At 42.5% G+C, this 144179-nt stretch overlaps 1 protein-coding gene and 2 non-coding genes across 3 annotated transcripts; 2 read left to right on the forward strand and 1 right to left on the reverse strand.

Annotated features, from left to right (window-relative positions):
* The first annotated feature begins 11197 nt into the window (after nucleotides 1-11197).
* LOC124788690 (phosphoglucomutase-1-like) lies at nucleotides 11198-101617 on the forward strand. Its single transcript, XM_047255970.1, has 7 exons — nucleotides 11198-11325; nucleotides 14086-14824; nucleotides 22540-22665; nucleotides 25514-25837; nucleotides 61225-61457; nucleotides 93031-93208; nucleotides 101393-101617. Exons 1-7 carry the CDS (start codon nucleotides 11198-11200, stop codon nucleotides 101615-101617), a joined length of 1953 nt encoding a protein of 650 aa, XP_047111926.1.
* Nucleotides 13240-13314, reverse strand: Trnal-caa. The gene has a single exon. It is a non-coding gene; the product is annotated as a tRNA-Leu (tRNA).
* Trnal-caa lies at nucleotides 13650-13724 on the forward strand. The gene has a single exon. It is a non-coding gene; the product is annotated as a tRNA-Leu (tRNA).
* Nucleotides 101618-144179: the final 42562 nt, after the last annotated feature.

Consider the following 144179-nt stretch of genomic DNA (forward strand, 5'->3'; position numbering starts at 1 on the left):
AGTGGTACACTTAGTTCCTGTGACATCTTCAAGTTATATATGTGACAGCATTCCGTGCATTGCTTGAACACTAGATGTAAAAACTCCCGAAGCAGTTCGTGTTCAACGACAAGGGGTATGCATGCGCTGGGGATGGGAACGAGCCTGCGGGTATTTTCAGTGCGACAGGAAGTATGTCACGACACCTGCAGCTACCGCATGGCGGTATCGTGAATCCATTGCATTGCCTCTCTTCCAGTGGGGCATGGAGACTCTGGGGTGAACGTCTTGCCACTTGTGCTTTGGAATACTGACTGGACTGTTATCGAATGACCTACAGTTACTTCACACACATTTATCAGCATGAGTTGCGATGTGTAACTTAGCCCCATCCTGCTGCATCTTCGTTATTTTATGAAGCGTATTCATCTTTACCAAATATCATTGCTTTCCAAACATAGTTCAGATGGCTATCGACATAATCCTCACCTGCATGATTACAGCTGATATATCCCTTAGCTCCTCATTCTCCAGAACGGACATCTCATCCATTGAACACAGTAAAAAATTACATCTGTCCTCCCAGTCCAGTAGCTAGACACAGACTAAGACCTTTTCCCCGCCATTTTTTCCACAGACCTCCATCTTGGATTACTTCACAGGACAGAGGAGGGGGAGGGCCAACAGCGCCTCTGGTGGTGGCGTTGTGAACTAGGTCAGTAGGACTCCTGACTTCATGGTGAACACACCGGATGGTGCTGCTGTCTATGACAACTCAAATTGTTTAAATAAACAATGCACACACGATAAAGACTTACATCCATCCTATCCAGCAACACAGTACAGATTTAGTACTTTTCCCGCAATTTCCAGATGGGGGATGGGAGAGGAGGTTGGGGAGGGGAGGAGGAGGTGGGAGGGGAAGGGGTGGGGTTAGGTTAGTCGAGGTACCCAAATTGACCAACTTCCTCGCCAAAATTTGAACTTCCTGTGATGACGTCACTGCAACACTGGCACATCTATGGCCACCATCGTGGATCCGCCATCTTGAATAAATTTAGCAACAGCGCAGAGTGGGGCCATGCCCACTTTGCACTACTACTCAGAGCCCCCAAGCCTATTATGATTTCCACTCATCTCTATTATTTCTTTCTTTTTATTTCCACTACCTCCTGTGCATTTTGCTCCCACTGCCTCTATCTGCATCCATATCTGCATCTTTCTCTTTCACTGCTACTGTCGTATTTTAAAAATGTTATTGGAAATATTTTACTGAATTTGTAGTCTTACTTGCCTTATATACTTATGGGTATTCATTTTAAGTACTTTTCAGAATTAACATTAAGACATTTTTTAGCCCATACCTTGTCACTGGAGTACCACTCTGGGCATATTTGTATATGCATGATGTGCCCATTACAAAGAGGCAGCACGTCATAAAGTTTTATTGGTGAAAAAATGTCGACTAAAAACATAGTTTGGTGATCTCAGAAACTTTGCAGAGATCCTACAATCCTTGCCCTGTGTTCACTACCTCAGTTAAAGTTACATTTACGCCTCAGATCACCATTTAGGTGCTTATTTTACGTGCATCCATCTTTGAGCCTCTGGATCTCGGTAACGGATAATGGTATTGGGAAAAGTTTCGAGGTACTCCGAGAACATCATTTTAAGAACATGTGGTAAACATTTCGGCGATTTGCCGTGAATATAAATTATAGAAGTGGCCATCCTCACAAATGGTATTTTTGGTGCTCAAAAATCATGGTTTTTCATGTGTATCTTGATGAATGATACAGATTTTTGAAAACGGAAAAATGAAGTTTCTACGGGAATGTCTGACGAATATACAGTTAAAATTTGAGCTCTTTGCAATGACTGTTTATTTAGATAAATGCGGCCCACAGCGCAAAAACGGCTAAAAACAGGTTGTTGTAGTTTCCTGCGTAAGTACAGTAACTTTGAACATCTGGATCTCAGTAACGGATAATGATATCGGGGAACGTTTCGAAGTTCCCAGAGAATATCATCTTATGAACGTATGGTAAAAATTTAGACAATCTGCCATGAATAAAAATTGTAGAAGTGGCCATTCTCACACTAGGACTTCTGGTTTTTGGGGTTATCTTAGGAACTACCCACGAGCATAGTCACTCCATGTCTACCCTAGACCACACGTAATGCAAAAGATCCAATCGATTTGCTCAATTTGCGCGGGTTGGAGGAAGTGTGTAAATTTTGATCCTATAGTGTAGGATAGGTATACAAATGGTAGCTTGTACACGGGCATCTGTAACTGTTGATTTGCTATATCTGTCAGCAATAGCACCAGAGATATGACCCCTCGAAAAATTTCTCGGACGCGGTTCCTGTGTTTTGTCGTGCACGGATCGATAGTTATCATTAATTTTCTAGATTATCTTTGGTTTGTGGAAATCAGTGCAGTTACGTGTACTACTTTCTTAAACTGCTATGCACTGTTCTCCAATGGTCTACAGAGAGCAGCTTATAAATGCTAATTTTGTCTCTGTATGTGATGATTGTGTATTCAAAAAACACTCAAATTCTGAGAAGTAATTTTGCAACTTCGTTTGCACAATTCTAAGTAAAAATGCGGTGAAGAAATAAAATACCGCAAGTTTTGTCACTGAAAATGTAATTGAAACAAAACTGTTTGGGAATTTTCTTTGCAACAGCTTGAAAGCATTTTTCCAACTGCTTGACCATAGCCTGAAATGAGACAGTAAGATTATAGCAATTCCATAATAAATGAATTGTTTCTTTTTATAATCTCTGATCAGAGATCCTACGAATTCTTCCAAGTTTCGGCTGACAGCAACAACAAAATTTACTAGTGACAATTTCTTGCATACCAGGGACTCTGACAAAATGTCATGCAAATGTGCACATTTCAGGTACTGTAAACAGATACTTATGGGTGTTCTTTCTTTGACTGTTCCTTTAACAACAGCTAGTAACACTGTATACCGCTCGCTAGAAATTTGCTTTGTTAGACTTGTTTTTCAGTGTATTAAAAAACTGTTCCCTCTGAAATGCATAACAGTCACTTGCTAAATTTAAGTGCAGTGATAAACGTAAACGGTATGTTGCATGGTTTATTAATGTCTTCGTGTCTTTTCTCAGGTTACTGAAGTTACTTGTTGTGTTATGAAGAATTTTGTCGGTACTATAACAATCCAAAGAGATCCACTGTTTAAATTTCTCACTCGCATTGATGTATCAGGGACGATGGAAATCAATTTCTCAGTGGTGTGGGTATCGTTATGGGGAACTTTAAGACATCTTCTGTAGTTTTGTGGCTCTAGACCGAAAGTATTATTATTCCTTATATACTAGGCGGTGAAGTTTAGTTTCTGTTGTTTACTTGTTCAGTGGTCGTAACTGTGATTCTCGCTTTGATGTGGAACGAGTGCAACAGAAACAGAAGTAACGTCAGATGCATCATATGGAGCCAATAGAGGGACCAGAAATGTTTCCCATAATATTTATCAGATACGACCAGCAGTATTTTAAGACTGTTCGCTGCCAAACCTCTAATCTTCAGGAGAGGATTTTCACTAGACAATGAAAGCGTTTTATTCAGAATTTCAACTTGGTGTGCTCACTGGCAGCAGTTTTTAAACGCGAATGAAAGCAAGGCGATATCCATAAAAAAAAGGAGAAATAAGCTGTTAGTATCTGACCAGGAAGCCACCGAGAGTCGAACTCCCATATGTAAAACAAATTCTAACTTCTGGTCACTTCACAAATGAGATAATGTGTTAAAACATTTCACGTTGCCGCGCGGGATTAGCCGAGCGGTCTCAGGTGCTGCAGTCATGGACTGTGCGGCTGGTCCCGGCGGATGTTCGAGTCCTCCCTCGGGCATGGGTGTGTGTGTTTGCCCTTAGGATAATTTAGGTTAAGTAGTGTGTAAGTTTAGGGACTGATGATCTTAGCAGTTAAGTCCCATAAGATTTCACACACATTTTGGACATTTGACGTTAAGCATGTAAGGGATATAAGGTTTAGAAAAGGACTGAAACTATGTATAAAGTTTGTTGGCAGTCGCTAAGTGTTCTCATTCTTAAATACTGGATGAGTATAGTGTGGGTAGTTTGCCATCTGTTTGAAGCAGAATCTAATTTTTCATGCATCTCAGTGTTTATGATGTAATGTCTTCCGATCGAAGTGTCGTACAATGATATAATTTCGCTGGGATATTCAGTTATACATGTGCGGATGTTGTCGGGAAAACGTGTTGCGAAAAGAGTTAGTAACAAAGAAGTAATAAATTAAAATGTTTTAAACTTTCATTCTTTCTTTATTTTATAGGGGGTGTCAGCGAGGAAAAGTTTCGTAATGGCTTTAAATTATGTGTAAAGTTTGGTGGGAGTCACTAAGTGCTCTCATTTTCAAATACTGTATGAATAAAGCCCAGGTATTTGGGCGCCGTCAGCTACAACTGCGGCAAGACATACAAGCAGTTTCTAACTGTAATACTTGCGTTACTATGTTAAGTCTTTAACATAATATTACACCTCTTGAAGAGTAGAATAGGACAGCAAATTAATTTTTTTAATTAGGTCAAAAATTTCATAAAATATTGAAAATCAAAATTTTGTTTTCCCTGAAAATCGTCAATCAGCAACGGGGACTGTGTGCCATGAAACAGGTTAGCCGCTTACTAATATAGATTGTAAGACGAATTATTGTTAACTTTAGGTGAAATCTTAAAAAGCGGTGTAAAGTGGAAGGAACATGTGAAATTAATAGTAGGAAACGCTGATGGAAGACAGATTTGTTGGAGGATTCTGCAAATATGCAGTGCAGATGCACCCTGTACGAGAAGCTACTGCGACCTATTCTAGTGTTCTGTTCCAGCAAATACAGTCCTTATCAAGTAGTCATAGCAGCAAACATCGAAGGAATTCAGAGTTGCGCTGCTGTTATTGTAACAGGTCCGTACAACGTATGAAAGTGTACAGTGGTGGCTACGGGCTACGAATATAAAAGAGAATTTTTGGAAGAAACACTGTTGAGTAAACTTAGAGAAGCGGTATTCACTGTAGAATGTGCCATGGTACGGGAAAATCTAATAGGCACGCCAGTCCTCGCTGACACGATGCCATTGGCCAGATTCCTCGGACGACACAGGAGTGACAAGTTTTTTGCTAACCAGTCGTGGCGAATGTCACTTCTAGGAAAATTATGCTTTTTGGCTCTGGTGCATAAATATATGAGTGTCGTTTAAGTTGTGTTTCTTGAAATTTTCGCGGCTCAGTGAGTATTCCATTTCGGGCTTGCAGCCGGATGACTTCGACATCTTGCCACGATATTTCGTCTGATAACCACAGACTGTCTTAAGGCTGAATGGCTGCCAGCCGAAGTATCGTGGCAAGATGTTGACGTCAACCAGCTGCACGCAAGAAACCTCGTATAATATTGTTTTATTTGATCAATCTGATTGTGTTAATAGCAACAGAGTAGAGAAATAAAACGAGACTATCAAAATAGCGGACTGTAACACACGTTACGATGTTAGGCAGGAGAATTTAGTCTGAGATTACGCAGCTTCCCAGTTATCCTGTTTATACATCGACCCTTTGGAAAGATAAGGAGTCACCTGACACTTGATTCGTTTCGCGTAAATTGATGTCAAAGCTTCACTAGCTCATTATTCACTTGTCTCTCCACTGACTGTATTGATTTTTAGGCTTTTGTGCCCCTACCGGGAAAAATAGAACCGTTATAAAATCGCTTTGCTGTTCGTTTGCCTGTCTGTCCGACTGCTAAGAACCATTTTTTTCAGGAACAGGCAGATTTATCAAGTTGAAATTTGTGTCAAATACTAAGGCCTACGATCTTTGACGTTGTGAAATATTTATGCCAGGAAGTCAATGCAATAAAAAGATAAGACCATGAATGTCACAAATTTTGATACTCTCAAACTCACTCATCAAAATCTGTAGAATACTTCCCATTGACCTAGAATCATGAAATTTGGCAAGAAGCAAGGTTTCACAGTGAAAGTAAAGGAAGAAATCCGAGTATGGTTAATTTGTAATTATACCACACGATAAAAGTATTTCCTTCATCGATTGTTATCCGACTTTCTGTCTGTCCACCGGTTAAGGCCACTTTTGATCAGGAACGGGAAGACGTATCAAATTGGAGTTTATGTTACATATTGAAGTCTATGGTTCCTTGGTGGTGTAAAAACTTTAAGCTTCGAAAAAAATGTAACTAAAAGACAGGGATATTTATGACACATATTTTGATACTCGCAAAGTCCCTTATCAAAACATATATCGTACATCCCGTTGATCTAGAATGCTGAACTTTGGCAAGAAGCAAGGTTAATCAGTGCAAGTAAGGTAAAGACATCCGAAAATTGTTAAATTATAACCGTGTTACATAATAATATATTTTTAGCATTAGAACATACACTGCATTCATCATCCGTCAAGAGAATATCAGAAAAATATTCCTGCATGCAAGCATAAAATGTAAGCTGTAGTCATGTTTCACTAAGCAAATAAAAACATTTTTAAAAATCTTTTATATCTACATGTATAAACTGAGGTCCCCTGCTCGCTGTCCGGGTTAGTCTCAGGGACTACTGCAGAGATTGTGATAGGGCTTGGAATTACCGGGACCGATATGTTGCCAGTATCGATATCGATAATAGGCTAAAATCGTCGACATTCTCGATTCCCGGGACAGATGAACTGTCTATATTAGTAATTAAATTTTTACGATGCCCTCAGTGCCCGAGGGCTACTTGCACTTGGCCCATTATAGATTCGTGATAGTTAACGCATATCAAAATGAACTGTAAAGAACATTTTAAAAAACAACGTAATGGAAGGGCAACACAACTGTGTTACTTTTCCCCCTACCTCATTCTTTGTAAAACTGCTGCTTCAAACAAGCTCAGAAAACTACAAGAAATTTGTGTCTGGTCACAGTATTCAAGCTCTCATACATTTTCACGTGTCACTTACCTCTATACTTGTTTCTTCAGTCAATTTATAAAGTAAATTTCCTTTTTCTTGTTTATTTTTCTCCAAAAATCAACTATTTACATGGTAGGTATCTCCCTCCGTTTAAATCCTAATGTTTGTTAGGACGATAAGATCTGATTAATGAAAACTTATAATTATAGAAATATTCAAGTTTATTTATTGTTACTTACAAGAAAAATAATTCAGTAATAAAAGTATTACGGTCCATCTGTCAAACAGAACCGTGTTAGTGCAACGAATCGAACAAAGTGGTATCAATTGTAACTTTGGAGTTCTTTTAACGTGGCTATTTGTTCACAGTCTGCAGCGTCAGTACGTTCTACTTGTAACAGAAGTCAAATAGAACCTTGTCACACTAACAAGTCATTTTCTTCGATTTTGTCAGTTGGAACCTTGTCTTTCTAAAGGGTTAATATGTTGTATGGATATCTATGTCCTCGCGTTCAAGAAAATTGCACGTATTCCGTTCATTTTTTGTAACCTAGAATATTTATGATCAATATCCTCTTTCCCATTAACTTTTTGCACTTCGACATCCTTTCTCCTTTGCAAAGTGCCAAGAATATTCTTAAATTCCACACTGCAGTCATCCACTTAGGTAATGGAGATGTCAGACTTCGTTCAGCAATCACAGTGATCGAATCGTCTCCAGAATGAATTTTCACTCTGCTGTGAAGTATGTGTTGAGTTGAAACTTACTGGCAGATTAAGACTTAGCGCCTGGCAGGGAATATATTTTTTTCGTGGCGGATTTTTTGTCGAGTAAGCTATTTAGGTGCGACTCACGATCCAGCCTCACAACTTTACTGCATCCAGTGTCTCTCTTCCATATTCAAAACTTCACACAAGTTCTCTTGTTATCGATTCAGTCATGATCTGCTATTTCTTTTGCATTCGGCTGTTTGATCTTTCAGATTGTTAATGTTTTTTATTTTATTTCATTGTAACTGAACACGTTTTGTTGGAAGCGTAACATGAATGATTTCTTAATTGGTGCCTACTTTGTCACACAGCTGTCTGAAATTCGCCCATCCGTGACTGTGGTACAGTTCTGTTGCCTGCACCATGTATGCCCGTTAGGGACCATGTGAACAAGAAAAAGAAATTCGGTCGCGTATGGAATCACACAAAGCCTTCCACGGCGGGATTACTGAAGAATGGGATACAAACAGTCGGCTTTGATTAGTGACGTCAGAAGTTACCACAGAAGATGTATTGCACAGATCTAACAACAAAGACGAATGTACAAAGGAACGCAGGACATAGAAGGCAGATGATAGACATATATATTTCGAAGATAATGTTAAGTACAGGGTGATTATAATTAAAGTTAAACTTTTAAACCGCTGTAGAAATAACACCACTGGTCAGAATGACCTCAAATTGCAACGGAATATTATCGAAGAAGGGGAAAACGTATTGCAGAAGAAAAATAAATAGTTACAAAAAGTAGCAATAGATGGCTCTTTAAGCATCATAATTTAGTAGTGGTCGACTACAAATGACAAATGAAACATGCATCGATACCTAAGGTGTACGGTTGATGTTAAACAAACTGTACTATTCAGTGTGCATGGGTGTACAGGTGTGATACTGTTAGTTACGTAAGTCCATCCACCATGGCAAGGTCACATCACATCAGATGGGGAAAATCGGTTTTTAACTGTCCCGAGGCCACAAACCGCATAAAAAATCACATCGGTATTTAATTGTCCTGATGCCAAAAACCGCATAAAAGGCATCAATCACATCGGTTTTTAATTGTGCTGAGGCCAAAAACCGCATAGAAAGCATCAATCACATCGGTTTTTAATTGTCCTGAGGCCAAAAACAGCATAAAAATCCTCAATCAAAATCAAATGGGGTTATTAATTTCCGTGTGACAAAACATATTCAATATGCTGTCCACCGTTTTCTGCAACAAGTAGAAATCGAGAAACAGCATGTTCCACAACTGATAGAAGTGTCTTCGGGGTCATGTTCAGAATATGTTGTGCAATGCGTGCCTTCAATGTAGCTAAGTTTGCAGTCGGAACACTGAACACAACATCTTTCAGATAGCCCCACAGCCAGAAGTCACACGGATTAAGATCTTCTGATCAGGACGGCCAGGCTGCAGGGTAATGGCTGCTGATAATTCTAGCATTTCCGAAATGGCGCTTCAGCAGCTCCTTAATTGGATTTGCAACGTGCGGAGGTGCGCCATCTTGCATAAAAAGGATCCCATCCACACATCCACGCTGTTGGTGAGCTGGAATGACGTGGTTGCGCAAAAGACACTCGTAGCGCTTACCAGTGACGGTACAGGTAACAGGACTGGAAGCACCTGTCTCTTCCAAAAAATATGGCCCTATGACAAATGATGCAGTAAACCCGCACCACACAGTGACCTTATAAGGATGAAGTGATACGGGTTGATTTGCGTGTGGATTTTCCGTTGCCCATATTCGACAATTCTGTGTATTGACGTATCCTGTCAGATGGAAATGGGCATCCTGTGTCCACAAAATCTTCCACGGCCAATAACTGTCCATTACCATGCGAGCAAGAACTTCTAAATCAAAGGTCTCTTTTGCTGGCAGGTCAACAGGAAGCAACTCGTGCACATTGGTAATTTTGAATGGATGGCAAAGAAGGATGTTTCATATGATTTTACTCACCGTGCTCACGGGTATGTCTAATGTTCGGGCAATTCTCCACGCACTACACGTTTGCACACCACCAATCGTCTCCTCCTGCGTTGCTGTGGCCACTGCTTCCACTGACATTGTATTATTTCGTTTTCTCCCTCTACCAGGTTGCACACCAAAAGAACCCGTCTTCTCGGATTTGTTGAATCATTTTCTCCAGACCCGCAGCAGTCATCGGACCATCCCTTTTTTTCAAACCCTTCAGTGTCTGGAAATTCTGCAGAGCGACGTGTGCACACTCATAATTCTTGTAATACAGCTTTACCAGCAGAGCGCGGTCCTGCGTTGAGACAGTCATGCCGAACTTCGCAGACGCGAAAAGAGGAAAAGCCGTGTACCCGCCGTGTTTATACCAACTTCAGTGGGTCGTGCGCATGAGAGGTGTTTTCATTAACGTATTGTGACACATAAAGCCCCATCAGTTGATCAATTTTCACATTCCGATAATATTCTGTTGCAATTTGACGTCATTCTGACCAGTGGCGTTATTTCCATAGCGTTTTCAAAGTTTAACTTTAATTGTAATCAACGAGGCTTATTCAGCAAACACTAACAAACACCCGATCACAAATTAAATTTTTAGGAGAACTGTCAGAGCCCTTTGAAATCAAAACAAGTTTGAAACAAGGAGACAGTCTCTCTCCTATCTTGTTCAACTGTGTTTTAGAAAAATTTATCAGGGAATGGCGAAAAGAAATGAGTTAGTTCAACTTTCCAAATGCAATCAGGTTAGGCCACAAACAGTCTGGGCTTACATTTGAATGCCTCGCGTTTGCAAATGATATGGCGTTTTTTGCAGAGCATCTTCAAATTGCAACTAAACAGATTGAAGTCCTCAAAGAAACAGCAGTGAAAGCAGTATTGCAAATATCTTTTGAGAAGACACAATATATGAACATAAATGCCACTGATCCAGCCTGGACAATGAGGACCAAGTGTGGCGACATCAAAAGAGTTCAGAAGGCCAAGTACCTAGGAGAGATTTTGATTCCAAACAATAATGAAAAGACGGTAATTGAAGAACGGGCATGAAAAATGGCAATAGCATTCAGATTGTGTCAGAACACATACAGATCTAAATAACTCTCATACCAGGTCAAATTCCAATACTACAGCACAGTCGTCAAACCTGAATGTTTATATGCATCGGAGACAATAGCCAGGACGGCACTTTCAGACTTGGAAAAGAAATAAAGGAAATTCCTTTGAAAGATTCTTGGGTCCAGAAAAATAGCTAATGAATTTACGTTCCGCCTAAGATCAGATCAAGAACTTTATCAACGATTTGAAAATATCACCACCACGATCAAGAAAAGAAGGCTGTCTTTCTATGGACATATTAAAAGAATCGAAGCAGAGAGGCTCGCCAACAAGATTATTCTCTACCAGGAGAACAGGAAGACACAAGTTCCATGGGTGAAAAAAGTGCACTGGGATCTAGAGAAATCCGTGATCACAGCAGAGGAAATCGTGAACAGGCAGATCTCTAGGAAAAATGTTATGGAGGTGAAGGATTTCTTCGAGGAGGAAATGAGGAAGAACAGAGTATTCTCGGCAGAAGAACGTGTACGAGTGAGCCAACGGATGAAGGAGTACTGGCCAAAGAGGAAGGAAGAGAACTTTAGAAAGTGAGGGAAGTTGTGTAAACGTAGCCCATAGATGGGTGAACGAAAATAAATAAAGAAATAAATATAAACACCCTGTTCATCACTTCTTTGAGTCCTAGTATCCTATTCTTCAATTGATCTATATAGCTCAACTGAGGAATGGGGTACTAGTGCAAAATAGAAAAAAAATGGGACAGAAGTAAAGTTACTATGAGATACCTCAGTTGACATACGGTATATGAGTTGTATCCCGAACTTCAGCCGATCTGTATAGGTTAACTGCAGAGCGGGATACAAATTTAACGTATGTCTACATCTACGCCGGACCCAGAACTAACCCGCCCCACGGATTAACGTCGAGGACTGGTGTGCCGGTCAGCCTGCACGTGGTTTATGGACTGTTTCCCACATCCGATTAGGTGATTACGGGGCTGATACCCACGTTCCGCCTCAGTTACACGATTCGTAAACATTTACAAAACGTCTGCACACTTTCGCATGGAATAACAGTAGGCACAGGCAGTTTAAATACACGAATTCCTTTCGGGGAGGGGGATGGGGGTGAGAGGGTGGGCCAGGAGGTGTATCCGGCCACCCTGTACTACTAACATTACTAAATCCAAAAATGAGCATGCAGATCGCATGAAGAAGTGGGTAAATGTAGAGACTCGTTTTCTCCACATGCGACTGGAATTCAGTGGAAACGTCTAATAGCAGTAAAATTCAGGTAACGATGATGGAGGTGGATAGCGGTCATGCACTCTTCTCTCCAAAAGCAGACCACAAAATCTTAGTAACAATGAGATCTGGTGACTGTGGTGGTCAGGGGAGGCTGATACTGAAAAATGCGAGCTGTATGAACAGGGCCCTGCCCTCTAGGAACCCAGCGTCACAATTGCGGGACAAACATTGTGCCACGAGACGGAACTCATCAGTCAAAATGGTAACGTAATCCTTGACAGTAATGCGACTCTGTGTAGTAGCCATGGGGCCCGTGGAATACCACGAAGCTGCGCGGGATTAGCCGAGCGGTCTAAGGCGCTGCAGACATGTACTGTGCGGCTGTTTGTCCTTAGGATGATTTAGGTTAAGTAGTGTGTAAGCTTAGGGACTGATGACCTTAGCAGTTAAGTCCCATAAGATTTCACACATATTTGAACATTTTTGAATATCACGATACGGTTGCTCATATCATCACCGAATCCCCACCATGTTTCACTCTTGGTACATGAACTCGACCAGAAGTTGGAAACAGTGTACAACAAGACTCATCCGACGAAATGATTTTCTTTCATTCCTCCATAGTCCAAGTTCAGCACCTCGTTTTTATGTTACGGGCATTTCCATAATTCATGAGTAGTTTTAAAATTAGAGCTAGTCCTGCAGTTCCCTGTTTATAGTGCTCTCTTCGTGTTGTTTTGTTGCTGACAGGGTTATAGAGTGCGACATTCAGTTCAACAGTGACTTTTGCAACTGTCGTCCTCTTACGTTTTGTTACAACACTCTTCGATGGCCGTCTGTCACGATCACTCAACACACTCTTTCATCCGCGTTGTGACTTAGGGATTATGCTTTCCTGCTTTACTTGTATGCGCTATAAAGCTTCGATCCGATGCCTCTTGAAACACCAAACACTTCGGCTGCCTTGGTTACAGAAGAACTCACCATACGAATACCAACAATTGGCCCACGTTCGAATTCACTTAGCTCCGACATAATGCATTCAAAATTACACAGAACACTGTACTGACCACGACTAACTCTTGCAAGGTATAGAGAACTTTCCACAGGTGCCGTTCGTGGTCAAATACAACAGCGCAACCTGCTGGCTTGGCTAGCATCCACATTTATGTTCGAGCAAGCATCTGTAGCGGTGTTTCTACATTTTGCCCAATCCCAGTATCATGATGAAACTTCCTGGCAGATTAAAACTGTGTGCCGGACCGAGACTCGAACTCGGGACCTTTGCCTTTTGCGGGCAAGTGCTCTACCAACTGAGCTACCCAAGCACAACGCACGCCCCGTCCTCACAGCTTTAATTCTGCCAGTATCTCGTCTCCTGTCTTCCAAACTTTACAGAAGCTCTCCTGCGAACCTTGCAGAACTAGCACACAGTTTTAATCTGCCAGGAAGTTTCATATCAGCGCACACTCCACTTCAGAGTGAAAATCTCACTCTGGAAACATCCCCTAGGCTGTTGCTAAGCCATGTCTCCGCAATATCATTTTTTTTTTTTTTTCAGGAGTGCTAGTTCTGCAAGGTTCGCAGGAGAGCTTGTGTAAAGTTTGGAAGGTAGGAGACGAGATACTGGCAGAAGTAAAGCTGTGAGGACGGGGCGTGAGTCGTGCTTGGGTAGCTCAGTTGGTAGAGCACTTGCCCGCAAAAGGCAAAGGTCCCGAGTTCGAGTCTCGGTCCGGCACACAGTTTTAATCTGCCAGGAAGTTTCATATCAGCGCACACTCCGCTGCAGAGTGAAAATCTCATTCTAGTATCATCATGTCTGCGCTATACTTAGGTAAATGGAAATGTCGTGTGGCTAGGGCCTCCCGTCGGGTAGACCGTTCGCCTGGTGCAGGTCTTTCGATTTGACGCCACTTCGGCGACCTGCGCGTCGATGGGTATGAAATGATGATGATCAGGACAACACAACACCCAGTCCCTGAGCGGAGAAAATTTCCGACCGAGCCGGGAATCGAACCCGGGCCCTTAGGATTGACAGTCTGCCTCGCTGACCACTCAGCTACCGGGGCGGACCTATACTTAGGTAAAATCGTTTTACAGGACTGTGCGGCATATCGTGTCGGTGGATACGACGCCGTACCTTGACCAGAACCCGGGCACCAGTGGACTCCGAAGACCGACGCTGATATATCGCCAGAAAAACTACGCCGAGAACTATATAGAATGCATCCTGAAGGTCCTCGGCGACACTGTGGTTGGGAGTACTATAGTCGTGGGAGGTGACGGTAGGTACCTCTGCGAAGAGGTGGCCCAGAAGGTGATCAGGCAGTGTGCGGCGAATGGAGTGTACAAGGTGATCGCGGCGCACAACGCGCTGATGACGACGCCGGCGATCTCTGCGGTGATCCGCAAATACGGCGCGCTGGGCGGCTTCGTACTCACGGCCAGTCACAATCCTGCCGGCCTGCTTGGCGACTTCGGCATCAAGTTCAACGGCTCCAACGGCGGTCCGGCGCCGCTTCCCTTCACGAAAACTGTTCACATCACCTCGCGGCACATCGAGAGCTACAAGACCCTGAGCAACCTGACTGTCGATCTCTCGGACATTGCGACCCACTGGTTCAACGTCGAGGGGCGAGAATTCCTAGTGCAGGTGATCGACTCGGTGGATGACTACGTGCAGCTGGTAAAGGACATATTTGATTTTCCGCATCTGAGCCGGCTGCTAACGGAAGGTCTTGGAGGAGAGCCTTTCCGCCTGCTCGTGGATTGCATGCACGGATCTAGTGGACCGTACGCGCGCAGAATATTCTGCGATGAAATGGGCGCGCCACCTGAGGTAAGTTGTACCTTCCGTAATTTCTTGTAAATTAGTATAACTGACTTTCCTGACGCGAACAACCACTCAGTGATCAGTTAATAGTTGAAACCAAATTAAGAAATCCTGAATCTCTCTTGCGTATGTCAATCTGCTGCCACGACAGATTGTATGAAATGCGTACTCTTGTAATGATAGTCCACCACAGCTACTTTTTAATCATCTTTTTATTTACTGCTATCGAGTTTGAGCATGGCTCATTTTCAAGCTGCACCTGGATATAATCAAGCTATTAGCAGTACATATACAGTAGCTATATAATTTGTTTACTTACACTGTAAGATCATAAATACTTTTCGATTACAGTGACGGAAAAATATCACAACACCCAAAAATAATTAATGTAGTGGAACGAACTTTCGGGTATACATTTGTCTAGGTAAGATATTTAAATGATTTACATTGCAAGGTCACAGGTTAGTGTAAGCGCGAGATAAACAATTGAAAATCTGAAATGCTGGTACATTAATAACCGGTGTAATTACCAGAAAGTTGACTGAAAGCGTGCAAATGTGCGTGCATTGTGTTGTACAGTTGTATGATGTCAGTTTGTGGGATGGAGTTCCACACCTGTTTCAATAAGTCGTTCAATACAGGGACGGTTAATGCTGGTTGTGGACGACGATGAAGGTGTCGTCCGATGATGTCTCATATGAGCTCTATTGGCAACAGATCTTGTGATCCAGCAGGTCAAGGCAACATGGTGACACTCTGTAGAGCATGTTGAGTTACAACCAAGGTAAGTGCTCTTCATGAACGGCAGCATAACATGTCGAATAACCAGACTGGCGTACAAATTTGCGGTCAGGGTGTGTGGGATGACCACGAGAGTTCTGCTGTCATACGAAGTTGCAACCCAGATCATAACATCAAGTGTATGTCCAGAGCGTCTAGCACGCACACAAGTTGGTCGCAGGCCGTCCATTGGCCTCCTTCTAACCAACACACGGCCATCACTGACACCGAGGCAGAATCAACTTTCACCAGAAAACACAATAGACCTCCACCCTGCGCACCAATGAGCTCTCGCTTGACACCACTGAAGTCTCAAACAGCGGTGGTTCGAGGTCAATGGAAAGCACGCTGCAGGACGTCTCGCTCGGAGCTGTCCTTGTAGTAACCGATTTGTAACAGTTCGTTGAGTCACTGTGATGCCAACTGCTGCTCACATTGATGCTGCAGATGCAGTACGGTGCGCCAGAACCATACACTGAACACAACAGTCTGACCTCTCGGTAGTGCCACGTGGTCGTCCGGAGCCCAACCTTCTAGCAACCGTACAGTCTCGTGACCATCGCTGTCAGTAAACATGTACAATGGCTACATTCCTGCCAAGTATTCCTGCAGTATTGCAAAAGGAACATGTAGCTTCTCTTAGCGCTGTTACACGAACTCGTTCAAACGCATTGAGGTGTTGATAATGGCGGTTTTGTCGCCTTAAAGGTAATCTTGACTAACATCCACTCACCACGCTCAACCTCAAAGGTAATTAACGCTCATGACCATTACAACATGTTTTTATGCAAACTTGGTTTGCTTCCTCATAGAGGCGCTACTAGCGCCACTCTTCTGCGACTGGCGCGAAATTTGAGTAGACATCATATTTCAGGTGTAGAAATACGTCTAGCAACTTTCGCTTATGTCGCACATCTTCTTCTTAGTGCTGCGATTTATTTTATCAGTGTATTTATGTGTAACAGGTATGGTTTGCTTTGAGTTTGCTCATGGAGGTAAAAATAAGGGGAGAGGGCGCTGCAGACTTACGCTGTACGTTGTTTTCAAGCCGGTGCCATCCTGTTAGATGTCCCAAAACTTTAGCAGACTATTGTTTACAAGTAGACTACGACTGCTTTTTGTTCGTAGTTTCTGTCGTGTACACGCGACGGTTGTTTTAAATAGTAAATATTACAATGCTTACGTTAATAATGTAGTGTCAGGACAGCATTTGAAAACTTTTTTTAGTCTTAAATGTGTATTAGATCAACTAATACGACGCATTTGCCATAGTAAATGTAATTTTTTTTCATTATACTGTTCAGATAACTAAGAAGAGAACTATGTGATCTGAAAAGTATGCCTTCGTAATCCCTTTAAATACTCTTTTACTGTATTTGCTACTGAAGCTCCTCCGAAAGCAATGCTTGTTAGCTTACTGGTACTGATCCTTATTCATTACATTTTCAACTTTCAAATCATACTCACAACATTTTTATATGCATTTACATCCCATTACTTCACGGTAAGATGTCACATATCACTAACACATAGGTGGAGGGAGAGAACTGCTTAGGGAAGAAGCTGCATTTAGCCAGGTGGACAAAAAGACCAAGGAAATGACTGCACTGTCGAAGAGCTAATCTGACACAATTTAAACTCACTTGTGTTTTTTGACTTTCTTTTCACTAGAACATGGCCTGCAAATAAAAATTTCTACAAATGCATATGTATGTGAAACTCATATCAGAGAATCATAGAATTTTCTGAAATCTTCCAAAAATAAATGCGTAGTATATAATCAAATATCAGTTCTTCAGTACGTTATTCAGCACCAGAAATAATGCCTGTTACCTTGATATAAATATTTTATATCGCAGTTTTAAAGGAGCTGAATTAAAAATTAATATTCAATATGTTACGTACCTTTTCTATGTGATACGCAAAAAAAAAAAAAATGAATGGCGCAGCACTTCCCCTAATACGGACTGAGGAAACTGATGTTTGGTCTGTATCCACTTCTCTAAAATGAGGAGAACATAATTTACTTTGTTTTCTCGGTTTCCAATCTTTTCTTCTCACAGAGGGCTTCGCGAGTTGCACTGACAGGAAAGTTGCACAGGTCACACAAGAAAGGAAATCGCAGTAATCCGCAGAATTAAGGACCCATATCACCGACGACGTTTAGCAGTAGGATTTTGAAATACAAATTGTGTTCTAGAATATTGACACACTGATGCAGAAAATATCGTGCTTGTGAAACACAACTAGCTCTTCATTCACACGAAGTAATTAGTAATATCGACAGGGGATCTGAAATTGATGCACATTTATAGATTCACGAAAGGCTTTTGACACCGTTCCTCTCAAGTGACAATTGCGCGCTTATGGAGCATTTTCTCAGTTGTGCGACTGGTTCGTGATTTCCTGTCAGAAAGGTGGCATTTAGTAGTAATTGACGGAAAATCATCATGTGACATCGTGAGTTCCCCAAGGAAGTTTTATGTGCTCTTTGTTGTTCCTAATCTATATAAACTATTTAGGATGCAGTCTGAGCGGTCCTCTGATTGTGTGAGGGTGATGCTTTTGTTTACAGTCTAGTAAAGTCATCAGAAGACCAAACCCAATTGCAAAATGGTTTAGACAAGATGTCTCTATGGTGTGAAAAAAGAAAATTCGTTCCAAGCAATAAAAAGTGTGAGGTCATCTTCATGAGAGCTAAAACGAATCCGTTAAATAACGTTTACACCATAGATCACACAAATCTGCAGGTTTTCAATTTTTAGCACCTCAGGGTTACTATTACGAATAACTTCAACTGTAACAGTCACACAGAAAACGTTATGGGAGATGCGATGGGCGGCGCTCCAGAGCCAGGTCTTGAAATTAAATCGATGATACATCAGTGAAAGCATCTTCGGATTCGCCATCAGAAACAATAGAATAGTCACAGATGGAAGCCACTGAGTCCTCTGGTAGAGAAAAGCTGAGTCAAGTTTCGACCTAAAAGCTTAGGAGGAAAATTTCTGCAAGTAATAACGATGGGGGGGCGAGAAGATGCAGACAAAGAGTCCACAACGCCTTCCGTTAGTAACCAGCGGAAAGCGAGATTGAAGATATAGCAATATCTGACCCAGAAGCGATCTCCTATGCCGAACAATAATTGCGTACGGACAACAGTAAGAGAGGCAAGAAAGTACAGGAACTGCGGATTATGGAGTCAAGTAGAACAAAGCGGGAATATAGGGAAAGAGAGGCGAATCTTAATCTCAGTCAAAATTACATCAATTACAAAATCAGGAACAACAAATGAGACACTGGAACTGAGAAAAAGTAATATACAGCAACAAAAGACATTTATTTTTCTATTCCACCTGGATAGGCGGCGCATGGGTCTGCTCCAGTGAACTGCTTCTGTAATATAGGCCGAAAGTGAAGGAAACGAGTAGGAGCAGGAGAGGTGAAGCTCTTCGGTACTGCATATAACTTGAACACTTTTAATAGAGTCAAAAACACAAGCAAATATGAAATGCATACATAACTTTGGCTAGGATGAGCACGTAGATGTGAAGCCATAGTCCATGTTTAATCCTGTGAAGCTAGGATGACTGTTCTGTAAAATCTCAAAACTAACAATTACTCGTTGCTGTCCAAACTTTAACTGAACGCACCTAATACAAAGTCTCAATAGCAAGCTAGCCCACTCGGTAGTAGAAGCGATATTTCCAGGCCGTCTGCTCTTGATGAAATGGGCCGAAATCAAGACGGCACTCTCTGAGCTCCACAGCATCGGCCAGAGGGCGCTGTCGTCGGCGTAGTTAGTCTTCTCTCGTAGTGCCAACTAACGAGAGTGTGCACCTACGTTGTGGCATCGTAACTATCGACGCCACATTTATGAACTATCAAAATTGTAAAATTTTTAATTTAAATATCAACAGAGTTTCACCCGAGTTCAAAGTGACCTGTATCCAACGGTTCTCACACGCGGCTGAAGTCGATATAGCATTATTGCAGGAAGTAGAAACCAACAATCCAGATGAAATTGCAAGGCACAACGTAATTCCCGACAGTTCTGAAAGTGCAAGAACGGGGATATTAACAAAAGACGGAAATCAATTGCTGGATACCATGAGGCTGTCAAGTGATAGAGGAATATCAGCACAAATACAATATAGACTGTGGTGATAAAGGTCAAGAGATACCACTTAATACTGTCTCGGACCTCCTTTCGCAGGGCTTTGTGCAGCAGCTCGACTTGGGTTGGACTCAACAAGTCGTTGGAAGTTCCCTGCAGAAATAATGAGCCATGCAGACTCAGTAGTCAACCATAAATGCGAAAGTGTTACCGGTGCAGGATTTTGTGCCTGTACTGAGCTGTCAGTTATGTCCCATAAATATTCGACGAGACTCACATATGGCGATCTGGGTGGCAAAATCGTTCGTTCGAATTGTCCAGAATGTTCTTCAAACCAATCGCGAACAACTGTGGGACGGTGACATGGCACACTGTCATCCGTAAAAATCCCGACGTTATTTGGGAACATTAAGTCCATGAAGTAGCCGATCATAATCATTTCCAGTCAATGATCGGTTCAGTTGGACCAGAGGATCCAGTCCACTCCATGTAAATACTGTTCATATCGTTATGGTGCCACTACCAGCTTGCAGAATCCATTGTTGGCATGATGGGTCTTTGGCTTCGTGGGGAGGGGGGGGGGGTGGCATCACACTCGAACCCTATCATCAGCTCTTACGAAATGAAATCGGGACTCATCTGACCAGACCACGATTTTCCAGTCATATAGGGTCCAACTGATATGGTCATGAGCCCAGGAGAGGGGCTGCAGGCGATGTCGTGCTGTTAGCAAAGGCACTCGCGTCGGTCGTCTGTTGCAGTAACCCATTTACTCCAAATACCGCCGAACTGTCCTAACGGATACTTTCGTCGTACGTCCCACATTGATTTCACGCAGTGTTGCTTGTCTGTTAGCAGTGACGACTTTTCGCAAATGACGCTGCTCTCGATCGTCAAGTGAAGGCCGTCGGCCACTGCGTTGTCTGTGGTGAGAGATAATACATGGAATTTGGTATTCCCAGCACACTGTTGATCTCGGAATATTGAAGTCTCTAACGATTTCCGAAATGGAACGTCCAGGGCGTCTAGCACCAACTATCATGCCGCGTGCAAAGACTGTTAATTCCGGTCGTGCGGCCATAATCACGTCGGAAACCTTTTCACATGAATCACCTGAATACAAATGACAGCTCCGCCAATGCATTGTCTTCTATAGCTTGTGTACGCGATACTACCGCTGTCTTTATATATGGAGATCACTATATCCCATCACTATTGTCACCACAGTTTACAATCTTTGTAAACGTGCGTATTCCGTCTGGAAGCAGTTGTGAAGAGGTGACGGCCGAGTTTTGCAAACAGGTAATTACATCTGTTTTATCAGCAACATGAAGCAGAGCAATATTTTGTGGTGGTTTTAACTCTGTTGTTAAGAAAAAAGACCAAAAGCCAAACTGCAACAGATGCGTGGAATTTGACTACATGGTTAGAAATTTAAATATGGTTGACACGTGGGAGGCAACAAAGCAGAATGACCGGATAGCATGTAACGTCAGTACGTCAGAAATCTTCTTCTTTCTTCTTCAGAAATCTGGCTTATAAATTTCTCCGATCATTGTGCTTATATTACCAGAATCAATTTATAGAGGCAAATGGAGAAGAATACTGGAAATTAAATACTACCTGACTGAGACACGTGGAATTAAGAATTATGGCTCTGGAAACATGGAACGTCTGCGTCACTAACACAAGGAAATACCCCAACAGATTAAATAGCTGAATGCAGCGTGAGAAACCCAAACTACTGAGGTTGCTTAGACAGTGTGGTTACAACAAAAGTGAGAGGGAAAAAAGTACAAAGAAATTTTCTGTCATGTCTCCCCGTCAATTGTTCCAAAGTATAAGAAGCATAACTGCATATGGGACAAAAGTCAAATTAATCGAGAAATTCAAGGTAGGAAACGAGACAATACAACAGCAGGCTCTTATGAAAGGCGGAGTGCTATGCTGCATGCGGCAGTAGACGTAGACGAGAACCTCGAATCTGTTTCCGTGGATCATATCGACATTGTGCTGACAGAAGCAGACAACAGTTCCCTCAGCAAAATTTGCAGAACAGGAAATACATGAATCTCTATTGTGAAGCATGAAAGTCACCAGGAATAGACGGCATGCCAACCGGATTTTACCGCACTTGTTGGGATGTATTGAAAGAAGAGTTAATTAACGTATTCAGTGACGCATGGAATGTCCAACACCTCCCTGCAAGCTTCCACGAGGGGCTCATCGTATTGGTACCCACGAATTACCCGCCAACAAACATCGGCTCCCTTAGGCCGATAACCTTGGTTAACGCCGACTGCAAGGTAATAGCTCGAGTAGTAATCGCAAGATTACGGAACGTAATGAAAACCGTGATAGTAGATAACCAAACGTACGCTGACCATGGACGTAATACAACAGGCATCTTCAATGACTACCGTGACGTAATATTCATCAAGGAGCTCTGTAATATCTATCAATTTTTCGAAAGCTTTCAACCGGACCTCCAGAGTTTTCTACTAAAAGCTATAGGAAATTTGGTACCTGTAACAAATCTCCCAACTTGTCAGTCATTTTGCAAGGAACCCATTCCAAAGTCATGATCAGTGGACAACTAACTGGATCATTCGATACAAAACGATCAGTCCTCAGGGTAGCCTGCTTTTGATGGCCCTAAACGCGGTTGCGATCGAACCTCTCCTAAGTAAACTTAACAACTCGGTCCAACGGTTGATCTTAGCACCATAGAAAATAGCATGCCGATTTGCAGATGATCTGAGAATGTTTGCGTCGGCACAAGACCCAATACCACATGCATAACATTTACTGAACATATATTGTGCAGCGACAGGACCCATGGTCAACTGTATCATCCAAGATAATGAACTCTGCGAAAGGTTTACTGCTGGAGGAACATGATGTAAGATCTACAAAGGATGCAGACTACCAACTGGCGCTCAATGTCGCCAGCGTACATCTACATTCCCAGTGAAGTCTCGATATAATTCGAAAGTAAAACTAGGGAACGAGTACATCTTATCAAAAGTGTATTACATAGCGTCCATTTTGCCAGTAACAGCGCCAATACCCAAATTCTTTCTATTAGCAATTTCGTATACCGTGGAAACATTTTCAAGATAATGTAATCCATACTAACATTACTCTTTGAAGAAGATGGGATCGGATAAATATATAATGCAAAGCATTACTAGTACACAGAGACCTCAGAAGATCAAAATTCGGCCCTACCAGTCACGCAAGCATACTTCTTCAAGCTGTTCAAGCACAGAGCTAAGTAGTGCCTGTTAGTATTGGCAAAAACATTCAAAGCTTGGCTTCCTCAGGACGGCTACGTAACCCAGGAAGACAAAATGAGCAATGCAATGAAATGGTACCACGATACTAAGAAACGTTCAGGTCCTAACAGAGTGGACGCTAAATAACCTCATGTCACTTGTTTTAGCTATGGAAGAACATTCATAACAAACAGCTTACGTCTGGCTTTAGGACAGAATGGAATAAAGTCGTCATTGAAATAATTTCAGTGCGCACAAAGCTATACTCTATTCATCCTGCGGATTCACGGAACTGTGAAAAGTGTAATGAAGCAGATACACTTATACACCGGTTCACATGCCATCACGCACACGGAATCTGGGAATGGAGTCAGGATAAATTTGCATCACTACTGCGTGCTTCACTGCAGTATGTCAGGAATCAAGAATCGCATAAGATACAAAAGGTTGCGTGTGATACCAGACCAAAAGCGATAACTCGGTCAGAAAAACAATATGGTAATCTGGCTGTTGGGTCGATTCGTACACTACGTGATAACACCAGAAACGCCGAATTGAATGAAATTTAAGTTTAAACTGACAACATTACTCCATAACTGCGGAACAAACTAAATTATCGAAACAGTTTTGCAAACTACACAAGAGCATGGTATCCCCGCATCTGAGATATTAAGACCAGTGTATAGATCGCCGAATCGGAGATTTCGCGCATTTCTATTCATTTTGTCCGCTTTTTACCGTAGATCACGTACGGGATTGTGAGGCCCAGGAATATTCCACTATGTTCTACAACAAATTCCGCATTTTCCAATCGAAGTTGCCCAAGAAATAATATGTTGCATTACTTATTGAACGCCGTCGTAGTTGCCTTACTGTGCTAAACCTGTAACAGAATAGTATATCTCTTAATGAGCAAATTATGACAGCATTTCAAATTTTTAAGTTGTTTTCATGATGATTATATAATATTTGAAAATAAAATTGCCTTTGGTCCTCGAAGCCGTTAGACGTGCAACCTTTAACTGGGACCGGGTTACCGTACCCTCTGCCAGTCGCTTAGCAATATCGACGTTGTGACTCTTCAAGCTTTCCCGGCGGACGTGTTGTAAGTAGTCTTCACGGGTTTGCCGCCGGATCAAGTTGTGCAAATTCCACAGTATTTCATCGGAACAACTGTCCAACACCTTTAGGTGATTCAACCTTGCTGATGGCTTCGTACGATTGACGGTATCCGCACGTCGACGCCCCGCGAGAGCTGCTCTGCGTTTTTCGGCAGAGGGAGTTTAAATATGGCAAATCATTGCGCATGCGCGATTTTCGGGCCTGCGCAATCTTCGCGTGCGTGTTCTATAAACGGGGCGTCGACGTGTGGATACCGATCCTCTATGACCTCATTTCTTTCCCCCATCTGCTCCTGTTCCTCGAACATATCCGCATACTCTACTCCTCCCGCCGCCTTGATCCCCCTCAACCCCTGGTTGCTCCTCCCCTCTCCCGTCCCCGCCCTCTGCCACGCCTTCACTGTTGTGTTCCCCTTACCCTCCATCTCTACACCCTTCATCTCCTTTCCCAAGGTGGCTTCCATCAACTCCCCCTCCCGGATGATGCCCTCTCTCCCTCCATCTATCCCTCCTATCAACTCTGATACCCACCCCCCTCCTTTCCTCCGTCCTTTCCCTGGGCTCCCTCTTCAACTCGTTCCATCCTGTTTACTCCCTACCAAACCACTCCCTACCTCCCTTCTCTCCCCCCCCCAAGTCCTTTTGTATTCCCCTCCTCTGCCTTCCCCACTCCCTGCCGCGTCTGCCCAGCACCCCCCCACCCCTCTTATGGGTCCTCATCCTCCATCAGCTCCTTTCCTGCCTCCCCCTCCCTGCGCTTTTCCTGTCCTTCCCCTCTTTTTTATTTTCCCATCATCTGTCCAGTTTCCTCCCACCTGCTCTCGACTGTGGTATGTCACATTTGCCAACTTTTTAGTGCAGTGTTCCTGTGACTGTTCAGTGTTGTTCGTCTTTCTCGTGTTGTGAATTTTATGTCTTTTGCGAACAGAAACCAGACTGTCGCCGTGTTTTTTAATTGTCTGTCTGTTGTTTTACCTGTCTGCTTCGTATGTATTTTATTAGCATCATCATCCGTCTGTTCTATGTTTTAATTTCCACGATTTTTTTTTCGCCATGTTACTCTTTAAGCCTCCGATTTTATCGCCTGTTTTTTATTATTTATTCTCTTCATCTTTTTAACAAAGTCTGTAGGCTGAAGAGCGGCATACTAAGCTGCTGCCAGCCCGCCCCCTTCGGGGGGAGTCGAAATTCAATAAAGGAAAAAAAAAAAAAGCGGATACCATGAGTCGTATCTAGCCACCAGCAAGGTTGAACCACCTGAAGATGTCGGACAGTTGCTCCGAGGAAATATTGTGGAATTTGCACAACGTGATCCGGCGGCAAACCCGTGAAGACTATATACGACATTGACGTTATTCAGCGCTAGTGCTCGAGGCTGTCGTTTGTTGCGGGGCCGCTGCAGACGGTGATGAACGGGAAGCCGGTGGAGGACTTCGGTAACCACCCGGCGGACCCGAACATGACGCGCGCCAGCCAGCTGCTGCAGCGCGCGCGGGCCGGAGCCTGCGACCTGGGCGCCGCGCTAGACGGCGACGGCGACCGCTGCCTGCTCGTGGGCCGCGGCGGGCTCTTCGTGCCGCCCGCCGACTCGCTGGCCGTGCTGGCCGCGCACCTCTGCTGCATCCCCTACTTCTACAGCCGCACCACGCCAGGCTTCGCCAGGAGCATGCCCACCGCCGCCGCCGTCGACCGCGTCGCCAAGGAGCTCGGCCTCGAGTGCTACGAGGTGCGTCTCTCATCTGAAATGTCATTTTAACGCTAGTACCGCAGGAAGCGGTCAAATGTTTTGAAATTTCGCCTGTCCATAACGTCTATATTTTAACACGTTTTTATCAGATCGCTCTCTTCTCTGTTTTCTCGGTGCAAATTTTGCAATTGATTTTTACACTAATGGCCATTGAAATTGCAACACCAAGAAGAAATGCAGATGATAAACGGGTATTCACTGGACAAATATATTATACTAGCACTGACATGCGATTACATTTTCACGCAATTTGGGTGCATATATCCTGAAAAATCAGTACCCAGAACAACCTCCTCTGGCCGTAATAACGGCCTTGATACGCCTGGGCATTTAGTCAAACAGAGCTTGGACGGCGTGTGCAGATACAGCTGCCCATGCAGCTTCAACACGATACCGCAGTTCATCAAGAGTAGTGACTGGCGTATTGTGACTATCCAGTTGCTCGGCCGCCATTGACCAGACGTTTTCAATTGGTGAAAGATCTGGAGAATGTGCTGGCCAGGGCAGCAGTCGAACATTTTGTGTATCCAGGAAGGTCCGTACAGGACCTGCAACATGCGGTCGTGCGTTATCCTGCTGAAATGTAGGGTTTCGCTGGGATAGAATGAAGGCTAGAGCCACGGGTCGTAACACATCTGAAATGTAACATCCACTGTACAAAGTGCCGTCAATGTGAACAAGAGGTGACCGAGACGTGTAACCAATGGCACCCCATACCATCACGCCGGGTGATACGCCAGTATGGCGGTGACGAATACACACTTCCAATGTGCGTTCACCGCGATGTCGCCAAACACGGATGCGACCATCATGATGCTGTGAACAGAACCTGGATTCATCCGAAAAAATGACGTTTTGCCATTCGTGCACCCAGGTTAGTCGTCGAGTACACCATCGCAGGAGCTCCAGTCTGTGATGCAGCGTCAAGGGTAACCGCAGCCATGGTCTCCGAGCTGATAGTCGATGCTGCTGCAAACGTCTTCGAACTGTTCGTGCAGATGGTTGTTGTCTTGCAAACGTCCCCATCTGTTGACTCAGGGATCGAGACGTGGCTGCACGATCCGTTACAGCCATGCGGATAAGATGCCTGTCATCTCGACTGATAGTGATACGAGGCCGTTGGGATCCAGCACGGCCTTTCATATTACGCTCCTGAACCCACCGATTCCATACTCTGCTAACAGTCATTGGATCTCGGCCAACGCGAGCAGCAATGTCGCGACACGATAAACCGCAATCGCGATAGGCTACAATCCGACCTTTATCGAAGTCGGAAACATGATGGTACGCATTTCTCCTCCTTACAGGAGGCATCTCAACAACGTTTCACCAGGCAACACTGGTCAACTGCTGTTTGTGTATGAGAAATCGTTTGGAAACTTTTCTCATGTAAACACGTTGTAGGTGTCGCCACTGGCGCCAACCTTGTGTGAATCCTCTGAAAAGCTAATCATTTGCATATCACAGCATCTTCTTCCTGTCGGTTACATTTCGCGTCTGTAGCGCGTCATGTTCGTGGTGTAGCAATTTTAATGACCAGTAGTGTAACTAACTTCCCGATGAGCTAGAGAACGTAGCTCAGAATGGGATGACAATGTAGTATTACATGAATGCTTGGCGTCTGTACTTTAGGTCATATCCGAAAGAGCGGACACCACGCATTCATATCACTGAGTCAACTCGATGGGCTCTGAAACCACAACCTTCAGTGCAAATGCACGATCACGTTCGACCTCTTGTGGGAATCTCAAACTATCGAGCAAGAGGTATGTGGCTGGGGACTGCGGATATATGGCGCTAGGGGGAATGTGGGTCAGCAGAGGCGGTAGCGAGATGGCGCATGTAACTGCGATAAGCACTATGTCCGGCTGGCGCTGTGGTTAGGGCAACTACCTAGTAAGCAGGAGCCCCAGGCTCGAATCCCGAGCCGACCGGTGTGGCCGAGCGGTTCTAGGCGCTTGTCTGGAACCGACCGACCGCTACGGTCGCAGGTTCGAATCCTGCCTCGGGCATGGATGTGTGTGATGTCCTTAGGTTAGTTAGGTTTAAGTAGTTCTAAGTTCTAGGGGACTGATGACCTCAGATGTTAAGTCCCATAGTGCTCAGACCCATTTGAAGCAATTTTCGAATTCCGATCCGGCACACAATTTCACTCACTCCAACTGACTGTGCCGAAAGTCCCAACGCAGCTGACGTGCTGAATACCTTCGGTTTCCTTTTCTTTCTCCTCCCCTCCACCTTCAATTTGCATAAAATGCGGTAAACTCAGTTTCTTGTGCCGTGTGTGTACCAATGCCGTTGCCTCCTTTTCCTGTTCCAATCACGAATGTTTCGTGGCAATAACGTTTGCTGGTATGCCTCTGTATAATTCTGTCTAATATTTGGATTCATCACCTTTTTGAGAGATGACACAGGAGGAAGGAATAGGATTCACCTGCCGCTCTCGCCCACTGCGTGCGAACTATTATGCTGTAAAAATGTAGAAAATTTAACATACTTAAATTTTGTACTGGGATAAGTTATTGATAGAGGTCACGGTTTTCGAGTTATTCAAGATAGATGCATTAAAGGTCACCTTTGTATGTTTTCTTCCATAATTCGAAAACTATGGCCTCTAGCAGAGAAGCATCCTGGTACAAAGTTTAGCTACATTAAACACCCGGTTCATTTTTTTTTTTTTTTGTAGTTCTGATGATACACACATAGCAAGCGAGAGAATATGAAAATCTTGTGCATAGTATTTGAAAGTGTTGCAGGTTGCATAAAACCTAGCCGTAGCAGCATGTGAATCACACTGTATTGGTTGACTCAGGTGAAGAGAAGCTGAAATAAACCAGAAACTTACCATATGCATCTGTTCTAATCTCGTCAAAATGTTTGAAATCGATTGAAAAATTTCACTCACAGAAAACTAAAAAGCAGAACGTAGTTATTTCAATAAAAAATTTTAATAAAACACTTTCTCTAACGGGCTGAAAGGTATAAAATAATTTCTCCTACTCGCATACTGATCCCCAACCTCATATCAATAATCATGAAAATGTATGCCTGTGAATTTTTAATTGCTATAACAATACTAGTAAAATTAAAAAAAAATGCAGTTCAATAGATAATAGTAAGGAGTGTAGACAGTAGCGATCGTTGAGAACAAATCACACATGAGTTCCTCTCATTTACAGTGAAATTAAACTGTTAGTGACTTACGTGGGCCACTCATGCATCAGTTAGTTATCTATTGACAGCGCCCCACGTTTCTCGTGTTAAATTTTCATGTTTTGTGATAGTAACTAAAAATTCACAAGTGCAGATTTTCAGGTCTATCTGTGTGGGGTTAGGAATCAGTATGAGGCATTTTATACTCTTTAGTCCGTTTTAGAAACGTCTAACATTAAAAAGGTTATCTTTTAAATAATGATTTTTTCGTAAACCTTGGAAGTTTTATGCCTTTGATTTCTTTCCAAACAAGATTGCGCTGCAGAAAGTATCTAGATGTTGCTATGATCACAGCTTTTTGGTCACTTCTTATATACCTAGAACTGTCCACACCAGTAGCTCAGAGGTGAGCGTCTCTGGCTGCTAAGCGCTAAGTGGAGCACTCTGGTTCGATTTCCGGTACTGCCAGCGATTTTTTCTTGCTAGGACTGGCACATGTGCACTCACCCTCATGATGGCAATTGAAGCACTACTCGACCGATTAGTGGCGGCTCCAAGGTCAAGAAAGCCGACACTGTAGGGACAGCGGTGTGCTGACTCCATGATCCTCCATACTGCATCCATTGGCAGAGGAGGTAGGGAGGACGGATTGTCCCATCAGGGATAGGACACGGAGCTTTGGCATTGATTGGACATAATTAGAGTCACAGCAGCAGTCATTTTGACCAATTACGAGGGCTGTCGGAAAGCAAGTTCTGATTGGTTGTAAAATGCAAACCACAGTGCAAATAAAAAATGTTTTATTTGACACAGTTACAACTTCCAGCTGCTTCTCTACATAGTCACCGCTCCGACTTAGACGTTTGTTGTAGCGCAGTAGCAACTTCCCAATACCCTCGTCATAGAAGGCAGCCGCGTGCTCTTTCTACCACTTCTCTACGTTGGTCTGCAGTTCGTCTTCTGTGGCAGAATGTTGTCTTGATAGCTGTCAGTTCATGTGTGCAGAGATGAACATCAGAGACAGCCAACTTCGGGCTGCATAGTGGGTAATCAAACACATTCCATCGGAAACGCTGCAGGGGCGTCCGCATTGCCCCTGCAATGTGCGGCTGAAAATTATCGTGCATCTTTATGTGCTCACTGCGTTCTCAGACCTGAAAAGAGCGACGTAAGAAGATCGACAGGCATACTATAGACACTGCCCAACCACCTCCGTGCCGCGCTTCATCGGTTTTTCACTGTTTCCATTTAGTGACTTATCGGACCTTACCTTGCCAATAGCCCTCTAGAGCCACCTATGTTGCCTGAGAGCACAAAAATGCTACGTTGCGTAGCCAGTCAGTACAGTGGATGCTAAAGCTTGTAATGTTTATTGCTTTGCGATATACTTAAAGTGTCAAGTTTTGTGTCAAGTCGTGATACAAACAGGGTGCTTCAGTTGAGCTGTTCATCTCAAATATTTCCGGAATCAGTTAACATATTATAATTATGTTTCACTCAAATAAATTATTAAAAAGTCCTCAGTAAACGACGTATACCCTCTCTTCATATCTACATTAATTACAGAACAGAGGAAAGTGGGGTAATGTGACAAGACTGGAAAAAGAGGTCACTGCATATTTTTGGTCTGAACGGTGCTAGTGTCTGCATAGAATTGGTCAGACTAATTCTAATATACACTATCAGTGTTGTCAGTGAGTCTGAAAAAGAAGGCTTCTTCCGTTAACTGTTCTGATTTTCAGTCTTCTGATGCTAAGTAAGCCATTAATTTTGTATCTAACGTATAGTTGTAATATTTTCTTTAACAATATCAATCTTTAAACAACGCCTTTTGACTTACAAATGTAGTTAGTTGTTGTTTCTTTCGGGTGATAGTTGCACTTGCGAACCACTAACGCCGACATGGATTTTGACAGGGAGAAGTGAGCAACCTATTAGTCGAGAAAAGTGGCCAACGTATTTACCACAATAAGACTTATTTACTTCTAACTATCACGCATAATACTACACACTAGATTGACTTCTAAACCATTTCATAGACGAAGCTATCATCCGTCATTCTATCCCTTTGTGACAATTTTGAATTGATAGATTTATTTTATTTAAAGAAGTCTCTGTACTGTTATGTTCGGCCTAAGATTTATTTTATTTAAAACCGTCTCTGTACTGTAATGTACGGCCTAATACAAAAATCCGTTTGAAAACGTTCCTCTCAAGCCGTTAGGCATTGTTTCAAATACTGGAGCATCTAGATGCCTAGAAAATATATCTGTGAATCAGAACAACAAACATGGGATCCTGTCGCGATGCCTCTGGCCATATCACCCTCTATAAGTAGGGAACCCCCACCCCACCCCCCCACCCCCCCAGAACCATAGACCTTGCCCTCGCCGTTGGTGGGGAGGCTTGCGTGCCTCGGCAACACAGATAGCCGTACCGTAGGTGCAACCACAACGGAGGGGTATCTGTTGAGAGGCCAGACAAACGTGTGGTTCCTGAAGAGCGGCAGCAGCCTTTTCAGTAGTTGCAGGGGCAACAGTCTGGATGATTGACTGATCTGGCCTTGTAACACTAACCAAAACGGGCTTGCTGTGCTGGTACTGCGAACGGCTGAAAGCAAGGGGAAACTACGGCCGTAATTTTTCCCGAGGGCATGGAGCTTTACTGTATGGATAAATGATGACGGCGTCCTCTTGGGTAAAATATTCCGGGGGTAAAATAGTCCCCCATTCGGATCTCCGGGCGGGGATTACTCAGGAGGACGTCGTTATCAGGAGAAAGAAAACTGGCGTTCTACGGATCGGAGCGTGGAATGTCAGATCCCTTAATCGGGCAGGTAGGTTAGAAAATTTAAAAAGGGAAATGGATAGGTTAAAGTTGGATACAGTGGGAATTAGTGAAGTTCGGTGGCAAGAAGAACAAAACTTTTGGTCAGGTGAATACAGGGTTATAAATACAAAATCAAATAGGGGTAATGCAGGAGTAGGTTTAATAATGAATAAAACAACAGGAATGCGGGTAAGCTACTACAAACAACACAGCGAACGCATTGTTGTGGCCAAGATAAACACGAAGCCCACGCCTACCACAGCAGTACAAGTCTATATGCCAACTAGCTCTGCAGATGACGAAGGAATTGAAGAAATGTATGATGAAATAAAAGAAATTATTCAGATAGTGAAGGGAGACGAAAATTTAATAGTCATGGGTGACTGTAATTCAGTAGTAGGAAAAGGGAGAGAAGGAAACGTAGTAGGTGAATATGAATTGGGGATAAGAAATGAAAGAGGAAGCCACCTGGTGGAATCTTGCACAGAGCACAACTTAATCATAGCTAACACTTGGTTCAAGAATCATAAAAGAAGGTTGTATACATGGAAGAAGCCTGGAGATACTGACAGGTTTCAGATAGATTATATAATGGTAGGACAGAGATTTAGGAACCAGGTTTTAAATTGTAAGACATTTCCAGGGGCAGATGTAGACTCTGACCACAATCTATTGGTTACGAACTGTAGATTAAAACTGAAGAAACCGCAGAAAGGTGGGAATTTACAGAGATGGGACCTGGATAAACTGTCTGGAGCTGAGGTTGTACAGAGTTTCAGGGAGAGCATATTGAAACTATTGACAAGAATTGGAGAAAGAAATACAGTAGAAGAAGAATGGGTAGCTTTGAGGGATGAAGTAGTGAAGGCAGCGGAGGATCAAGTAGGTAAAAAGACGAGGGGTAGTAGAACTCCTTGGGTAACAGAAGAAATATTGAATTTAATTGATGAAAGGAGAAAATATAAAAATGCAGTAAATTAAGCAGGCAAAAAGGAATACAAACGTCTCAAAAATGTGATCGACAGGAAATGCAAATTGGCTAAGCAGGGATGGCTAGAGGACAAATGTAATGATGTAGAGGCTTATCTCACTAGGGGTAAGAGAGATACTGCCTACAGGAAAATTAAAGATCCTTTGGAGAAAAGAGAACCACTTGCATAAATTTCAAGAGCTCAGATGGAAACCCAGTTCTAAGCAAAGAAGGGAAAGGAGAAAGGTGGAAGGAGTATATAGAGGGTCTCTACAAGGGAGATGTACTTGAGGGCAATAGAAATGGAAGAGGATGTAGATGAAGATGAAATGGGAGATATGATACTGCGTGAAGAGTTTGATAGAGCACTGAAAGACCTAAGTCGAAACAAGGCCCCGGGAGTAGACAACATTCCATTAGAACTACTGACGGCCTTGGGAGAGCCAGTCCAGACAAAACTCTACCATCTAGTGAGCAAAATGTATGAGACAGGCGAATACCCTCAGACTTCAAGAAGAATACAATAATTCCAATCCCAAAGAAATCAGGCGTTGACAGATGTAAAAATTACCGAACTATCAGTTTAATAAGTCACGGCTGCAAAATACTAACGCGAATTCTTTACAGACAAGTGGAAAAACTGGTAGAAGCTGACCTTGGGGAAGATCAGTTTGGATTCCGTAGAAATATGGGAACACGTGAGGCAATACTGACCCTGCGACTTATTTTAGACGCTAGATTAAGAAAAGGCAAACCTACGTTTCTAGCATTTGTAGACACAGAGAAAGCTTTTGACAATGTTAACTGGAATACTCTCTTTCAAATTCTGAGGGCGGCAGGGGTAAAATACAGGGAGCGAAAGGCTATTTACAATTTTTACAGAAACCAGATGGCAGTTATGAGAGTCGAGGGACATGAAAGGGAAGCAGTGGCTGGGAAGGGTGTGAGACAGGGTTGTAGCCTCTCCCCGATGTTGTTCAATCTGTATATTGAGCAAGCAGTAAAGGAAACAAAAGAAAAATTCGGAGTATGTATTAAAATCCATGGAGAAGAAATAAAAATTTTAAGGTTCACCGATGACATTGTAATTCTCTGAGAGACAGCAAAGGACTTGGAAGAGCAGCTGAACGGCATGGACATTCTCTTGAAAGGAGGATATAAGATGAACATCAACAAAAGCAAAACGAGGATAATGGAATGTAGTCAAATTACGTCCGGTGATGCTGAGGGAATTAGATTAGGAAAGGAGACATTTAAAGTAGTAAAGGAGTTTTGCTATTTGGGGAGCAAAATAACTGATGATGGTCGAAGTAAAGAGGATATAAAATGTAGACTGGCAATGGCAAGGAAAGCGTTTCTGAAGAAGAGAAATTTGTTAACATCGAGTATAGATTTAAGTGTCAGGAAGTCGTTTCTGAAAGTATTTGTATGGAGTGTCGCCATGTATGGAAGTGAAACATGGACGATAACTAGTTTGGACAAGAAGAGAACAGAAGCTTTCGAAATGTGGTGCTGCAGAAGAATGTTGAAGATTAGATGGGTAGATCACATAACTAATGAGGAGATACTCAATAGTGTTGGGTAGAAGAGGAGTTTGTGGCACAACTTGACTAGAAGAAGGGATCGGTTGGTAGCACATGTTTTGAGGCTTCAAGGGATCACCAGTTTAGTATTGGAGGGCAGTGTGGAGGGTAAAAATCATAGAGGGAGACCAAGAGATGAATACACTAAGCAAATTCAGAGGGATGTAGGCTGCAGTAGGTACTGGGAGATGAAGAAGCTTGCACAGGATAGAGTAGCGTGGAGAGCTGCATCAAACCAGTCTCAGGACTGAAGACCACAACAACAACAAGTGGGGAAAAGAAGTCACTATGTAAGCCTTCAGGATAGTGCATACGGGTTATGTATCATATTTTTATTTGGTGTGATATTTTATAATACATAGATACAAAACGTGTCAGTGGAAAGCTTCTACCACTTTCCATGGTTTCATGAAATTTTCCCTTATGGAGTACACTTCATCCAACCCCCCCCCCCCCCCCCCCCTAGCTGTCTCAACTTCGCTTTTTCAAATGGAACTCTAGTAATTTCTGTTCTTTGTGTCGTGGTTCTAAAACAAACAAAACCCGACTAGTAGTTTCGAAATTATTACAATATTCAGCACTTAGGTGACACTTAAGTTAGAATGAACAGCCAAAATCGCAATAAATTTGTTTATTAGCCGGTTTCGGCTTATGTAAAAGCCATCTTCCGAATTTTTGGCCCCCTGTGACTGGAGCTGGCGGCTCCTCGGTTGTCTCGTGGTACCACGATCGTACACTGAGTCAGGGTATGATCGTGGTATCACGAGACGACCGAGGACTCGCCACCACCGGCCATAGGGAGCCAAAAATTTTGAAGATGGCTTTTACATATGCCAGACCCGGTTAACAAACGAATGTTGTTGCGATTTTGGCTGTTCATAGTAGCTTAAATATAGCATCAGGTCGCTGTTTCTCCATTGACTTTGTTGTCTAAATTTATTAGGTATCATCTGTTTTGAACATGCAGCCACTTACTGTCTTATTGGGAAGTTCATGCTGTTATATGGGACTGTTACGTCAGGTGCTTGGAGTGTGCCAGCCTGACAAATCTGAGATTATCTGCTTACGAAAGCAGAATGGTGGAGAAATGTTTAATTTACAATTGATATTTAGCGCACTTGGCTGCGTGTAGTTGGATCGACAAACCAAGGCATTTTCTTGATTACTACTACAGTTTAGAATATTTGTTTTTATCACGCTTCCACTTCCTACTTCCCGTTGACCCTTAACTCGCGTTTATAATCTCAATATTCAATTCAGAGCTATTCATAACTACCACCGGGGTTTCAAAACACACTGCACAAAAACTGCATTAGGTAAGAAAGATACACATCCATATATCATCTCACTAAGCTTATCGATCCATAATACGCGCTGTGATATAATAATACTAAGGGGAAGGTGTTACCACAAGTAGACGAATAAACCGCTCCATATTGTCACATCGAATTGTGCTGAAGTGGCAAAACTGATGAGATACCTCCTAATATCGTATCGGACATCCTTTTTCCCGGCGTAGTGCAGCAACTCGACATGACATGGTCCCAACAATGCGTTGGTGGTCACTGCAGACATATTATGCCGTGCTATCTCTATAGCCGTCCACAACTGCTTAGGTATTGCCAATGCAGGAGTTTGTGCACGAACTGACTGTTCGAGTATTCCCCATAACCTTTCAGGGGGATTCATGTCGGGCGTCCTAGGTGGCCAAATCATTCGCTCAAATTGTCCAGAATGTTCTTCAAACCAATAGCGGACAATTGTGGCCCAGTGGCATGGCGCATTGTCATCTATAAAAATTCCATCATTGTTGGGATGTGAAAATCCATGAATGGCTGCAAAAGGGTTCCAAGTTGTGGAGCATGACCATTTCCAGTCAATGATCGGTTCAGCTCGACCAGTGGACCCAGTTCACTCCATATAAGCACTTCCCTCACTATTATGGAGCCGCCACCAGCTTGCACAGTGTCTTGTTGGCAACTATGGTCTATGACTTATTGGCGCCAGCACCGCACTCAAACCCTATCAGCTCTTACGAACTGAAATCGGGGCTCATCTCACCAGGCCACGATTTTCCAGTCGTCTAGGGCCAACCAATATGGTCGTGAGGTCACGTGAGGCACTGCAGGCGATGTCGCGCTGTTTGTAAAGACTTTCGCGTCAGTCGTCAGCTGTCATAGCACATTAACGCCAAAGTTCGCCGCACTTTCCAATCGGATACGTTCGTCGTACGTTCCACACAGATTTCTGCGGTTACTTCACGTAGTATTGCATGTCTGTTAGCACTGACAACTCCACGCAAACGCCGCTGTTCTCGGTCGTTTAGTGAAAGCCGTCGGCCATTGCGTTGTCTGTGGTGAGAGGTAATGTATCAGTTTTGGTATTCTCAGCACTCTCTCGACACTGTGGGTCTCGGAATATTGAATTCCCCAACGGTTCCCAAAGCAAAATGTCCCATGCGTATAGCTCCAACTAGCATTCCGCGTTCAAAGTCTATTTATTCCCATCGTGCAGCCATAATCACGTCGACACGTTTTCACAAGAATCACCTGAGTTCAAATGACAGCTCCACCGATGCACTGTTGTTTATACCTTGTGTACACGATACTACCGTCATCTCTATATGTGCATTTCGCTATTACATGACTATAATCCCCTTTGTGTATGACAGTGCCCCCCCCCCCCCTTACGGTTGATTGCAGAAAACGTAAGGGGGGGGGGGGGGCACTGTCACAAGTGGTAAAATACCAGTGGTCACAGGTGTCAGAGGAATGCCTTTTTTAGGATAGGGAAGGGGGAAAGAAAACGAGTTTTAAGAGAGATTGGCAGACACACTCAGTTTGAGAAAACAGATGAACAGGAGTCAGATTTTAGCATACAGATTCCATTTAAACAATCAGTAATCAGAAACTGCCAGTTCATCTTCGCCAAAGCAGTTATAATCCCATTAGTATGCAGTATCAGTTATCTTCATTACACCACAACATTCCACGACTCAGAAATAAAATTGATGAACTACTCATCTGTATTGATGAAATGAATTCATCTACCCAAATTGACATAATCTGCCTCTCTGAACATCAAGTGACCACTGGCATAGATATGTTAGACATTTCAGGATTTAAGCTAGCTTCTTACTTCTGCAGAGTAGATATGGATGGAGGAGGAGTTGCCACATTTATTAAAAACTGCCATAAATTCAAGAACATTGACATTAATAAATTCTGTTTAGACCAGCATCTAGAAGCATGTGGAACAGAAGTAGAGTTCCATAACAGATCCTATATAATAGTAACTATTTACTGAGCACCTGCAGGTAATTATAATCTCTTCATAAATCATCAAGAAGCTCTTTTGGGTTATTTAACAGGAAGAAACAAAGAAATTTTGATTGCTGGTGACTTTAATACAGATTTTCTAATGCAATCTTCCAGTAAACATTTACTGCAGTTAGTAATGTTGTCTTTCAATCTAACTCACACTGTAAACTTTCCAACTAGGATTAATAAATCCTCAAGGACAGCCATTGATAACATTTTTATAGACAAATCAAGGGAACAAAATCATATCATAATACCTGTAATAAATGGACTATCAGATCATGACATGCAGCTACTTGTTTTAGATGTAAATTCTGAGCAGATTATCAAGACTGCTAAGTCTGAGTACAGGAGAGTAGTCAGTTAACCAAAAATTCAGTGTTTTAGAAAACTGCTCAAAGATATGAACTGGAAAGATGTTTATAGTGCCCACGACATGAATGAAAAATATAATACATTCATGAACAATGTCAGTACCATGTTTGAAAACTGTTTTCCTCTAAAAGTTACTCAAATTAAACAGAAGTCTATATTAAAACCATGGATTACACAAGGAATAGAGATTTGCTGTAAGACAAAAAGGAAAATTTATATGTCGACCAAGAATAGCTCCAATACTGATGATTTAGCTAAATACAAGGAATACTGTAAAATATTAAAAAAAGTAATTCAGACATCTAAACAAATGCACTACGAGAAGAAGATAGCAGGGAACAAAATAAAAACAGCATAGGATATAGTGAAAGAGGAGACTGGTAGAACCAGAAAGGAACAGGAGCAAATAGCATTAAGGGTAGATGACACATTAGTAACGATGGGCATAGTGTGGCAAATCTATTTAACAAGTACATTATATCCGTTACTGATAGAATGGGATTGTCAGGATTAGTAAATAATGCCCTTGAATATCTGAAACTAGCCTTTACAAATAGCTTCAGCTACATGAATATGTCACTCACTTCACCAAAAGAAATAACTTCCATAATAAAATCTTTGAGAACAAAGCATTCTAGTGGTTACGATGAAATATCAACAAAGTTAATTAAGGCATGTTCTTGTGAGTTTAGTACAATTCTAAGTTACTTGTGTAACCAGTCAATTATAACTGGGACATTTCCTGACTGGCTAAAATATGCAGATGTTAAGCCTCTATTAAAGAAAGGGGATAAAGAGATATCATCAAACTACAGACCGATTTCACTTTTGCCGGCATTCTCAAAATTTTTAGAAAAAGTAATGTACAGACAGCTTCTCAACCATCTGACCACAAATAACATATTATCAAGAACACAGTTTGGATTTCTGAAGGGTTCTGATATCGAGAAGGCTATTTACACCTACAGTGAAAATGTACTTAATTCATTAAATAACAAATTACAAGCAGGTATTTTTTGTGATTTGTCAAGGGCATTTGATTGTGTGAACCAAAACATCCTTTTAAATAAATTAGAATTCTATGGTGTCACGGTCAGTGCTGCAAAATGGTTCAAGTCATACCCAGCTAACAGGAAACAAAGGGTGTCAGTACAAGGGACTAGTGAATTAAGTCATCAGTCATCATCAGAATGGGAAGAAATTACATGTGGTGTCCCACAAGGATCCATCTTAGGGCCATTGCTTTTTCTTGTGTACATTAATGATCAGTTACACTGCCAGAAGCAGAGTTCGTTTTGTTTGCAGATGACACAAGTATTGTAATAAATAGTATGTTGAGTGTAGTTCTAGGAAGATCTGCTAATGATATTTTCATGGATATTAATAAATGGTTTAAAGCCAACTCATTGACATTAAAATTTGTAAAGACTCACTATATGCAATTCAGAACCTGTAAGAGGTTTCCACCCAGCATATGCATAAAGTATGAAGAGGAGCAGATAGAAGAGGTTGACAGTCTTAAATTCCTGGGATTACAACTTGATAATAAATTCAGTTGGGCGGAGCACACCACAGAACTGCAGAAACGCCTTAACAAATCTGTATTTGCAATTAGAGTGTTAGCAGACATAGGCAACATAAAAATACTTTGCCTACTTTCATTGCATAATGTCATATGGTATAATATTTTGGGGTAACTCTTCAAGTCAAACAAAAGTATTCAGAGTCAAAAAGCGTGTAATACGTATTATTTGTGGAGTAAATTCACGGACGTCATGTAGAAACCTCTTCAAAGAACTTGGTATACTAACCACTGCCTCTCAGTATATTTACACCTTAATGAAATTTGTCCTAAATAATATGTCTCTTTTTCCAACAAACAGCTCAGTTCATACATACAATACCAGGAACAAAAATGATCTGCACAAGGACTTAAAAGCACTTACTTTAGTTCAAAAAGGGGTCCACTACTCAGGAACACTCATCTTCAATAATTAGCCAGCAAACATAAAAAATTTAGTAACAAATAAAGATCAATTTAAAAGGAGCCTGAAAGACTTACTAGTGGCCAACTCCTTCTACTCCATTGACGAATTTTTTAATAGAAACAAATTATGTATTGTATATATTCATACTATTAGTATTGTTATTTCAGTTAAAAAAAAAAACGGTTGACATGTTCCACATCCACGAGGATCTCCTCAGCATGGATCTGTGGAACGAAAAACTAATCTAATCTAATTTCGGTATTCAATACAGGGTTATTCAGAAGTACCTCAGGGGTTTGAAAAGACACTGCACGAAAACTGCAAGTGAACAGAAACATGACATACATCAGTGGTTACAGCTTGTCTCCAAATTCCAATTCATAATACGCGTCGTGGATTAGTTGCACCAAGGGGCAGGTGTGTCAGAACATGTGCCGAATTAGCCGCTCCGTATTCTGTTATCAAATTAATTTATGCCCACAGATAGGCAACCCAGAAAATAGATTTCCAAAGTGGTCAGCTACTGCTCCTTCCCAGACATTCGTATTAACCACTTCTACATCTACATAGATACCCTGCAATCCATCTTATGGCGCACGGTAGAGTGTACCCCGTACCACTACTAGTCATTTCCTTTCCTTTTCCACTCACAAAAAGAACATGAGAAAGACGACGGTCTATATGCCTCCGTATGAGCCCTAATTTGTCGTATCTTATCTTCGTAGTCCTTACACGCAGTGTATGTTGGAGGCAACAGAATAGTTCTGCAGTCAGCTTCAAATGCCAACTGTGCTCCTCGAAAAGAATGTTGCCTTCCCTCCACGTGTTGCCATTTAAGTTCCTGAAGCATCTCCGTAGCCCTTCCGTGCTGTTCGAACGTACCAGTAACGAATCTAGCGGCCACCCCTCTGAATTGCTTTAATCCGACCTGGTACGGATTCCAAACACTGAGCAGTACTCCTTCATGCGGTCTCCTTTATAGATAAAGCATACATTTTTAGAATTCTCGCAATGTACTGATGTCCACCATTCGCCTTTCCCAACACAATCCTCAAAATCTCGTTCGGTTTCATATAGCTTTGCAACGTTAAGCCCAGATATTTAAACGACGTGACTATGTAAAACAAGACACTACCAAATTTATATCCGAACGTTATAGGTTTGTTTCTCCTACTCATCCGCATTAATTTACATTTTTCTACATTTAGCTACCATTCATCACATCAAGTAGAAATTTTGGCCACTCACATATCTGTGAACCTATTCCATATGCTCGTACCTTCTTTAACAGCCTGCAATGGGGCACCGTGCCAAACACTAACCGGAAATCTAGAAATACGGAATCTACCTGTTGCCCTTCATCCGTAGTTCGCAGTATATCATGTGAGAAAAGGGCGATCTGAGTTTCCTATGAGTGATGCTTTCTAAAACCATGCTGATTCGTGGACATAAGCTTCTCAGTCTCAAGAAAATTTATTATATTCGAACTGAGAACATGTTCAAGAATTCTGTAGGTAACCAATGTTAGCGATATTGGGCTGTAATTTTGCGGTCAGTGCTTTTTCCCATCTAATACACAGGAGTCACGTACACGTTCTTCCGGTCGCTTGGGACTCTGCGCTGGGCGAGAGATTCACGATAAAGCTATGTAATGGGCTAATGCCGCAGAGCAATCTTGGAAAAACCGAATTGGGGTTCCATCAGGACCTGGTGACTTATTTGTTTTCAACTCCTTCAGTTGTTTCTCTATGCCAGAGACTTCAATGAATTGTGTGCACATACTGATGTTTTTCAGGTCGGAAACGGTGCCCATATTCAGCACCTGTAATGTGAGTTGAAATTTGGAGAAATGGTCTATTCATTGATAAGCGTCTATTTTCTGTAAGTCTTGCAGTTTTTGCATAGTAGCCTTCTGAAACCCTGGAACTACGGTACTTGTGAATAACCTACGTAACTTTGTGTCCCTCGAGGTTATCTCTACCTGCTCACAGGCCACGCTTCCGTTCTCGACTCTCGGCTGCTATACTCTGTTCATCGTTAAGTTTAATAAGGAGCTAAGCATTGTGCTAAGTATTACTCCGCGTTTGTTTTTATCTCGTTGGAGTCTCCTTCCTATGTGTTTAGTACAGGTGCGTACGCTTGTCAGTGGACGTTTGAGCTTGAAAATAAAGAAGATGATTAATGTTTGACGTCCTGTTGGCGTTGAAGTCACTAGAGACGGAGCACAAGCTCAGATTACGGAAGAATTTGGAAGGAAATCGATCGCATCCATTGAAAGGAACCATCCCGGGATTTGCCTTAAGTGTTTCGTGAAAAAACTAAATGAAGATGGCTAGATGCTGATATGGGCCGTCGTCCTTCCGAATGCGAGTGCACTGTGCGTATCACTGCGCCATCGGGCTAAACCTTTCTGCTGCAGCGTCACACACCGCCGTATTGGCTGATGTGTTTAAGGGTGTAATCTAGGTTAAAAAAAAACAATTTTCAAAAAAACCCCAAATAGTTATTTGCGCATTTAGCTTTACTGACGTGAAGAAATCAACACAAAATCTTCATTGGTTGTAGAGCTATAGTGGAATATCTCCATGTGTGACATCTGAACATTCCACTCCTGCTTTATTCATTCGTTCCTAATCGTTAGTTTTCTGATTGCCGGTTTTACTTTCACATGTATTTCTCATAATTCTGTCTCACAGAATGACACTGAAAATTTCTCATACTTATTAGGCATTGTTCAGTTCTTCAGCGGTACGCCTTAGAACTGTTAGTTGCTTGAATTGTGTTTTATTACTGCCCATTCAGACTACTTTCTGTAGCTGTTTTAGTGTGATTTTTGAGGTTATTGTTTCTGATTTAGAAAGGGGAAAGCTCAAAGAAAACTTACAAATTGAAAAAGGCTTGCTTTCGTGGATAAAGACACAGTAATTTTCAGGGGAATACTAATAATCGTAACCACGCAAAGAGTTCTTCGATTAAAATGGCGAAAAATCTGTTTCGGTCCTGTGGAATCAACAGCAAATGGTGCAAATATTATTTGCAATATACACTTAATATTTGAGGAAATAAAAATATGTGTGGATGGATTCGCACAAAAAGCTAATGACATTCCATTCCAAAATTTGGAAAACATATCCAAAGATAGGCTTTTTTGGAATAAGAATAGTTCAGAGTAGTGGGGCTAGGAGAGAACGAGTCCATTTTGTTAGTGCAGGTTGCCTACATCAGGGGCCGGTATGCACTCAGGGGCAAGCCTATTGTTCTCCTTTGATTGACAGGTACTTAACCTATTGTTCTGTTAAGTGCTTTTCCATGTCACCTCCATTTCCTTTTGATTGACAGGCACATAACCTACTGTCCCTCCTGCCCTCTCTCCCTCCCCCAACCTCCTCCCCCATCGCTGCTACAGGTACACTTTCAGGTCTAAGTTATTGGAATAGGCCCCCTTCTCACTCTTACCAAGTTGATTGACTACTTAATTAAATTGATCAATTAGTTAAATTCTCTGCTAGGAAAGTGCCACACCCCCCTGCCACACTCCCCAGTGGGAAGTTCAAATTCCATCAGGACAATGCAACCTAAGAAAATGGTGGGAAGATAATTTAGGTCACATTGACTACTAAATTAAATTGATAAATTAATTAACCTCTCTGGTGGGAAAGTGCCACGCCCTCCTGCCACACCCCCCTGGTGGGAAGTTCAAATTCCATCAGGACAATGCAACCTCTACCAACCTAAGAAAATAGTGGGAAAATAGGGCACCTCCTCTAACCTTAGTCATCCGACCACCACCTCTTCCTAGGAATTGGCGGGAAAAAGACTCAGTTGATCGATCGTTTGGAGGGTATTCGATTGTAGTGTATGCAATATTGTTTAAACAATTTAGAAATTGTGAGGAATATTGCTTATTTAAGCAATTTAAGGGATTCAAAGCATCGTATGGAAGATATGGAAATTGGTGGAGAGGAAGTATCTCATATCAGGGAATTCAAGGGTATATTGTGTATTTATAAAAAAAAATTAGTTTGTGAGGGTTGGATTTCTCTTGCTCATCATTCCCTGCTTTCTGGAAACTCGATCGTCTTGTAAGAAATAATAACATGAAGCAAATATGATGCATAACATTATGTTCAGCACTGTACTCTGGGTGTCTTAACCTAATGTTTGGGCCTTTGTTGGCACTTAATCTATTGTTCTGTTAAGTGGTTTTCCATGTCAGCCCCATTTCCTTAAAATATTCTACCGCCATTGATACCAAATTAAGCAATTAGTTATGCCCTCCCACCATTTTCTTGTACACTTTTCGAATTTCACATGCTTTTGAACGCCATTTCTGGTGCATTCATCTTTGCCACGCACCCCCTTAAACTTCTGTACTGCGTTTTACATAAAAATTATGAAAATTAACCTAGTGTTCTGCACTTAACTTGCTGTTCTGCTCCATGTCACCCACCCATGCACTCTCTCCCATAAACTACCTTACCACTAACACCACACTGATATAAAAAAATTTTGCAAATAAATTAAATCGGTGTTCTTCACATGTATGGAGTAGTTTTCTTAATTCACAGCATCCCATTGGTCTGTGAAATCTATGGAATATAGCTTAAACAAAAGATTGCTAATAGAAAACACATCCCACCACTTGATGCCCAATGCCACAGCTGCCTACGCTGCAGCCGCCACTGCCGCAAGCCATCACCGGATCCAAGCCAGCCCAAGCCATCGCTCTCACACTGCTGCAGGTGAAAGTTGGGTCTATTTTCGTGTATACAGTTAGAATCCTTCGAGTGTTATACTGACATCAGAGAACTCCAAGGCGCGCTCATGCTGGCCCCATATGCAATGATGCATAGCTGTGGTACAGTCCAGCGCTGGGAGGGATGTTACAATGCTTCCCAGAATAGCACAGGGTGCATTGTTCCTCGCTTAATCTGAGAGATGTGCCTAACTGTGCTTAACTGCCCATTGTGACTGATGCAATGCCGTGAAGTGCGCGCGTGTAGCTACAAACCCTCGCAAGCACATCTAACAAGGTTCTCAATCTTATACTGATGTCACATGACTATGTAAAAATAAGAATCGAGTCCACCTCGGGGAAAAAGTATAGTGTCCCAGAAATAGTTTAAAGCTCGCTTTCTTGATGTCTCAGTTTATATGGACGGAAATTATTGCCCTAACAGAAACTGTTTATGAAAATAGCGCAGAATGACGTCGAATGCAGTCTTCCTCGCGGACCTAATGTGGTACCCTGTCCATCATGTGTTACCCTTCCTGCTTTCAACACACAAACGCCCCCTCCACTATGTAGAGGCTCCTATGTCCCAGTACAAAGGATCTGAATGAATCGAGCATTATGATTGGCTCTTATCGAAATTTACCTGCCGAACTACTGATGCTGCCAGTATCAAAGCACCATCCAACTTTTATTTCTTTCTGCAGAGGAGACTGTCAGCGGTTATTTTTCACAGATCGCCATACTGCACTGGCAATTAAATCTTACAGACTACCATACCTATCGTCGAATATGGAAAGACTCCTACCCAATCACACTGCTCTCCCACTGAGGACAGGAGCTTGAAAATTAGTGCACAAAACCGATCTCCAACCCAGCAATATATCCCCGTGTACCATGTCGATGTAGTAAAGATACAATTCATATCCTGTGCCAAACAAAATCATCCCTTTTACATCATTCATCCATATATCACGAAGACGGGCAGTACCATATATATATTCCTCTCAGCACTAGATATTTTCCTGCAGCCGATGATCACAAGTCATCCACCCCCAACACGTGACCAGAGCACCCACAGTAGACCGAAGTCACTCTCAGAACTGTTCTACAAATTCAGAATCCTTTCCCCTTGGCACAAACACGTTACTGTTTCTGCTCCAAACCTGCTTTCTTGCTTGCTCACTTTTCTACAGACATCTTCAGACTTTGGGATTACAAGGACACTTGTATTTTTTTTGCATGGTTCGCCATAATACTATACCATTTTTGCTGTACTTCTCTTATCAAGCACTAGGCAGCATCCAACCGATCGCTAGCACAACATAATTCCCAAGATATAGACTGGAAATTAGTTCTCAACAAACCCGAAACTTTAGTTAGGTGGGGTGTGCTGTAAACCACAGACAAACTAGAAATTTATCATGTCCACAAAGAAATTTACTCGGCAACTCGAAACAAATAGAGGAAATTGATATTTCCACTCTTGAATACCGATGTCGGTGATGTAGTAGATTCCAAATCACCCCCATAATTTACAAGGTCAACTAAAGTGTTTCTCATATCTAGAGAACTGGCAAACATGTCTTCCACAAGCTAGGTGCACACGTCACAATCGGTATAGTGTCAACTAAATAAAGGCGCGAAATGTGCAGAAGCAGTCAACTGAGCAAATTACATGGGCGGTAATAACGATCCAGCACAATTGCACCTCCATGTTCAATTTTCTCAGATTTCCATGCAATCACGAAAGCTAACCAACACGTACTAAGTATTTGTTCGCTATTTGGTCGTCTAGAGGGCAACATGGTTAATTCATCTAAATTCCTACACTCCAACAGGCATCTCCAATCTGACGGCTCCTACCATTAATGGGAAACGTGAATCACCCCCACACACGTCACCGGCGCTGCACGCCGAGCACGTACAGATAGAATCAGTCATTCTAAGAAATCAGTCGCTATATATTTTATCCCTGTATTTACAACTAAATGTTAAGATCGTGGTCTCAGTTGAATGACATTCAACAATGAGCAAAGTATCGGAAATACACTCTGTTGATGGCTGTGGCTCTGGAAATAGAAATATCAGTACCATTCTTATGACTCGACATACTCTTCCCATACTTTCACAAGTACTCCACGTCAGATGCATACCTTCCTTACGATTGGACATGGCCACTTCCTTTACACATGTCAGAACACAAACGCATAAATTATAAGCCTGATGCTCAAATGCGGACACATCACACACACCCTACTACTAAGTATAATACTTCGTCAATAACTGGTCACTGGCGATACGAAATAATACTGAGAGAAAATCAACCATGGGTGGACATGTCTCATAAGTTTTTCTTGCGAGTGCTACCACTGTGTCCTAGAAAGAGAGATGTAATGGGCCAGATGTTAAAAAAACTCGACCCCAACAACTACTGCAAGTTACTGTCACAAGCGGTCATGGCTCTACAGGTGCACACAAGTATCCATGTTAAAAGCTATACGGGCTTTATAAATCGAGGTACGACATTACCTCTGAATGAGCTGGTTTTTCTTACTGGACAAATAATGAGATGGTGATCGCTGGAGTGTATATTATCAGACCAGCATTCCAGTTACACGTAGCCCATGATGCAACCTCGTTATAAAATCGCTGAATTTTGAAAGTGATTCAGCCAAGGGACGCAGTATGTAAGCAGTATTTGCGACTCCCTCACACCGCCCCAGATAGATATTTCTATAGTACTTGTAACGTATTCTGACTCGATACGATATCAAAGGTTCTGCGATATATCCACTGAGTTATAGGCGATGACTGATTGACAAGGAACACAAACAGCAGTAGTAAATGAGGTGCTGATTGAGTTCATAAGAAAATGTGCACAAGTTTTTCAGATCCCTAGTGTTACACTATGTGCTAGAAATGATGTCCAGTATTTGGAATCAAGTCTTTCCATTCAACCCCATACCTGCATCAGATCACACGCTATCATATTTCTGGCACTCTCATATATCGAATCGAGACACCTTTCTCGAATATGTTTGCTACAGTAAAATTCCAACATGGTTTTAGTCACATATTTCAACTGCGCCCATTTCTACAGATTAGCGCATGTGATCGTTCGAATTTAAGTCGGAACTGAGCAGAAGTCGGAGAAAGACATATCCACCAGCTTCTGCAACCCATGTAGAATCAGAACGACCTGAGTTAGTGCAACAGGACCGTGTTTTAACCATTCAGTGGAAATGCGCACAATGTGGTATGTCTCCGAACTAGATACAGATACTACAGACCGAACCTGATTCGCAACCATTCAAATCTATCAGCCGAACATGCTATCATCGTTATTCTACACCATCCAAGAGAGAAAAGTTACGAACTATAAAAGCTCCACTAATGTCACCCGATATAGAACTCACCTAGGCACCATTGCTCACGAGATGATGCATAGATGGGATGTGGATCTGGTGCAGAGAGAGAGTTGTCACAATGCTTCCCAGAATAGCATTCCTCCTAGCATTCCTAACGGGACAGCCAGTCACTCATTGAATTTACCTGTCAAACTGCTACTGCTGTCTGTGCGGGACAATCCTATTAAATATACAGCTTTTGATCCATTGCAGAGATCAGTTTAAGGTTCCATCGCCCGTAATGTAGGATGATGACCGTATCCCACAGACTATACTGTAACTCGCAAGAGGCGCACCCTGTGACCCTGAGGCATTGTTTGAAACATTGTTTTCTAACATGCTTTGTACACTGCCATACATTTGTTTTTCTGCCGCGACTTTGAGGTATGTCTCAGGTCCTAAACTGACATTAAGGCGCTCTGATCCACGGCCTCTCACACAAAACTAGACATCGCATAGTGTAAATCATTTTGTTACTGCAACTACCATAACACGCGACGCACGGTGGATGATTTTAAATAAAAGATAGTTACAACATAAGGAAAGTAGAAGAGCGCTGCGTTCTGGAGAGTTTCCAAACTGATGTCCGAAAATAATTGATGAACTCTGCATTTTAACTCATCTGTCACACTGACGGAATAGATGATGGCTCTGCGTTCCCTTTCGACTGATTCCTCATATTGCATTCATGTACGCGATCACTGTTTCGCTGCTAGCAACCCCCAGAAGGTGTCACCACACCACAAAACTCATTTCCCAACTCAAACAAGCGTTGCCAGTCAATCATTATGTGGTAACCAACAGCGCACCAGTGCACGGATGGGGTGGAAAAGACGCCGCCAATGTACTGTAATAATAAGCAACACAGTTGATAGCGCGAACAATTTTAACAATTTTACAGTAACTTCAACACTGGTCAATGATGTGACAGCATGTTTCCCCAGTTTCAGTGTCATAGCTAAACCGCCCCTTTTCTACTTTGCGAGTATCATTGCGAATGACTACTCAGTACATCTATTCAGTGTTAATTCTCGAACACATAAATCGTCAAAGTATACCAGACAGTGCTCTGCATATTTCTAATACCTTGGGCATAGTTCTTAATTTACGATCTATCTCTCTGTGTATGAGAGTTACAGAGCATTCTCGCTGTCTTAGGGTAAAATTAGAGTGAAAGACCCTCCTCACACTGTCATTGACCAACCTACCATGCAGCACCGTTACCGAATTAATCTGCAACCGATGAGAAGAAGACTGCTACGCTCTACGTCTCGTGAATGATTGGAGCTTTCTGAGTCCTAACCCATCCAAGTGCACGAGATTTGTCGAGATGCGCCCATGTCGAGGAGCTTAGCACTCCTTATCGATGTATAGTAACAGATTTCAAAGTGTCGTGATGTAATAGCAGACGGTTAAGAAGAACAAGAAACGAATGATTTCTATGCGCAATGGGGCTCCAGATGGATGGAGTTCGACGCATTTTTACGCAAATCAACCAAGCTATCAACTCTAAAGTATTGTTCTAGAGTCTAGGATCGGTACTTGGAAGGTACTGGTAAGAGAGAACATAAATACAAGCACTCCTAAGGCTACAACGTTCTGCACTTAAAATGGGCTATAATGTTAGATCGCCTGCGTTACCAACCTATCACTCATATGGAATGTAGTGCTGTTAATATTCCAATGTGAGTAATATATTTCAAGTACATGACATACATCCTTCTTCCAGGTTTGTCTACGATAAACTATGTTATCGAACTGTAAAACGAAAAAACTACTTCCGTAAAACATTTGCTCTGTATAATACGAGCACAATATAGCTTTCCAGAGACGTATAGTGTCCAACGTTCTCATCCGATCACGGTTCATAAATTATACGATGCCAGCATCAGGTCTATATAAAAATGATCGTTAGTAGTGGGGGATACCTCCTACAAGGAAACAGATAATCACATAGCAGCATCCGACATGTAAAAATTACAAGTCATTCTGTCACTAACTCTGTAACAGCACATCTGTCAGGCAAATGTGTACACAGGGATTGCAGCGCCTCATAAGCACCTATCGCTAACTTAGTTATGACGCTGAAGTCTCGATTTTACACCCAAGATGCGACAGAGGGGATGGATTACATCGCATAAATCGAAGTTCGTTTGGAGGAATGTGTCAAGTTTCATCACACTCGAGATGGAAGTCTTCTGATGACCGACAGGTTTACGGTTAACAGTCGCAGGTAGACAGTGCTTTAAACCACATACAGAACACACGGCTGTATACAGGTAGAATGCAGGCTATACCACGCGACTGTTGCATCCGGGCAGAACAGTGGAAAAATTGACCTGTAGCAACTTCTCCTTCTCTATAATCCATCACTCAACCATTAAATCGTAGGCCTATCTCATTACAGCTCCATCTCAACCGATCACCCCGTACACTCTCTGTTATCCTTTAACGGAAATGCAAGTAAGTTTAGAGGTGAATGGGCCTCTGTCATCCTGAAAAGCATCAAATACAGTAGTCAACTCGCGTCTATCACTGGTACCTCAATAGACATATAATATAATGCTGCCTCGACGGAAAAAAATTGACTGCCTCCCTGATTCCCTTCGTTTCGATGTCGACGATTTCTCGGATTCCTCTTGTTGCTGCATACTTGTTCCTATGTACAAATTGTTCGGCGCGAACCAGAAGATACCAAGTACTTCCGCAGTTCCCCCTCATTTCGGTGTATATTCGGTCAATTTATACCTATTCCCTCGTAATTTTTCGCAATTCTATCGATTTTATGTCAGATCTATCCATGCGATTATGACATAACCTCTCGTTCCGTGTTCTAAAATTGACTGTAATTGTAGCACAGCTGCCAACACCTAGCTCAAATGCACTCATCGGGAAGCCTAATATAGCACTGTACTCGACTGTATCCAGTCACCTCTACATTTGGAGAGCGATTGCTCTGTTTTCTGTATGTCTGTGTATCTATTCTGATAAAACTTCGTTCAAGTAATGCTGCAGAGATATTATATTTGCTCGCTGTTTAATGCCTTCAATCAAAGATTCTGAACGGCAAAAGCGAGAAGAGTCTGTTATTTGTTACAGAATTACAGGGCCTCTACAACCCACACCTATGGATTTTTTGGGAAGTCTTAAGAATCATCGTTTTACAGAGGTTTTGGTACAGTTCTTGGCCGATTATTGTGAGAATGACAATTTGGCAACAATAATGCAAACTAAGTCTTTATGTCTGTTGGAGGTCAGTGATACTGTTATCAGATAAGTGAAAATCATGTCGTAAAGACTGAGAGATTCATTATGAATATCAGCTTGAAGAATCGGATATGCGGATTATGTTTCACGTTAGCGAAGTGCCACCATTTCAAAAAGTTTAGTGAAACTCTGTGATACTGATGTTTCAATAATTTTGCTGGCCAATAGGCATAAAGTTTTTGTATCTGAAATCCGGTTGGCAGGTTCAGCAACTAAGACTGTATCAACTGCACAGAATTAACATCGAAGTTGGGATACTCATTATGTCTAAGTCTCTCAGTATTCCACGCACTTACAGGCTGCGATTTCACGGCTGCTTTCTACAATAAGGGGAAAAGTTAGAGAGTTTCAAATTTTCGCAAATTCTAAATCTACAAAAAAAACTTTTGCATCGTTAATAGATGACGCTGACGTTTTCATTGACGAAAAATCTGAAGTGGTTCAATAGTCTACTGCTCTTATGTGTGGCATAAAGTAGTGCAAAAGTATTTATGAGGTGAAACTTTGTGTTTTCCAAACGAACTATTCAGCCGAAAAGATAATGAAAAATTTATTAAAAAAACTAAAAGCTTCAACGCAAATATGATTCCACCATTCTGGAAAAAAAATTATGCGGCTTAATGCTACCGACCCTTATTGTGTAAAAATTCAGCCTGAATCTTGTGGGTGGTACATGAATGGCTGTTCAAAGCCACCCCTTGGGGACCCAACACCTTTACAAGTTGACGAAATCTTACGGGTTACAGACAGACATAATAATGATGACATTGCCTCAGAATTTCGCTTCGGTATTTCAACTTCCGGTGCATCGGATTCTGAACTATTAGTATTTGAAGTCTTTGTGTTTTAAGTTGTACAATAAATTGCATTGTTTGTGTTGCAACAAATGCGTTAATCGGTTTTTAAAATGTTGATTTATTTCCCTCGCTTATTAACCCTATTTTATAAGTGAAGGAATGTGTAATTTGAGAGGTAAGTGAATATCCCTTACTATTACTACACTTCTATGTCTGCATCTATACTCTGCAAACGACGGTGAGGTGTATGGCAGAGGGTACGTGCCATTGTACCAGTTATTATGGTTTCTTCCCGTTCTATTCACGTGGCAACGGGAAGAATGTATTTTGAATGCCTCTTTGCGTGCAGTAATGTTTCTGATCTTATTCTCATGATCTCTATGTAAGCAATACGTAGGTGATTATAGTGTATTCCTAGAGTCATCATTCAAAGCCGGTTCTTTAAACTTTGTTAATAGACTTCCTCGTTAGAGTTTATATCTATCTTCAAGAGTCTTCCAGTTCAGTTCCTTCAGTATCTCTGCGACACTCTTCCACGGATTGAACGAACCAGTGACCATTCGTGCTGCCTTCTCTGTATTTGCGCAATTATACAGTGGAAATTATTACATGCTTCAAAACGCGAAATACAGGTTGTAGACTTGCCCTTTGAGAGTGCTTCTACACTCCATATAATCGCATACAATACACAATCATGTTGCATTGCTTTTATGCCAGTCGCTTGGCAGCGCTGCAGCAGAAAACTTTGCGAGTTTCGCGACTTATTATCTTGGAGTCTGGTTGCATGGAGAAATGAGCATGCTCAGTCTCAATTACACGACGACTGTCTCACACGCAGCCGTTGTTCTGTGTCTTTCTATATCCCACAGGTTTGTACAGAGTGGGGCAAATGAAAGTGGCCCGCACGAGAGGATACGATTGGACGTGAATGTATGCATATACCACACATCGTGACGCACACACCATGTGTACGGCCGTCCCGTGATCCACATCGGTTCTGAGCGTAGTGCGGTCAAAAAATGGTTCAAATGGCTCTGAGCACTATGGGACTTAACATCTGAGATCATCAGTCCCCTAGGACTTAGAACTACTTAAACCTAACTAACCTAAGGACATCACACACATCCATGCCCGAGTCAGGATTCGAACCTGCGACTGTAGTGGTCGCGCGGTTCCAGACTCAAGTGCCTAGAACCGCTAGGCCACTCTGGCCGGCGTAGTGCGGTCAGTTTCAGTGTGAGTGGAGCAGTGCAGAGGGGACGATGGTACTCACAGTGGAGCTGTTCGTTATGCAGAGTTACGTGGAAACTGTGTGGTCAGTTGTTTGCTGAGAAGCTTAATGGTGTCAAAGTGCCAGCAAAGGATGCCATGCAACGCTTAGCCCGAAAATGGTGTCGGACAGGGTTTGATTTGAACAAATAAAAAAAAAACATTCCGAAACGTGCCCGCACAGCAGAAAATGTGCCTGTAGTTCACGTGAAAATGCTTCAGAGTCTTACCAAATCAACCCGACGCCTGTCGCAAGAGACCAGCATATCATGTCGATAATGCGGACGAATATTTCAACTGGACCCGCACATGCATTCCTACCGAGAGTCTGTTATTCATGCATTAAAATAGAAGATACTCCTCAGCGCCTCCAGTTTAGTGAGTGGCTGCTCACTGAGATAACAATGAATAACTTGACCCTGGATCTGTTCTTTATGTATGATGAGCCTGGTTTCTTCTGGGTAGTTAAGTCAGCTTACAGAATCACAGGTTCTGGGCAGCGGAGAATCCGTATAACTTACACGGAACACCATTACATGATCAGAAGGTTGGGGTTTGATGCACAGTGCCTGCAAGTCGCATTATTTGTCCCATCTTCTTTCATCAGGCGCTGACTTAGGTGCGTTACGTTGTCAACATTTTGAAAACATTTGTGTCAGCATTAACGGAGGAGGAAAAGACTTACAGTTACTTCCAACAGGATGGAACAAGTGCCCATACAGCCGGCCGAACCTTGGAACATTTACACAATCTTCACGCCCGACAGAGTCGTTAGCAGAGGTCAATCTGTTCGTCACGTCACCCGATTTGTCAGTGTGCGATACTTTGTGTGGGGAGCCCTCGAGTCTCAGGTGTATCGCAGCAACCCCCATAGTCTTCAAGAACTGCAGCAGAACAATTCGGATGAGACGAGACTGCAGCAATCCTAGCAGTCCAACTTCGACCCGCCTTCAGCAACTTACTGACGAGTGCCCAAAAGTGGCAATAGGTGAATCGTGCTCTCTTTCAGCATCTACTATAGTCAGGTTAGTAGGTTAGTACTGGATCTCCATTCCTTTGCTCTGTTTTTTTGTTTCTTGGAACCCTGTCCTCCGGGCCACTTTTATTTGCCCCACCCTATACATTCAGTGTTTCTTCGTTGCGTCACGATCTCGTACTAAGTTATTGACTCTTAAAGCCGCGATAACCTTAAGATTGGCCCACTTCTGCTAAGGCAATCCTATACCATCGTCTCTGCAATAAAATTATGTACACTTTATGTATGATTGCATAAGGAAACCCGATGAGGGTACTTTATTCCTACACGCTCATCTATCTACACCAGGCAAACTTACATTATTTCCTGGAAAAAGATAGGCAACCTTACTTTGGCGTTTTATTGTCATCTTTTACACTTGATTTCTGCTATTTTTTTCAGAAACTGCATGAGGGTTATCAACTAAAAAAAATTAACTAAACAATTTTTAATTAGAAATAGCTGTGCAGGGATTTGGGGCAGCAACCCTAGCACATTTTGTTTATTCATACAGTATAATGTATGAAGTATAAATTTTATTGGGAAACTCGATGTGGGAATGTCGATCTAAGTCGGGATCTTAGACTAGTAAATTTAGATTGCCTGTGTTGGCAGCCTGATGTCGACTTACTTCCAACGGCTAACTTAAGAGTCCTTGCTCAGGACGTTGTGAGCTAACTATATGTATAGTCTGTGACTCATGAGAACTTATGTGCGGTCAGCTCAAAAATGTCGTATTGTCCAGAGGACAATGTCCAACGACTGTCTGTCTCCACAAGAATTTGTCACCACGGTATATATGGTACCCTTACACCATACACTTTCTAAGCCCAGCTTCTTCTTCGTCAAAGAGAATGTTTGAGTACCTCACCTATGCAGAAGACCTGTAAGACATCATGAAGGCTTTTGGTTTTGCAGCCATGTGAATTCGCGGAAACGGCAGGACGTTTCCATGACTGCCACTCTAATTATCTTCTGATGAAGAGAGAAGACAGAGGACGATGAGGGTGACAGTCGTCGAAACGTCTCTCTGCTCAGACGAATCCATTCGGCTATTTTTTTATTGCTATTTCATCCCTCTTGCCCCATATGGGCGTGGAGTGGGCTGTCAGAGGCACCATCAACCGCCAGTCATACAGAGGCAACAGTAAGCTGAAAGGTGAAATAATTAGAAAAATTTAGACATTTGTAAAAAGATTAATTTAGTAAAGGTTTTTTATGTAAAAGAAGCCCCCCATGAACCATGGACCTTGCCGTTGGTGGGGAGGCTTGCGTGCCTCAGCGATACAGATGGCCATACCGTAGGTGCAACTACAACGGAGGGGTATCTGTTGAGAGGTCAGACAAACATGTGGTTCCTGAAAAGGGGCATCAGCCTTTTCAGTTGGTGCTGGGGCAACAGTCTGGATGATTGACTGATCTGGCCTTGTAACACTGACCAAAACGGCCTTGCTATGCTGGTACTCCGAACAGCTGAAAGCAAGGGGAAACTATGGCCGTAATTTTTCCCGAGGGCATGCAGCTTTACTGCATGGTTAAATGATGATCGCGTCCACTTGGTACTCCGAACAGCTGAAAGCAAGGGGAAACTACGGCCGTAATTTTTCCCGAGGGCATGCAGCTTTACTGCATGGTTAAATGATGATCGCGTCCTCTTGGGTAAAATATTCAGGGGGTAAAATATTCCCCCATTCGGATCTCCGGGCGGGGACTACTCAAGACGACGTCGTTATCAGGAGAAAGAAAACTGGCGTTCTACGGATCGGAGCGTGGGACGTCAGATCCCTTAATCGGGCAGGTAGGTTAGAAAATTTAAAAAGGGAAATGGGTAGGTTAAAGTTAGATATAGTGGGAATTGGTGAAGTTCGGTGGCAGGAGGAACAAGACTTTTGATCAGGTGAATACAGGGTTATAAATACAAAATCAAATGGGGGTAATGCAGGAGTAGGTTTAATAATGAATAAAAAATAGGAGTGCGGGTAAGCTACTACAAACAGCATAGTGAATGCATTATTGTGGCCAAGATAGACACGAAGCCCACGCCTACCACAGTAGTACATGAAATAAAAGAAATTATTCAGGTAGCGAACAGACACGAAAATTTAATAGTCATGGGTGACTGGAATTCGAGAGTAGGAAAAGGGAGAGAAGGAAACATAGTAGGTGAATATGGATTGGGGGTAAGAAATGAAAGAGGAAGCCGTATGGTAGAATTTTGCACAGAGCATAACTTAATCATAGCTAACACTTGGTTCAAGAATCATAAAAGAAGGTTGTACACATGGAAGAATCCTGGAAATACTAGAAGGTATCAGATAGATTATATAATGGTAAGACCGAGATTTAGGAACCAGGTATTAAATTGTAAGACATTTCCAGGGGCAGATGTGGACTCTGACCACAATCCATTGGTTATGAACTGCAGATTAAAACTGAAGAAACTGCAAAAAGGCGGTAACTTAAGGAGATCGGACCTGGATTAATTCAAGAACCAGAGGTTGTAGGGAGTTTCAGGGAGAGAATAAGGGAACAATTGTCACGAATGGGGGAAAGAAATACAGTAGAAGAAGAATGGGTAGCTTTGAGGGATGAAGTAGTGAAGGCAGCAGAGGATCAAGTAGGTAAAAAGACGAGGCCTAATAGAAATTCTTGGGTAACGGAAGAGATATTGAATTTAATTGATAAAAGGAGAAGATATAAAAATGCAGTAAATGAAGCAAGCAAAAAGGAATACAAACGTCTCAAAAATGAGATCGACAAGAAGTGCAAAATGGCTGAGCAGGGTTGGCTAGAGGACAAATGTAATGATGTAGAGGCTTATCTCATGAGGGGTAAGATAGATACTGTCTACAGGAAAATTAAAAAGACCTTTGGAGAAAAGAGAACCGCTTGCATGAATATCAAGAGCTCAGATGGAAACCCAGTTCTAAGCAAAGAAGGGAAAGCAGGAAGGTGGAACGAGTATATAGAGGGTCTATACAGGGGCGATGTTCTTGAGGATAGTATTATGGAAATGGAAGAGGAGGTAGATGAAGATGAAATGGGAGATACGATACTGCGTGAAGAGTCTGACAGAGCACTGAAAGACCTGGGTCGAAACAAGGTCCCAGGAGTGGACAACATTCCATTAGAACTACTGACGGCCTTAGGAGAGCCAGTCCTGACAAACCTCTACCATCTGGTGAGCAAGATGTATGAGACAGGCGAGAAGCCCTCAGACTTCAAGAAAAATATAATAATTCCAATACCAAAGAAAGCAGATGTTGACAGATGTGAAAATTATAGAAGTATCAGTTTAATAAGTCACGACTGCAAAATACTAACGCGAATTCTTTACAGACGAATGGAAAAACTGGTAGAGGCCGACCTCGGGGAAGATCAGTTTGGATTCCGTAGAAATACTGGAACACGTGAGGCTATACTGACTCTACGACTTACCTTAGAAGAAAGATTAAGGAAAGGCAAACCTAAATTTCTAGCATTTGTAAACTTAGAGAAAGCTTTTAACAATGTTGACTGGAATACTCTCTTTCAAATTCTGAAGGTGGCAGGGGTAAAATACAGGGAGGGAAGGGCTATTTACAATTTGTGCAGAAACCAGATGGCAGTTATAAGAGTCGAGGGGCATGAAAGGGAAGCAGTGGTTGGGAAGGGTGTGAGACAGGGTTGTAGCCTCTCCCCGATGTTATTCAATCTGTATATTGAGCAAGCAGAGAAGGAAACAAAAGAAAAATTCGGAGTATGTATTAAAATCCACGGAGAAGAAATAAAAACTATAAGGTTCGTCGATGAATTGTAATTCTGTCAGAGGCAGCAAAGGACTTGGAAAAGCAGTTGAAGGGAATGGACAGTGTCTTGAAAGGAGGATATAAGATGAACATCTAAAAAACAAAACGAGGATAATGGAATGTAGTCTAATTAAGTCGGGTGATGCTGAGGGAATTAGATTAGGAAATGAGACACTTAAAGTAGTAAAGGAGTTTTGCTATTTGGGGAGCAAAATAACTGATGATGGTCGAAGTAGAGAGGATATAAAATGTAGAGTGGCAATGGCAAGGAAAGCGTTTCTGAAGAAGAGAAATTTGTTAACATCGAGTATAGATTTAAGTGTCAGGAAGTCGTTTCTGAAAGTATTTGTATGGAGTGTAGCCATATATGGAAGTGAAACATGGACGATAAATAGTTTGGACAAGAAGAGAATAGAAGCTTTCGAAATGTGGTGCTACAGAAGAATGCTGAAGAGTAAATGGGTAGATCACATAACTAATGAGGAGGTATTGAATAGAATTGGGGAGAAGAGGAGTTTGTGGCACAACTCGACAAGAAGAAGGGACCGGTTGGTAGGACATGTTCTGAGGCATCAAGGCATCACAAATTTAGCGTTGGAGGGCAGCGTGTAGGGTAAAAATCACTGAGCTAGACCAAGAGATGAATACACTAAGCAGATTCAGAAGGATGTAGGTTGCAGTAAGTACTGGGAGATGAAGAAGCTTGCACAGGGTAGAGTAGCATGGAGAGCTGCCTCAAACCAGTCTCAGCACTGAAGAGCACAACAACAACATGTGAAAGAAACGAGTTCCTTCACTTAAAGAAATTAAAATAGGAAGAAGTAAAATGTAAAAATAAAAGCAAAAAAAAAACATGTTTCAAACATGTAGTAGATATGGCATTCTTAAAAAAAGGGTAGCACAGCACTTTCAGTAAAGTTGAAGGACCTCCACTGTGAAAAATGTCTGTTTTTGCAGGGAAAAAACGTTAGGTGTTTAGTAGGGTAGTAGAGGGTGGGTATAAGTGCAGAGAGCTGATGAGTAGTATCTATGGAGAGGATGTTGGAGTGGTGTTTGGGAAGACAGGAAGGGAGTAGTAGTTTGGGGTGTGGGTAGGACCATAATATGAAAGAGAAAAGTGGTGGGGAGAGATGGTGATGGACGAGGAATAGGGATAGGGAAAAATGGGGAGGAAAGGAGAAACAGTGGTGCATGATGAGGTGGGGTAGGTGTGAAGGAGCTGCAGTTGATGGAATGAATAAATATCTGGTGGTATTTCATTGACTAGGAGAGGGAGACAGGACCTGCATGAAAACTAGAGAGTTATGCAGGGTGTTTCGAAGTCTTTGCATCAAACAACTAGGCGTGATAGGAAACATGGGGAACAACTTTCATCAGAGAGGGTATCGTCAGTAGTGTCCCAGGGAAGTGTGATAGGACCACTGCTGTTTTATGTATACATAACTGATTTAGCTGACAGGATGGGCAGCAATCTGCAATTGTTGCAGATTGGTGCCGTGGTGTACGGTAAGGTGTCGAAGTCGAGTGACTGTAGGAAGATACAAGAAGACTTAGACAAAATTTCCAGTTGGTGTGATGAATGACAGCTAGCCCTAAATGTGGAAAAATGTAAGTTAACGCGGATGAATAGGAAGATCAAACCTGTAATGTTCGGGTACAGTTTTACTAGTGTCCTGCTTGACACAGTCCAGTCCTTTAAATATCTAGGCGTAGCATTGCAAAGTGATATGAGGTGGAACGAGAATGTGAAAACTGTGGTAAGAAAGGCGAATCGTCTACTTCGGTTTATTGGGAGAATTCACTTGTAAAGGAGACCGCATATAGGACGCTGATGCGACCTATTCTTGAGTACTGGTCGAGTGCTTGTGATCTGTACCAGGTCGAATTGAAGGAAGACATCTTCAGCTCGAAGTCGGGTTCAATGTAACTCTCCACGCTAGTCTTGAAAGGGTTCTAACAACACGGAAGTGTTATTGAGATGCTTCGGGAACTCACATGGGAATCCGTGAAGGGAAGGAAACATTCTTTTCGAAAAACCTATTGAGAAACCTTAGAGAACCGACATTTGAAGCTGACTGCCGAACTATTCTACTGCCGCCAACATACAAGAAGCGTAAGGACCACGAAGATAAGACACGACAAATTAGGGCTCATACAGAGGCATACAGACAGTCGTTTTTTTCTCGCTGTATTTTCGAGTGGAACAGGAAAGGCAATGTCAAGTAGTGGTACAGGGTACCCTCTGCCACACACCGTACGGTGGCTTGCGGAGTATCTATGTAGATGTAGATGTAGATGTAAATGTAGAACTTTTGTTAGAGACAAAATGTTCACTGAGGCTTCTGGCGGCAGTAGTTGTCCTTTTGTATCGGTTATGCCCCTGAGAGGCTGCAGGGGATAGGCACCTGGCTGCGTGCTTATGAAATGCGCGTTGCGTATAATGCAGACATCGGCTCCACGAAAGACGCTGGGCTGAGAGAAATTAAAGTTATTCATTAGATTTTGAAACATCTTTCTTCGCGTAGAGATACTCATTCTTAAAATTTTCTTGTTGAAAATCTCTCTATCAGTTTTCTGGAGTAAGTGGTATGCAGCACACCTGCTTAGTAGACCTGACTTACAGGACCGGCGAACAGTAAAGGAGGCCTTGCGTCTCCGGAAAGTGTCAGTGAATGTTTTGTCTCTAACAAACGGTATTCCTCATGGCGTGATCTGTCAGCTCTAGACGTTTGATGGAAAGACTTTGAAATACCCCGTATATTAGTCGAACTCGTGGAGAAAAACAACGAGATAATATCCGTAATAGATGTTCCTCTAACCTTAAGGTTCTACTTGCTCATGGCGGCATCTGTGGCTCGTCCGTGTGACAGAGAGGTGGTGCACAGGTGCCGACGGGCTGGAAGTACTTCGGGAACCTGATGGACGCGGGCCTGGTGTGCCTGTGCGGCGAGGAGAGCTTCGGCACGGGCTCGGACCACATCCGCGAGAAGGACGCGCTCTGGGCCGTGCTGGCGTGGCTCTCCGTGGTGGCCGACCTGCGCCTGCACGTCCACCAGATACTCGCCGACCACTGGAAGCACTTCGGCCGCCACTACTTCCAGAGGTGCGCTCGCCTGCAAGCGTCGAGGAACCCCTACACACTGCTGTGTTGCTGCCGTATTCAGTCCGATGACGGTTTCGATGTAGCTCTCCAAGCATGTCTTGAAAGGCGTCAACCAATCCGCCTCTCGTTTTATTTTGTGGTTTTGCTTTATCAAGTTTGGGAAAGTGTCGTTTTCTCTGACTGCGTTTGCTCATATGTTACATGTTCACACTGTTCGTGCCAGGGAGGTAGATCACGCTGGGAAACTAAATTTAATGTAAGTGATAACTAATTGACACCCTCAGCTGCCGACAATTGTTGTTGATATACCTCGATGGGAACAGCTGAAAACGTGTGCCCCAACCGGGACTCGAACCCGGGATCTCCTGCTTACATGCTAGACGCTCTATCCATCTGAGCCACCGAGGACACAGATGAATAGCGCGACTGCAGGGACTTATCCCTTGCACGCTTCCCGTGAGACCCACATTCCCAACTGTCCACAATCTACATACGTAATGCACCTAATAGATATTTGCCCATCCACTGATTACTTATGCACACTAACGTGACGATTCCCGTAGGAGTTCAGGCAACCTGTGCCCATTCGCACAGACGAAGGTCAATGGCTGGATAGCCTTTAACTATATATTAAGATAGTAACTGCTCTCGAAAGAACAGATACCATTGATGACCGTGCAGCTTCTCTAGAATAAATGATAATTTGAAGCCCTCAGCTGCCGACAGGTTCGAGCACCGCCCAGGGCACACATTTTCAGCTGTCCCCATCGAGGTATATCAACAACACCTGTTGGCAGCTGAGAGTTTCAATTAATTATCATTTATTCTAGAGAAGCTGCACGGTCATCAATGGTACCTGTTCTTTCGAGAGCAGTTACTATCTTAATATGTAAATTTAATGTGTTTATTCTCATCCTAATTACAATTGATAGCACAATATGTACCTATAACCACCAGGCACAAATAATGATTATCACTAATTTGAATGAATGTGGGTGGAATTACAAACGCATGAAACTAGGCAAATTCAGGCGAGAGTTCTTGGTTTAGCTTTGCTGTAGCAACCTGGTAAGCCAGTTAATCTCTGAAGCCAGCTTCGGTGGCGACTGTCTGCCACGACACTGTGTCATCAGACTCGGCTGTGCGTCCCTAGATGTGAACCCAATCGATTGGGCCTTCAGAATCGAAGAGTAGGTATGCCGTCTTCAAAATTTCAGCACCTCAATGCAGTTTAAAATTTTATAAAACCTTTACCAAATCGTAGCGAGGTTTGTACAGCAACTAGTAATATACAACGAAGAAACAATCAGTTTTGGTTGCAAGGTTGTAATTATTATTTATCAATGGTGTGTATGGTTTGATTCGGTCACATTCAGGTAGGCTGATATTACATTGTGTTAGGCAAACAGTATACTAAGCATACAAAACATCCCAGCAAATAATTGCCCTCGTCAATTATTTGGAAACATTGGGCGGTATCCTTGGCGAGACACGCGCTGTAGTCCAACGAATGTCGGATCAGGCCTACATGGATCTGTCACCACACCTGATCCTTTATTCGTTGGACTACGGTGCATGCCTCACCAAGGATGAGGGCAGTTATCTGTTCGGACATTTTGTGTGCTCGGTATCTCATGTGCCTGACACCATCTGATACCAGCCAGTCTGAAGATGTCTGAATCAGGCGAAACGCGTCATAGGTAAATAAGTAATAATTACAGCCCTGCAACCAAGACTGTTTGTTTCTTTATAGAAAATTTTACGCTGAAAGAACAAGGTGTTGCTTCTCCCGCCTTCTGATTGCATGAGACACCTGCGCTCTTACTGGCAAACTCATCTTGTTAATTGGTCAGTGCGCCCTCACTTGTACACGGAGGCGAGGCAGTTTACATTTTTGCACAGGGAAATTACTGGGAAACGGAAGAGTCGAGTCGCGAAGCTTGAGTCGCTATTCAGTGGTCACGTGAGTACGACATTTGTTTCTGTACAGTTGTAAACAGTGGTTTTTGAGTGGGAGTTCAGCTCTGAGCTAGGATTCATAAGGATTAAACTTCATTGTTGCGAGCAGTGCGGTATTCTCGCAAGTGATCGTTCCAGTATCATCATCGTCATCATCATGAACCTGAACAGTTTCCAGCTCCAGGGTGGGTCTATTCGGAGCATAAGACTCGCCGTCTAGTCTTGTTTTCCCACCATCTTACTGTATTCACTCTGGTCCAGTCTTCACCTCTTTTTTCAGCACACTCTTCCACACCTCTCAGCTATCTGTCCTTCGGTCTTCCTTTTGTTCGTTTCCTTCGCACCTCCATTTCGTGTATCTTCTTGGGAATCCTCTTGTTTTCCACTTTCCATAATGCCTATATCATCTTAGCCTTGATGTTTCTATCCTTCTCTGCAAGGGTTCCGCTTTCACTATTTTCCTTGCCGTTTCATTCCTCATCCACTCTCTTCTTCTTGTTACTCCTGTCCTACTTCTGAGGAACTTCATCTCACATGCCTGTAATCTGCTTACATCTCTTTTCTTCATTACCCATGTTACAGATGCAATGGTCCATATGCAGCATCGTTTTACGTAAATTCAAATGGAACTGAACTCGGTACTTAATTGCTCACGATTCATTTCAAGTACTGTGTGCTCAATTAACTTTCATGGTTCTACTCGCTGAGTGTCACGAGCCACCTTTTACAGTTCATTTATTATTGGGAAGTGGTGACTTTCGTTTACTCGGTGAGTTTGAATCTTTGTGTGCGACCAGTCGGGTGCTCATCTTGCGTTCCCTTAGTCCACAAATCATTGGTGACTAGTAATGATTGGTGCGTTTTTCTCGTTTGCTCGCATGGAACCATAGGATTAGTATTTTAATGTGTGTTCCACGTAAATGTAATTTCAGGAGTACACTACATCTTTAAATAATTGCTCATTGTGCAATTCTGTAGTTCGTTAAACTTCGTCGCAACGTGCATACAGGCATGCCTTTCCTCCTCCTGTAATCCATAACCTCATATACTCTGTGACAGAAAATTACTTGAAGTGTTTAATTAAGAGCAAACCCTGATCGGTCGTTCTGGACTTCACTAATTAAATTTCCGTTGCACATCGTTCTTCTTAGCACAGAGGATATGACTAATAATCAATATTCGTGGAACTTCAGACGATTCGGCACTCAGGGCCAAGTAGATTTTTTGGAACACAACCTACGACCAGCTTAGAGACAGAAGTGATGACACTTTCTGCAGGGTCTGGCCATCATTTTGCAGGACAGTGCTCAAGCACGTACAGTGCAAGCTGTAACTGATTTGTTTGACTGATGGGGCTGCTAAGTGTTATACCACCTAGTGCACTCCCCTGACGTAAGCCCACGTGAGTTCAACTCTATTTCTAAACTGAAGGAAACACTTCAAGCATTCGCTTCAGAACTGCTACAAATTCGTCGGGCAATAGACCGCGTCGCTCGAACTGTCAACACAACTGGCACTGCTAAGAGTATCCTACGACTTCCACATCGCTGGCAACGGGTTATACACAATACTGGTGGCTACTTTGAAGGTCAGTAAGACTTTGAAACACGTATCTATTTTGTTCGAGCTGTAAATGAATAGCTGCCACTATTAAAGTTCCATCCCTCGTAGATTTAAGTAGTAGGAAGTCTTTCCTGACTTTCCTGAATATACACTCCTGGAAATTGAAATAAGAACACCGTGAATTCATTGTCCCAGGAAGGGGAAACTTTATTGACACATTCCTGGGGTCAGATACATCACATGATCACACTGACAGAACCACAGGCACATAGACACAGGCAACAGAACATGCACAATGTCGGCACTAGTACAGTGTATATCCACCTTTCGCAGCAATGCAGGCTGCTATTCTCCCATGGAGACGATCGTAGAGATGCTGGATGTAGTCCTGTGGAACGGCTTGCCATGCCATTTCCACCTGGCGCCTCAGTTGGACCAGCGTTCGTGCTGGACGTGCAGACCGCGTGAGACGACGCTTCATCCAGTCCCAAACATGCTCAATGGGGGACAGATCCGGAGATCTTGCTGGCCAGGGTAGTTGACTTACACCTTCTAGAGCACGTTGGGTGGCACGGGATACACGCGGACGTGCATTGTCCTGTTGGAGCTGCAAGTTCCCTTGCCGGTCTAGGAATGGTAGAACGATGGGTTCGATGACGGTTTGGATGTACCGTGCACTATTCAGTGTCCCCTCGACGTTCACCAGTGGTGTACGGCCAGTGTAGGAGATCGCTCCCCACACCATGATGCCGGGTGTTGGCCCTGTGTGCCTCGGTCGTATGCAGTCCTGATTGTGGCGCTCACCTGCACGGCGCCAAACACGCATACGACCATCATTGGCACCAAGGCAGAAGCGACTCTCATCGCTGAAGACGACACGTCTCCATTCGTCCCTCCATTCACGCCTGTCGCGACACCACTGGAGGCGGGCTGCACGATGTTGGGGCGTGAGCGGAAGACGGCCTAACGGTGTGCGGAACCGTAGCCCAGCTTCATGGAGACGGTTGCGAATGGTCCTCGCCGATATCCCAGGAGCAACAGTGTCCCTAATTTGCTGGGAAGTGGCGGTGCGGTCCCCTACGGCACTGCGTAGGATCCTACGGTCTTGGCGTGCATCCGTGCGTCGCTGCGGTCCGGTCCCAGGTCGACGGGCACGTGCACCTTCCGCCGACCACTGGCGACAACATCGATGTACTGTGGAGACCTCACGCCCCACGTGTTGAGCAATTCGGCGGTACGTCTACCCGGCCTCCCGCATGCCCACTATACGGCCTTGCTCAAAGTCCGTCAACTGCACATACGGTTCACGTCCACGCTGTCGCGGCATGCTACCAGTGTTAAAGACTGCGATGGAGCTCCGTATGCCACGGCAAACTGGCTGACACTGACGGCGGCGGTGCACAAATGCTGCGCAGCTAGCGCCATTCGACGGCCAACACCGCGGTTCCTGGTGTGTCCGCCGTGCCGTGCGTGTGATCATTGCTTGTACAGCCCTCTCGCAGTGTCCGGAGCAAGTATGGTGGGTCTGACACACCGGTGTCAATGTGTTCTTTTTTCCATTTCCAGGAGTGTATTTCTCTGGAGTGTAACTATGTATGGAAGTGAAACACGGACGATAAACAGTTTGGAAAGAAAGAGAATAGAACCTTTTGAAGTGTGGTGCTACAGAAGAATGCTGAAGATTAGATGGGTAGATCACATATATAATGAGAAGGGACTTAACAGAATTGGGGAGACAAGAAATTTGTGGCGTAGCTTGACTAAAAAAAAGGGATCGGTTGATAGGACACATTCTGAGACAACAGGGGATCACCACTTTAGTACTGGAGGGAAGCATGGATTGTAAAAATCATAGAGGGAGAGCAAGAGATGAATATGCTAAGCAGATTCAGGAGGATGTATGTTGCAGTAGTTATTTGTTGATGAAGAGTCTTGCACAGAATAGAGTAGCATGGAGAGCTGCATCAAACTAGTCTGCGGAGAGGAAGACCATAACAACAACCACCTCCCCATTACATATCCGATCTACCATAATCTGATCCTTAGTGCACCACTGTAGCACCACATTTCAAAAGCTACTTTTCTCGTCTTGTTGGAATTGTTTATCGACCACGTTTCACTTCCGTATAAGGTTACAGTCCGGACAAACGACTTCAAAGAAGTCTTCCTAACAACTAAATGTATATTTAACGTCAACAAATTTCTGTCTTTCCGAAACTTTTCTCTTTGTATTGCTTGTCTGCATTAATATCTTCACTTCTTCGGCCATCTCCTGTTATTTTGCGCCCTAACAAAACTCATCTACTTTTAGTGTCTCATTTCGTAATCTAATCCCTTCAACGTCCCCTGATTTAACTCAGCTGCATTCATTTAGTCTTATTTTATTTTTGTAGATCACTTATAACTTCTTTTCAAGACACTGTCCATTCCTCAACAGCTCTTCCAAGTCCTTTGCCCCGTCTGATAAAATTACAATGTCCTCATCAAATCACAAAGTTATTATTTCTTCTCCTGAAGATTAAACCCCTTCCCTAATTTCTCCTTGTTTTTCTTAATAGATTGCTCAGTCTAAAGACTGAATACAATTGTGGATAGGCAACATACATGTCTCACTATTTTCGTAACTACTGCTTTACTTTCGTGTCCTTTGACTCGTATGACTGCAGTCTGATTTCTGTACAAGTTGTAGATAACTTTTCGATTAGATTAGATTAGATTCAATTTTCGTTCCTTAGACCTAAAAAATTAGATGATTCTCGTGGTTGTGGAACATGTCATAAGGTATAACATAAAAAACATAAAGCATTTGAAAACAATACTTACCATCCTCATCATTTGTCAGGAGATTGTCAAAATAGACGAATACGTTGCAGTAAGCTGGAAATGCTAATATTTACAGAATTAATACACTGTCAGAATGAAAAACAGTTATGCACTTTTAATAAATTTATCATACACAAAATACCTAATCTTGGCTGTTATGACCAAGTGCTGTCGAAACTGAAATCTAACAGACATTTTTGCTTAAGATATTCGTCTTCAGAGTAGAAGGAGTTGCCTATCAAAAAGTCTTTCAAACTATGTTCATACGATGCTTTATCTGAAACCTAGTTTTTAATGGTTCTGGAAATTTATTGAAAATGTGTGTTCCTGAATATTGGACCGTTTTTGGACCAAGGTAAGTGATTTTAGGTCTTTATGTGGATTGTTCTTATTCCTAATACTGATACTATGTATTGAGCTATTGGTTGGAAATAGAGATATATTACTTGCAACAAATTTCATTAAGGAATAAATATACTGAGGAGCAGTGGTTAGAATTTGAAGTTCCTTGAACAGGTTTCTACATGATGTTCTTGAATTTACACCACAAATGATTCTTATTACACACTTTTGCTCTGTTTGATGAGTTACCCCAGAATATGATCCCGTATGATATAATAGAATGGAAGTAAGTTATGGCACAGACAAGACTTGGCCAAAAGTATGCAAGTTTTTTATATTTACATCTCCTACATCTTACATCATTCTAAGTGCAAATACAGACTTGTTTAGGCGCCTAAGCAATTCTGTGGTATGCTCTTCCCAACTGTGTTTCACCCGTGCTACCCTAAAACTTTCAAAGAGTATTCCAATTAACGCTGTCGAAGGCTTCTCTAAATCTACAAATGCTGTAAACGTAGGTTTCCATTTCCTGAGTGTATCTTCTTTTTTTTAACAAGGGGACCGCACCTACTCGTCATGACCGATTTCGTCCAGCATTATGGCATAGACAAGACTTGGCCAGAAACGAAAGTGACGGAAGTTGGGGCTCCAGATGGCCAAGCATTTAAGGAAAGTAGAATTTTTGCGCGGGTCGGGCGAGGCATGGAACATTTATGTTCGCGTAGTTTCCATGCAGGGGTTGGCACTGCGTAAAGAATACAGAACGGTAATCCGAGGATAGTGGGGTCGAGTCCCTCTGCGGAAACGTTTTTCAATTTTTATCTTACTTATGCTGCAAATAAACCGAAATAATGTTTAGTATTTTGTATTTATTAATGTTTTCGTGAAAACATGAAAAGAAAAGTCTAAGGAAAAATTTGGAGTTGCAAATAAAACTAAAGGGCGAGATTATAAGCCGTACACGAGAACTTGGTACATAAAATTATATATCTGTATTATTTTACAGTTGTTGTTTTTCATTTGCTGAGGTAATATTCGTCGTATGGATAGTAACTTTCTCGACATATTGCACACTTTATAACTGCTGAATTTTTACAATTACATGGTTGTTTTAAAATTCCTGTAGAAAATCAAATTTGGTGTACGTTCATAAAAGCTTCCCTCTCATTGCGTTGTTCGACAGCAAACCACGCGTCATGCATCATTTCGCCAAATTTTGGCGACGTTAGCTGGAATGCATTTTAATCCAGTCTTCTCGGGACGTGATTTCTTTTTCTTTCTCGATGAGATAAGAGCGCTTTCTAAACTTTTTTGTTCAAATTATTTACCTGAGGATAAAAACATACATCCCAGGGCTGCACTGGAGGAGTGGTTTTGAAGAAAATCACTTTAATACTGCACGATGGCAGTCCATCTTGGTCTTGAAAAAATCTGGTCCTATAATTGTAGATTTGTTCATCTTCCTCGCGAGTAAATTAGGAGGAAGTCGGGATTCATCACATCACTCACAAATTATTTGTGTAAGTCTGTTTTCAGTCCTCCAGACTAGATTTTGACAAGTATTGACGACATTCCTATATTTTGATGCATACTCATCCACCTTTATTTCATCCCTCGGTAAAAAAGAACTAGTGCTCTCTTGTAGTCATACGTAGACTGTTGGCATGAATTTTCCAGGAAGGGTTATAGCATATTGAGCCGCATAAGAGTGAATTTCTGTGTTCACATTTCGGATTATTTGCACTGTAAGTTACGTAAAAGTTACAAATAAAAAAAGTTTCTGGAAGGGGAATCAACCCCACAACGCCCGGATAATCGTTCTGTACTCTTTCTGCAGCGCCTACCGCTGCTTGGAAACTACGCTAGCATACAGAGTGACAATTATTGAACTATTTGAAAAAAAAACGTAAGTTAGTTACAAACTACGGCGTGCACACACTTTATTCAGCATGTAAATGTCATTACAGATATCTCGATTTACGTTACGATATGTTCGATATGCCTGCCATTATTGACAGACGAATAGCGAAATTCTGCATGACCCGCTGAAGTGTCGGAACACAGATGCTGTGGATGACTTCCTGAATGGCTGTTTTCAGCCCAGCAGTGGTTTTTGGTTATTGTTGTACTCCTTGTCTTTAATATAGCCCCACAAAAAGGAGTCGCATGTGTTGAGATCTGGAGAGTATGGCGGCCAATCGAGGCCCATGTCAGTGGCCTCTGGGTAGCCCAGAGCCAGAATGCGGTCCCCAAAGAGCTCTCCTACTTCGATGGGGTCGAGCTCCGTCGTGCATGAACCACATCTTGCCGAAATCAGAATCACTTTGGATAATGGGGATGAAATCATCTACCAAAACCTTCACGTACCGTTCGGTAGTTACTGTACCATCGCGGAATATCGCACCGATTATTCCGTGATTGTACATCGCACACCACACTGTCACCCGTTGAGGGTGAAGAGACTTTTCGATCGCGGAATGCGGATTCTCAGTCCCCCAAGTGCGCCAATTTTGCTTATTGACGAACACATCCAAATGAAAGTGGGCTTCGTCGTTAAACCAAACCGTACTAATTCCCATCATGCACCGCGGCCAGCCGTGTAGTTTGAACGTCTTAGCGCAAACCGTTCAGAAGATATGACGATTTTAATTCTTACAGTTCAATAATTGTAACCCTGTTACAGGTCGCACCAGACATACGCTAAAACTTTTTTTGTTTTGTTTTTGTTTTCTAAACGCTTGGTCATCTGGTACTCCCACTTCTGCCATTTTCATTTCTGGCCAAGCCCTGCGTGTAAGCTACCATAAACCTGGACGATATTGGCAATGATGAGTAGACACGGTGCCATTTAAAGAAAATTATTGCCTCAACTCCTAGTAATAAAATTACATGTTGCACATTGACCAACTATCAGTTTAAGCTACGGTTGTAACACATTGACACGAATTATTTGCAGAAGAATAGAAAAATTGGTTGAAGCCGAGCTGGTGGAAGGTCAGTTTGGCTTACAGAGAAATGTGGGGTCACGCGAAGCAATACTGACTCTACGATTTGCCGCTGGAGATAGATTGAAAACATGCAAACACATTCATAGTATTTGTCAATTTAAAACTTTTGACAATAAGGAATAAAATACAGGGAGCGAAAATTTATCTCCAATTTTTATAGGAAACAGACTGTAGGCCGAAGAGCGAAGTATGTACATCAAAGCTAGGTGATAGTTCAGTGAGAGAGATGGGTTGGCTAAGGAAATTAGGTTAGGAAACGAAACAATAAAAATAGTAGATAAACTGACTATGGGGGAATCAAAGAGAATATAAAATGCAGATTGACAACAACAAGAAAAATGTTTCTGGAAAAGAAGATTATTTTAATATATAATATGAATTTAAATGTTAGAACGTCTTGTCTGAAATGTCCGGAGTGTAGCATTATATATATGTGAAACGTGACAGGAAGATAACTTTTGAAACATGGTGCTTCAGAAAGATATTATAGGTTATTTGGGTAAAGCAGATACCTAACGAAAAGGTACTTATTTGAATCAGGGAGAAAAAATGGGACAACTTGACTAAAAGAAAGTATTGGCTGAAAGAACACATCCAGGGACATCAAGGAATAGTTAATTTGGTAATCAAGGGAAGTGTATGCAAAGGCTTAACTGTAGCAAGCAGAAGATATACAGATATGAAGAGACTTCCTCAGGTTTGACTTACTTGAACAACTGTACCAAACTGTTTTCGGACTGAACACTAGAGCAGCAACAACAACTGCATTACATTTTCGCAGAATGTATCCTTCACTCTGCAGTGGAGTTCGCGCAGTTTTGGAACGTCCTGGCACGTTAAAACTGTGCTGCGGACTGGGACGCGAACCCAAAACCTTGTCATTTGGCGGCAATGCGAGGGAGGTACTAGTGGAAGGAAAGCTGCCAGGCTGAGTCGTGAGTCGTGGCGGATAGCTCAGTTGGTAAGAGTATCTGCAACTGAAAGCAAGGTTGCACGTTTGAATTCCAGTATCCATACAGTTTTAATCTGCCAGGAAGTTTGATCATATTTTCAGTTTCCATTTTCTTTCACTTAACTAAATGTAAGTTTTGTTCTCTACGCTACACAGTAATTTGAGACAACGGCTAGAAAAAATCGTAGAACGATATTGTGAAGTGTTTTAAGGGGAAAATGACCGAACGTCTCCAACTTCTAGAATAAAAATTATACCGAAGATAAACGAAATAACGGTTGAAAATCAATATTTAAAGGGGCACGAAGTCTTAAATGGCCAATGACTTGAGACAAGTGTTTGTAAATTACACTTCCTGAAATAAGAAAAGTAAAGCTCCCGGAAGAGGAGGGTGAGACGAAGAGAAATTTTGCGGCTTGGGAGGGAATGTGACGTTTCAGTGATTACAACATCGAGCCATATTTACAAAGAAATTGTTAATACGAGTTTACTTATGAGTATGACCTTGTACCTCCTCTGGGCTGGATGTTTCGCATAAAATTATTGTATACTCTCTTGATACAACCTGGTCGACGATGTTGTAAAAGGTCCTTGATTTCCTGGACACTGGCTCTGGAATAGATTTGACGCCCGGACTTGTCCCACACATGTTCTATCGGGGACAGACCTGGGGACTTTGCTGACCACAGGTGTATCTCGGTGCCATGCAGACGGTTAACGGAGACACCTGTTATGTGTGGATGAGGATTGCCTTGTTGAAAAATGGCATCACGATACTATCACATGGTAGGTAACAATTGAGGACCCAGGATGTACGTGACGTACCGTTGTGTCGTACGAGATTCTTCAATCACTACCAACCACGATCTGAAGTCATATCCAATTACTTCCCACATCAAAAAACCAGGAGTAACATGGCCGTGCCTCTCCAATACATTGGAAGGATGAGACTTCTCCTCAGTTCACCACCGTAATCGCTGATGATGGGTGTCAAGGGTATTTCAGAACCGCGATTCACCGGTGAACACAATGCGGCGCCATTCATAGGCAAAAAATGGTTAAAATGACTCTGGTCACTATGTGACTTAAGATCTGAGGTCATCAGTCCCCTAGAATTAGAACTACTTAAACCTAAGGACATCACACACATCCATGCCCGAGGCAGGATTCGGACCTGCGACCGTAGCAGCAGCGCGGTTCAGGACTGAAGCGCCTAGAACCGCTCGGTCACAACGGGCGACCATTCATCAGCATTCCACGCTTCTCGGACACGGCACCATTCCAAAATCGGCCTTTTATGTTTTGGTGTTAACGGCAGCCTACACATGAGGCGGTAATTCCCCAGTCCAGCTGCTGATAGCTTCCGTCCATTGGTGCAGGATGTCAGAGAAACTTGCAGGAAATCCATTACTTGTTTCCAACTGGTGGATGCTTAAGTGGAGGGGTTATGGTGTGCTAGGTCCGCAATAAGGTGGTCATCGCTTATGGTGATCAGACGTGTTCGACCAGAATCTTGACGACGAGTATACCTGCCTTCATTTTCCCAAGCAGTCCAAAATCAGACCACTATCACATTTGAATGCCCACAGATCTGGGTATTGCACGGATCAGTTAGCTGGCTAAATGGAGACTCACAATGTGGCCCCTTCAAAACTCTGTCAGGTGCTGATAACGCCGTCTCACGTCTCCATGGCCACCGCAGTCACCACGCAATATCTGGCTCTGTTCATGCTCAATATATATCCTACCAAGTCTGGTAACAACACTAACTAGGAACAGCACTATTGTACTCTGTCAGCCGTTCCACCTGGCACAGAGAATTACAGCTCCAATCACTTATACACACGCCGACTCTGGCAGCCGTTCCACTTGGCACAGAGAATTACAGCTCCAATCAATTATATACACGCCGATGGTGTGTAAGCGTACTAAGTGACATTGATATCCGATACTGCCTTCTGCATGCTTAATTATTTTGTCAGGCTGTGATACAAACGAGTGGATGCCACTTCGAGATTGTTGAAACTACTTTGATAAATAATACCAATCGTCTTGATGTCTCCACGACGGAGTTAAGAACTATGTAAGCCTGCAGGGTTTCGTGGCCGTTGTCATTGAAGTTAAAATCTTCTGGGTTATTAGGCTGCGTCATGTTTCTTCTAAAATGATCGACGTTTCGACCCCTCTGCTGGGATCTTCCTCAGGATCTTCTGGTGTCCACTACTGATAGAACAGCAGTAGTGGACACCAGAAGATCCAGAGGAAGATCCCAACAGAGGGGTCGAAACGTCGATCATTTTAGAAGAAACATGACGCAGCCTAATAACCCAGAAGGTTTTAACTTCAGAGTTACAAACTGTTCGTATTTCGTGACCTGTTGTCGAAAATGGAGCGTTACTCATCATAGGAACTTGCAGGGATGAATTTTATGGTGAGGCTTGATGTACTGGCCGGATGCCGAACGAATATGTAGAGAAACATTTCCAAAACAGTGTGATTGCAACGAGAAGGAATTCATTTCCGTGGGCACAAACTTATGAGAAACTGAGTCGTTCCAGAGGTAAGGAGCTGGTCGAGGTTCTCGACAAATAACTGTTCACACACTCGAATTAAAGAAGATGATGTTGAATCGTGTGGGGCGAGATTCAACAAGCGTGCGTCAACATCTCTGTGAAATGCCCACATCGTATAATTTACTATTGGAATAGCAGTTACGCTCTTACCATAAGCAAAGCGTGTAAGGGACGTCGGAAATGTTTTTGAAGCCAGAGTTCACTTCTGTCAATGTATTACGAACCGCATGACTACAGGGTAGAGATTCGCACAGTTTGTTTTGCTCGTGGATGAAACCTTGTTCAGCCATGGTGTTGTTTTCAACTCTGCATTAGCAATGTGTGGAGCATTGAAAATCCATAGGCCACGCTCAAATCACCAGCAACGTTTCTCTATACACTTAGAAATATAGAAGATAAGTTACCTGGACATTGTTTACTGCCATCCCGTTTGAAAGGTGAACAACGGCAGAAGACTGTGCTTCTTATTCTCCACAAGAGGCTATGGTTTCATGCCGACGGTGCATCATCCCACTTGAGAATCACTACCCGTGAGTGCCTCAACAACAAGTGTACACATCGGTAGATTGGAAGGAGAGGTTCTTTCCTAAGGCTACGACAATCGCCGGTTCTCACTCATATAGATTTTTTTTTTTTTTGCTATGGCCTTAGTTGAAATCGTTAGTGTGTGCTGCCTCAGCAGAAACTGAAGATGACGTGACTGGTAGGTCGTAGCTGGCTAAATCGTTGTTCAACAGAGTACAGAAATATTTGAGAGAGTGTGTCCGGACCGTTGTTATGCATACACTGCCACTGATGGTCTAAACTTTGGACAGTTGCTACGATCTTTAAACGCCGCTATAAGCGGTATATTCTTACGTTATTGAAAATCTAGATGTTAGTTTCCAACATTAGTTACTTATAGTATTCAGTTTATGGGTTTCTACAATTTTTGTAGTTTTGACCCCAAGGTTTGGGACACTATGTGTATACCTCCTCCACATGGAAATGTTATCATACAAGGAGTATCCACAAATTATCTTCCGATAACAAATGATAAGAACACAAAATGTAGTTAAACAAAACACTGTATTGTAACGAAAAGCACAAGCTTTGCAAACGTAAAATGGGATGAAAATTAGACGGGGACCAGTCAGAGCTGTAGCGGAGAAGGTAAAATGTTTCACAACTAGAGTCTTTAGCTAGTCATTTGTTTAATTATTTATTTGTATTTTCTACTGCCAGTCAGTTTTATTTATTTTATGTTTAATCTAACATATTGCAATGCGTTTCAAACATGTTATGCCCATTTTCAGGCATTTATGCATACGGAAATTTGTTACTTGAAAACAGTCTTAATCTAAATTAATATAGAGCTTCCTGTTCACTGTTCGCTCTTGGATTGGCTGTTGGAGCGGAGAAGGAAGGGGAGGGAGGGGGGGGGGTAGTGATTGGCCAGAAATTGATGTCCGCTGCTCCCGCCTTCCAAATACCCCAGCAGTTACTCCAAAAGCGAACAGTAAACAGAAAGTTCTACGTTAATTTAGTTTTAAGACAAGTCAGTTTTAACTAACAATTTTCTGTACACATGAACGCCTGAAGACTGGCATAATATGCTGGAAACGCGTTGCAATGTGTTAACTTAAACATAAAACAAATAAAGGCGTTTGGTGGCAGAAAATAAAAATAAATAATATCTTTAGACTGTCACAGTTCCTAAACGTAACCAGTATGGCCACAATCAATAGTCATTTGGTAGCTGTCAACGTATGGCGACGAGCTTTATAATTGGAAGATTCCTTAGGAAACGTAGTCCATCAACAAGAGAAGTAGCTTACAAAGCACTCCTTCTGCCAATACTTGAATATTGCTCGTCAGCCTTGGTTCCGTACCAGATGCGATAGAGGATATAGAGAAGATCCAGAGAAGAGCAATCGTTTCGTTACATGTTTCTTTAGTAAGGGCGACAGCGTCACGTAGATAGCTAGTCAACACCAATGGCAGATGCTGCAAGAGAGGCTTGTGGCATCAAGGTGTGGTCTACTGCTCACATTCCGAGAGCGCACGTTCCTGGAAGAGTCAACCAATATATTGCTTCTCCCAAGTACATCTCGTGGGTAGGTCATTCCATGTTCCTTCAGATCGATGCCAAAGGTAATCAATCGTCGTGGCTGGCGAATGATGGCGTCTCAGTCTCCCAGCAACCCTTCATCAGACGACTTCAGCAGGTGAGAGATCAGCAGAACGTTCTGGCCAAGACAATAGTTGAGCAAGAAAATATTACTCAGGCTCATGTGATTCTTTTAGTATAACTTGGAAACATTTCACTATATCAATAAATATGAAAAATATATATATTAGACCCCAAAAATGAGAATATGAAAAGAGAACAATTTAAAATAAGAACATAGCTTCCCAGGCCCTACATATGCATTCATGTGTGTTTTCAACACCATGCAGCCTACGATTAAAAGATGACAGTATGAGAGCGACACTTGCGAAAAGGGCAGAAGAGGCTATGGGTTCTCCCCGAACATAAAGGACAGATTAGGAATAAAACACTCTCCCCCAAGCCGGGAAATGCGCATATCCGAAGCGGACATGATGTATACGCAACACATTTACGTCGGATGAACATTCGTTCGGGCCACGAACGAGATAGGTCAGGAAATCACGGGCAGCATGCAGTCTTATGTTATCTTGTTGAAAGACTTTCATTTCATTTCATTTATTGATTATTTAACGACCTGTTATGTTGTATTTTAAAACTGGCGACCATGTTACAGCGTTAATGTTTTCCCTATTACAAGGAAATATTGTTTTCGGCGAAGGAATATCAAAGTGATAGTAATGATTTACAAAGACAATTCAGCAAGAGAAACTGCAAATTAGTAAAAGGAAACAGAGAGTATTAAGTATAAATATTAGTAGATTATAAGAGGGTAAAATAAGGTTAGGAAAGGACATAAGTTGGTTGTCTGGCTGGTTCAAATGGCTCTGAGCGGTATGGGATTTAACATCTAAGGTCATCAGTCCCCTCGAACTTAGAACTACTTAAACCTAACCAACCTAAGGACAGCACACACATCCATGCCCGAGGCAGGATTCTAACCTGCGACCGTAGCAGTCGCGCGGTTCCGGACTGAAGCGCCTAGAACCGCTCGGCCACCGCGGCCGGCTTGTTGGTTGTCTGCCACTATCAATGATCGGGAGCGAAAGCCTCGTAATTGCATCGAATCTTTTGCTTTCGATTTGAGGTTACGAGTTTTATGATCTAAATCTACTCAGTACTCCGCCAGCCACTTGACAGTGTGTGGCAGAGAGTACTTCTGATACAACCAACCGATCCCCCATCTCCCTTCCACTCACGACTAGCACGAGCGAAGAATCATTGTTGGGAAGCATTTATATTAGCTCTAATTTCTCGACTTTTCCCGCTGTGGTCATTTTGCGAGATGTATGTGGAAGAAAGTAATATGTTATCTGACTCTTCGCGGAAAGAACTCTGTCGAAATTTCGATAGAAAGTCTCTCCGTGATGCACAATGCCTCTCTTGTAGCATCTACCAATGCAGTTTATTGAATATTTCGGTAACGCTTTCGCGCTGACTGTACATTAATGGTTAGTTTCATAAATTAGTTACACTTGTTAAACGACCCTACAGTAACTGGTCAATGTTTACCGTCTTTTACGAAATACACCTAAAAAAGAATTATTGTACTAGTTATTACTGTCACTACTTTGTGGAGTTTGTCAGGAAGGCAGATATCGCAATGGGATTACTAAGTTATGCATCTCTGGGCAGCATTTTTTTTTCTTTCGAAACTTTCTACGTAGCTATGATTGTATGTATTTCTGTTTCTAATATTGTTCTATGTACTTACGTAGTTTTCTAGCTACGGTTGTGTTACGTGTTATCTTGCCTTTGCGTGCGTCTGCTTTATCTCCTGATGTTGTAGTACTATGTGATGTTTCATTTTCTCTACCATCACTACAGTCGTTTAATGTTATGGTTATGTCTGATTTGAATACGGGTCTATACTGCCTGTCTCTTTAGAATTCTTCTTTCAACATTCATGAAATAGCATCCGCTGTTCTTTCTAGGCCTGCCCTTTGGTGTTGATTCTTGAGGGAGTTGTATATGTTATCACGTGTCTTCCTTTGCCGACTGGCCTGTGTGTGCGAGGTGTAGTGTAGTATTACATGTTCGGGGAAGCCAGTTTCCACACATGCGCATTCGTGGCCCGAACGAATGTTCATCCGACGTAAATGTGTTGCGTATACATCATGTCCGCTTGGGATATGCACATTTCCCGGCTTGGGGGAGAGTGTTTTATTCCTAATCTGTCCTTTAAGTTCGGGGTGAACCCATAGCCTCTTCTGCACTTTTCGCAAGTGTCGCTCTCATACTGTCATCTTTTAATCGTAGGCTGCATGGTGTTGAAAACACACATGAATGCATATGTAGGGCCTGGGAAGTTATGTCCTTATTTTAAATTGTTCTCTTTTCATATTCTCATTTTTGGGGTCGAATATATATATTTTTTTCATATTTATCGATATAGTGAAATGTTTCTAAGTTATACTAAAAGAATCACATGAGCCTGAGTAATATTTTCTTCTGCTTCTTCTTTCGATTGGGCCAGCTAAGGAGCACGATATTCAACTTTTGAGCCTGGAGAGGGACTTGATGTTTGCTCAGTAATGCTGCATTCTATGGCTATTTTTCTCCTTTCTCTCCTTTGTCCAGAGGGCACCGGTCTTTTTACGGGGCGATCTGTCCTGAAACCTCTTTTCTTTTAGTGTCTTTCTGAGAAGTTTCTAATGTCACTTTCAGTTATATTCAGTTCCTAGATGTCTTTCTTGACTTCTGTCAGTCATGGTGTCACTGTCTTCCTGCTCTTCCAGTAGTTGAGAAGTCGGTTGTTTAGTCTTGTTTGGTCCATCCTTGTATTATGTTCGTAGAAAGCGAGAAGTCTCTTCCTGGCTACATCTGTGATTTTCTCAGTATGATTGTATAGCTTCTGGTTTGATTGTCTTCTGTACTCACCATGTGTTTTGATCGGTCGCAGAATTTTTCTCAGGATCTTCCTCTCCTGAATCTCTAGTTCATCTGTCAATCCTTTCCTGTTCAGATTCAAGCATTCTGAGGCACATAGTGTTTCAGAGCGGATAACTGTTTGGTAGTGTTTTAGTTTGGAATTGCGAGATAGGCATTTCTTATTATAGTTGTTCTTGGTTAATCGATATGCTAATTGTAACTTATTAATCTGAGTTGTCAGTGCTGTTCCAACTGATAGATTATGTTCCAGCCATTCTTCTAGATACTAGAATCTGTCAACTTTCTCAATCTGACCTTGTTCCAACTGCAGTTCACTGGGAGTATCACTGATGTTGGTGAGGTATTTTGTCTGGTCTAGTGACAGTTGAAGTCCTACCTTGGTAACCTGGAGTTTGAGCATACTGAGCTGCTTTACTGCTACTTCCACTGAGCCTGCTATAAGTGTCAGATCATCTGTGAAAGCTAAACAGTCTACTACGAGTCTCTTCCGTTTGTGTTCCAGGTAAATACCGCTCTGTATATTTTGTACTTCTATTTCTTTTCGCCATTCACTGATCACCTTGTCCAGTGCACAGTTGAAGACAAGAGGTGAAAGTCTATCTCCCTGTCTAACTCTTGTCTTTGTCTCAAAGCTTTCTGAAAGTGTTCCCCTGAACTTTACTTGGGTTCTAGTGTTACTCAAGATCTTTTGGATAAGGCTGTGGGTTTTCTTGTCCAGGCAAATTTCCTGCAAAATTCTCATAAGAGTATGTCTGTCGATTGAATGGTATGCTTTCTTTAAGTCAACAAAAGTAACTACGTACTGTTTATTCGCTAGTTTAATTTGACTTATTACTGACTTCAAGTTAAGGATCTGTTCAGCACATGAACGTCCTTTTCTAAAGCTACCCTGATAATCTCCAAGTTTGGGTCCAGTTGAGGTATGGATCTGTTCAATAATGCCTTATATAATGTCTTATAGGTGACTGGTATGAATGAGATTCCTCTATAATTGTTGATGTCAGTTAAATCACCCTTCTTGTGTAAGGGGTGGATCAGAGCAGATGTCCAGTCATCTGGTAACTTCTCAGTATCCCAAATGTTCCGTAGGATCGCAGGTACTTGTCCACCACTGATGTTTCTTCTGTTTATTTAGTGGGGCAACTTCTGTTGCAACTTTTACTAATTTGTCCCTTAGCTGTTCTCAGGTGTTGCATTCATGATCTGGTGTTTGCATTCTCTTTGTAAGCATATTGCAGGTTTGCAGTTTTTCCAAGTCAAACTTGGTAAGTTTGGGAGTTTGAGACTTTCTTGTATTCCTAGGTGGAAATAGGAACTTTATTTTTGAGAGGTAGTGGTCTGAATCCAAATTCGCCCCTCTTAACACTCTCACATTCTGGACTTCTCTACAGGACTTTCTTCAAATGGCCACATGATCTATTTGAAACTCTCCTAGGAGTTTACTGGGTGAAGTCCATGTCTTTTGTTTTCTTGGTAGATGCTTAAAGGCCGTTGATTTTATCACTAGGTTAAATGCTTTGCAGAGTCCCATTTTCCACTTCTGTCAGTGCGCATCTGAGCTGGGTATTGCCCCACTAAATATTTATATTTCCGCTCTTTCCCTAACTAGGCGTTAAAATCACCCAATAATATGACTGTACTCCACTCTGAGATCTTGCCGATAGTGTCCTCGAGTTCTTCCCAAAATTGGTCTGTGCCTTCAGGGTTTTTCTTGTTATCCTGGTTAATAGGTGCATGTACATTCACAGTGGTGTAGATCTTATTGGGGCATCGAAATATTAATAGTGACACTCGACTGTTAGGTGAATGGAAGTCGAGATAACTGACTCAAGTATTTTATTACTGACAATGAATCCAGTTACCAGGTGAGGGACGTTCTTCATCTTCCTACGTCCCACTTTGCCCTTGAAGATTCGATAACACTGAGATTCAAAGGCTTGTTCATCTGTATACCTGGTCTCCTGTACCGCTGTGATAAGAATCTTGTGTTGTGTCGGAGTGTCTGCGAGATGCTTCGACTTGCCCATCTTGAGAAAGAAGTTAACATTCAGCGTGGCGAAGTAGTTGCGTTGTTTATGCCGTATCTTGTTTCTAGAGGTTTCAGGATGCTCCGACTTCTCCTTGTAGCATTTTATTAATTTTTTAAAAAACTCTATGAGTTTATTTTTATCATTTACAACCCTTATATACAACATATGCAAGTAATTATATTAATCAATTATAAGTATCAATTCTATATGTTATAAGAGTTATTAAGATCAGTTCCTTGAATTGCAATATCCTTATTATTCACAATAGTAGGAATTATAAGCTATATTTCGACAAACAATTGTTATGCATTTTTCAGAGTGTATTGCATTTTTGCTTAGTTCTACAACATTTGGCAAATAAGAAGCGCAAAGAATGGCACTTCGTTCTTTACAGATGTTGTTTTTTACACTTTGTACATATCACGGCACATTTCCTCTTTGTTGTATGAACAGTATTTGCACCTTTTTCTTTTTCCTGATACAGCTAATTGGTTCAGCAATGAGACATCTTTATGCGTATATATATGCGTGGCATCAGCTGTTTTCTTTGGGAGATTAGGGATCTGTATTCTTCGAAGCTTATTTAGTGGTCTTACAATTTTCTGTTCTAAATCTCTTACGAACAAACTCCTTCTATCGGTTTTTCCGCTATGGTATATCAAGTGTGTGACAGAAAATAAAATTTCACTGTTCATTGCTGCAACGCCCTGCATATTCACACATAATGCAAATGGCCATCTCCTTATTTGTCTCTTGCAGGTGTAATATCGAATCTTCTGGTCCATTTGATCTACTCCGCCCTTCGTGGGGCTATAGAACTTTATTATATCTGGTTTCTTTTTTGCGTTAGTTTGATAGATGACTTTGACGTGACGCGTTATCCTAATGAGAACTACTGATTTCTTCTTTTTTAAGATCATAACTCACCATCGCAACTTCACCTCAAAAGGCAAATAACGAGGAATGTATTGCTCTTGAGGCGGACTTTTCATCTCATTGGGGATTACTGTTTTTTTTTTTTTTGTTTGATCGTCCCAGCAGTGTGATTACCTCTGAAGCTTCTCCCAGCTGAATACTAGTGAAGAAGTTGTCAACAGTAACATTTCTGGATTATTCTTCAGTACTTTCAGCAAGATCTTTCACCACATTAAATCCAAAATTTTTCTGAATAGGTTGATACGACTTCGTTCCCGTGCACACAAATCCTTCTAAAGCATATGCACATACAGCATCACATAAAAAAAAAATCTTTATGCTATACTTGGTGGGTGTAGTGGTCATGTACTGGATAAAGCCGCATCTTCAGGGAATGGGAGTAAGTGTTCGCTAACTAACATGAATCACTAGGACTCATTCTGTTTCCGTTCTTGTCAAGAAACAGTTCCCATAAATAGCAAGCAGCTGCAAGTTTGTTATCTACAGATCGAGCTTCAAATGTGTGCTTCCCATCGAATATTATTATTTTCCTTATATTCTCGAATCTGTTTATTGAAATTGCGGCCTTAAATGTGGGATTTGCCTTTCCGTTCAAGGACAATTCTCTTACAGGACATCCCAACTCTTCTCAACACCAGCAAGCAGAAACATTCCAGGGAGACCTTCTGTATTTGTGCAGTTGATGACTTCATCTAGTATTTTTTTGGAAATGAAATATCCCAGGCATCCTTAGGCTTACACGTTTATAATCCACAAGCCGGACTGGGTGATGTCTTTCTGATATTGTGAACAGGCATATCAGAGGTTGCAAGAAGAGCTAAGTTTCGAATTGTTCTGTTACGACTAATGTATGCGCTGACATTTCTTAGTTGTTGATGTAGAACTCTCTGATGAAATAAAACTATTTGAAGTACCGTTATCTTTCAGAACATAGGTGTCAGCAGGTTCAAAGTTTGATTATTCACTACTTCTATCTTAAAAAAGACGTCCATATTCGTATGAATTAGCTTCTTCAAACCAATGAGTGACAACGCTATCAAAATTAGCTGCAGTTGCACGTACTGACTCTCTCGTTTCTCTTGATGGAACCATAACAAAATACATGTCACTCGAACAACAGTTGAGGCAAAACAAACAAGTCACAATGGTATCAATACCGGGAATGAGACAACAAAAATCTACACTAACTATGGTGGTGGCAACAGCAGCGCAGAACAACAGTACTGTCCAACAATAAAGCATGTGATTGGAATATGCTCAAAGATATACAGTCATCTATAATAAAGAAAGGTGATTTCTATATTTTTTCTCTTATACTAGTGTTACATTTGCTGCTACTATTTCTACTAGTAGTAGTACAGTGGTTAGCACACCAGACTCGCATTCTGGAGGAGGACGGTTCATACCCTCGTCCGGCCATCCTGGTTTAAGTAGTAGTAGTACTGCAGCTACTAATATCACCACTGATTCTACAACAGTTATTGCTGAATTAATAACTACTCCCAAACAAATGTAGAAGTCAATATAGAATGGAGAACAAGTACAGGATGTCCCACATGAAACCACTATGCATCATGCCCGAGACTCAAGTAACAATGGACTAACTAAAAAAGAATAGATAACGGCCACGTTAAAAAGCATGTAACTGCCTGTTTATAAGATATGCTGGAAGTGGTGGCCATGGGCATCGAGGCATCGCTGACTGCGTGTGATGATGTTACCAACAACATGAAGAAATGCGTGATGTTGTTGATTTCCCTAGTAACGTTCCGTTTAAGATCGTCTATTTCGCGAGGATTGTCAGTATACTCTTTACTTTTTAATGTGACCTTAAATAAAAATCACACGATGTTAAGTCGAGGGACCTTGGCAGTCAGACCTCTACTGCCAAGTGTGTCTTCAGGGAACACGTTGGTGATGTGGGCCACACTTTGGTTGGATGTGTGCCTGGTTGATCCATTTTTTAGAATACTACATACAGTTTGTCTGCATCCGTTAACTGCCCATAAAAAGGGTCAAAAATCTCTAGATATCTGACGCTGTTTAAGATGTAACTGAAAAATATGGGTCCAATAATGTGCATGCCGGACCATGCAAGCAAACAGTTATCTTCTCTGAAGAGAGGTTCTTCATCCGGAATATGTGGGCTGTCCTGCGACCAATGTCTGCAATTCTGGAGGTTTACATAACCTTGCAAATGAAACCAGCCTTTATCTACTGATTCTCCAATTTAAGCTCTTGCACCACCCGCAAACGGTATGCGTTTAATTTCATATCTTTTAGCACACATTGATGCGATGTACGGGATACGCCAACCTGCTGTGATAACCTCCTTACCGACTTGCGGGGAATTCTCGTAATGTCCATGCAAATTCTGTCTACAGTTTCAGGCGTTCTCACCGTCGGTCGCCTATTCCTCTGCACATTCTGAACGGATCCTATAGCCCTCCACATCTCGTATAGATCTTCAATAGCGCTGGTCGTCGGACAAGGATAACTCGCTTGAAACATTTATTTACATTCCTTGATAGAGCCTGTCATTACGTAACTCTCCAAAATATCAATTCACTGTTCTAATGCAAACTACCCCAACTCAACGATATGAGCTTCTCACAACAGTTGACACACGAACATACGGTTACACTCAACCTTCCGATAAAATACAGTGTACCCAACTTTCGAGAGAGTGTTGCCACATCATAAGCAATTCGAGATGATCAACCAGTTGGTGAGGAGTTCCGGTTTTATGTGGGGCACCCTGTATAACTGTAAGGGAGCATCTGAAGTCCTGCATATGCATTAATGGTGTTTCGGCTAATATTTTGAATTATGTAAAAAAAGCTGAAAATCAGTTTAGCTCAGACATTATAAGAGGGATAAGAAGGGTAAGCGCAAACATACTGGAAAGGAGTTGGAAGTCAAATAAAGAATACCATAAAAATTTAAAAAGTAAGACCTTCAAGGGCCTCTGAGGCCCTGTATTTGCATCATAGTGTTAAGGTGGCATTTATCAGTGACATTTTCTATTGTGATTGTTCTTTTTTGTTCCTGGAGCCCATCTTAACCCATATGTCAAAACGACGGCGTGGTGCCCGCCCACCCCCTCCCACCCTCCCCTGTGTTCTTGGTTGTGCTGAGTGCACGAGAGTCAGCTTGACTCTTTTGTGCTACCGTTTTCATGGAAGTCGCAACAATGAACGCAGTGCTAACAATCTGTGGTCCTCAAGATTCATTTCCACTGTCCGTGTGGGCAGTTGCCTTGCTGCCAACAAGCCCGTTTCCTGACTCTGAGTATGTGGCATGGCTGTACAATTCTGCACGGCTGGGCGAAAAAAGTGGTTGTCCTCTCAGCCGCTGATCGCTTCGATATGGTGAGATCATGTATGGCAGGGCTTCCCAACTTTTTCTGCTGGCGGACCCCTTCTTCAGTCGAAAATCCATGGCGGATCCCTAGTCAAATGGTTCAAATGACTCTGAGCACTATGGGACCCAACTGCTGAGGTCATCAGTCCCCTAGAACTTAGAACTGCTTAAACGTAACTAACCAAAGGACATCACACACATCCATACCCGAAGCAGGATTCGAACCTGAGACCGTAGCGGTCGCGCGGTTCCGGACTGTAGCGCCTAGAACCGCTAGGCCAGGACCCCTTGTCAGTCAAGAGCACAGCAACATTAAATTTCAGAGCGAAACCCATGGGAACTGAAAGCTTCTTAATGCAAGTGCCATGTTCCCAAACCGCCCCCTCCCCCTCCAAAGTATCAATAGTCTTTGGTTTAGAGATGAATGAAAACAACTTGAAATTAACGATCCATTTTGAATTCCCACTGTATCCAGATACTTACTAGTGGATTTACTCCCTTTGTTCAACACACTATAGCCTGATTAAAATTACTTGGTAATTGACATTTCACAAGCTGGAGCTGCCTTCATCCAAGAGCAATCAACGTCACGTCCAAACTGTTCGCTGTTGACAAGCTGCTGCTTGTGGTCTGTTCACTTCCACTGTTTGGCTACTGTTGTGTAAGGAGCATGCATATTTCGTGACAGTCGTGTGTGTGTGTGGGGGGGGGGGGGGGGGGGCGCTTTTCGTGAAATTCGAAGAAAAATGTTCAAATGTATGTAAAGTCTATGGGACTTAACTGCTGAGGTCATCAGTCCCTAGTCTTACACACTATTAACCTAAGTTTAACTTCCGCTAAGGACAACACACACACACACACACACACACACACACACACACACACACACACATGCCCGATGGAGGACTCGAACCTCTGGCAGGAGCGGCCGCGCAATCCACGGCGACATGGCGCCTTAGACTGTGCGGCCATTCCACGCAGTTGTGAAGAAAAGAGGCAGGCCCATGATTCTGGATACAAACACATCACGAAAGAAAAGAGGCCAAGGAATTACCTTTAAAGGATTATTGTGACATCTGTTGTGCAATGTATGGGAATACATTCACCCAGTTTGCATGCGTTTCCAAAACCGGATTTCGTAAGCCGATGTCCCAGTTCCGCTTTTGTGTGGTCAGGTAAACACTTCAAAATCGATTCTGGAATCTGCTTTTATAAAGCCGTTTTCCAGTTCCACACTCGATTTTCGTGCCCATGTAAACAGCTAGAAAAGTCTAGTTACTTTTACATCTTTGTGTATCTACTGAACGTGAGCAGTCAATCTATAGCCAGCAGCTTGCAGGCGGTGTTGCAACAGTGTACTGTCAGTTGGTAGCTGGCAATTGGCAGGCGGCGTGGCAACAGTTTAGCCACAGCTGACAACTTCAACTACTACTTGGACACTATATCGTGGCAGTCAGCCTCAACTGTAAACAAATTAGCAAAACAAACAGACTCTCTTATTTCTATATAAGAAGACAAAGCATTTCACAGAACGTAAGACTTTTTTTCTCAAAGGAAACAATTCTCCAAAGGAGGTTCCTTTTACAAGGTAGCACGTGAAAAGTCCTCATTTGTTTACGCTCGCAGCCAGTTGCCACAATATAGTGTCAGAGTAGTAGCAAGTAATTGTAATTGAAGTATAGGCAGGCCATATTTTTAACTGAGAGGACGGAATATATTATAAAGAAAAGAAATTAGCTTTAGAGGTCATTTTAATTTTTGTAACAAAAATATCAGTGCCAACAGAATTCAATTAATAATTGTTTTGTAAATGATAGAAGACAGAAACGAAATTCCTACAGAGTTACAGTTCAGGTACGTTCACTGAGCATCTACGAAGAAAAATGCTTTCTTCTTTACTATAGATGAGTATGTAGGAATAATAATGGAGTCCTACCTAATGTGATGGTTGAGGGTGCTTCTGCTGACACAATTTTGAAAAGTTGGGTTCAGTTGCTGACAACTGGAGACGGATGTCTGGTTCCACGTCTAGACAGCTTCAGTACTTAGTTATGTGGGCAGCATAGATCGAGAATCCAGATTTACACATGTATGTTGTGGCAAACGGAAGAAGTACACGTTTTGCCTTTTCAACAAGGGGGTAGTATTTCTTGTTATCCAAACGGATCCAAAAGTGTGAGTAACCGTCAATGTCAAAACTTGATTTCAAGGTAGGGTCTGTGGCATTTTCTATCAACAACTCATATTCATTTGATGATAGAATGTTCGGCTTTTTGGATACAGTGAATGGGTTGACCACCCATTCGCACTTCTGCAGTTTCTCATTTTCAGATGTTGGGAAATAATGCTCCAACAATAACATCAAGCTTCGGAGATGTTCCAGGATTAGATGAAACAAATTCTTCCCAAGCGCCAATGTTTTGTTTTTCATAAACTCCTTGAGAAGAGGAAAACAGTCGACCTCCCCCTTCTCGACACTCTCTGCCCAAAAATTGATTTTTCCTCTTGAATGCTCGAACTTTGTCGATTGCAGCGACCTTTGTTTCACTTTGCTCTTGGAGTGAAATATTCATTTCGTTCATTTTGGAGAAAATACCTGACTAGTAGGCAAGTATACACTGCCAATTTTCGTCATTAATAAGGTCTGCTAGTTTGGTGTTATGCTTCAAAAGGAAAGCTAAGACTTCCAATCTTAATTTTTACAACGGAGAGAGTGCATTCCCATGTGAGAGCTACCTCACTTCTGTGTGGAGAAACAGGGAACGACGAAGGCTTCCCATATCTTCACACAGTATTGTGAAAAGTCTTGACTTCAACGGCCTTGATTTTACGTAGTTAATGATCTGAATGGATTCGTCTAAAACTTTCTTGAACGAAACAGGCATTTGTTTCGTAGCTAAAGCGTATCTGTGGAGAGCACAATGACTACTGCTGCAATTCTTGGCGTTTTCTTTTATTTTCGTTACTGCTCCGACTGTAGGACCCGTCATAGCTTTAGCACCATCTGTGCTCACATCTATGCAATTAGACCATGAAACTTCGTTAGTCCTTAAAAAATAATCAAATAGAAAAATATTTCAGCACCTTTTGTGTTGGCAGGTAGTGGTCTGCACAATAAGAGGTCCTCCTCAAAACATCGAGAATATTCATAACGGATAAAAGCCAATAAAATCGCTAATCCTGCAACATCAGTGGATTCATCTATCTCCAGAGAAAATGAATTGTGTTGGATGCGAGAAACAAGAGTGTCTTTCACATCACTTGACATGTCAGCAATGCGTCTCTTGACAGTATTATTTGATAATGGCACCGAAGATACAAGCTTTACTGCCTTTTCATCTAGCATGCAAAAAACAATATCATTAACACACGGCTTTATGAGATTTTCTGCAATGTTATGAGCTTTGCCTGTTTTTGACACTCGGTAACTAACCAAGAAAGAATCTTTTAATGAATTTTCATTAATTGTTTTTGCATGAGTTTTCACGCAATGCTGAGAAACAGCTAGTTCAGCACTTTTCCATTTGAAAAAAAATCGATGTCTTTAGCCTGGAAATGCGGGTGAGTACCTTCAAAATGACGGCGCAATTTAACTGGAACCATTGAACTGTTCAGAAGGACCCGCGCACAAAGTACACACTGAGCTTTACCCTCCTTTGTCTCCATAAAGCCCATTTCTAAATAGCTTTCGTTGTACTTACGCTTTTTGGTTATTCCATTTCCACAGGATATTGCAACCAATGGAGTACTTGCAGTGTTTTCACATAATAAACCCGGCTGTGGAGCTTCTTGTGATTGTTCTTCCTTTGGTCGTCCTCCCTCCTCATTCATTTCAGCTGAAAACTTCCCTCGTTGTGAAGGCGATGGAGAAACTGCACCCTTCTTCAATGATCCTGACTTCAGCTACCTATCCATGTTAGAAGTAATAAACTGATCAAAAATCGACTTATGAAATAGGTAGTGCACTGTTGCCTGGGGGCCGCATACGTGCCAGCGAACGCTGTGATTGGTCGACAAAGCTCGCTCCGCGCATGCGTAAAAGATTTCAGCGCATCTAGCGCCGTGAGCCGGCGCACATACGACCCCCGTATTGTTGCGAAACAGTCGATCAGAGAAGCCGCATTTTCCAGCACTAAACTGTGTATGTGTTCTCACTTAGGAACCGCAAAGGCTGCTTGGGAATACGACCTGAAGTAAAAGTACACATGTTTTTCACACGAAAAAAAAGTGATGAATTTGAGTTTCACATTTTTATTCAATAATTTTACTCATAATTTTTGGTGAAAGGTGGGCGCGGAACCCCTAGAAAGAGCCGGCGGACGTTGGGAAGCCCTGCTGTGAAGTAATGATACACAATCTCACTAAAAGTGTCAATGATTCTCTAAGCAGTAACAAATGTAGTAGGCAATTAAAGAAACTGAGGACAACATAGAATATTTTTCTGTACAATCTTTTTAATTTGTTAATTCACTGCAACTGTGGAGAAGTGTCTGCTGTTAATCAATAAGTGGCAAAATAAATACAATTTTCTAACACAGTCACTGTACTTTCCACAATAAAATTAATTTTGTAGCTAGCAAGATAATACTGAACATACAAAGTGAAAATATGTTAATGACAGGTGTAAATAATGTATTACACTACTTCAAATATTCTGAGGTGTAAATGTATTATACTAATTTACAAATAACGGAACGTGTAGTTTTTCAATAAATTACCGTGTAAATACTAAATAGATTTCTCTTAAAAAAGTAATTCATTTCCTCTTGTCCCTTGCGATAAGTTTTTAACTCAAATTTTGATCAAGTGTCTGATAAGGAAAGACAGAAGATTCCACTTTAAGTGTTGTATGTTTGACTTGTATAGTTTTTGGGGGTAGGTCGTTTAATATTTGGAGCTGAACACTGCAGTTCCTCAGTGTATAAGTGAAATTTAGTGATGAGACAGAATGTGAAGTAAAATGTTTCACATTAAATATGCTATAGTGAGATATAAAACAAAAAAACGTTTATAAACATGTACATATAAGACATTACTTTTTGTACTGTTATCTATCACGTGTGCGTGTGTTTGTGTTTGTGTTTGTGTGTGTGTGTGTGTGTGTGTGTGTGCGTGTGTGTGTGTGTGTGTGTGTGAGAGAGAGAGAGAGAGAGAGAGAGAGAGAGAGAGAGAGGAGAAGACTTACTGGAAACGAATAGGGCCTATTGTATGTAAATACTAGATACATTTTTCTCAATCTTTCGGCGCCCACCCCTTCCATTTGCTACCATCATTTAACTGTGGATTTTGAAGAATCTGCTAAAGAAAGAAAATAGGTTTCAATTTAAGGTCGTGTGTGTATATGTGTTTGATCTGCAGAGTTTTTGGGTATTCTTCATTTAATATTTTGACATGAACTCTTCAAGATCTCTGTGTATGTGATTTAGTGATGAAACAGAAAAATATATTCCGTAGTGTGTGTGTGTGTGTGTGTGTGTGTTTGTGTGTGTGTGTGTGTGTGAGAGAGAGAGAGAGAGAGAGGGGGGGGGGAGACTGAATTTGAAGTACGATGATTGACTTAAAACAGGCTTTACTAAAGTAGACAACGTTGTTTACAAATAGCTGCGTGTGATGCTACTTGATAAACAAAATGCAGTAGCGAAGTGTAATTAAAACAATTATTTATGAGTGTCATTGTCAGTGTCACACCTTTTCTTTTTATAAAAAGTCGAAACAGCATAGTGTGTTGCTAAACTGTATTAATCAAGCTGTTTGGAGCCCAAGGGTTTGAAGTAATTTAAAGACAATAGTATTACTAAGAGTAGAATTCTTTTAGTATCAAGAGTAAACAATAATCAACGATGAGTAACATCATTTGTAATTATGCGAAACACAAACGGAAAATACGTGAGAGTCGGTGCACGCTGAGCTGGGTAACAAGAAGGCTGTGTTCCGGTCATATCACTAACAAAGCTGGCTTCATCAAAGTGCCAGTATATTTCGTCATCCGTGGAGTGAAGGGTATGACGTATGCCTGGCTATAGAAAATATCTCCGAGTGTTGGCTGCGGAAAAAATAAGTAAAATCGCTTCTCCGGGGAAGTGTGACCATGTCGCAGTCTGGAGGAGAACATTTCTCGCCGTCCAGCGCTGGGGGCAAACTACATCTCATTTGGAGTCGGGGATTAGTAGTGGGAAATGTGCAGAGTGCTTCTTAACTGGGCTGTCCTTCGCCATTTTCAAAGGTTTTTGCCTGGCTGTAATACAAAAACCAGACCCTTTCCCAAAAATCCGCTTCAAACACATTTCCAATTGAGAGACTTAGGAATCCCTTTCCGCTTGTGTCTTTCATGAACACTAAAAAAGGAAAGACATAAACCACAATAATATTCTTGAACCATATGGCCGTGAAGGGCATCCTCGACAAATTCTCCTACAGCTCGCCCTCCTCTCTAAGAGAAGGGGATGAAACGTAAAAAAAAAAAAAAAGAACCTGTCCTGAAGCACAGCCAGGGATGGATCGAGCGATAGATTCTGGGGTGGTCACAGTTCCTCAATGTCTATCCCACCCCCCTCCCTCCCCAACACCAAATATAATTTGTTATTACCGCTACAATCACATGCTAGGATTTTAATAATAATATCAATAAAACTGTAAAATGTTTTGGTATATTCGTAATAACTTGTTTACATTACTGGTTAGTACAGTGCTTTTGTTTTTGGAGGAGGATGACTCCTAAGCCCCTCTCCACACCCTCTCCCCCCCCCCCCCCCCCCCCCCCGCCCCCCTTCAGCCTTCGATCCACACCTGAGCGCAGCACAGTAGTTAGAACATCGGTGGAGTGTCGAAGTGCCAAAGCAGCAGGAGCCGCGTTCACCAGCATAGGCCGGCACTATGATCCCTGGAAAATACTCTCCAGACAACAATAACGAAACGCAGCCTGAAGAACAACCTTTCCTTGTGCATATAATGTTGACGTAGTGCTGTCTGCTTTCTTTACGCAGATACGACTTCGAGAAGTGCAACCGGGATAGCTGCAAGCGAATGATGTTCGCTCTGGAGCAGTTGGTGGCCAGTGGGACCATGGTTGGCGAATGCTTCGGGGACGCCGACTTGATAGTCGAGGCCGCTGAGAAGTACCGCTACGTCGACCCTATCGATGGAACTGTAACCAAAGACCAGGTGAGCAGGCATTCAGAATTTCAGTAGTAAGTTGTACTCTCAGGCCGTTAACATGCAAATCGTTCATTCTTTTCATCTGAATGAGAAAAGCATGTACTTAATGAAGTAACGAAATTTCTGAGTAATAAATACGAGGAAGTGTACCAGAAAGGGGCAACTATAAGGGCGTACTCAGAGCTCGCCCCCCTCCTCGCTCCCCCCCCCCTTCGCTTCCGTCACCCCCGAATAAAATCGAACTCGCACGCAGTCGGTCCCGCCATGCAGTATCAGTCTGAAGAAAGCCAGAACATGAAATAGGTACGGACTAGTGGCAAGTGTACCAAGAATCATTTGCCGTGAACTCTCAAAACTAATTCGTCATTCGCGTGAAATTAACTTGAGTCTATCTCTATGAATGCTGTTTATGTTTTGTTTCAGCCGGGTCGGAGATATTTTTCGCTCGGGAAGTGGGTGTTTGTGTTGTTCTAATCATTTCATCTCGTCTTAATCGACGCGCGAGTCGCCAAAGTAGCGTCAGATAGAAAAACTTGACCAGGCTTCCAAACGATGCTGTACGTGGTCTTTCGACCAAAAATACTATATACGATCATTTCGTTTCACTTTTCCGGGACATCTTGGCGTTTATGGGAGGACCGAGAAACAAAAGTCTTTCAGCCCGTTGCATCCATAACAATCAAACGCCTAAATACCTATCAATATATTACGAGAGGTTATGCTAACGTCAGGCTAGACTCAGACAATGCCTTACTTACAATGGAGGACATTTGCCAGACGTACTCAGTCTTCAGGCCACGAGTGGCCTACCGGGACTATCCGACCGCCGTGTCATCCTCAGAGGAGGATGCGGATAGGAGGGGCGTGGCGTCAGCACACCGCTCTCCCGGTCGTTATGATGGTATTCTTGACCGAAACCGCTACTATTTGCTCGAGTAGCTCCTCATTTGGCATCACGAGGCTGAGTGCACCCCGAAAAATGGCTACAGCGCATGGCGGCTGGATGGTCAGCCATCCAAGTGCCGGCCACGCCCAACAGCGCTTAACTTCAGTGATCTGAAGGGAACCGGTGTATCCACTGCATTTGCCAGACGTAGTGTTCAGAATATAGTTTTCGGAGTACTGTAGCGCTAAGGGTATTTGTGTACTCTCAATTTACAGCGTATCTATTAAAACATTTAAAATTTAATTCTTCAACAAGCAATTACTTCTCATTTCACTGTGTAAAATGTGTAATATTCTTTTTGTATATAGTAGGCCTGCTTGGACGTGCCATTTATCCGGTTTCCCACATCCCAGTAGGTTGTGCACTTAGCAATGCATGGAAACGTGCACTTGATAGAGAAAAAGCACAGATGAAGTCTTCTCACAGTTTACCAGCTTATGCGAGGGATGACACTGCAAGTAGCCATAGATAGAGCTCGCAAACTAAATCTATGGAAGCAGTGGGCGCCACCTCTGTACGCACCATTTCCGTGTTGTGAAGTAATACAGCCAAGATGCTGTCCTATGGGCATAAAAGTGGGAGCCTCACCAGTTCACGAGGGCCTGTTTTAGCACTGACGATGTTAATGGAGGCAGTCATCAAAAACTTGGAATTTTATCAGAATTTGAAGCGACAAGTAAACTGAGACCTTTCAATGCAAAAATGTTACTGCAATGGATCCTTAACCCATTATTAACCCATGTCCCTTTTTGGGTTGCCAATATTTTATTTATTTCTACATAAGCAACGAAACTTCTAGCTTCGATTGTTGTACTAAAGGTTGAACTGACTGCTGCAATGTCTACAAATTGAAAAGAAATAATTTTTCTCTAATTGGTTTATTTTAGGAAATGAATTAATTTGCTAATTTTCTGTTTTCCTACTTGGCTGTACTATATGCCTGATGGTAGTTCCTGTACAATAATGAATTGTGATTTAGTTGTCTGAGTATGTTTGTTATAAAAATATATTTGTTATGAATGTACGTTCAGTATATTTAAGATTTCCTGTAGTAAGTGCAATACTTCCCAATTAAGGGGCAATTGCATGTTACATTATAACTCCTTTGGAGATGTGCATAGTTGTACAAATACCATGTACAAAAATTATTATTTAAATTACTGAGATCTGCTTTACATTATATGAGTTTTTCTCCAGGGTTTGTTAGTAGAATGAAATATTCCTTTTCACATATTACTATTCCAACTGGATAAAAGCATGCCACGTGAACTTAAAACTGAAGAAGTTTTAGCAGAACTGGAGAGCTATGAAGTGAGTGAAGACGATGCTGCTGGCTTAAGATTGGTGATAATTCCATCCGATGTTGATGAAATGACAGATGAAGAAGACATTGAACACAATTCACTGAACAATGACTATATTGTACAAGATGTAGCCGGCACTGTAGAACTTATAACCACAAGGGATGAAGCTAATGTTACTGATTTATCGCCAGAAGCTAAGCGAAGAAAAGCGTTAGGATATGGACTGGAAAACGCAAAAGAAAAAACGCAGAACGTAAGTGTATGTGGTACAAATGTGAACCAACGTACAGAAACACTAGTTAACCGGGTAAGAGCAATGAAAATTATGTTGCAGAATGTCTAGTAAATGAGACAGAGCACAAGGTGTTTGAGGAACTAGTGAATAATATTATAGACCAAAATAAAATCTATGCTTGTCCACAGAACAACATAAATTTGCTTCTAGCCAAAGAAGGGCTATAGTCCTTTATAGGCACACTACTTGGGAATGGGTATCATAAGCTTCCTCGTGACAGCATGTATTGGTAGCAGGCATAGATCTCCTGAGCAAGCAGATATCACATTATGGATCAATGAAGTGATGGTGGCCATTATTTACCCAAGTGATTGATACCTACATAGTAAACACTTGGAGCGTGCATCGAATTGCTAACCTAAATGAGAAGCGCTCACTTTTGGATGTCCAAAGGAGAATAATAACGCACCTTTCAAAGAAAACTAGATCAACACTGAAATACAGAGGACCACTTGTTAGCAAAGTGATGGGAGGATGGATGAGCGAAGGTGTATGACTAGCTCCACGAAACCACTTTATTGTGTCAAGTAAAACACAATTGACTGCAAAAGGGGGAGGGGGGGGGGGGAGAAACGAGAAAAATGTGTGACAGGTGCAATACTGGTATACATGACAATTGTTTTGTTTCATTTCATACTGAATGGACACTCAATAATTCATGTCGAACTTTGACTCAATAAATAAATATTCTTAAACACACACCTGCTTCGCATTTGCAAACATAATTGTCCTATAACTGATCCTCATCATGCGCCACTATGAAAGTTGTAAGATTTTACAGAACATGTTATGAAAAGTCCCCTTTTTTTAACAAATTATACACGACTGTGCTTAAACTGACACACAATATTTTGTTAGCGCAACGCAATCTGACTTTCAAAATTCCCTACAAAAGAATGGCCCTGACAAACATTAAACTATACCTTTCACAAATCACTTACCTCACAAAAATCTTCGCTGCTCAAGCTACTGCAATACAGCGAGCGCCACTACTGCCAGCTAAATAAAAGATTCAAACTATGGAAGGCACTAACTACTGATAGGGATAGTTAGCAAATGAAAGATATTAATAGAGAACAAACAATGTATTTACCTTGATATCATCATATATAAATATAGCAGTTCATGACAAATTTCAAAACTCTGCCATCTCTCTCCCCACATCCACCACTGCTGGCGGCTCACCTCCAACTGCGCAACGCTACGCGCTGTTCACATCCAGCTGCCGCTGCCCAACACTACAATGGCAGACAACAATGCAAACTAGCCACAGACTGCACACAGCACAGCCAGTGATTTTTCATATAGAGGTGGCGTTACCAATAAAAAACCTAAACAGCCTACTTACAATGTGGACTTGGGTAAATTTCATTTCAGAGAAAATTAGTATTCTGGTATTACAAACAATGTTTTTATTTTGTTCACCACATTTCTTATAGTTTTCTGCATTGACATTAATACTGTGCGTTTTGACAGCTAATTTGGTCAATGTTCTAAAAATGGGATGGTCTTTAGTTATTGTACTAATGTATTGAACTTTTTTAAAACAGCTTTTTCTTTCATTTATCAATCAGGGTATCACATTAATGTCGAAAAAATGCTTAGAAAGTAAAAGAATAAGGTTCTGGCACGTGGGGGAAAGAAGGGTAAAGTGCGCAGGTTGAGAAAAGTGGCCACTGTTTATTTGACGACGTTAACAGTGTTGCTTCCTATCAAGAAGTGGCCATATTAGCTGTAATCGACACCATTAGTGTTGTCAGTGACGCTGAAAAAAGAAGCTTTCTCCTTTACCTTTCTGTGAAAAAATTTAGGTTTTTCGATCGTTTCATGTTAGTTGTTTTTATGTAGATCAATAGGTTTTTGCGATATCACGGGTTACGCAATGCCTTTTGATTTATAAATATAAGTCACTGTTGTTTCCCTCGGCTGTCTTGTTTTCGCGTGTGAGCCACTGATACTGACATGGCGTTCGGTCGGGAAAATAGGCCACGCTACACGTTGGGAAATGTGGCCAAGGTGGCAACGTTTCCCGACAGATGGCCACTATTCTCAACAATTCATTTTCAGTCTGTTTGTCCCAATGAGAATTAGCTAATTCCATATTTTATGCATAGTATAACAGTTGAAATTAAAACATTAGAAATCGTATTATACGCAAAACTAATATCCGTTATGCTGCTCTTCTGCAAGGGTTTGCAAGAGCTTCAAAATGCCAAGAAAATACATCCAGAAAACAGAGCAACAGACGTGGGACCCTGTTACGAGGCAAAAGGTAACTGAAGCAATAAAGAAAGATAACATGTCTTTTTCAGCAGCAGCAAAACAATTCCATATTCCAGGTAATATACGCTAAAACGAAGAATTCTCTGGAAATATAGAGGTGTCGTTGGCAGTAAAAAGGTTATGGGCAACTTACGGGCAGTGTTCATTGAAGAACAAGAGCTATAAATCCTTAATTACGTTTAAATGAGTAATTTTATGCAATTACGTTGAATGACCTGCGGTGATCAGCATTCCCGTTGGCAGAGCACAACAAAATATCACATCGTTTCAACAAAGAGTCTGAAATGGCAGGGTAAGACTGGGTGGAGATAAGATTTCGGAACTGTAAACGCTGGTCTCATGAAATGTGCGCTGGATACGGTGAAGAAGATGACAGCTTCACAAGCTAATTTTGTACATGTCTTAATACTTTTTCTGAGTGGATAAATTGTGAATGAATCAGACTGAAATGGTAACCCATAATTAATCCTTTATTTCTCTATTTATATCATTAGGAATTGTTGACCTTTTGTGCCAACAATGAATTGCAACACGTTCCTTTCTCATTTGTATTATTGTTCTTCTAATAATAATCAAAGGTGGAATAAAAACTATAAGCCTATCCATTTATGAAAACTGAACAATCTTTTTGGGAATGGTGGGAAACGTCTCTCCACTTTATCCCATTAGTTACGGAAAAGTGGCCACTATGTAAGCATTTAGAAAAACATTTATATATCCTATAAAATAACTCTTACATTAGCTATAAATATTTGGTGTGATACTTTAAAGTATGTAGATTCGAGGTGAATACACCACAAGCTTCAGTTAATAGCCATTGTTTCATGAAAATTCAATTTCACTTTGATTGGCTACTTTACCGCACCTTCCCCTAATGGGGCGATGTTAGATGCAGTCTATTTAGAGTCAGTGGGGCGATTGCTTGGCAGTGTACAATTTTCTTTCTATCTGTCTTTCTTTGTGCAAGTCATTGGATTTGGAGTTAATGGTATAAACACTTGCTGTCTACCGTTTCGACCCAGTAAAGTCATCGATAGAGCATTGCCTTCGTGTAAGCATATTATATTTTATGGACTATAAAACCCTATGGACTGTAAGACACTCCTTAATTTTCAGGTATTTAAAAAAAAACATTTTTACCATTTTTATTATTAGACTGCAAAGTTAGACTAAAAAAATTCTTATTTTATAAAACAGAACTGACCTTCAAAATCCCTGAAAATCATCATCTGAAGTTTCTTCGCCTTCTTCTGCTTCTTCTTCCTCTTCCCCTTCATTTTCATCGTTGTACTCTTCATATATGGTCTTCACTGTCATCGAGAGCGTTACTTATGCCGCACTGCTTAAAAGGTGTAACAATAATGTCTTCTCTCACTCTAGACCACGACTGTTTTATCCACTGACTCACATGTCTGATTGTAGGTTTTTTAAGCTCCCTTCAGGGTGAATTCGTGATGTATTTCAGACTCCATCGATTTGTTTCATTGCCCTCTCATATAAATTTAGAATGGTTTATTTTTTAAGGTTGCAGTTGCGAAGTAAGTCCTCCGGAATAACAGCAAGCTCTGTATTTCCCTGACACAATTTCTCTTTCACAGAATTTTTCGAATGGCTACTAAACTGATCTAGCACAAGAAGAGAACTCTTCTTCAATGAAGCCCTTTCCTTCTCTCCCACACTCTGTTAATCCATGGTTTCATACCAGCCTCGTCCGTACAAGCCCTGTCATGTACGTGAACGACGACACCTGGCGGTATTTCAGAAGGTTTTGGCATAATTTTGCACTTGAAAATGATCGTTGGATTAAGTTTAGTACAGTTAGCGCAACATGAAAGGACAACAGTGTAGTGAATTTTTTCGTGTCCACTTTTTATAGTTACAGTTCTAGCATCTCTCATGGCTACAGTTCTGTTATACGGTGTATCAGATGTCAGAAATTTCGTCCTAACTCTCTATTTGGCGTGGTAAAACACTGGTTTTCGTTCGATGTTGAATAATAATGCGCTGGGAAGATAATGTTTTCTCTTCGCGATCTTTCGTATTTTCTAATATATTTTGGTCTGGTTCGGATGTTAAGTCCATGACGCATCACGAACCTGTAGAATCTACCAACTTCATTCTTGAAGTCTGCGGTCTAGGGCGTCTTGCCACGGTTCGCGCGGAACCCCCGTCGGAGGTTCGAGTCCTCCTTCGGTCATGGGTGTGTGTGTTGTCCTTAGCGTAAGTTAGATTAAGTAGTAGGGACAGATGACCTTAGCAGTTTGGTCCCATGGAAACTTGCCACAAATTCCCAAATATTTGCTAAGTTCCACTGTAGCGCTAGATTAAGAGGGCGTAATTGAATCATTTTTGTACTAATTACAGTGGTATTTTGACGGTGTTCTCGAATCCATTTCGATACGTCATCTCCTAGTATCCATCATTTTGATTTGCAGCTCCTTGTATTGGCCGTGTTCCCAGTTAAAATTGTTGGGTACTGAGAAAAATGGTGTTTTGCATAACTGGAGGACCTCACATCCGACAACGTCATCTCCTAGTTTTGGCCATTTTGTACTCAGTCCTCTATTTGCACATTTAGTCTTCCTCTTTTTTTCAGTTTTGCTTTACTAGCCCGCCAGTTGCGAATGTTTTTTTTTTCTGTTGATGGAGGGACGAAACACCGCTCAGCTGCTGTTTCCATGTTCTTCTGCATATATGACTACTTCCAATTTATGGCCCACATCATGTAACACCTTTTTTCCATTACGAAACTAATTATTAAAATCACTTTCAGTTCAAGCTCACTGGCGATGTAGACTGCAATGACGCATCATAGGCTAGACAGTGTTTCGGGTTTGTTGGCGGAGCGGCAGGGAAAGCTTGAGAATCCTCGCAACTGAAGTTCGTCGCACCGGTGAACTGCTGCTACCAGTTGAATCCATTATGGCCGGATATAAATGGGTTTCCCGTTGCATAGAATATACGGTGTTTTTAAGACTGACGGGAATTTTGAATCAAACATGGGAATTTTTATATTAATTTCGAGTATAAGATGCACATGTATTTTGGAGGCAATTTTTGGAAGAATGGCTCTGAGCACTATGCGACTTAACTGCTGAGTTCATCATTCACCTAGAACTTAGAACTAATTAAACCTAACTAACCTAAGGACATCACACACATCCATGCCCAAGGCAGAATTCGAACCTGCGACCGTAGCGGTCACGCGGTTTCAGACTGGAGCGCCTAGAACCGCTCGGCCACAACGGCCGGCATTTTTGGAAGAAAAAAAAGTCTTGTAGTTCGCAACATACGGATGTGACAGTGATGCGTCTACTGCGGGCAGGAAGCTAGCGAGTAGCGAGGTAGGCACCTTGTTGCAGGGCATCTGGGTGCGCTTCGAGGGCGACAGCCGGCTGGTGTTCCGCCTGGGCGGCACCGATAGCTCTGGCAGCACGGTGCGCATCTACTGCGAGCGCTACGAGCCCGACCCCGAGCGCACCGACCTGGACCCGGCGGAGGTGGTGCAGCCGCTCTACAGGGCCGCCCTCGACGTACTCCGCCTGGAGGAGTTCACCGGCAGGACCAAGCCCGACGTCGTCACCTAACTCTCTCTACTTCTCTTTTCTCTGTCCGGCAAAGACATTTGTTTCTCCATTAATAAAATCTTTCTCTTGAATCTACGGCAGTAATTTGCTTCTGAGCCCGGAGTCGCGTACCATCCGTCATTGTGATAAACCAGAAATTTACATCGTTTATCTGTTTTCGACTAATACACTGAAAAGTCAAAGAAACTGGTACACCTGCCTAATATCGTGTAGCACGCAGAAGTGCCGCAACACGACGTGGCATGGACTCGGCTAACGTCTGAAGCAGTTCTCGAGGGAACTAACACCAAGACTCCTGCAGGGCTGTCCATAAATCCGTAAGAGTACGAGGGGGTGGAGATCTCTTCTGAACAGCACATTGCAAGGCATCCCTGATATGCTCAATAATGTTCATGTCTAGGCAGTCTGGTGGCCAGCGGAAGTGTTTAAACTCAGAAGAGTGTTCCTGGAGCCACTCTGTAGCAATTCTGGACGTATGAGGTGTCGCACTGTCCTGCAGGAGTTGACCAAGTCCGTCGTAATGCACAATGGGTATGAATGGATGTAGGTGATCAGACAGGATGCTTACAGGTCCCACACCCATTACAAAGCTTCCACCAGTTTGAATAGTCCCCTGCTGACATGCAGTGTCCATGTATTCATGAGGTTGTCTCCAAATCCCCAAACGTCCATCCGCTCGGTACAATTTGAAACGAGATTCGTCCGACCAGGCAACATGTTTCCAGTGATAAACAGTACAACGTCGGCGTTGACGGGCCCAGGCGAGACGTAAAGCTTTGCGTCGTGCAGTCATCAAGGGTACACGAGTGGACCTTCGGCTCCGAAAGCCCATATCGAAGATGTTCGTTCAATGGTTCGCACGCTGACACTTGTTGATGGCCTAGCACTGAAATCTGCAGCAATTTGCGTAAGGGTTGCACTTCTATCACGTTGAACGATTTTCTTCAGTCGTCGTTGGTCCCGTTCTTGTAGGATCTTTCTCCGATTGCAGATATGTCGGAGATTTGATGTTTTACCGGATTCCTGATATTCACGGTACACTCGTGAAATGGTCATACGGGAAAATCCACTTCCTCGCTGCCTCGAAGACGCTGTGTCCCGTCGTCCGTGCGCCGACTGCAACACCACGTTGAAACTCACTTATATATTGATAACATGCCATTGTAGCAGCAGTAACCGATTTAACAACTGCGCCAAACACTTGTTGTCTTATATAGGCGTTGCCGAATGCAGCGCCGTATTCTGCCTGTTTACCTGTCTCTGTATTTGGATACGCATGTCTACACCAGTTTCTTTGGCACTTCAGTATATTATTCTTGGAAATCGACTCGAACGGTATAGATCTGCAGTTCCGAATCTTATTTTGGGGACGAGAATTTAAAATCCCCGTCAGCCCATCTGTGGTCTCCGCAAGTCGCTTCAGTTGCCTTTCAGAAAGATTCCTCTGATAAGCACACTGGTAAAATCCTTCCTTCCGTCCAGCAAACCACACTTCTTCGAAGTAATGTCATTTCGGTCGCGATGGAGACATCAATCGTTGCTCAGTTATTGTTAAAAAATACACTTCTCAGAAGAATTACAGGAGCATGACTCTGGGCATCTGCCATGCTCCATTCAGCAATAATTGAGGAAATGTCTGACAGGTGAGGAAGAAAAAGTGGAAACAATCATTTATCTCGTCATCATGGGTGCTTTCATTGGACTTTAAGAGCTTCAGTAACGTATACGTCCTTCGCGATCGTTTATCATATACGTGGCATCCTCTTTATAAGTCTGCGGAGGAGGTCCTGTGGTATCTACTCCCATTCATCAGTGAGAGCTCTTGAGAATTGTCGGAGAGCCTGTGATACAATGCTCGATGGGTTTTACATGAGGACTCAGGCTTCACAAGATATCCACGATGAAGCCCGCCACATGGGCCCTGTGAGAATGATGCATGAGGAGGAATTCAGAACCACCACCATATGCAGCAGACACGACATGGTCCAACTGGTTCTGTCAAATGTACTGCCTAGCAATAAGGCGACGACGGACAGAGACAAGCTGCGAACGGCTGTCAACAGTGATGCCTCCCCACACCGTCAGGGAACCCTGGCCAAGTCTGACGATTTTCTGGACTGCAATTGGCATCTGCCGCTCACCATGGCGTCTCCACACACCAACACGACCATCGTCTTGCGTCCACGGATATCTGGACTCGCCTGGGAGTAACACGTTTCGCCAGAGACGAAGCTGCAAGTTGACGTGGGAATGCAGAACTGAACGCGAGCTGTGAGATGTTGCCGTGTCAAGCGAAGCACTTGAACAGAACGTCTGGGACATAAGGTCCTTTCTTGTAACGTGTTCCTTACAGTCTGACTGGATTCAGGGGCTCCAGTGGGCCCTCTGAGATCATCTTGCATTGTTCTGGCGTTACCCATACTAGGCTGCAAAGCAGAAACAGCCAGATATCGGTCTTCACCTGGGGCTGTAACGCGTCGGCAACGTTGTGCAACTCGTCTTATGTACTGACCCGTCTCCCTCTGGCGTGCCGACAATCTGTGGATGACAGATAGGGAGACATTGGCATCTGCGGAAACACAATGGGAAGTCCATCCTTCTTGGATCAAACAGACTGCAACTTGCACTGCGTTAATATGTCGCATTGCATGTGCTTGGTTGAATACAACGTCCATAATCGACGACTGCCATCTGTGTACCTCACTATAGAACGCTGGGACATCGGTACTGCCTTCATTTTGAGGGGGTACGCAATAATGGAATCCATAACACAACCGACAGATGGCGAATGACTTTAGTTGCTCCATACATTGAAAGTGAAGATCTCAAGTTGTGCAACAAGACCACATTTACTGCCTGTATCAAAACATATATAACATACCAGTCGTTGATAACGAGTTCCACTAATTCTTTTGAGCAGTCAAGTTTATTTAGCCAGTCCGGTTAGCCGAGCGGTCTAACACACGGCTTTCTGGAGTTGGAAGGAACGCCTGGTCCCCGGCACGAATCCGCCCGGCGGGCTTGTGTCGAGGTCTGGTGAGTCAGCCAGTCGGTGGATGGTTTTTAGGCGGTTTTCCATCTGCCTCAGCGAATGCGGGCTGGCTACACTATGTCGGCGATTGCTGCGCAAACAAGTTCTCCACGTAGGCGCACACCACCATTACTCTACCACGCAAACATAGGGATTACACTCGTCTGGTGTGAGACGTTCCCTGGCAGGGGGGAGGGGGGGGGGGGAATCCACCGAGGCCGAACCACACAGTATCCCTGGGTTCAGTGTGGGGCGGCGGAGGGGTGAAGTGGACTGCGGTGGTCGTCGTGGGGTTGTGGACCACTGCGGCTGCGGCGGGGTCTGAGCCTCTCAGTCGTTTCTACGAGGGTCAGTCAAAAAGTAATGCCTCCTATTTTTTTTTCTACGTTTAATTGTCAGGAAATTTAAATGCAATTACATATGCTGAAAACCACAACATTGAGGATCATTTTGTCATTTTTCAATGTAATCTCCGCCCATCTCTACAGTTTTGGTCCATCTTTGAACAAGGGCATGTATCCCAGCACGGTAAAAATCACAGCTCTGCTTCCTAAGCCATTGACGCACGGATGTTTTGACGGCCTCCTCATCTTCAAAATGAATCCCACGATGAGCTTCTTTTAGTGGCCCGAACAGATGGAAGTCTGATGGTGCCAGGTCAGGGCTGTATGGGGGATGAGGCAAAACTTCCCATCCAATTTTGACAATCTCGTCAGAGGTGTGACGACTGGTGTGTGGTCTTGCATTGTCATGCAAAAGAAGAACATCTGCCATTGATTTTGTTGGGCGAACTCGCTGAAGACGTGCTTTAAGTTTGTTGAGGGTTGTGACGTATTGAACAGAATTTATTGTGCATCCCTGCTCCAAAAAATCAACCAGAATCACACCCTCTGTATCCCAGAAAACTGTTGCCATAACTTTCCCTGCCGATCGCACAGTTTTGAATTTTTTCTTCCTCGGCGAGCTTGTGTGACGCCACTCCATTGACTGCCTCTTTGATTCGGGTTCAAAAAAATGCACCCATGTTTCGTCCCCGGTCACAATTTTTTTCAGAAACTCATCTCCCCCAAACGGAAGCGCTGCAAGTGTTGGGAGGCTATTGTTTTCCTTGCCTCTTTATTCTGATCGGTTAACATTCTTGGAACCCACCGTGCACAAACTTTTGAGTACCCCAATTGTTTAATAATCGTGATCACACTGCCTTTACTAAGAGAAATAATGCGACACACTTCATCTGCAGTCACCCGACGGTCACCACGAATGATGTCATCAACTTGCTGAATGTTGTGTGGAGTCACTGCACTCACCGGCCTGCCGCTCCGCTTTTCGTCAGTCAACGGTGTTTGCCCTTCAGCTTCCTTACAACGACGAACCCATCGTCTAACAGTGCTGACATCCACTGTCACAACACCATACACCTTCTTCAGTCTTTCATGAATGCGTATGGGCGTTTCACCTTCTGCATTCAAGAATTCAATCACACAACGCTGTCTCAAACGAACATCGATGTCGGCCATCTTACAAACTTCTGCTGTGCTGCCACCTGTTGACACAGAAAGTTACTACTGCAGTGGATTGCAGAAGAAGGTTTGAGGAATGGCGCCAAATTCAAATTTTTCACTTAACTTAATTTCTTTAAGTAGAAAAAAAATGGGAGGCATTACTTTTTGACCGACCCTCGTAGGTCCCCGGTTAACATACAATACAATACAAGTTTATTTTCCAACACGAAATTGCCAGTATCAGCCGTCACAGTTATCTGTAGACCAACGTGAACAAATTTTAAAAGCTAAAACTGGAGCTATACGGTCTACGATAGAATTAAACTGCGTAAAATACAGTGCTGTCATACCATAAGAAGGAAGCAGTAGTGCACTCCCCAACACTGAGAAAATCACATTGTCGATGGATATAATTGAGGAGCGTTATGTACCCTGTCCCGTCATATTAATGTGACCACTTGTCAGAAACCTGATTAACAACTTTTAGCGGGGCGGACCATTGCGAGAAGTACAAGAAGAGAGTCGAGATATTCTGGAAGGTTTCGATAGGGATGTGGAGCCATACCGACTCTAGTGCCTCGGCCATCTCGTTTGAGGCTCTATTGCGTGAACAGCTCAGTGGAGTTGGTGCCACAGGTTCTCGATTGGGTTTAAATTCTGGCAGTTTGGTGGCCAGGGGAGTACGATAAACTCATGTTGGCGTTCTTCCAACCACGCACGAACTGCGAGCTGTATGATACGTCGTATTACCCTGCTGGTAGGTGCCATCGTGCCGAGGAAAAGAAACTGCATGTTAGAGTTGTCATGGTCTCAAAGAACAGATGCATACGTGTGTTGATCGATTGTGCCTACCAGAATGACGAAATCACCCAGGGAATGTCACGAAAACATATTCCAGGCCATAACTCTCCAACGATTGTGCCAGGGTGTTTGCTTTCAGACGTTTCATGATGTACACGACAACGACCGTCTGTCCGATGGAGCATAAAACGTGATTCACCTCAAAATGCTACCTGTCGCCACTCACCGGACGTCGAGTGGCGGTACTGGCGTGAAACTTCCAGACTTCGTTGCTGGTGAACAGCAGTCGGCATGGGTGCACGAACCAGGCGCCTGCTGCGGAGGATCGTATGCAACAATGCTCGCTGAACTAACGTTGAGTAGGCATTGTTGGGAACGCCTTAGTTCATCTGCACATTTAGTTGCTCAACACTTGCTCGTCTATTCACCCGTACACACCTCTGCAGTCGTCGTTCACCTGTGTCATCTGTGGCCAATGATGCACCACAATGGCCTCGGCACCAGTTTTGGAAAGCATCATTTCGTCATGCATGGTATTCTTTAACCATGGCGACACGCGAACGGTTTACAAACTTTGTCGTTTCGGAAATGCTTCCCTTGTCCCGAAAGCCAGTGATCATGCCCTTCTGGACTTCAGGTAATAGCTCCGACAACAATTACACGTTTTTCGGGCCATCGCCCCCCCCCCCCCCCAAACACCATTTATATTCTCTACACTGATAGCGCTGCCATCTGTGTGAGTTATTGCACATTGACTTCGAAGACAGGCGTTGGTCACATTAATGTTTCCTCTGTCTATCCCATCTGATGTGGATCCCACACTGTACAGCAGTTCTCCAGAAGAGGACGGACATGCTTAATGTAAGCAGTCTCTTTAGTAGACCTGTTACATTTTCTAAGTGCTCTGCCAATAAATCGCAGTCTTTTGGTTGCTTTCCCGACAATACTTTCTGTGTGATCGTTCCAATTTAAGTTACTCTTAACTGTAATCCATAGGTATTAAGTTGAGTTTACAGCTTTTAGATTTTTGTGATTCATCTCGTAACCTAAATTTAGCGGATTCCTTTTACTACTCATGTGGACGACTTCACACTTTTTATTATTTGGAATCAATTGCCATTTTTGCACCACACATATTTTGTCTAAATCATTTGGCAATTCGTTTAGATCATCAGATTGTCTCCTAAATCATTTATATAGATAGGGAACAACAGAGGGCTTGTAACACTTCCTTGGGGAACGCCGGATATTACTTCTGTTGTACTCGATGGCTTTCCTTCAGTTATTACGAATTGTGACCTTTCTGACAGGAAATTACAAATTCAGAAAAACAACTGAGACGATACTCTATAGCCACGCAATTTAATTAGAAGTCGCTTGTGAGAAACAGTATCAAAAGCCTTCTGGAAATGTAAAAGTATGTAATCAATTTGGCGTCCCCTATCGATTGCACTCATTACTTCGTGAGAATAAAGAACTAGTTGGTTTACGTAAGAACGATGTTTTCTTCGAGGTAATTCATAATGTTCGGTCACAGTATATGATTCCAAAACCCACTGCAAATCGACGTTAGTGATATGGATCTTTAATCCAGCAGATTACTCCTATTTCTTTTCTTAGGTACTGATGTGACTTATGCAGCTCTGCAGTCTTTGGTACGGGTCTCGCTACGAGCGAGCAGTTGTATATGATTGCTGAGTATGGACCTATTGTATTAGCATGCTCTGAAAGGAACCTGACTGGTATACATTCTTGACCGGAGGGCTTTCCTTTCTTGTGTTTTATGCTGCTCCACCATATCGAGGATATCTGCTTCTAAGTTACTCATGTTGACAGTTGTTCTTGACTCAAATTCTGTAATATTTATTTACTTCTTATTTTTTTGTGAAGGAATTTCGGAAAACCGTGTTTAGTTACTCTGCTTTAAAGGCACTGTCATCAAAAAATCACACTTGTTATGGCGCAGTGAGGAAATTGATTGCATTTTTTTACTGGTGTATTTTACATACGACCAGAATCTCTTTGCACATTAAATGAATTCATAATTGGGAACGAGGACTACCATCAACTGTAGAATGGAATAACGACAGTGAAAATTTGTGTCGGACTGGGACTCGAACCCGGATTTCCCGCGTATCACGAGTTTTCGCCTTACCATTTCTTTAATTTCATTTTGTTCGTGATTGTTCGCTCTGTTTGTTCGGTACGGACGTCCTATGACAATTGTTCAAGTTCATCGCCGTTCCGTTAATAATTCAGTTTTTTTTGTTACAGAGGGCGGCTAACCCTCTGACCCAACATGCTGAGCTACCGTGCCGGGGTACCATTTCGCTATCCGTGCACGACTCACGGCCAGACCCAAACTTCCATACGTCGTCAACCATGCGTATACGACCTGTACCCGCAACTAACCTAAGGACATCACACACATCCATGCCTGAGGCAGAATTCGAACCTGCGACCGTAGCGGTCGCTCGGTTCCAGACTGTAGCACCTAGAACCACTCGGCCACCCCAGCCAGCTGTACTCGTACATCAATTATGTATTTACGCGTACAAGTCAGACGTTGTACTTGAAGATTAACACGTTATTGCAGTGCCTGTGTTATTCGGATACAGTATGTGCTGCGGCGACCACAGCCGTTACGAAACACATTAAATGAATTCACACTTGCAAATAAGGACTACCATCAGCGATAAGCGGGAAATCTGGTTTCGAGTACTGGTGCGCCATAAATTTCCATTGTCGTGAGTCCATTCTACAGTTAATGGTAGTCCTCATTCGCAATTGTGAATTCATTTGATGTGCATATGCGACACTCATCGGTGAAAAGAACGTGATGCCAATCCTGAGCGGTCCATTCGCCATGTTGTTGGGCCCATCTGTACCGCGCTGCATTGTGCCGTGGTTGTGAAAGATGGACCTCACCATGGACGTCGGGAGTGGAGTTGCGCATCATGCAGCCTACTGCGCACAGTTTGAGTCATAGCAAGACATACTGTGGCTGCACGAAAAGCATTACTCAACATGGTGGCGTTGCTGTCAGGGTTCCTCCGGGCCATAATCCATAGGTAGCGGTCATCCACTACAGTAGTAGCCCTATGGCGGCCTGAGTGAGGCATGTCGTCGACAGTTCCTGTCTCTCTGTATCTCCTCCATGTCCAAACAACATCGCTTTGGTTCACTCCGAGACGCCTGGACACTTCCCTTGTTGAGAGCCCTTCCTGGCACAAAGTAACAATGCGGACGCGATCGAACCGCGGTATTGACCGTCTAGGCATGGTTGAATTACAGACAACACGAGTCATGTACCTCCTTCCTGGTGGAATGACTGGAACTGATCGCCTGTCGGACCTCCTCCGTCTAATAGGGGCTGCTCATGCATGTTTGTTTACATCTTTGGGCTGGTTTAGTGACATCTCTGAACAGGCAAAGGGACTGTGTCTGTGGTACAATATCCACTGTCAACGTCTATCTTCAAGAATTCTGGAAAGCAGGGTGATGCAAAACTTTTTTTGATCTGTGTGATAATACTTACATTCGTATATGACAGTCTTCATATGATATTTATTATGCCTGGAGCTGGTGGCTGATCTCTGATGACACTTCATGATATTGATGGACCAACATATAGAGCATGAAAGCTAAGCCCATCTCATGATGATGACTGCCACTCCCAGATAAGTAGTGGACGTTGTTGTTGTTGTTGTGGTCTTCAGTCCTGAGACTGGTTTGATGCAGCTCTCCATGCTACTCTATCCTGTGCAAGCTGCATGGGGGCTTAATTATTAAATTTGAAAATCATTTTTATTTTTCGTAGCTGTAAGTCCGATTACGCTGTGTCTCGTAAACGGTTGGCCCTGACTAGTTTTTGTACGCAATCTGACTGCATAGAACAACAACAAAGAATGAAATGAAAATTTTCGTGAACGCAATTAATTAATTAAGTCCCCAGCAACTATAAAACCTACGAAACCAAAACACAAGTGTAATTGTTCTGTGTGTGGAAGTGTGATTCAACGTACACGTCTGGCACGGTTCTTCTTCAATAAGACAAGAAATTTCAAATACCATTTATACTGAAGTGATAAAAAAAAATAGAAATACTATAATTGCGCAAGAAAACCAGAATTACACTCTAATACAAGAACACAAGCCAGATGCTTTGTTGACTGAACCTGTAATGACGCATTATTTAAGACATTGAGATAATAAAAAGAAAAGGAAAAAAATTTTTTCTTTTACCTTCATATATTGACGAAAAGCACACTAATCATTACAATATCTCCACACCGACTCGCTACTACCACATCTCAACAAGAACTCCGTACTACGACCTCTCGACAAGACTCTTCACTACGACATCTCAGCAAGCACTCACTGCTACGAGTTCTCAACAAGCACTGCCCTCCGCTACTTCTCAATAATCACTGCCAGTGGAGGCAGTGAAACAAAACTCTCTGGCGCTGTGGCTCAGTGTAGCCACCTTTCAAAGCTTCTTCATCTCCTGTACCTACTGCAACCTACATCCTTCTGAATCTGCTTAGTGTACTCATCTCTTGGTCTCCCTCTACGATTTTTACCCTCCACGCTGCCCTCCAGTACTAAATTGGTGATCCCTTGATGCCTCAGAACATGTCCTACCAACCGATCCCTTCTTCTAGTCAAGTTGTGCCACAGAGGTAAGCCACAACTTATACTGGTAGTGGTGGTGGTTACACCAATTGGGTAACTTCCAGCCATTTATACCTCATCCAAATAATTAAGCTTATCCATTACGGATATTTTAGAAACCATGACTGTTAATGGAATGTAAGTACATAAAACTGCAACCAGTCACTTTTTTGAATAGTTGTTTATTATTCTATGAACTGCTTTTCGAACCTTTCCCGGTTCATCTTCAGATGGTTTTCCGGAAGTTACATCACTATTTCTGGCATTACCAGCAACCAGCATCGATAATTATTCAAAAAAGTGACTGATTGCAATTTTATGTATTTACGTCATCCAACTGACTGAGAAGAGTGGGAGGAAACTTGAAGGTAGCCGTTTTGAATCATAAATTATGGTACCTAATAAAACTATAAAAACTACTGACAACCATATTTAGCAGTCATCATTTGGACTTTTGTAAACACAACTTAACAGCACAAGTAGGTTACTCTGAGAAAGGGAAAGTGGCGACTGGGGTGGAGTCCTAAATACGGCCTTAAATAAATATCCGATAAGATCACAAGTGAGTGGTTTGTTTATTTAAGGAGACTAGGCTAAGTGACTAATCTGTTTATGTAGCAGAACAAGGAGAGGAAGAGGGGGAGACCTTGAAAGTTACAAGTGAAGGTTTGTTTCTCAAGGAATCATATGCTGTTCCACATACAGTGACATATTTCAACAAAATTTAAAATTTCACATATACATATTTTAGCGACGATAGTCTATGTAGTTTCATTAAAAATTCTGAAATTAGCCAATTTTAAGAAACAAATGTTATGCGTTTGTGACGAGATACCTTACATTAAAATGGTATGGCCGTATGCCAATAATTTAAAAAAATTTAAATACTGTTTTCTAGATTATCTTGATTAAGACCAGGACGTTTTATTGGTAGCTAAAGAACATGACTCTCACTGGTTTGTGAACCTATCTATCCTCTACAAGCAACTTTTGTAGTTCCTGTGTGCTGGTCACTTGGACATTATACAAGCGAAAGCTTTAGTGAACTGGCAAGCCTGCAGGCCATCCATTAATAAAGACACTGAACTCCTCATGAGAACTTGCCCAGAATGTGTATCACAATAACCAGCTCCATCAAATGTTTATTCTCCAAGGCCATAAACCTCAGAGCCATTGTACTGGCTGCATATAGATTACGCTGGATCATTCTTGAATTCTATTTGGTTGGCCATAGCTGCATCACAAAGTTTCGATGCAGTCCACATCATCTGGTTCTACCATCACGACATTGTCTAGTAGTTGCTCATTGAGGGCATTCCTGTAGCAGTAGTGATGGAAAATGGTCCCCAGTTATACCAGCTCTATTTGCGGATTTACGTGCATGCCAGGCCATCCAGCACCTATTCACCAATCTGTTACCTCCTCAATCAAATGCGGATGCATGATGAGTGGGACAGACATTCAAGACCCAAATGAACAAGACAGACAAGCCCCTTCAATGTGAGGAGCTTTCAGACTGTTTCCTAGCATCTTTAGTCCAGAGCCAGTAGCTGGAAAGAGCCCAGCCAGACTGCTACATGGAGCATTGGAGCCTGATTCTTTTCCTGACATAGCGGCCCTATTCAGCGCCGTATTTCAGACACCTCTAGCTGCCAGAAGCAATGATATGTGCACAGTTCTTCAGCATTCACCCAGCATCATCACCAAACCTCAGGGGATGTCGTATATATTTATGAGCCAAAACAATATGGCCACCTGCTTAATAGCATGTTGGCCCACTTTAGCAATCCAGTACACTAGTGATTCAGCGTGGAGTGGATTTGGCATATCCTTGACAGGTGTCTGGAGGTATGTGGCATCAGATGTGTATGCAGAGGTCAAGCAATTTCTGTAAATTATGGGCAGGTAGGTTTTGGGGCCAGAGCTGGCGCCCAATAACGTCAGGCGAATTTGGTGGACAAGACATCAACGTGAATTCACAATACTGCTCCCTCATCTTACATCTGTGACACAGATCATGTTTCGAGCAGTCGTTTGCCTGCATGACACTGTACGCAGACATTACCATTGACTTGGTGTAAGGAGAAAGATGATTTATACGACCAGACCCCACGTTTCCATCTGATACACGGTCTAACCTCGATTACATCGCGCACACAGGACATTTAATAGCGATGTAATTGGGTAAACATGGGAACACGTAGCGGTCATCTGCTGTGGAGCCCCATGTTCAACGAAGTACGCCGAACAGTGTGCTCCACTACCATGTTCCGAACGACGCAATGGCAGGAACCTGGCTGGTCTTATCTCCTAGCTAGCTTTGACGATGGAGAACTGTTCAGTGCTAAACGTCAGTTCTGTGTGCAACTGCCACGAAGAGATACACCATAATGTGCGTTGCATGTAAAGCTATTAGTTCCTGAACTGAGTTCGAAATAATTTTCGGGGAAGTTAAATAATTGCAGATTCGCAAATAAGAAGAGATGTCGTTTATGGAACAGTCTAACTTGGGCAAAAATTGTAACACCAGTTACTATAAAAATGTGTTTCTGAAATCAATTTCATACCTTAGATTAGTACATGACGCTATACAAGTGGCAAGATACAGAACTATACATGACCTGTAATTTTGAGAATTCAGTACTGTGCTGTGAACCACGTGCTGCAATCAGGACCTCTAAACATCGAGAAAGGAATCAAACGTCTCGTTTTGGTTCTAGGAAATATCCTTCTATGCGTGTGGTTTACGACTCCATAAAGCATCAGCGGGGGTTGCTGGACAGTGATGAATAATTACCCACCGTCCATATCTCAAAAATGATAAAAGGGTGACTTGTCATATGAACGTGCATTTTTGAGATTTGGCAGTAAAGGAGGGAGACGGGTGTTCCCATCAAAGTAGACTTTATGCATTACATGTTGCTTTGCAAAAATGGGGATTTAAGAGATAAAAATCGTCGCAGTGATTACAATCAAATTACGACATAAATGTTGAGCTAATGGATTTTTTTGTTATTTTTTGGTTGCTATCCAAGAATCTGAAAGCAATTATTGCACTGAAGAAGTCTTTGTAATGTTACTTCCAATATCAAACGTGCGAAATGCTGAAAGATAGTGACTAATTTCTACATTAGTCTTCTACATTAATCTCACCTCGCTAGAACTCATTCCGTACGTCTGTACATCTCGTGTAAAGGACAAGCATTCGATTGCGATTGTTCCGAACATCTTATATGACAATTATCTTGAACATAAATTTACAGAAAAAACTCGTGACGGCAACGTTTTAGTTCTAATGGAAACTAACATCGTCGAACCTTGCGATACTGTTAGCGCAATTCTTATAGCAGTATTAACATGAATTATCTAAAGAAGAATGGAACGTCTGGTAGAAGTCGACCTGCGGGAAAAGGTGCGAGGCTACAGTGACCCCATGACTTGTGTTACAATTGGAAGATAGGTTGAATAAAGACAAACCTACGTTTATAGCATTTGTAGTTTAAGGAAAACCTTTTGACAATGTTACTAGACTGCACATTTTGAAGTTATGTAATTATCAGCAATCAATTAATATTAATAGTAATAATAATGATAATAATAATAATTGTTTAGTTACAATGAAGTATATAAAATATTTTAATATAAGAATACTAATAATTTATTCATATAAGAGGCAAGTAGTTCAAGAGACAGCATTTAAAAGAAACACAGCAATTGATAAGAAGTCGTTCAAAAATTTGAGAAGCACGCGCTTCATGCAATTGATTGAAAGGCTATCTCAGTAACAACTCTCACAACTTTGAGACCTTCATAATTTAAACAAAATATAAATTACAGTGTACTCGCTCATTACTCGTATTTCACTTAACACTACGATTTCAACACATATATGCAGTCTATGCCTATGAGAGCACGTAATTTTTTTTCTCTTTACTGGAGGGCTCAAGCACTTCAGTCTTGCTTACTCGGCTTGTTGTGCTTTGTCAGTTTTACCTATAGTGCTATGAACCGTGTCAGAGTTATTCTCTGCTAGCAGTCAAGCTGTAAACTCATTCGAGCAAGCAAATGAACACTATGATTTGTCGAGTATAGTTTGTAGTTTCTATAATTCCTTTCCACTCTACAGAATCGTTTTATTTTCCTGCCCCATCTGGGTGAGCTGGCAACAGCATATGCGCTGCTATTCAGCCGAGAGACATTAATTATACAATAGAAGACATTTAAAATAACATAAAGGAGAAAATATGGCGTACATAGATATAAAATGGGGGAACATTATGGAAGAGAACAGACAAAAAGGGGGCGACTGTAAAATGGAGATAAAAACCATAAAAAAGTAGTGCACACAAAGAAAACTACATACTAGGACACTTAAAAGAACACAAGGCGAAGTATGGCCAGAGCATGAAAGTATCGATGGATGGCATAACACATAACAATCACTGACAATAACACTATGATCAAGTCCAGCACACAATTAAAATCACAGCTCTTGATGTCACAGGAGAACACCATCAAACACAACACTGATATAGCACACTGATGACGATGAGCAAACTGAGAGGATCTGCCAGGGACATGGAGACGTGGGAGAAGGGAAGAAGGGAGGGGGGGAGAAAAGGGGGGAGATGGGCTGGGGCGCGCCGAAGAGGGCCAGGGAGGCAAGGACGTGGGAGGGAAATAGTCAAGGAGGGTGTGCAGGGACTCAGGAGTGGAAGGAGGAAAATCCACTCTGGGAGAAGGAGGGGAGAGGAAAAGGGGGGCCCTGCGGAGGGGGGGGTGGAGGTGAACAAGGCCAAGTTACAGTTGGAAGGAAGGGTAGATGTTACGGCAAAGTTCAACATCCGGGAGGGGGAGGTGCTGGAAATTGCCCTGATGAAGGAGATGGGGGGTGTGGAGGTGGAGAGAGAGAGGGATACAGCGATAGAGGTGCAGCAATGGGTGGGGGTAGAGAGGAAGGAGAAAACCAGGGGTTGGGGGGGATCAAGCCTGCAGATAGTGTAAAGAATGCGTAGATGTTGAAGGAAAAGGAGGAGGTGGGGGTAAGGGGATGAGGTCATACAGGAGTCATGTGGGTGAAGGAAGGCTAACATGGAAGGCAACAAGGCAGAGTGTGTCGCATTCTAGGATTTGGAGGGCCTTATAAAAGCGGGGGGGGGGGGCAGAGGGGCAGAGATCCAGACAGCGTTAGCATAACAGAGGATAGGACAGATGAGGGATTTGTAGGTGTGGAGGATGGCGGAAGGATGCAATCCCCATGTCCGGCCAGGCAGGAGTTTCAGGAGGTGGAGGCAGGAATGGGCTTTCTGCTGGATGGTCAGGAGATGAGGGGTCCAGGTGAGGTGATGGTCGAGGGTGAGGTCAAGGTATCTCAGAGTGGGGGGTGCGCTGGATGGAATGACCGTTAATGGGGAGGTAGAAATCGTGGAGATGGAAGGAGCAGGTGGTGCGGCCTATGATGATTGCCTGGGTTTTGGAGGGGTTGATATGAAGGAACCACTGGTTACACCAAATGGTGAACTGCTCAAGGTGGGTTTGGATGGTGTGTTGGGACTGTTGAAGGGTAGGATAGAGAGCCAGGAAGGCAGTGTCATCAACTTATTGAAGGAAGTGGACAGGTGGGGTGGTTTGGGGATATCAGTGTCGTACAGGAGATAGAGAAGAGGGGAGAGGATGGAGCCCTGGGGGACACCAGCAGTGGGACAAAAGATATGGGAGTTGGTGTCATGGAGGGTTACATAGGAAGGATGGCGTGAGAGGAAGGAAGTGTCCAGACAGACAAAATTGATTGGCAGGGCGTATGTTAGGAGTTTGAAGAGGAGACCAGGATGCCACATGCAGTCGTAGGCATTTTGGAGGTCGAGGGAAACAAAAATGGTGAAGCAATGGGAGTCAAGTTGGAGGGAAAGAAGGTGGACGAGGTTAAGGAGTTGGTCTTTGGCAGAGAAGGAAGGTCGGCAGCCACACTGGGTAAGGGGGAGGAGGTGGTGTTCATGGAGGTGTTGATGGATATGATGGGACAGGATGGATTCGAAGACGTTACTGAAGATGGAGGTGAGGTAGATGGGACGATAGGAAGAGGCGATGGAAGGGGGTGTGTTGGGTTTGAGGAATAAGAGGACGCGGGAAGTCTTCCACAGGTCGGTATAGAAGCTGGTAGCGAGGATGACGTTCCATAAATTGGCAAGGGCAGTCAGGAAGGAGAAGAGGCACTCTCTAAGGTGGTGGTAGGTGACACAGTCGTGACCAGGGGCCGAGTTGCGTTTTGACTGGAGGATAAATTTAATGTCTTGTGCTATGATTGGAGTGTTCATGTCAGAGGGGGGTAACTGCACCAAGTACTGGAGACTGGGAGCAAGTGGAGAGACCGAGTTATTGGCACGTTCCATGATGGTGGGGAAAAGAGAATGATCAAAGTGGGTTTTCAAAGTGAGGATCATCAGGGAGGGAGAAGACCTTGTAAATGAGGGATGCGAAGTGGTTGGCCTTACTGAGGTTGCCGGGAATGGGGCGGTCGTTATGGAGAAGGGGGTAATGCGGTTCAGAATGGGAATCAGTAAGGCGATGGAAGGCTGACCAGTACTTGGAGGAGTTGATAGGGAGGGTGGCGTTGAGTCATGTACAGGTATGGAGCCAGTCCAGGCGTTTCTTTGCTGTTACAGAATCTTAGTTTTCATGCTAATTTATTCTCTTAAAATTAGCTGACAACTTTGGAGAGTGATGTACGAAAAAAGATAGTTGCTGTTACCAAAATGGTTTTTTGGGGAATATAGGGGGTGGTCTCACTGCCGTGTGCGCCCCACTTGTCTCCACCGCTGCCGAGAGATAGTTTGCTAGTATATCCTGTAATAAACGGAGAATATCGGAGACTGTGACTGCAGTGTGATGTTGGAACAACAGATGGTGTTGCTGTACTGTGTGAGTGCATAGAATGGGAAGAAGAGAAACTCTCCGCGCAGGGGTTCTGGGCTGTTTCTTCTTCTTCTTTTTTTTCCAACAGAAGTATGGACCAGCATATGCAATGTAAATCAGCGAAACTGTACTGAAATATCAACATGACAAAAAGAGAAGATTCGTTTTGTTTCTGATAGACTGACAGCAGTTACAAAAATTCTCAATTTTGCAAGCATATAGCACTACGGTGACATCAAACAAAATAACTAAAAGCTATCAGTTTATTTTTGAAGTTTCAGCTGATGCGCCGGCCGCTGTGACCGAGCGGTTCTAGACGCTTCAGTCTGGAACTGGGCGACTGCTACGGTCGCAGGTTCGAATCCTGCCTCGGACATGGATGTGTGTGATGTTCTTAGGTTAGTCAGGTTTAAGTAGTTCTAAGTTCTAGGGGACTGATGACCTCAGATGTTAAGTCCCACAGTGCTCAGAGCCATTTGAACCATTTTTTCAGCTGAAGCGTACGTTTCCATAGCGTTGGTTCTACGAAGATTAAATGTATGAGTACCTTGGAAGCCTGTGCAATGGGAGAGAACTGGCTTAATGTTATTGAATAAGGAATGGTTGTTGGTTAGGTGGACACAGGTGATCCATTATTACTGTAGTGTCGGAATTAGACAGAGCTTTGGAAGACCTGCGATTAAACAAAGCAGAAGTACCAGATAGCATTTCTTCGGAATGGTTTAAATCTCTGGGGGAAGTGGTATCAAAACGGTTACATCAAATTCATGAGTACAATCTGTGAGACTGGAAACATACTACAACACCCCTTTACCATATCACTATAACACCGAGTTAGGGTTGATCTTTTACAGCATTTATTACCGTGATCGTGTAGCCAATGGACTGTAAACAACTGAAATATTGATTTCGTCACCAAAACACATTATTTTATACAAAGGAGTATATATTCGAAAGCAGCATTTGCACAAGAATTCGTTTAGTAGTTGTAATTATTTGTAGCCAGAGAAAATACAGTCGCCAGTTCAAATGGGACATATCGTTTTGTAATAAGAGTTAATAATTTTAAACTCCAGAGATTCAGCAGATAAAATGGAACCGTCAGACATTTATCTCACATGTGGCTACAGTTGCAAAATCAGTCAATATCGACATGTTCTATGTAACTCTATACAATGAGGTACCAACAGGCCAGCAAATGTCTCCGACACAGCAAAGGTTTCCATCTGAACTGTCGAACTTTGAAAGAATTTCTTTCTTACTATATCTATTCAAGCAATGGACAAAAGTACTTCTAGAAATTGAGTCCATATTTTTAGATTTCCGGAACGCCTTTGGCACATAGTGCCTCACAAGTGACTTCCAATCAAATTGCGTGCCTGCGGAATAACGCAAGTTGATTCGTGATTATTGTCAGAAAGCTCACAGTTCGTAGAAATTGATGGGAAGTCATCGAATATAACAGAAGTTATATCTAGTGTACCACACTAAGTTTGTCCGTCCTCTTCTGGAGTACTGCTATGCAGTGTTGGACCGCATCAGATAGGATTGACAGTGGAAGTCGAAAACGTTGAGATAAGGGCAGCTCATTGTATATTATCACGAAATAGGACAGAGAGTGTCACAGATGAGATAAACGAGTTGGGGTGGCAATCGTTAAAACAAAGGAGTTTTGCGTTGCATCGAGATCCTTTCACAGAATTTCAATCACCAACTTTCTCCTCCAAAAGCGAAAATATTTTGTTGGCGCCAACCTACATATGGGGAAACGATCAAAGCAATAAAAAACGAGAAATCAGAACTCGCATGGAAAGCCTTAAGAGTTCATTTTTCCCTGGCGCTATTCCAGAGTGTAACGGTACAGAAATAGCTTGAAGTTGGTTCGATGAACCCTCTGCCATGCACTTAAATATGAATTGGTGAGTAGTCATATAGATGTAGATATAGAAAATGGGGCCCTGTCAGTACATTAACACACTGCAGTACCTGTTTCGAACTCTCTTAATGCAGAAATGCATCACACAGTACTCAACCTTTATATTAGTTACTTATTAACTAAGGATGGCTTCAGGACAGAATAGAACAGTAAGCTACTTGTTTTCTTCAACAGGAAAATTCCCAGTTCAGATTACACAGTCTAAAAAGGGCATTCTTACTTAATTTTTCTAGTGTTTTTACTAATATTTTTACCACTACAGTTATTATGATTAACAAAGCCAAGCAGTTTTTTATAGTTATATTCAGCATTACCGACACTCAGACAACTTTTGGGGTTAGGAAAAGAATTCTAGGGCACGTTACGTGACTAAGGCCAAATTCCAAAAACATATTAAATTACAGTTAAGGAGATACAGATTCATGCACTTTTTACGTATCTAGTGAAGCAGTACACTGCCTGGGCGTGACGATGCGCTGAATTGCGCAAGCGTGGTTCGGCGTACAGATTGCTCTAATATAATTCTTCCTCCCATATCCAAAAGCAACAGATTATTACAGATACACTATGTGAACAAAAGTATCCGGACACCTGGATGAAAATGACTTACAAGTTCATGGCGCCCTCCATCGGTAATACTGAAATTCAGTATCGTGTCGGCCCACCCTTAGCCTTGATGACAGCTTCCACTGTCGCAGGCATACGTTCAATCAGGTGCTGGACGGTTTTTTGGGGAATTGCAGCCCGTTCTTCAAAAAATGGTTCAAATGGCTCTGAGCACTATGGGACTTAACATCTGAGGTCATCAGTCTCCTAGAACTTAGATCTACTTAAACCTAACTAACCTAAGGACATCCCACACTTCCATGCCCGAGGCAGGATTCGAACCTGCGACCGTAGCGGTCTCGCGGCCCATTCTTCACGGAGTGCTACACTGAGGAGAGGTATCGATGTCGGTCGGCGAGGCCTGGCACGAAGTCGGCGTTCAAAAACATCCTAAAGGTGTTCTATAGGATTCAGGCCAGGAATCTGTGCAGGCCAGTCCATTCCACGGATGTTATTGTCATGTAACCACTCCGCCACAGGCCGTGCATTATGAACAGGTGCTCGATCGAATTGAATTTTGCAATCGCCATCTCTGAATAGCTCTTCAACAGTGGGAAGCAAGAAGGTGCTTAAAACATCAATGTAGGCCTGTGCTGTGATAGTACCACACAAAACAACAAGGGGTGCAAGCCCCTTCCATGAAAAACTCGACCACGCCATAACACAACCGCCTGCGAATTTTACTGTTGGGACTACACACGCTGGCAGATGATGTTCACCGGGCATTCGCCATACCCACACCCTGCCATCGGATCGCCACATTGTGTACCGTAATTCTTCACTCCACACAACGTTTTTCCACTGTTCAATATTCCAATATTTACGCTCCTTACACCAAGCTAGGCGTCGTTTGGCATTTACCGGCATCATGTGTGGCTTATGAGCAGCTGCTCGACCATGAAATCCAAGTATTCTCACCTCCCGCCTAACTGTTATAGTACTTGCAGTGGATCCTGATGCAGTTTGGAGTTCCTGTGTGATGATCTGGAGAGCTGTCTGCTAATTACACATTACGACCCTCTTCAACTGTCGGCGGTCTCTGTCAGTCAACAGACGTGATCGGCCTGTGCGTTTTTATGCTGTACGTGTCCCTTCACGTTTCCACTTCACTATCACATCGGAAACAGTGGACCTAGGGATGTTTAGGAGTGTGGAAATCTCGCGTAAAGACGTATGACACAAGTGATACCCTATCACCTGACTACGTTGGAAGTCCATGAGTTTCGCGAAGCCCCCCATTCTGCTCCCTCACGACGTCTAATGATTAGCGAGGTCGCTGATATGAAGTACCTGGCGGTAGGTGGCAGCACAATGCATCTAATATGAAAAACGTTTTTTTGGAGGGTGTGCGGACACTTTTGATCACATAGTGTTCATTCCAGTCTTCACTGATCTGGTGACGCGTCAGTCTGAGTCTTATTTCCAGTAAAATTGCTTATAACGTAGCCTCGTGTCTACTAAAACGTGCTGACATTGTAAATGCAAGTGGCTCATATTCTACTTTGGCGCGCATTTTCTTCCCTAACAACACTTCAATATCTATAAATCCCTATGTATGAATCAGTAACAGCCCCCTGAGATCTGATGTCCATTATAATGAACACTGATTTTTCTGAACTGTTATCTGCATTTTTCGTCGTAATACCTGTGGTACATTTGAAAGGAGAACATGGTGTAGCCATATGGAGGGAGAAACGGTCACCAAGCTCATATGGCACTAAGTAGCAGCTTTGCTTACGACGTGTTACCATGGCAAAAGAGTACTCCTTCATTCTTGTGTATTTTTCGAAACTTATTTAATGAAAATATTTACCTTTCGTAGACAATTTATATATTGTTGTTGTTATGGTCTTCAGTCCTGAGACTGGTTTGATGCAGCTCTCCATGCTACTCTATCCTGTGCAAGCTTCTTCATCTCCCAATACGTACTGCAGCCTACATCCTTCTGAATCTGTTTAGTGTATTCATCTCTTGGTCTCCCTCTACGACTTTAACCCTCAACGCTGCCCTCCAATACTAAATTGGTGATCCCTTGATGCCTCAGAACATGTCCTACCAACCGATCCCTTCTTCTTATCAAGTTGTGCCACAGAATCCTCTTCTCCCCAATCCTATTCAATACTTCCTCATTAGTTACGTGATCTTCCCATCTAATCTTCAGCATTCTTCTGTAGCACCACATTTCAAAGGCTTCTATTCTCTTCTTATCCAAGCTATTTATCGTCCATGTTTCACTCCATGTTTCACTTCCATGTTTCACTTGTTTCACTTCCATACACGACAATTTGAAACGGGTTGTTTAAATGGCTTTGCTGTGCAATAAGTTTTGGTAGTGCTGCATGCTTCTTTAATTATGAATGAATTGACGCAGCTAGACTGTACTGGTCTCATACTTGTATAAGGGGGAATTTGAAGTAGGCTGGGGCGACAGTGAGGCTTTGGATCGAGGAGGGATGCGTGCCAGAGTAATCCGTGTAGTTGTCTGAACCACTGCACCGAGGTAGCTTAGTGGCTATTGGATAGTGGCTAGTGCCTAGTGCCGGGTTCGATGCCTGGCCTTGATACAAATTTTCACTCGCTGCTTCAGTCCTTAAACATAAAATCTTTAGTTACCGTTACAATATAGTAATTTCCACAGTAAAGGACGCTGGGACTTTGCGCCACATTTTCGAGCACTGGTTCCAAGGCATCAGCGGTGATTATCTTCGTTAATTTCCAACACATTTCTTCATGTGATTGTTGGTAAATGACATTATTTGACACATTATTATTATTTTTTGTAAACACAGTATGTAATATGTTAACCCAATCATTTTCTTAAAGGATACAGATCAAAGCTCAATTCCGAAGAAATTTTATATTCTCTTTTCAAAGGAGCCGTTTCAGATATTGAGGTCAGTGAAGAGGAGGAGGAGGATGACGATCTGTATTCATTCCCCAAGTGAACAGAGTAAAGTGGAACTGCAAAAACTATTTTTTACTTCCTAGATATTGGAGCTGCAAATGAGAGTGACCAAATTAAGAATTATGAGCCAATGAGGAGTATCCTGCAGTATCTTGATTTCAAAGTAAGAATTGCAGAAGATTTATTAAGTTTACAAGGGGAACGACATTCTGAAGAAGAGGATGAGGACTCAACTCCAAAAAAACGTGAAGACTATTGCCCTCAGAAACGACTGAGTTGAAAAATATCGTGAGATGTAAGAGCACTGGCTGCACGAAGAAAACCAAAATAAGGGGCTAAGGCTGTTCAGCTCCCCCTGTCTAACATTACAGAACAACTATTTCTCTGAGCACCAACAGAAGTAAACTCGCCGTAATTTATGTCTTTCCTGAGTTCATAATCAATGTATGATACAAATGATATCTGCCCAATAATATTGTAATTTGTTAAGTAAACACCGATAAAGTACTTTTTTACATTTTCACTTTCTTCATAATCTTATGTGCCACCAAGACCCAATGTCCATTGTAACGGACATACTGAGAAACATGATTTGTTCATTCAAATTTTTTTGTGATTTCCATTTCATTATCTTTTGTTTAATAGCCACATAAAGCGTTTCGGAGAAATTTATGGCAGTTGCCACCACGTCTTAGGAGGTTAAAACCTACATTTTTTCGTCGCACAAAAAATGTACGTCTTTACTAGAAATAACAAAAAAAATATACACAGTCATGAGCAGACAATAATAACACAGCAATATTTATATTAATAGCACAAAGTACCATATACACAAAGTATCATCCGCACAAACCAGAAGATAGCAAGAACAGAAAAATGCAGGAACTGCAGAAATGTCAGCTTGACACTTTATCCATCCAAGTTAATGACCAGAATAAAAGAAAAAAAGCTGAGATGAAAGTTGGCGGTCTGTTAGACGACAATTTGGAAACAGAGATGCGGTTGTGACATTACGCTTTGTACTGAAAGCAAGACTATAGAAAAATCAAGACAGCTTCATATTATTTGTTGATCTAGGAAAGCGTTTAAAGCAACCAAAGTTGTTTCCAGCTTACCACAAATAAGTTGCTATCACAGTCTTAATTTTCCTGGCCTGTTAGGAAATGTAGGGCTTACTGGTGATAGGTGGATCCGTTCTGGTTTCTTCAAATGCTATGTAAGGCCTACAGTTTGAGTTGATTTGTAGTTCGAGAACTGCACTAAAACACTATTAAGCTTATCATAACTTTTTTGGTATCTATAGCTTCTGTATTTACCACTTTTAGAAGCTTTTATGGATACCATTTTTTCTTCTTTATCTACATGCTAAAAATGGACGTAATACCTAAGCGCCATCGTTGTCAAATTTATTACGTGCCGCCTGCTAAAACCAGAACAAAATGACGCAAATTATACTCAGCTAATGAAGACCTCTCAACTAATAAAACGCTGTCAATCAATTGAAAATTACTGCCATATTTTTGTGTAAAACGTCGGAAGAAAAAGGTACTGATTTTTTATGTTTTAGTCACAACTGAATTACAGATTTATTTCAGTATTATGAAAGCTGGGCCCCAGGTCTGGATCAAAGTCGAAAAGCATAAGTGCAATGCCCGTTACAAAATAAATCATTGATCATGTGACACGAGCGAGTACAATGCTGGTTCCTTCCTTTGAGTTCTTAATACAACTAATCGTTGAGTTTGGCCTCTGTGCACAACGATGACGCTGTCACAGTGAGGGCTACAATCTTAGCTGTGCATCAGGTTATATTTATCTATTATTAGTGGGTCGCTTGGATACGGGAAGTTGTAGGACAATGTAAAGGAGCTCGGGAGCTAAGTCCAGACTGATATCAACAGACATATAAACTGACTAACAACGAAGTTCCCTAAAACTGAAATCACATGACAAAATGACTCTAATACTGTGGGGGAGGGCGGTGTACCAAAAAGTGTTGAAGACTGCATGGAGTAAGTGGGACAAAATCTGCTCATCTCCTAGTATCGAAGTTAACGATACAACAAGATGCCACCAGTTATAACTAAATAAAGCAACACTAGTTACGTGGCAAAGTAAGCAAGTAGCGAGCAGCTCATCATATGGATCGCACTTCTGTAGCTATGCCTCTTACAGTTCCCCCAAAATCAGCAAACTGTGCGCCCTTCAGTATCAAACGGCGACCAGGAGACGAGTGATCCTCAGAGGGGGCGGCGGTCGAAAGACCACGAAACGTAGATCTTCCTCCACAGCTCTATATGGAGGGGTTACCTCAGTTCTGTTGGGAATGTGACAGTAGAGAATATAGCTTATTTCATGAGAAAAGGAAAACACTGCAAAACTTCCCACTCTTGGCATACAAAACGCAACTTAAAAAATGAGTGGTTGGTACTTGGATGGAACAGTGCCCCATTGATTGCTTGTGTTCTTCGGAAAGATCGACGGCAGGGCTTTCAATTTGATTGGGTACACCAACTTTTGGAGCGAAATCAACGGAGCTTCCACTATGCAGATCGGATTCTCAGTACCTCACCCTTTGATGACCGAATAGAACAGGCTCCTAGGCAACTTTCACACTATCTAATGAGATTTAATGAGCGCATCCTGATGAGAAAAAGGATTCAGAAACTACACCAGGAGATCATCTTCCCGGAGAGAAAAACACAAAGCTTCCCTCCTAGAAAATGTGTCAGTACACTGTAAATAACATTGCCCACGAAATGGTCGAACAATGCATCAATATTGCGTAGCAGTATGTGACATCACCCCGTCATCTCTACTGAAAAGAAAAGAAACTCCCTGGATAGTAATTCTTGTTCATCACCTTGTTAAAGCATACATAAATTAAGTAACTGAAATAACAACCGGAATCAGAAAAGATCCCTAACAGTTCTCCATCAGGATTACTGAAAAATATGCTAAGTGTGATACCGCCTGTTTGATTTATAACAGCGTCGTTACCCGAGAATAAATACGATCCTCAAGTTTGAACGTAAATACAATGGGTTATCAAAATAGTATCAGGAACTTCCGTTTCACATAATCTGATATTTATAAAATTATCTTTTGGCCTGGGCATACATTGAAGGCTTCATGCTTAATCAACTTAGTTAATCAAAATTGTCTTGTGTTACACAGTGAAAAATCTAAGTATAACATGATGTTTTGTGGAGTTGTGCCCACGAATTTCTGCTTACGACACATCGTTACTATACAAAATGAATCATTAGATGGCACACAAACATGTTCTCCCTTATCAGGATGTTAAAATTACAGTAATAAAATTATTTATTTGTATGATTGTGTCACAAGGAAGACTGATATCTAACAAATTTTGTGTCAAAACTGTGTGTTATGGACATGATGGCTCATAGGAATCCAACAACTAACACTTTTAACATAACATCTAACATCCCCTATGGTGGGAAAGTAAACTTATTTGTCGTTGCTGTTTACAAGTTACATAATACGAGGGTTATTCGGAAAGTAAGTAACGATCGGTCGCGAAATGGAAACCACAGTGGAAATCAAAACTGTTTTCTTTGCACATTTAGCTACACTTTCCAGGTACTCCTCTACATAGTCGCCGCTCCGACTTACACATTTGTCAGGGCGTTATACCAAATTTCCAACACCATCGTCATAGAAGGCAGCCGCCTGTGCTTTCCGATAACTCTCTACTCGAGTAGCCTGCGCCCAAATGTTGTCTTCGTATCCAGCGTTTCATGTGGACAGAGATGATACTCAGGAATGGCCAGTTAGGGCTGTGTTGTGGGTGATCAAACACTTCCCATCGAAAAGGCTGCAGGAGCGTCTTCACTGCCCCTGCAGAGTGCGGTTGAGAATTGACATGAAGAAGGAAGTGCGTGGCAGTTGTGTTAGGTGGGCTGCATTCATTAAGACGAAGCCTCTCAGCGAGCCCTCCTTCTTGGCGGGAGACATTGTTGTTCTAGGCACCTTTGCTCACTCATAGTGCGCAAACAACTGAAAAGAGCGTCTTGATACGATCGAAGGGCATACTAGAGACACTGCCCAAAGCGTCTGTGAAACGCCTCATCGGATTTTCACAGTGGTTTCCATTTCGCGACCGATCGTTCCTCACTTTCCGAATAGCCCTCGTATACTTAACTGTGAGAAAAAGATACAAAATAAATGAAGTAATTCGGTAATTACTAAATATTACCTAGTGGTGCCTCAGTGTGCCGAATGGATTGCACCATCGCAACTGCAACCCTTCCATTTCCGCAAAATCAGCAAACAGCAGCGTACAGCAGCCAGCAGACGAGTGAATCTCACAGCGGGCAGTGTTCGAAAGTTCACATAACATAGATCTCCCTATGCAACTCCCTGCTTTCTAAAAAACTATATGGAGGGGACAACTCAGTGCTGTTGGCAATGTGATGGACGAGAATAACACTTATTTCATGAAAAATGGGGGTACGCTGAAGAAACTTCTCGTTCTTGGCGTGCAAAAGGTATTTTAACAAATGAGGATAGGAAAGTGCTCCGTCGATTGATCGGCTTCTTCACGCCATTTGCAGTGGTGGGGCGACTCAATTAGATTGGGTACACCAAATATTGGAGCAAAAGCAATGGAGCTGCCTACACTGGCTGGGCGGCGTCTTGGTGTCTCCTTCTTTGATGTCTGAACGCACAGTTATTCTGGGGATGGCACCTTCCTCACAAGGCTGGGAGAGGCGCCGATTGCTTACAAAAGCAAGAAGCAGCCACAGTCTTTCTCCCGAAAAAGCTGCCCAGCTGTCAATGGACCTTCGCCATTCCTAATGAGATCCACTAACCACATCCTGCCGACAAAGAGGATCCAGAGGCAGTCCATGAAGAACGCCTTTCCAGTGAGAAAAAGCAAAGCTTTCCTCCTAGCAAATGTTCCCGTTGTATTCCAAATAAAATTAACAACGAAATGGTGGCACAAATAAATCATTGTCATATAGCTATATGTGACAAAGATGTCACAATTATTTTCTCAACAGTCATTACGATGCCTTTTCACTTAACTATATGTACCGATTCCTTCACTATATAGATCCATAATTGTAGAAACGTTAAAATATTTCCCTGATCAACTCAGGATTATTTCTGGACGCTGCAGCTACATGCAGATTATGAAACGTAAAACCAGGTGGAATTAGTAAAAATTTTGTACTTCTTTTTTGAGTTACAGGTGTTTAGGGAGAGTTTGTGATAAAACCGGCTGAATCCTAAAATAGTCTGCTAATGGCAAGGCGATCATCTAAGAGGTGGATTGACAGTTTTCCACTTCTGTCCATGGTCCCAGTATCTCGAAATACGTATCAAATCAGTAAATAAAATTCCATTTAAAATATTGAGTCTAACGAAACAAAATTATAACAGTAAATACATATTCGGCAAGTATGTTACATAAATATGGCTGTCGTCACAACACAAGCTGAGCGTACCAGCACGACAACAGAAAATGTTAGTGTCATTAGTGAATATCATTCGCTAAGCACATCATTAACATAAACACATGACTGTCTATTGGCCACTAAATTCTACACACAGGATATTTCACAACACTTGCACTGAAAATTGAAATATTTCAAGTTCCCATAAATGGATCGTATGTTGGTGTGTGTACATGTACCGCCACAGTGTATTCAGTGCACATTTCCTACAATTAGTGGGTCGCTGAGGAGCGTCGCTTAGGAGCAGCGTTTGGCATAATGGAGATCGGAAAGTCATTCGGGAAGGAATGAAAACTACGTCTTGCGGTATCGTCGTTAGATCAAGTACCAACGGAAATATGGCGTTATGATAGCTTCTCTCAAGTTTCGCAACCGTTACGTCTTAGCCACGCAAAAAAAAGAGCATAACAGCGCTGGTATCCGCCACTGCGGTCCATGTCATCCGCTCCAAGTAGCCCTGCAGCACTAGAATTGTGACGATTTAGAAGATTCTTTATATCTTCTCTGCTCCCTCTAGTCCTGAAAAATTTTCATTCTGGTTCTACTCGATTGCTGCGTCCCTTTTTTCTTGCTGTCTTACATGGTGGGGCTTTCTTACAAGTACCCACCATGCTTGACAATTGAGAAAAATTTTCACCAGCCTCCGATTCATCCTCTGATTCTGGTGAAACTGTGTCTATTCTTCTTTCATAAAGTGTGCCCATAAACGCGATAGTCTATCCAATGCTTGTGTAGATAATACATTGTCATTTCGCTGGTTATCTTGCAGAAGTTTATGACGTTCTTGAACATAAACGTTTTCATCAACTAATGTTGAGTGTACTTGTTCGTTTTATCATCGAAACAGATCTCATTTCTGACAGGCACTCCCACAAATGGAATGTACCCGAATCCTCATAATAATGAAACCCTGTTTTTCATACTCGGAACTGACAATCAAACAACACAGAATGAGGCACCGTACAAGATAATACAGAGAATGTAAGAAGGTGACGGAACGATACATATCATTTTATTATCTCTCTTAACTGAAGCCTCTGAAACGAAGTGCATGTGACATCTCTCAGCAAAAAATGCCAACGGTTCCCAAAGCTCACCACTGCATTACTTCATGTATATATAAATCGTGTATTAGCTTTCAGACAATGGAAGGATCTTCACCAAACGGTTGTAGGATTTAAAACAACAATGCGTGTGTACACAGCCATACACAACCTCTGTCAAACCACAAGCGAAGCGCACAAAATATTCCCCAAGCAAAGCAATTAAATGTGTACCTTAACCCAGCAAAGACAACAAAAACGCTACATACAGGGCATACTGAAATAATACCTTATTTCTGTGACTGGACACACCGGTCTTTCGACATTGTCCATCTCGACCAGCGAGTCAGCTCTGACTTAAGCATTTTTAATACCGACATTCCGTTGTTTCTGCGGCGTCTCTTCCTCAAACTATCGTGGCTTTTGGTCACGCCATTTCTGTTTTGAAGCGTCGCTTCTATTGCCTTTTCTACGCCCCTCTACATTCGTGTTCGCCCAATTGTTATTCCAACCATTTCCGTATTGGCGCTTGTCGTACGCAACACCTTTCCTTTGTTAGTCACGCTGTAAACCACCGAGGTCAAACAGAATTAATCGTTTTTATGCACACCAATGATCTTTCGTGTATATACTGTTGCCATCGAGTTAAATGATTCAGACGTCGATTTCTTTTAAGAATTTCGTCGAAATACTGTACACGTTGCGCGACTGGAAACGATTTACTGCAAGGGGAAGGAGCTTTAATAATGCTCAAGCGTACCCTCTTCTGTTCCGCCCTCGACCAACAAGACTTAATTATTTCGGGCTCATAGCCCACGATCGTTGCGCAGTTTTATATTACTGGCAACATCCTAGCAATAAATTCGCCACTCAAGTGGCTACTAATAAATTTTAGTTGTACTCGGATAGACTAGTAGCTTTTTAGGATATTTTTAAATTAGACCATCCAAGTTTCGAAACGTAAATGTGTGTGTGTGTGTGTGTGTGTGTGTGTGTGTGTGTGTGTGTGAAATCTTATGGGACTTAACTGCTAAGGTCATCAGTCCCTAAGCTTACACAATACTTAACCTAAATTATCCTAAGGAGAAACACACACACCCATGCCCGAGGGAGGATTCGAACCTCCACCGGGACCAGCAGCACAGTCCATAATTGCCGCACCTGAGACGGCTCGGCTAATTCCGCGCGGCGAAGCGTAAGTCCCCTTCCTTAACGAGACGAAGTGTCTTTTATCAAATGATGTATCCAGACACGGATCCCGAAGTCATACTCACTTCTCTAATAGGGTCTCTCCGTAACGGCTAGTGCTGCGCTATTAAAATGGGAATTCTCGTACACAATATTTACATTCTCAGATCCTTTTAAAACCGGTTTCCGTCGAGTATGGTCACTCAGTTCCTCTTTTTAAATTTTCAAAATCGCGTGTCACTGGGACTAGCTCTTCGGTTTCCACAACTTGCGTAATTTCGGTCACTTCCGAAACTGGCCTTTCTTCAAGATATTGCACTCCTTGTGCCAGATATTCATTTGTGCCCTCTGCCATTTGCACCTCTTTCGTTTCAGCCTGGTGTAGCCTATCCATATCGTTTTTATTTCTTTCCAGCATGCCTCACTGCACTCCTCGGCAATCTTGAGACGAGAAACCATTTTTCTTTCTAGCTCGGCAATATTCTCCCACAATTGCTTTCTTTCTTTCTCACTTCCTTCCTATTTGCATCAGCCATACATCTATCTGCTTCAGCTACAATACTTTCGTCTCTTTTCTTTGCGCTACTTCTATTTGCCTCAGCTGCTGTTTTTGTCCATAGTGGCATGTCTCCCATAGCTCCAAAACTCAACCTACTTGGAGCAACGTTCATTTCGCTTTCGCCAACCTGATCACTTCCACTCTGCTCATAAACTTGTTCGCTTCCCGCGGTTTCAGGCATGGCAGCTGTTGCTACTGCCTCCCCCTCAGGAAATGCAGCACTAATTTGTTCTCTCTCAACTGGATTTTCGTCTTGCGTAATTTTCCTAGTCTGTGTCGAAGTAGCGCTATTTGCCCTTTCCATACTCAATAGTCTGGAAGGACGCAAACCTAAATTATTGTTCAATGAACAGACACTACAAAAACTACAGCAAACTAATATCATCACACACATTTTTATTTGCTTCACGCGCAAAATCATTACGAAAACAAAAAAAAACCAAAACACAAGTATAACCGCCTTTATCTGCTTCACATGCAAAATCATCAAGAAAAGAAAAAAAATCCAAAATACAAGTGAAACATATTGTCGCTGCTGAAAGAGACTGTAAGCGAGCGAATCGGTGACCGAAAAATGGTTGCTGCAACAGTATTCTGCACACTAATGTGGGTTTCACTGTGTGGTTTCTCATTACGATTGTCAGACCATTCAAGAGGTGGGAATCCTGGATGAGGATCGACATGAAATGTTCCTCATAGAGGAATTGTTGCTGTGAGCGTGACGTGCTGGGGCTAGGCAGTAGAGAGTGCTTTTTGCTTGAAACACTTAAGAACTGCACATTCAAACGATATGCAGATTGGTGTGAGCCTTATGTTGTATTAACCCAGAAAATTGCTAATCACCCTAATTGAAAATCTTCTGTTATTCCAAAATGTTAAATATAAATGAGAGCAATTGTCATTAATCTTTTGTTATGTAAAATGAATTAAATCTCCTACCGCGTATACGTTGGTTCGTGTAGGGCAACTGTTTTACAACGAAACGCCGCCACAGTGAGAGCACATCTTAATTATGTAGAAGAAATCTGTCGTATTTATTATTTATAGGTTGCCTGATCTAATTTGTTGTAGGACGAAATAAAATGGTAAAAACAAAACGGTTCTTTTAAACACTGGATTTATTTTCTCTAAACTGCTTCACAATTAAAATCAATATTTTTTGTTCTCGAGACAAATATGACTGCTTACTTGAAGCTCAATGACAGAATAGTAACCTCTGAAAAACCTTACAAATTATATTCCACAATGTAATGAACGCTGAAATACTTAAAAATACAGTAAATGATTGATCGAGCGAAGCTCACTTCGGACAGACTGTTCTGCTAAGAAAAGATGGAAACCTCTAATTGAACAGAAGATTGCTACAAAACCGCCACTGGCTTTCCAAAACCTGTGCAGCTCGCAAATGCAAGTTAAAGCCAGATACAAGATCTAAATAAGTAAACACATTGAAAAAGCAACTTAGTTGGGGAACTGACCTCGCAAATTGTGAGCTGCTCAGACCAAAGGCAGCATAAGTGCTAGAAAGCGACACTTACTCTAACGATTCAGCGAAAACTGGGCCACGCTGCGACCAGGGTCCTCTGTCTCTCGATGTTGCCTCACAGCCACACATCTCCACACCATCTATCGTCAAACTGGTTATGTACTCCGCTCCCAGAAAACCACGGCTTGGAGTGGAGGATTCCCAAGTTTCGCTACAGTGACAACAAAGAATTACTCTCAACACGATGGAATCCAGAGGAAGCCTGCCAGTACTTCTCCTCTGCCGCTAACAGTAAACCCATGAACTGGCCAGAGGTTGGTACACTGTATATACCATATGGCCACTCGTTCGTTCAGACATTCAAGTTATAGCGCCGCTGGTGATAAGCTTTCTGATTGGCGGACATCATCTAAACGTATAGATTCTGGAAGTTTTCCACACTAAACACGACAAAATTTCTGTGTCACGTATCTGCAGCTGCCGACAGGAAATGCAGATTCGTCAGACCACAAACACTCAGGGGACGTGTGGTCGCTCTCCTATGACTTCCAACGCCCGTGCGAACTCGTGGACAACGGAAACCGGCCAGTGTGTGGCCTCCAACATTTCCGCGAAGCATCCCAGCAAGGGGTCCTGAGCCGTCCCGTATTCATAGCGCCGACACCACCCACGTGCGTCACCGCACCCTCTCACGTCTGACTTTCCGGTGTTGGGAAGGCTTGCGTGCCTCAGCTATACAGACAGCCGTACCATAGGTGCAACCACAACGGAGGGGTATCTCTTGGGAGGCCAGACAAACATGTGGTTCCTGAAGAGGGGCAGTTGCCTTTTCAGTAGTTGCAGTGGCAACAGCCTGGATGATTGCCTGATCTGGCCCTGTAACATTGACCAAAACGGCCCTGCCGTGCTGGTACTGCGAACGACTGAAAGCAAGGGGAAACTACATAGTTACCCATTCGGATCTCCAGGCGAGGACTACTCAGGAGGACGACGTTAGCAGGAGAAACAGAACTGGCGTTCTGTAAATCGGATCGTGGAATGTCAGATTCCTTAATCGGGCAGGTAGATTAGAAAATTTAATAAGGGAAATGGATAGGTTAAAGTTAGATATAGTGGGAAATAGTGAAGTTCGGTGGCAGGAGGAACAAGATTTGTGGTCAGGTGAATACAGAGTTATAAATACAAAATTAAATAGGGATAATGCAGGAGTAGGTTTAATAAAGAATAAAAAAATCGGAGAGCGGGTAAGCTGCTACGAACAGCATTGTGAACGCATTGTTGCAGCCAAGATAGACACTAAGCCCACGTCTACCACAGTAGTGCAAGTATATATGTCAACTAGCTCCGCAGATTATGAAGAGTTTGAAGAAATGTATGATGAGACAAAAGAATTTATTCATATAGTGAAAGAAGACGAAAATTTGATAGTCATGGGGACTGGAATTCGATAGTAGGAAGAGGAAGAGAAGGAAAAGAAGTGGTACGTGAATATCGAATAGGGGCAAGGAATGAAAGAGGAAGCCGCCTGGTAGAATTTTGGGCAGAGCATAACGTTATCGTAGCTAACACTTGGCTTAAGAACCATGAAAGAAAGTTGTATACATGGAAGAGGCCTGGAGACACTGGAAGGTTTCAGACAGATTATATAATGGTAACACAAAGATTTAGGAACCAGGTTTGAAATTGTAAGACATTTCCAGGGGCAGATGTGGACTCTGACCACAATCTATTGGTTATGAACTGTAGATTAAAACTGAAGAAACTGCAAAAAGGTGATTTACGGCGATGGAACATGGATAAACTAAAGAACCAGATCTTGTAGAGAGTTTCAGAGAGAGCATTAGAGAACGATTGATAAGAACATGGGAAAGAAATACAGTAGAAGAAGAATGAGTAGCTTTGAAAGATGAAATAGTGAAGGTAGCAGAGGATCAAGTAGGTAAAAAGACAAGGGCTAGTAGAAATCCTTGGGTAACAGAAGAAATATTGATTTTAATTGATGAAAGGAGGAAATATAAAAACGCAGTGAATCAAGCAGACAAAAAGGAATACAAACGTCACGAAAATGAGATCAATAGGAAGTGAAAGATGGCTAAGCAGGGTTGGCTAGAGGACAAATGTAAGGATGTAGAGGCACATGTCATTAGGGGTAAGATAGATACTGCCTACAGGAAAATTAAAGAGACTTTTGGAGAAAAGAGAACCACTTGCATGAATATCAAGAGCTCAGATGGAAAACCAGTTCTAAGCAAAAAAGGAAAGACAGAAAGGTGGAAGGAGTATATAGAGGGTCTATACAGGGGCGATGTACTTGAGGGCAGTATTATTGAAATGGAAGAGGACGTAGATGAAGATGAGATTGGAGATACGATACAGCGTGAAGAATTTGACAGAGTACTGAAAGACCTAAGTCGAAACAAGGCCCCGAGAGTAGACAACATTCCATTAGAACTACTGACAGCCTTGGGAGAGACAGCCATGACAAAACTCTACCATCTTGTGAGCAAGATGTATGAGACAGGCAAAATACCCTCAGACTTCAAGAAGAATATAATAATTCCAATCCCAAAGAATGCAGGTGTTGACAGGTGTGAAAATTAAAGAACTATCAGTTTAATAAGTCACGGCTGCAGAATACTAATACGAATTCTTTACAAAGGAATGGATAAACTGGTAGAAGCACACCTCATGGAAGACCAGTTTGGATTCCGTAGAAATATTGAAACACGTGAGGCAATACTGACCCTACGACTTATTTTAGAAGATAGATTAAGGAAAGGCAAACCTACGTTTCTACCATTTGTAGACTTAGAGAAAGCTTTTGACAATGTTGACTGTAATACTCTCTTTCAAATTCCGAAGGTGGTAGGGCTCAAGTAAAGAGAGCGAAACGCTATTTACTATTTGTACAGATAGCAGATGGAAGTTGTAAAGGGAAGCAGTGTTTGGGAAGGGATTAAGACTGGGTTGCAGCCTATCCTCGAAGTTATTCAATGTATATTTTGAGCAAGCAGTAAAGGAAAGAAAAGAAAAATTCGGAGTAGGAACTAAAATCCACGGAGAAGAAATAAAAACTTTTAGGTTTGCCGATGACATTGTAATACTGTCAGAGACAGCAAAGGACCTGGAAGAGCAGCTTTACGGAATGGACAGTGCCTTGAAACGAGGATATAAGAAGAACATCAACAAAAGCAGAACAAGTAGTCGAATTAAATCAGGTGATGCTGAGGGAATTAGGTTAGAAATTGAGAATAGTAGATGAGTTTTGCTATTTGAGGAGCAAAATAACTGATGATGGTCGAAGTAGAGAAGATATAAAATGTAAACTGGCTATGACAAGTAAAGCGTTTCTGAAGAAGAGAATTTTGTTAACATCGAGTATAGATTTAAGTGTCAGAAAGTCTTTTCTGAAAGTATTTGTATGGAGTGTAGCCATGTATGGAAGTGAAACATGGACGATAAATACACTCCTGGAAATGGAAAAAAGAACACATTGACACCGGTGTGTCAGACCCACCATACTTGCTCCGGACACTGCGAGAGGGCTGTACAAGCAATGATCACACGCACGGCACAGCGGACACACCAGGAACCGCGGTGTTGGCCGTCGAATGGCGCTAGCTGCGCAGCATTTGTGCACCGCCACCGTCAGTGTCAGCCAGTTTGCCGTGGCATACGGAGCTCCATCGCAGTCTTTAACACTGGTAGCATGCCGCGACAGTGTGGACGTGAACCGTATGTGCAGTTGACGGACTTTGAGCGAGGGCGTATAGTGGGCATGCGGGAGGCCGGGTGGACGTACCGCCGAATTGCTCAACACGTGGCGCGTGAGGTCTCCACAGTACATCGATGTTGTCGCCAGTGGTCGGCGGAAGGTGCACGTGCCCGTCGACCTGGGACCGGACCGCAGCGACGCACGGATGCACGCCAAGACCGTAGGATCCTACGCAGTGCCGTAGGGGACCGCACCGCCACTTCCCAGCAAATTAGGGACACTGTTGCTCCTGGGGTATCGGCGAGGACCATTCGCAACCGTCTCCATGAAGCTGGGCTACGGTCCCGCACACCGTTAGGCCGTCTTCCGCTCACGCCCCAACATCGTGCAGCCCGTCTCCAGTGGTGTCGCGACAGGCGTGAATGGAGGGACGAATGGAGACGTGTCGTCTTCAGCGATGAGAGTCGCTTCTGCCTTGGTGCCAATGATGGTCGTATGCGTGTTTGGCGCCGTGCAGGTGAGCGCCACAATCAGGACTGCATACGATCGAGGCACACAGGGCCAACACCCGGCATCATGGTGTGGGGAGCGATCTCCTACACTGGCCGTACACCACTGGTGATCGTCGAGGGGACACTGAATAGTGCACGGTACATCCAAACCGTCATCGAACCCATCGTTCTACCATTCCTAGACCGGCAAGGGAACTTGCTGTTCCAACAGGACAATGCACGTCCGCATGTATCCCGTGCCACCCAACGTGCTCTAGAAGGTGTAAGTCAACTACCCTGGCCAGCAAGATCTCCGGATCTGTCCCCCATTGAGCGTGTTTGGGACTGGATGAAGCATCGTCTCACGCGGTCTGCACGTCCAGCACGAACGCTGGTCCAACTGAGGCGCCAGGTGGAAATGGCATGGCAAGCCGTTCCACAGGACTACATCCAGCATCTCTACGATCGTCTCCATGGGAGAATAGCAGCCTGCATTGCTGCGAAAGGTGGATATACACTGTACTAGTGCCGACATTGTGCATGCTCTGCTGCCTGTGTCTATGTGCCTGTGGTTCTGTCAGTGTGATCATGTGATGTATCTGACCCCAGGAATGTGTCAATAAAGTTTCCCCTTCCTGGGACAATGAATTCACGGTGTTCTTATTTCAATTTCCGGGAGTGTAGTTAAGACAGGAAGAGAATAGAAGTTTTCGAAATGTGGTGTTACAGAATAATGCTGAAGATTAGATGGGTAGATCACGTAACTAAAAAGGAGGTACTGAATAGTATTGGGGAGAAGAGGGATTTATGGCACAACTTGACTAAAAGAAGGGATCGGTTGGTAGGACATGTTTTGAGGCATCAAGGGATCACCAATTTAGTATTGGAGGGCAGCGTGGAGAGTAAAAACTATAGAGGGAGACAAAGAGATGAATACGCTAAGCAGATTCAGAAGGATATAGATTGCGGTAGCTACAGTGAGATGAAGAAGCTTGCACAGGATAGAGTAGCATGGAGAGGTGCATCAAACCAGTCTCTGGACTGAAGACCATGACAACAACAACAACTCCAGAAGCCATTAACCATGTATTCCCCTTCAGCACAGTTAAGAACATTAAGATGTCAATTTTAATTACTATCGCAAAGTAATACGTGGCGATACTGCCGCATCAAGTATGGCCAGAACTTAAGGTACAGCTGATTGAGCTGCAACAGTTTCAGATTCATATTTTATCTCAATTTTTGGCTGAATTGCAGTGACTTCCCAAAACAACTCAGGCAAGTGGTGGGTGAAACAAAAACTGTAATTATATCCGACAGAACTGCACAATAACGGGATAATGTGTCTCGTCGTGAGTACACAACAGATAACCACACGAACACAGAAACACAACGACCCTTTGCCATGGTCATATTAGGATGCCTCAGAAATAGTTCGTGCTCGCTGTTAGCGATTTTTCCGCTGGACAGTTATTTCACCATATATCTACTTTACTAAACAGCCAACCGTTTGCACATACAGCAAGTTGCATTTGCCTATCTAACGGCCTCCAGGGGCAACAAAAATTTGATTTACAGTATATCATATAATTATTGACCGATTATAAACATATAATATGTCGTCATAACCTAATCATTAAGAAGTTTAATGTTATGTGTTTATAAGAACTACTACAGTTAAGTCAGGTATTACAGTTAGACGATTTGTATATGAAATTTTTTCCCTTTTATAGAGTGTTTAAGTATAACACGTGACCTCCTTTCTAATTAGAGGTTTCAATCTATTTATAAATAGATTTATAAATAAATCCAGGATTTATTGGCTGGTTCCTAAATATTCTTTAAACGTTTTCAGAAATGACTGCAATCAGTCGACTGGTTGCAGTCATTTCTGAAAACCTTTATTCTCCGCAATCGCAGTATTTCGCATCCATAATGGATAAAATTTTGGAATACTCCATCTCTCAGTGCTGTTATCTTGGCTTAGCAGAGTTTTTTCTTTTACATTTAGTATTTACTCTTCGTCTTTCCAGTATCATTAATTACTATAGTGTTCCATTTTTCAGTTTCTTCATACTTCTCTCTTTCATTCTGCTTCTTTTTGGCTACCGTTGATGTAGCTCCTAGGTAACATATATTGATACCAAAATTTTTAATCGTGCAGCTTCTGTACGTGTTTTCGCAATGGCTACAGCCTTGTGGAAACTCTTATTTATAACCAGGGGGAACATCGTGTAAGCTGAATAGCACAAATAATGCTGAGAGGGTGGTTAATTCTAGTGAATGGGGAGTTATCACAAAGGGAGTCCGATAGGGTTCAATTTTAGGTCCTCTGGTGTTACTTATTCATGTGAATGACCTCCCACTTAACGTTCAGCAAGCGGAACTAGTACTTTTTGCAGATGACACGAGTGTTATAATAAATCCCATTCCAGAAATAGCAACTGAAGATATTGTTAAGGATGTCTTTCAAAGGATTATTAAGTGGTTCTCAGAAAATGGACTCTCCCTTAATTAGCCTGCCGGAGTGGCCGTGCGGTTCTAAGCGCTACAGTCTGCAACCGCGCGACCGCAACGGTCTCAGGTTCCAATCCTGCCTCGGGCATGGATGTGTGTGATGTCTTTAGGTTAGTTAGGTTTAATTAGTTCTAAGTTCTAGGCGACTGATGACCTCAGAAGTTAAGTCACATAGTGCTCAGAGCCACTCTCCCTTAATTTTGAAAAAAGTCACTATTTCCTGTTCTGTACACCGAATAGAGTCATAACGACAATTGATGTAGCATATGAACAGGGCTCAGTTAACAGGGTAGATTTCTCCATATTTTTGGGTGGTCACATTGATGACAACTTGAACTGGAAGGCGCATATTACTGAGCTTCTCAAACAACTAAGATCAGTTTCTTTCGCTCTCCGTATAATCGCTAGTCTTGATAAGAAACAGATCAGCCTCCTAACGTACTTTGCATATTTCCACTCAATAATGTCTTATGGAATAGTTTTCTCGGGTAACTCACCACTTATACATAAAGTATTGATTGCACAAAAGAGAGCAGTGAGAGTAATTAATGGTGTTCAACCAAGGACGTCATGTAGGCACCTTTTCAAGGAGTTAGGCATTTTAACTGCTCTATCAGAGTACATATATTCGCTAATGAAATTCGTTACAAATAACCCATCTCAATTCGCGAAGAACAGTGATGTTCATACGTACATCAGTAGAGGAAAAAATGACCTTTCCTAACCCTTATTGAAGCTGTCAGTTGCTCAAAATGGAGTACTCTATTCAGGAACAAAAATCTTTGATTATTTACCCAACAACATAAAGTGTCGGGCATGTAGCAGATCAAGTTTTACAGATAGCTTAAAATCATTTCATTTGCACAACTCCTTCTACTCCAGGGACGAGTTTCTGTCTCAGAAATGCTAAAAAAAATGTACCTCTAATTGTAGTTGCATGTGTAGAACTAAACATTTCAGTAATATTAATATTAGCACTATTCATGTGTGTATATATATCTTGTAATCTGACTTATTCCATATCATATCCATAAAATAATCGGGAAAATGATCTACGGAACGTGACATAACTAAAACTAAACTAAACTAAAAAAACTATCGAATGCGGAGATAGCTGCTCTTAACATGACATACCACTTTCGAGTTTTGGTTTTCATCGGAAGGCTTGCTGGTGGAATGCTGCGTGCAACATGGAACGGTGACTTCCGCTTTACCTCGTGAATCGCGAGGAGTATCTCTGGGTACATCTGAGAATCTTACTGCGCCTCAATGGCGTAATGGCGTATGATTAATCAGATATGCGGGCCTCAGTCTGACTAGACTTTTCTCTAGTTACTCATACACACAAAACGAATGCCAGTCTGATGGCACTAAGCACAGTGACACGAGTGTTAAACACAGCTATCAAATGAGAGATCAGATTCCCTAAAAATGTCGAATCTTTCAAGTGTACGATTAACGGGGAAAGCCGGGCAGGACGTAACCACGAGACATAGGGGTTTATTTTGGCAGCAAAGTGGTTCACTTTAGAATCACTTTCAGGAACCATAATCAAAGCAACAAGTATGGTAAGAAGCTATTGTAGAAGAGTTTGTCTTCGACTGTTGTGCCAGTAACGAGTTTGCGCTTGTTTTTCGCGAGTATATTACAATACTACACAGAAGAGCCAAAGAAACTATTACACGTACCCAATGTTGTGCCAGGGCTCCCGCGAGCACGTAGAAGTGCCGCAACACGACGTGCACGGTCTCGACTAACATCTGAAATAGTGTTGGAGGAAACTGGCACCATGAATCCTACAGGGCTGTCCATAAATCCGTAAGAGTACGAGAGGGTGGAGATCTCTTCTGAACGGCACTTCGCAAGGCATCCCACATATGCTCAATAACGATCGTATCTGGGGAGTTTGGTGGCTAGCGGAAGTATTTTAATCTAAAAACAGTGTTCCTAGAGCAATTCTGGACGTGTGGAGGGTCACATTTTCTTGCTGGAATTGCCCACGTCCGTCGAAATTCACAATGGGTATCAATGGATGCAGATGACCAGACAGAATGGTTCAAATGGCTCTGGGCACTAAAGGACTTAACATCTGAGGTCATCAGTCCCCTTGAACTTAGAACTACTTAAACCTAACTAACCTAAGGACATCACACACATCCATGCCCGAGGCAGGATTCGAACCTGCGACCGTAGCAGTCCCGCGGTTCCGGACAGCAACGCCTAGACTGCACACGCCCCCACACCGTTACAGAGCCTTCACCAGCTTGAGAAGTCCCCTGATGACATGCAGGGTACATGGATTCATGAGGTTGTCTCTATACCGGTACACGTCCACCCGCTCGATACAATTTGAAGCGAGACTCGTCCGACCAGGCAACGTGTTTTCCCCAGTGTCAGTGTTTGACGGGCCCAGGCTAGGAGTAAAACTTTGTGTCGTGCAGTCTTCAAGGCTACACGAGTGCGCCTTCGCTCCGAAAGCCCATTCGATCATATTTCGTTGAATGGTTCGCACGCTGACACGTGTTGATGGACCAGCATGGAAATCTACAGCAATTTGTGGAAGGGTTGCACTTCTGTCACGTTGAACGATTCTCTTCAGTCGTCGTTTGTCCCGTTCTTGCAGCACCTTTTCCGTCCGTAGCGATGTCGGAGATTTGATGTTTTATTGGATTCCTGGGATTCACGGTACACTCCTGAAATGGTCGTACGGGAAAATGCCCACTTTATCGCCACCTCAGAGATGCTGTGTCCCACCGTTTGTGCGACTCAAACTCACTGATGTCTTGATAACCTGCCATTGTAGCAACAGTAAGCGATCCAACAACTGCGCCGAACACTTGTTGTCTTATATAGGCGTTGCCAATCGTAGCGACATATTCTGCCTTTTTACATACCTCTTCATTTGAATACGCATGCCTATACCAATTTATTTGGCGCTTCAGTGTATAAGTCATTGTCCTTTTTTATTTTTATTTATTTTTGGCAGGTGACGCAAATGCATCACCACAAACATCAGATTTGAAAATAATGCTCTTTAATTCTACATACAGTTTGAACTAGTTTAAACAACAGTGATAGCAAACTCAGTGCGGGAATGATGTCGGATCATGAGTTCTATCCAGTGGTGGTTTTCAAAAATCCACGATATTGTGATACGAAAGCTATATTATCTCTAGATGAATGGATTTGTCTGTGTTATACTTCAATCCAAATTGCTACCATGTTCCACGTAAGTACTCAAATTCCATCAGTGGGAAACTTTTTATCTGCAAGTTCTTTATCCGGAAGGTAAGCGAAAACGCTTTTTGTACAAGTTTTCTGTTTCTTAAAAGCCCAAAACGCGTGCTGTTCCCTTTATTTTAGTGCAGTTAGACGATATTTGTTTTTAAAAGTGCTTTCTGGCTTCTTAACTGCACCTAACCTCACAGGCGGTGGCAGAACGAACCGGGGCGGAACGGACCGAGGTTTCCGTTCTGCCCCAGGAAGCGTACCAATTTTTCTAGTGTTTGTTTTGTAGTATTCCTATTTATTCTAACATTTAGAAGATACATTACTATTTTTTCACGTGTTCCATATTGTTGCTAGCGACAGTTCTTCTTTTTTCATAGATATTTATGAATGCAAAACTAATCGTCAAAGTTGATCTACAGAAAATATGGGAGAAGTAGTGATAGTTGTTGTGATACAGAAAATAGAACATAGAAAATCCA

The sequence above is a fragment of the Schistocerca piceifrons genome, chromosome 3, assembly GCF_021461385.2.
Source record: "Schistocerca piceifrons isolate TAMUIC-IGC-003096 chromosome 3, iqSchPice1.1, whole genome shotgun sequence".
In the NCBI taxonomy this organism is placed as follows: Eukaryota; Metazoa; Arthropoda; class Insecta; order Orthoptera; family Acrididae; genus Schistocerca; species Schistocerca piceifrons.

What these genes read in the sequence shown, in the direction of transcription:
- LOC124788690 (XM_047255970.1), top strand. Translation starts at nt 11,198, where the DNA reads ATGGAGGTGAAGGATTTCTTCGAGGAGGAAATGAGGAAGAACAGAGTA. An exon ending in AAGGAAGAGAACTTTAGAAA is followed by an intron (nt 11,326 to 14,085) that starts GTGAGGGAAGTT and finishes ATCGTTTTACAG; the next exon opens with GACTGTGCGGCATATCGTGT. An exon ending in GAACTGTAACCAAAGACCAG is followed by an intron (nt 93,209 to 101,392) that starts GTGAGCAGGCAT and finishes ACCTTGTTGCAG; the next exon opens with GGCATCTGGGTGCGCTTCGA.